We start from the raw sequence: 144,179 nt of genomic DNA on the forward strand, positions 1-144,179 counted from the left end.
TATACGATATACTCCTGCAGAGGTGAGGGGGTCTCTTTTGTCTTTTGCTGATCGTAGCATTTGTTGTATTTTCTTGGTGGGTTTAAACACTGTTTGTAGGTTATGTTTTTTCAAAAGTTTCTCCATCCTATCAGTGACTCCTTTAATAAATGGCAAACGTCAGGAAAGAAAATTCCAAGACCACGGTTACACAGCCCGGATAACCTACAAGAACCAATGAACTCTGACCGTGAAAGCCTTCGACAACATCTTCAAACTGTTCACCAGATCTGGAGAAAGATCTGGTGTCACAAAATTGTTCTTTAAGTTTTAAGATCCTAAAAAACTTAAAGAGATCAACTCTACTTTGAAAACGGGAGTAGCGAGGAGTGGGGACAAAACCAATGCCCTATTCTAATACCTGTTGCTCCTGTGGTGTTAATTTCCTGGATGACAAGTTGAAGATTAAGTTTTTGGTTTCTGTCGACCCCGCGGCTTGGGGTCCCTGCGAAAATCTGTACGTCCCGATCTGAGAGAGTAAGAGAGTAAGACTAGCCATATGAGCCGAGGCTTGAGGCGCTGGAGTTGCCCCGTTCCGCGGAAGAATTGGAACGGTAATCCTGGGTGGTTCTGCCTTGGAATCACCCATTACATCTACGTTCTAATTTACCGTTTAGCCAATTTCTTCGCATTAAAAGGAACTCGTCCAGAGAACAAGACTTTCTTTCCTCAGCATCTACTTTGGCTTCTAATTTTCAAAGAAGAGGATATCCGCCTCAAATCATTCAACGTTTCTTTGACAGGACTTGCTCCAGATCACGCTCTCAACTTCTTCATAGTAATTCCTTACCCTCTCATCACTCCACAGACCAGAGAGTGGTAGCCTCCTTTCAATATTCTCATTTGTCATATGACATCAAAAAGATCCTGGCGCGTCACTGGCATCTTGTCCACGACATTCCCGGCTGCAATCAACTACCAATATTGGGAATGAGGAAAACACTTTCTATTAGGTACATGCTTATTAAAACAGATCTTGCACCAACAAAAGAAAAATCACAAGTCAAAGGCCACTTTAAATGTGGCCACTGCTCTATGTGTCCCTACAGCCTGCCTATCAAGGATGTCCACTCTGCCTCTTCTAATTTTTCATATTCTTTACAACAATTTAGCAACTGTAGCACAGCCATGTCTGTGTACGCGGTCCTCTGCCCGTGCCGTCTGATGTACATTGGATGCTCATCCCGCCCCATCTGTCTCAGGATCGGTGAGCATAGGGCGCGCATATGCACACGGAACCTTGAGGCCCCCCTGGTCCAGCACTATATTAATTCACACCATTCTGACACTGATATACTGTTCTTTGTTCTCTGGCAGTTCAAGTCTAAACCTTATCATATTCAAGATGCAAAAAAGATATTACTTCAACAAGAATCCTTCCTGATCCACGCATTCCAAACTCTTATACCAAACGGCTTGAATAATGAGTTCGACCTTTCCTGCTTCATCTGACTTATAGCAGCCTGCTTCAATCTGACCTGCACCATTGATACTGTCTCTTTAATTAGGGAAGTTGTTCTTCCGCCCCTTTTAGCCAGCCATCTTGCACTGACTGGCCTCCCATATAAAAAGCTTTCCCCTTCCCCCCCCCCATTTCACTGCTGTATACATTAGAAACCACATGTGCAGTTGAATTCAGATAGACACATATTTCCTTTAGGTAAGCATAATCAAGAGATAGCAATTTCTATTGTTACTTTGTTTAATGTTGTTTAGTGACACAGCATAACTGTTTATTAATTTCACAGCTGACGGTACATGGACAACGTGCCCATTTCACAAATGGATTATAAAGATTTTCAGTTGTCTTGAATTTTGTTGGAGCTGAAGAAAGCCTTTGAAACGTGCACCAACGACTAGCCACACGTCCTCCTTATTTGTACTCTGGACTTCTGTCCACTTCATATCATTTCAGGACTTTATATTATCTTTGGGGACGGGAGGATCCCGCCCCATTTAGGTTTCCTTGGTTCAGGTTTTTTTGGGGTGTTGAAGATTATTATTATTGGATGTTGTTTGAATTGTATAGTATGGCATGATGTACTACCTGGAGGTTGGCAACCTTACTAGCATGCACAACTCCAATTTTGTGAAACAAGTTGTCAGAGGAAATAAGCACACCTCTCCCTTCTTATTGCTATTCTGCAGAGCCTATTCTATTTTGCAGGACTTCTAAAAATTAATTTGCTGTGTTTCATTGTTATTTCTGGGAACTGGTGTTTTCAGATTGATCATTAGGTGTTTTTTTTTAAGCTATGGATTGGTTGTGAGATCCCTTGAACAGTGGGTAAAGCAGGGGATACATGAAATAAAGTCAAAAAACACCAAAAAGGGTCAGCGAGGAATATTTCACCCACCTGTGAAATCCAGATTCTATCTTTGATTGAGGATGGGGGAAGGCAGTTTTAAATTTGCCAGAAAGAGGAGGAGGTTGCGTTTGGGGTCTGGCTGTGAAAGACTGCAAAGAAGCTTCTGCCTGACCTTTTAAAGTCTTTTGTGTACTGGAATGACACTGGGAAGGGTGTTGATCTTTATGACTGTCTGGCAACTTTGAAACAGGTCTTTTTTGAGTGTGTGTGTGTGTGGGGGCTCAATATCTATTTTTGCCCAGGAAAACAAATAGGGAAGGAGAGAGATTAAAGACGCCTGCAAATTCACTCTGTAGGAAGAACAGTGAAGAATAAATGAAATAAGAAGTCTTCAACAGTAAGTCACAGACGGAGCTCTTCTCATAACATCGACAACCCTGGGAGTGTATTGACAAGCAACTTAATGTAATTCAGACATGAATTACCCGCAGACACCATGTTGATACAGTAGTGGAGCATGCCATGTTTAAAGAACCGCTCCCTTCAGTTTTTTTTACTGTGTTCCCCCTTCCCTTATCCCACAAGGGGTGTTTTTGTATGGGATATTCATAGGTCATGGGATTAAAAAAATTAATGCTGCAATCCTAAACATATTTACAGGGAAACAAGCTCCACTGAAATCAGTAGGGCTAATTTTTGACTATACATGTTTAGAACATCTGAGTTGGGACAAAGTCTTAATTAAAAAAAAAACTCTTAATGGGAAATTATACATTCCTTAAAAATGCAGTTGCTCAAAACCATGCAGCTGATTTGTACAGCTGGACAAGGAACAGATATTTAAAACACCATCTGTAAACTAGATGGAAAACAGATTCTTTGTTCATTGCATTTTTATCCCACCCTTCTCCCACGGTATAGATGGCAGAGTTCAAGCTTCTCTTGTCCTCCAGTATAGCTTTACAACACCCCTGGGAAGTAGCTTAGGCTAAGAGAAAATGGTTGGATAAAGGCTGTTCTGAGTGAGCACCACGGCAAGCTGAGAGCTGAAACCGAGTCTCCCCGAGTCTCCGTATTACCATGTAACATCACAATATTAACATACAGATCACTGCACAATCACTTCTTTTGCCACGGAGCAGTGGGAGGAAGGCTGTACTCTATGCCTATCTCCCCTAAACAATTTAAGAAGGATGTAGACAAGCGGGAACGTGTCCAGAGGAGGGCAACAAAGATGGTGAGGGGTCTGGAGACCAAGTCCTATGGGGAAAGGTTGAAGGAGCTGGGTATGTTTAGCCTGAAGAGGAGGAGAAGAAGAGTTGGTTTCTATATGCCGACTTTCTCTACCACTTAAGGCAGAATCAAACCGGCTAACCATCGCCTTCCCTTCCCCTCCCCACAACAGACACCCTGTGAGGTAGGTGGGGCTGAGGAGTGTGACTAGCCCAAGGTCACCCAGTTGGCTCCATGTGTAAGAGTGGGGAAACAAATCCAGTTCACCAGATTAGCCTCCGCCACTCATGTGGAGGAGTGGGGGATCAAACCTGGTTCTCCAGATCAGACTCCACCGCTCCAAACCACCGCTCTTAACCACTACACCACGCTGGCTGAGAGGTGACATGATAACTATCTTCAAGTACTTGAAGGGCTGTCATTGTAGAGGAGGGTGCCGAGTTGTTTTCTGTTGGCCCAGAAGGTCGGACCAGAACCAACGGGTTGAAATTAAATCAAAAGAGTTTCTGTGTAGACATTAGGAAGAATTTTCTAATGGTTAGAGCAGTTCCTCAGTGGAACAGGCTTCCTCGGGAGGTGATAAGCTCTCTTTCCCAAGAGGTTTTTAAGCAGAGGCTAGATGGCCATCTGTCAGCAATGCTGATTCTATGACCTTAGGCAGATCATGAGCGGGAGGGCATCTTGGCCATCTTCTGGGCATGGAGTAGGGGTCATATGTGTATGTGTGTGTGTGTGTGTGTGTGTGTGTGTGTGGCGGGGGGGGGAGGTAGTTTTGCATTTCCTACATTGTGTAGGGGGTTGGACTAGATGACCCTGGTGGCCCCTTCCAACTCTATGATTCTATGATCCTTGCGAGGATCTCTCCCCATCCACACTGGGAACAGTGTTGCAAACATGGCTGCCCTTCCCCCTATGTTTGCATGCCCCCAAAGGCCCTTTGACATAACTACCAAAGGTCTGATAATCTTGTTCGATATCAAGATGGGGCCCCCTGAACACTAGCAGGTATTTTCCCTGGATGCTGCCACACAGGAGTAGCCCTCCTGAAGGAATGCTCCAAAAAAGCGCACTGATGAAAGGCCTTTTATCCCCAGCATCCAGTAGTTCCCTCACACCTGAGTCTGATTGACTCAAGTTTGCTGGTTAATAACCGAAGCTAGAGGAGGAGAAGAGTTGGTTTTTATATGCCACATTTCCCTACCACTTAAGGAAGAATCGAACCGGCTTACAATCACCTTCCCTTCCCCTCCCTATATCAGACACCCTGTAAGGTAGGTGGGGCTGAGAGAGTGTGACTAGTCCAAGGTCACCCAGCTGGCTTCATGTGTAGGAGTGGGGAAACAAATCCAGTTCACCAGATTAGTCTTCACTGCTCATGTGGAGGAGTGGGAAATCAAACCCGGTTCTCCTCTTCATTCAGCCTGCCCCGTAAGTCAGTCCTAAGCCTATAGAGCCATTTGTTGGACCAGCCCGAGCTGCCCCTCCCATAACAAAATCCCTCCACCTCAAATCACTCTGCTGTCCCCCTTTCACCTTCTGTATCTCCTCCTGAGCTGAGGACCCTGCGCTCTCGATCGAGCTCTGCTGCAGATCCTAAACTCTGTTGCTCCACATCCTACACAAGGAGCATTTCGAACCACTTCGGCTTTTTAGTGGGTTTTGTATCCAAGCCTCCCCCCCACCCCACAATTTAGTGGATAGCTTGCTTCCTGGACCTTTGCCTTCTGGCTAAGTCACTGAATCCCACACCTAGATCCTCAACTTCACTTCTTAGTTAGTTTCAGTTTGGATTTGTCCTTTGCTTGCCTCCATTCTTTCTACCTTCTTACCTGGGTCTGAGCTCAACATTCTGTTCAATGCATGTTTTTCCTTTCACTCTTTATTTCCCCTTAGATTCCCCATTCCTTGTTCACCTCCAGTTAGGCAATAACCTCCCAACTGGGCAACAATACATTTCTGGGATTGCATTACTGTATCACAGCATTGTTTTCTGTATTTGCTGTCCATTGCATTTCATTTTTTCTAGCCTTGTATCTTGCTAGGGGAATAAAGATTATTTCTTTTTGAGATTCTCTCTTGCTAGGGGAATTCTTGTATCTTGCTGGGGGAAGACAGATTATTTCTCTGTGTTTCACGTGTCCTTCTCACTTGGGAGTTCTACAACACATTGGTGTACACACCAGACTGAAGGGTCCAGGAACAATTACCCTGGAAACGTTGTCTGACCCTACACATGTAGAGGATACTTTACACACCTTTGGCCGAACACAGGTATTGATTTGGGTAATTACTGCCCCCCCAGTGCTGTAAGAACACTTGAACCAATTAACCAACATCCTCAAAACAATGTTATCTCTTGGTAAGTGTGGATTTTTTTTAAAAATGAGAGCTGTTAAATGGGCTGTGAAATAAAAACCTGAGAAAGTTCTTATCACCAGAGTCAAATGCTGGACAGAACCATTCATATGCATTGTTAGAAAAGCTACTGAAATATATAATTCAGTGCAAGTCAGCAAACGTAGGGGAGGATTCCCAAGGCTGTGAAATCCCACACTGCATCCCAAATGGCATATGCTACCATCTTACTAGGCAAATAAATATGTTTCATTTAAGTGTTTTCCTTCTGCAAAAACTGTGTAGGAGGCGCAGTCTGCCTCTCTTGATATCCATGCGCTTTGAGCTCTTTATCGTTTTAGAGAATCCCCTTCTACACACTCTCTTTCTCCCCCCCTTCTCTCAAACACACGAAGATGCCAAATCAAATTTTCAGAAAGAAACACTCCAGAAATTTGGCGTCCATGATCCGTGCGGTTTCCATGCCCTAAGAAGGGGTTATTTGCACAGACATCACAGTTTGAGAGCATTTAATCTGACTAGGAAGCTCCATCGCTGTTCCTTTATACAAGAGCTGCTTCTCAATATAAAGATTTCCAGGACAGCCTCCTGTCCGTCACAGATGCCAAATCAAATTTTCAGAAAGAGACAGTCTAGAAATTTGGCGCCTATGATCCGTGCAGATTCCATGCCCTAAAAGGGGGTTATTTGCACGAAGACAGACATCACATTTTGAGAGAATTTAATCTGACTTGGAAGCTCCATCACTGTTCCTTTACATAAGAGCTGCTTCTCAATATGAACGATCTCCAGCAATTAGGGTTGCCAACCTCCAGGCAGGGTCTGGAGAGCTCCTGGAATTACAACTAATCTCTGGGCTACAGAAGTAAGTTCCCCGCAGAAAATGTCTGCTTGGATGCTATTTAGATAGCATTATAGCCTGCTGAGGTTCCTCCCATCCCTTAACCCTCCTGTCCCCAGGCTTCACCCCCAAATCTCCAGGAATTTTGCAACCTGGAGATGACAACCCGACCTTTCTGACAATGCTGTAGAAACAAAATCATATTCATCAGCATACCTGTTCTCTCTATGCCACCCTTCCACCAGGGAACCCAGGGTAGCTTACCCTGCTCTCAACCTCCATTTTGTCCTCACCACATCTCTGTGGTATAGGTTAGTCTGAAAGAAGGTGCCTGGCCCAAGTTCCCTTTACAAGGTTCATAGGTGAGAGGGGATTTGATTCTGGATTGCCAAAGTCGTGATCCAACGCACTAACTAGTGTACCATTCCGACAGCTACACCAGTTGCCATTCTGCCAACTACACCAGCGTAATGTAGTGGTTAAGAGCGGTGGACTCAATCTGGTGAACCAGGTTGGTTTCCCCACTCCTCCACATGAAGCCAGCTGGGTGAACTTGGGCTAGTCCCAGTTCTCTCCTAACTCTCTCAGCCCCACCTACCTCACAAGGTGTCTGTTGTGGGGAGAGGAAGGGAGGGAGTTAAATTGTGGAACTCCCTGCCCCAGGATGTGGTGATGGCTGCCAACTTGGAAGACTTTAAGAGGGGAGTGGACATATTCATGGAGGAAAGGGGTATTCATGGCTATTAGTTAAAATGGATACTAGTCATGCTGCATGCCTGTTCTCTCTAGTATCAGAGGAGCATGCCTATTATATTAGGTGCTGTGGAACCCAGGCAGGATAATAGTACTGCAGTCGTCTTGTTAGTGGCTTCCTAGAGGCACCTGGTTGGCCACTGTGTGAACAGACTGCTGGACTTGATGGGTCTTGGTCTGATCCAGCAGGGCCTTTCTTATGTTCTTCTGAGATTGCAAGCCGGTTTGATTCTCCTTAAAAGGTGGAGGAAGTTGGTATATAAAAACCAACTCTCCTTCTCCTTCTTCTTTCCTACAACATGCAGAAAAGGGCAAGGCCCAGGCATGATTCTTTGGGGCCGGATTCAAACCTGTGGTGTACCGAACATGATCCCATCCCATGCATAGAATCTCCTTATTTGTGAAAGAGAAAATGTGCTTATTTCTGAAACGACCCAAACAGACCATAGGATGCTGGTCAGGCCAGATTGCCTCCTGCCATGCTCGAGCTCAGGAAGGGAGCCTGTGAGAAAGCAGGGTGGAGCATGCCTGGCAGAGGGCCCACAAGCACAGTCTGGGGCAAACTAACTGGAAGCAGATTCTTTTCCATCTTTCCTAATTGTAGCCAGAGAGCTCCCTCACAGATTTGCCCTGACCCCTCCCCTGTCAGTGTTCTGTGGTATTTACATGGCCAATAAATAATGGGGTGATGGAAGTACAGCTGCACTCCTAGAAATGAAAAAATCAAGGTGGGACAAAAATAATAAAATTTAGTTTTCAACAACACTTATGTCTACTTTATGAACAGACTTTTTTTTGCCATCAAGTCACAGCCGACTTACGGTGACTCCATAGAGTTTTCAAGGCAAGAGGTGGTTTGCCATTGCCTGCCTCCCTGTCACGACCCTGGTATTCCTTGGAGGTCTCCCATCCAAATACTAGCCAGGGTCAGGGCCGAGTTTGTGTGACCGGCCCAAGGTCACCCAGCAAGTTTCCATGGCAGAGCGGGGATTCGAACCTGGGTTTCCCAAACCCCAGTCTGCCTTAACCACTGCACCATGCTGGCACTCTATGAACAGATTTAGGATTGTGCTATTAAAAACAGACATAGGACTGTGGTCTTAAGACGACTATACTTGGCTAAATACAGTCAGGAAATGAAAAGCTGGGGGGAGAGTCTGTGTGGACAAATAACACTACGTAACCCAATATGCCACACGAACTAATGCTTTTCGTCAAGTCTGTGCACGTGGAACTAGATTCGAACCCAGTAGCACCTCAGGGACGAGCAAGAGCTGCTTTTGAGAGCTCCCTTCATCAGAGATCTTTGAGTCTCTGAAGCTCATACCCTGAAAATCTTGCTGGTCTCTAAGGTGCTTCTGGACTCGAATCTAGCTCTTCTTACTGCAGGACAACATGGCTACCCTCCAAAAACTATGCGCATGTGGAGACATCGCTTGTACCTTTCACCATCCGCATTTTGAAAAAATGTATTTTTCCACAACCCTTGTTTCCCCCAGGTACGCGAGATCCTATAGCCTAGCACTGGGTGACCCAATTGTGCTGTTTTGTTTTAATTTTTAAATCTGTGGGTGGTGAAGGAACACTCGCTATTAGATAAATAGATACACGTCAGAGGTGTGCAGTGCCTGGCATCAGTGATGAATGGCAGCATACCAGATAATTTTTCCTAGCATGGCTCCTTCCTAGCTCCATCTCAAAAGTTGTGGTACAGTTGAGCCAGGCAAGAGACCTGGAGCAGTGATAAGTTCTGCTCGTCATGTGGCTGTCGGGGACAGGAATCCTGCCAGAAAAAGTCATCTCCAGATTTGCTGGTTAGGTGTGCATTGGCATTTCTTGTTTCCTGTTGGGGAAACCCACCTGCAACCCCAGGACCATCCTGGGTCAGGAAAACTTGTGGAAAAGCTAAAGCCCCTTCTCCTTGTGTGCCAAAATTGCAACATGAATCAGGCAGGCCATGCATGGGAACTGAGGAGAACCTACTAGCCACATGCGACTGTCACACAAGGCGCAGTGTGGGGATCCACAGACCCAACCTTTGCTCTCTGTATTATGTGAAATGGCTGTGCATTCCACACCACATGCAGTACCTTTTGGAGCAGAGTTGTTAAGAAGAAGATTTGGTTTTTATATGCTGATTTTCTCTACCTTTTTAAGGAGAATCAAACTGGTTTCCAATCTCCTTCCCTTCCTCTTCCCACAACAAACACTTTGTGAGGTGGGTGGGGCTGAGAGAGTTCTGAGAGAACTGTGATTAGCCCAAGGTCACCCAGCTGGCTTCATGAGTAGGAGTGGGGAAACCAACCTGGTTCATCAGATTAGTCTGCCGCTCATGTTGTGGAGTAGGGGAATCAAACCCGGTTCTCCAGATTAGAGTCCTCCGCTCTTAACTTCTACTCCACGGTGGCTCTCATTCATTAGGTGAATGAATATATATGTGTGAACTAGAGAACCCTCACCAGTCACCTAGAGAAGACATGGTTGGTCCTCCTGGCTGGCTGCTGTGGGAAACGGGATCCTGGACTCCATGGGGTGGGCTGGAGTGCTGAGCCAGCAGGCGCTGCTCACTGGGGCCATCGCCCGGGCCCCCACAAGCATAGGGGACCCATGCTAATCTATGTATGTTGTGACTTGCTATCAATGAATAAATACTCTACTAAACAGTAATTATTTGTTACTGGGAAATGCACATTTAGCATGTGTTTTACTAAAGATAATGAGCAATATTAATGTTAGTTTGGGTTTGGATTAAGAATAAATACTGAATATAAGAAAGGACTTGTCCATAATGGAAGCACCAATAAATATATCTTTAATTTTATCGACCAATGTACATTTTAATTCCTGTGACTGGTTGTGTAGGTAGGGGTCCCAGTGCACTGCTTTGGCCGGGGGCCCTATAATGCTGTTAAGATGGCCCTGCCCCTCATACTTGGGTTGCCAGGTCTCTGCCACCGGAAGGAGGTTTTTGGGGCAGAGTCTGAGGAGGGTGGGGAGGGACTTCAATGCCATAGAGTCCAATGGCCAAAGCAGCCATTTTCTCCAGGTGAACTGACCTCTGTCGGCTGGAGATCTGTTGTAATAGCGGGAGATCTCCAGCCACCACCTGGAGGTTGGCAACCCTAGCTCACACCTTTTGCTTTGTATCAACCCTCTTGTGGTTATGTTGGCTGGTCCAAACCAAACACCCCACCTTGCTGTGGGGTTTTTCAACATTTCTTTCGCTGGTAGGGTTACCAGGTCCCTCTTCGCCACCGATGGGACGTTTTGGGGGCGGAGCCTGAGGAGGGCGGGGTTCGGACAGGGGAGGGACCACATTAGCCAGTCTGCCCATATGATTGCTTCTCTGCAAACATTAACCAAAGTGGCAGGGGGAGCAGCCACACTGTATTTAGGGTCCCTCTTCGCCACCGGAGGGAGGTTTTTGGGGCGGAGCCTGAGGAGGGCGGGGTTTGGGGAGGGGAGGGACTTCAGTGCCATAGAGACCAATAACCAAAGCGACCATTTTCCTCCAGGTGAACTGATCCCTATTGTAATGCCCAGATATAAGGGCTGGTTTAGAACCCTATGTATTCATACGCACACACATGGAAGCTTTGGGAAGTTGGCATCCGGGAGCCGTGAACCAACAAATCATGCTCTCCGTGCTTGGTACGGCTTCTCACCAGTTGAGAGCTCTGAATTACCTTCATTTTTAGGTATGTCGTTTCTAGTTACGAAGATCACAAGACCTAGAACTTGCTTAGAGACCGCCTTTGGCCAATATCTATAGGTTATGCAAGTTAGAGTGAAGTAGACACTTAATGTGCATTGGTGCTTTTGTGTATCAATCTGCTTGTCAGCAGCCATGGGCCTGCCCCATGCGAATGCATAAATGATACTGACTTTCCTTTGTTTCTCTGGTGAGTAACTCTGCATCTTATTTGTGGGTTATTTCACCCCAGGGTCCCTGTTTAGCTAAATAAAGAACTATTGTCGAAGGCTTTCACGGTCTGAGTTCATTGGTTCTTGTGGGTTATCCGGGCTGTGTGACCGTGGTCTTGGTATTTTCCTTCCTGACGTTTCACCAGCAGCTGTGGCAGGCATCTTCCGAGGAGTAACACTGAAGGACAGTGTCTCTCAGTGTCAAGTGTGTAGGAAGAGTTATATATAGTCAGAAAGGGGCTGGGTTTGAGTTGAATCATTGTCCTGCAAAAAGTATCAAAGGTAATGTGCTAATCAGTGTCCTGTAAGTATCAAGAACTATATCAACTATTTTGTCAGATTGCACAGAGAAGCCATTGAAATTCATAAACATCAGCATAACTTTAACAGAAAAGAAGAGAGTTTAAGAATGAAGAAGGCTTGGCTTCCTGTCCTGAGAGCCTCCAGACTAACAAACACTACAGTCCACAATAGCCATGCGGATTAGCTTTGGATTTCACCCATTAACAGATCACTTCAGGATACAATGGTTCCATATTAACATACCACACCCTCATTAGCACATTATCTTGATACTTACAGGACAACGATTAGCCCATTACCTTTGATACTTTTTGCAGGACAATGACTCAGCTCAAACCCAACCCCTTTCTGACTATATATTACTCTTCCTACACACTTGACACTGAGAGACAGTCCTTCAGTGTGACTCCTCTGGACATGCCTGCCACAGCTGCGGGCGAAACGTCAGGAAAGAAAACACCAAGACCACGGTCACGCAGCCCGGATAACCTATAACCGTGTTGGCAAACCTATGGCACGCGTGCCAAGTCTGGCACGTCGAGCCCTCTCTGCGTGCACGCGCGGGGGCGGCGGGGGCTTTGAAGGGAGCATGGAGCTGTTCAAAGCCCCCCCCCTTCCCTGGACTCCCCGCTGCCCGGCTTTGAAGGGCTCCGCGCTGCCTAGCCCTTCAAAGCCCCCCCTCCCTGGACTCCCTGCAGCCCCTTGCCGAGCTGGGAGGAAACCTCAGTATTCAGGTTAAATTGCCATGTTGGCCCTTTGCGATAAATAAGTGGGGTCTTGGGTTGCAGTTTGGGCACTCGGTCTCTAAAAGGTTCGCCATCACTGACCTACAAGAACCAAGAAGGGCAAGAGTCCAGTAGCACCTTAAAGACTAACAAAAATATTTTCTGGTAGGGTATGAGCTTTCGTGAGCCACAGCTCACTTCTTCAGATATCTTCTTCAGGGTATCTGAAGAAGTGAGCTGTGGCTCACGAGAGCTCATACCCTACCAGAAAATATTCTTGTTAGTCTTTAAGGTGCTACTGGACTCTTGCTCTTTTTGACTACTGCAAACAGACTAACACGGCGACCCACTGTGAATTATCTACAACACTGGTTCCCAACCAGGGGTCCATGGACCCCCAGGGGTCCGCGAGAACTAAATTAAGGTCCGCGAAACTAAGTTATAAACCCATAATAAATTAATACTTTCAATTAAAAGTTCTCTATTATAAAAATATATATATTCGAATATTATTCTAAGTTTAATGTTTAACTAACAGTTATGATTAAAGTTTATTTTCAAATTCTCGGAATTTTTATTTTGAACCTTGGGGTCCCTGCGCCGAACAAAAAAGTCCTAGCGGTCCCTGGTCAAAAAAAGGTTGGGAACCACTGATCTACAAGAACCAATAAATAGAGGAACTGTTGCTTAGTTGAACCTCCCCCTAGTTGTCTTCGTTGGACTCTATAAGGCCACCAGGGCCCTTCCCGATCGGCTGGAGAGCAGTTGTAAATGGCGGGAGGTCTCCCGAGGCGACCTGGAGGTTGGCAACCCTGCCCGCCGGGGTGCCAGCCCGGGGCTTCCCTCCAGCTGGGCGCGCGCGTGCCGGGCAGGGGCCGGGAGGCGGCGCCGACGGCGCGGCGCTCGGCCGGGCGGGCGGGGGGCCGGGGCGAGCCCCCCGAGGGGCGGCGGCGCGGACCTCCCTGCAGAGCCCGCCGCCGGCGAGAGGGGGCAGCGCCGAGCGGGCTGCGGCCGCCCCCTCCCTCGGCCCCCGGGAGCCCGGCCGCTCGGCTGGGAGAGGGCTGCCTGCCCGCGAGGAGGAGGAGGAGGAGGAGGAGGAGGAGGAGGCGAGGCGGGCATGCGGGTCCCTGGGCGGCCCTCGCCGAGATGGTGCTGGGCTTCAACGGCAGCAGCCCGCTCCTGGGCGGCCCCCTGCGCGCCTTCGCGCCCGACGACCCCCGGCAGCTGGGCGGCAGCGGAGGCGGGATGCTGGCCGGCTCCTTGCCGCCCACCCGCCTGGGGAAGCTCCTGCAGGGGGTGGGCGGGAGCGGCGGCGGGACCCCCGGCCCCTCCAGCCCCGGCGGCGGCAACGAGACGCAGTGCCTGCTGATCCTGAGCTACGGCAACGTGGAGAGGGTGGTGATCGGGGCCGCCCTGTCGCTGCTCACCCTGCTGACCGTCGCCGGCAACTGCCTGGTGGTGATCTCCGTCTGCGCCGTCAAGAAGCTCCGGCAGCCCTCCAACTATCTCATCGTGTCGCTGGCCCTGGCCGACCTGTCGGTGGCCCTGGCCGTCATGCCCTTCGTCAGCGTCACCGACCTCACCGGCGGCGAGTGGCTCTTCGGCACGGCCTTCTGCAACGTCTTCATCGCCATGGACGTGATGTGCTGCACCGCCTCCATCATGACCCTCTGCGTGATCAGCATCGACAGGTGAGCCGCCGCCGGCCGGCCGGCACGTCGGGCTCTTTTCTGCCCCCCACCACCACTTTTGGAACCGACGCGAGAGTCGTGCACGTGTGAATCGTCTCTCCCTGAGGTTTGGGTTCCGAGTTTGGTGGGGGGGATAGTGTTTGTGGAAGTTGGATGTTGGCAAGTAGGTACTGGAGAATTTCGGTGAAGTTCTGAGAATCTCCGAGCTCGTATGGGAGATTGCCTAAGGTCATTTAGTGATCTTGTTTCATGACCCTGAGTCACTCTCACGTACTCACCCAGTGTGAAAAGAGCAGTTCGCACAATAGTCGTGCACGTGCGAGGTTTGGATTCTGGGTGGGGAGATAATGTTTGTGAAAGTTGGATGTTGGCATGTAGGTACTGGAGAATTTCGATGAAGTTCTGAGAATCTCTTGAGTTCGTATGGAAGATTGCCTAAGGTCATTTAGTGATCTTGTTTCATGACCCTGAGTCACTCTCACGTACTCACCCAGTGTGAAAAGAGCAGTTCCCACGAGAGTCGTGCATGTGTGAATCGTCTCTCCCTGAGGTTTGGGTTCCGAGTTTGGGGTGGGGGTGGGGATAGTGTTTGTGGAAGTTGGATATGGCAAGTAGGTACTTGGAGAATTTCGGTGAAGTTTTGAGAATCTCCGAGTTCGTAGGTAAGATTACATATTACAATCTTACATACGTTCGTGACTTGGGACATTCTCATGTACTCACCCAGTGTGAAAAGAGCAGTTCGCACAATAGTCGTGCACGTGCGAGGTTTGGATTCTGGGTGGGAAGATAATGTTTGTGAAAGTTGGATGTTGGCATGTAGGTACCAGAGAATTTCAGTTAAGTTCTGAGAATCTCTTGAGTTCGTATGTAAGATTGCTTAAGGTCATTTAGTGATCTTGTTTCATGACCCTGAGTCACTCTCATGTACTCACCCGGTGTGAAAAGAGCAAGAGTCCAGTAGCACCTTAAAGACTCACAGAATTTCTGCCAGGGTATGAGCTTTCGTGAGCCACAGCTCACTTCTTTAGATACATCGTGATCGATCATCCATTGTGGTTTAGGATGATAAGAGAGTAGATATGGTTTCCCATGCTTACCACGGCAAGGCATGAGTGCATTCTAGCCTCTTTTAATGACTGCGAATTGTTCTTGATGAGTTAACGGGGGATTGTGTGCTGGTGTATATGTTGTGACAAAAACATGCATTGCATCGTTTGGCATAAATTAGCCCTTAAGACACCCACAGTGCCGCCCGAAACAGAAATATATGCCTTTCTCAGACCATTGAAATCAGTGGGGTCAGAAAGATGCAACTCTGCTTAGGACTGCCCTGTTAACCACCCTTTTTGAACACCTGATCAGTATCTGCAGTCCGTCAGCGTGCGTTGATATGAGTCAAAAAGTGGTCCTGTGCTTTTTTTAGGGAGTAGAAGTGGGAATAATGATGTGGACAAAAATAGAATAAAAGAGCGTGTGGTCTAGCTTATGTGGCTCGACTTCAAAGGAGTCTGCAGAGGTTCTCCGGTCCCTTCTCTCACACGGGAAACTTTTCCTTCGGTATCCTCGCTCACCACAAGGCCACCTGATTTCACGGATGGAGGTTTCGCGTGCAAATGAGGTCGATTTTGTTTTTCAGTGTTCCGTTTTTTAGTGGAGGCAAGAGGGCTCAAATGCTCAGAGTGGATATGAAACCAGTAACCGGGCAGAACGAAACTAGCGCCGGGTTTAAAGTTTGGATGGAACAGTTTGACTGGAGCTGAGGAGTCTTCCCAGCCATTCCAGCAGGGGTCTCTTTTGCTTTGTTTTTCTAGCAAGACTGGCTTGCGGTGTGAAAGTCAAGAAACAAAAAAATAAAATAAAATTGGTTAATGGGAACAATAGAGAAAACACCAGTGATGTAGTACCTAACACATTCTTATCTGCTTAATGCTATACTTAGTAAACCAGGTCCCTGTATAATTGTATGCTAAACAGGATACTTATGCGCTGTGTGACAGGCAGCCTGATTTGGGAAACAAAAGCCATTTTAATTTTAACGCCTTTTAGTAGGACCAACCAAAAATGGCACAAAACAACTGCGCAAGCTTTCAGCCTCTCCAGAATGCTTTGTCTGGCTGGAAGTTACATCTTGTTGTTTTTCCTATTTGCTTTGCACCTGTGCGGTTATCTGCAACCTTTTTGTTCCCTGATTCTCAGTCAGGTGTCCCAAGCCTGTTGAAACTGGTGGATTTAAGGACACCTTACTCTGCATAGGAGCCCCGTGGCACAGGGTAGTAAGCTGCAGTACTGCAGTCAAAAACTGCTCATGACCTGAGTTCGATCCCGATGGAAGTCGGTTTCAGGTAGCAGGCTCAAGGTTGACCGAAGGTTGCTAAAATGAGTACCCAGCTTACTGGGGGTAAAGTGTAGACAACTGGGGAAGGCAATGGCAAACCACCCCTTAAGCATAGTCTGCCTAGTAAACATTGGGATGTGACGTCACCCCATGGGTCAGAAATGACCCGGTGCTTGCACAGGGGACTACCTTTACCTTTAAGTCTGCATAGGGCTCCTGACTGTGTTTCTCCTTAGAATCTGTACTATAAAGGCACAATGGACAATCTCTTCTAGTATTAAGCTATTGAGCCAGTGTCAAAAATGTGTGATGGCTTTGGCACTACATTGACTTCTTGCCTCTGACAAAGCGGGCCGTCGTTCACAGGAACACAAGCCACAATGTGTTCCTTAGTATTTAAGGTGCAGCAAGAATCTTTGCTACTCTGTTCACAAATAAATAACCTTGGAGATGTTGGTGACTCGTAGATATGAGACTATACATTCATTGTGTGAAACATCTGAAAGTAAATATTTGAAAGTCCTTTAGCCATTTACCTGCTTCATTATTAAGGATCCTGTAGCTGTAACCTTTTGCAGAATGCCTTATTAGAATGCAGAATTGGCTGGCTTTTACCAGTACAAAGTCTTTTCCCTAGTGATAATGATCCCTCAGATTATTTTCTTCTGTGTTACACCACATGATTTATACAGCAATACTTCCTATAAAACTGTGTCTTGTAAATCTGCTTAGAAGAAGAGTTGATTTTAATATGCTGACTTTCTCTACCACTTAAGGAAGAATCAAACCTGCTTACAATTGCCTTCCTTTCCCCTCCCCACAACAGACACCCTGTGAGGTAGGTGGGGCTGAGAGAGCTCGAAGAGAGCTGTGATTAGCCTGAGGTCACCCAGCTGGCTTCATGTGTAGGAGTGGGGAAACATATCCAGTTCACCAGGTTAGCTTCTGCCACTCATGTGGAGGAGTGGGGAATCAAACCCAGTTCTCCAGATTAGAGTTCACTGCTCCAAACCACCGCTCTTAACCACTACACCATGCTGGCTCTCTTTAACTTAACATTCTTTGTCCTGCACATAAATTTTAAAGAAATGTGGGAGAGGCGGTTTGGATGGTGGCTCCACAGCATGATTGGTCTGCCAATCAATACAGGTTGCCTGGAAGTAACAATGCACCTTACAGCCATGTAGGATATCTATGCAAGAGCAGCATGACTGAGGAATGGGGCATCGGTATGAGCTGTAGGGCTGGCTTGGAAGGCCTCTACAGCTGTCCTGGGAAGAAGCCTGGATTTGGAAGCAACCCAGAGAGACTTCTGGCAATGCTCTAGCCCAGAAGCTTCACAGAGGCAATCAGCTGGTGGTTTCCGCCTTCTCCAGTTGCTGCCTCAATGTTACTCATCTGTAGGAAATGGTGATACTGTGAACACATCTCCATTAGAAACTGAGTTATCAAGGCCTTAGCACTCTCTTTTCAGGAACGTAACCACAGTGTTTAAAGAAAGTATTACTGGGCATACGTGGAACATGAGATCAAACACGCATATAATGAATTGGGAGAGGTCCATGCTGTGGGAAGAACTGAGGCCCAGATAGAATGAATGCCTCAGATCAGGAAAAGGCACCACTAAGGGTGAAAGGGTGTCTGTATGCTTAACAACTCAAGTCAAGGAAGCCTTAAAAAGCAAAAGGGGAGCTAGCTAGGTGTAGTGGTTAAGAGTGGTGGACTCTGATCTGGAGAACCAGGTTTGATTCCCCACTCCTCTTCCACATGAGCGGCAGATGCTAATCTGGTGAACTGGGTTGGTTTCCCCGCTCCTACACATGAAGCCATCTGGGTGACCTTGGGCTAGTCACACTGTTTCAACTCCACCTACCTCACAGGGTGTCTGTTGTGGGGAGGGGAAGGGAAGGTTTGAGTCTCCTTAAGTGGTAGAGAAAGTCAGCATATAAAAACCATCTCCTCCCCCTCCTCCTCCTCCTCCTTAAAAGTGGAAGATTTCCCCAGTCAAGGTTAGCAAAAAAGAAATTTGAGGAAGCAGATGGCCAAAAAAAAGAAAAGAAAAATCAGACCAAGAATACTTCATGTGCAGAATACTGGCCAGAGAGGCTGATGAGCCTTTGGTTGAAAAACAGTAAAAGGATTGCTTAAGGAAGATGAGATGGCAGAGAAAATGAGTGAATTCTTTGCATCTGTTTTCACTGGCAAGTGTGCAGCATATACCTGCACCAGCGTGGCTGTTTTTGGGAAGGGTGTCTGAAGAACTGAGTGAAATTGAGGTGACAAGAGATGAAATTATAGGATTAATAGGGAAACTGAAAACTAGTAAATCTGCAGGAGGGTCCTTAAAGGACTCAGGTGTCAAATTGTTGATCGACTCACAAGTATATGTAATTGGTCTCTAAAATTGGCCTGCATGCCAGAGGGCTATAAAATAGCAAATGTCACCCCAGTTATTTTAAAAGGGGCTCTGGAGGGGCTGGTTAGACCACTCATGTTCTTACGTTAACTGTGAAGGTCTCTCCCCCCTGAGAGTTTTCATTTTAAATTTTGGTATAGGGACAGATGTAGGAAAGGAGAGACAAGGACAGAAACCCAGGCTGCAGATGGAAGTTGCAGCATGTTGCTCTTTTTGCATTAAGTTGCAGCATGTCGCTCTTCCATGATCCCACACCTTGAGCCTTCTCAACCCATTTCTTAGATGTATTAATCAGCGAACTGAGCGCTGATTCGGCAATCTGCCTTGTTCCTTCCCTGTACGTCAGGTGGACTGTTTGCTTTAAAAAAAAAAAAAATTGTAAAATTCAGAAAGATTGTTCATTTGAACAGTCATTTGGCACCTTATTGTATAAAACAACAAAAACCAGAACCAGCTTTGTACAATTGAAAAACAAACACTGTAGTCTGAGACGTGGGGTGGGGGTGGGAATGGGGTGTCTTAGTGACTTCACACAGGTGAGCCAATGAATGCTCTGCGTGGCTGGCTTATGCTGCAGACAGGAAGAAAAGGGCTTTCTCTGTTCAGGTTTCAACCTGAAGAAGTAGTGGTTCAAAACAGAGTAGGCACGGTTTCCCATTGGGCTTAAGTTATGTATGGTTTGCATAGAGCCTTTCAAGAACTACATTATGCAAAAACAAAAAAACCCAAAAAACTACATTATGTGAATTCAGTAACATTCACATCCTTACTAGTGGGAGAACTTTCAGCATCTTTTCTTCTTAGCTTGGCTTTGAAGTTGTTGCCACACATAATGTCTCCGTGCAGAAACAAGTTCCAGAACCCCCAGCTTCAAACCCCCACCTTGCAATGAAGCTAGCTGTGTGGCCTTTGGCCAGATACACTGAGCATTGCTGATATCCTAGGCTGGATTGGCTGTTATGGCCACTGGGACGTTTCCCAGGGGGCCAATGGCCTGTCCCCCTAACCTGGGCCTGGCCAGCCAAGCAGCAAGAAGGGTAGCCCCTGTGCCCAGTGCGGGGATGGCAGCACCTAGCCAAGCAACATGCAGCTTGGCAAAGGAGGGTCCCAGATGGGTCATGGCGAAATGGGCCTGTCTGGGCAGGCGAGGAGGCTCTTTCTCCCTTCCTCTTTTGGGAGCGGGGTGGGGTCATTCCCCCACTTTCTAGGGTCATTCCCCCACCCCCAGTCCCTTCCTGCCTTAACAGAGTTGCTGAGAGGATAAAATGGGGATGGAGAAAGATGTCTGCCACCCTGAATACCTTGCCGAGAAGGGCAGGGACAAAAATGTACTTGATAGTTACTGTTGCTTTCTTCCATTTTGTCCTAATCTAACCTTCACCCCTATTTTATACTCTCAGCAACTCTGAGGAGTAGCAGGAGGGGACTAGGGGGAAACTAGGGGGCAGGAGGGGACTAGGGGGGAAATGACCCTAGATAGGGGGCCTGCCCCCCCTGCCCCCCCCAAAGTAGGAAGGGAGAAAGAGCCTCCTCATTTCAGGCCCAGCCAGTGTGGTGTAGTGGTTAAGAGCGGTGGTTTGGAGCGGTGGAGTCTGATCTGGAGAACCGGGTTTGATTCCCCACTCCTCCGCATGAGCGGCGTAATCTGGTGAACTGGGTTGGTTTCCCCACTCCTGCACAGGAAGCCAGCTGGGTGACCTTGGGCTAGTCTCAACTCTCTTCGAGCTCTCTCAGCCCCACCTACCTCACAGGGTGTCTGTTGTGGGGAGAGGAAGGGAAGGTGATTGTAAACCGATTTGATTCTTCCTTAAGTGGTAGAGGGGGTTACCGCACTTGTATTCCCAGCGATGTATTAAGAGTTTGAAAATGTTATAAAAAATACTGTTCGCAGTTTGTTTGGCCCCTTTAGCTGTGAAGACGTCTTCCAACCATTTATAAGCTGTGGTATCCAAAAACCCTTTTAAAGCGGTGTTTTTTATAACATTTTCAAACTCTTAATACATCGCTGGGAATGCAAAGTGCGTTAACCCCGAAGTCAGCATATTAAAAACCAACTCTTCCCCTTCTTCTTCATCCTTGGAGAACTCTGTGCACAGCTTATACTTCTTAATTATACTTCTTCTTATACTTAATTGATATGGATTCACCTCAAGAACCTCGACCAGGCACTTTCTACCTCCTGCCTAAGATACATAAACCTGGCAACCCTGGACGCCCCATTGTTTCGAGCATTGGAACCATCACCGTAGGAGTATCAGGATATATGGACTCCCTTCTGAGACCATATGTCATTAATACCCCCAGCTATGTCCGAGACACCGCAGACTTCCTAAGGAAACTACAGTCCATTAACCGTCTCCCAGAAAACAGCATTCTAGTCACCATGGATGTGGAGTCTCTATACACCAACATCCCCCATGACGACGGGCTACAAGCCATTAGAAATACCATCCCTGACAACAACACTGCAGATCTGGCTACACAACTCTGCAGGTTTGTTCTCACTCACAACGACTTCCGGTTTGGTAAGGATTTATACCTTCAAATCAATGACACTGCCATGGGCACTCGGATGGCTCCACAATATGCCAACATTTTCATGGCAGATATAGAACAACGTTTTCTGAACTCATACCCACTGGCACCTCTCCTTTACTTGAGATTCATTGATGACATTTTCTTTGTCTGGACTCATGGCAAAGAAGCCCTTGAAAGATTTCACCAGGCTTTCAACGACTTCCACCCCACCATCAATCTAACTATGAATTACTCCGAACAAGAAATCAACTTCCTAGACACCACAGTACGGATCCACGGGGGACACACAAGCACCACATTGTACCGGAAACCGACGGATCGGCAAACGTATCTACATGCGTCCAGCCACCACCCCAACCATATCAGACAATCCATTGACTATAGCCAAGCCCTACGCTATAGTCGCATCTGCTCCAATCCTTCAGACAGAGATACACACTTGAGAGACGTACAGCAAACATTTTTGCAACTACAATATCCTGCTGATATGGTGAGAAAGATCATTGAGAAGGCCAGAATGATACCCAGGCACAACTTACTACAAGATAAGCCCAGAAAGAATGACAACAGAACACCTCTGGTTGTCACTTATAGCTCCCAACTAAAACCAGTCCAACGTATTATTAAGGACCTACAACCAATGCTGGATTGTGACACTTCCCTCGCTGAAGCACTGGGGGGGGGGCATCCCTTTCTTGCTTACAGAAAGCCGGCTAACCTAAAACAACTTCTCACCCATGATGATAAACTACTTAACAGGAACATGGACTCTGGCACCAAGGCCTGCAACAAACCAAAATGCCAACTTTGCCCTCATATAGATTCTAGGAACATCATCTCTGGACCCACCAATGTCAACCATACTATCTCAGGTTCATACTCCTGCTCATCTTCTAATGTGATTTATGCCATCACATGCCAGCAATGCCCTTCCACAATCTTCATTGGACAAACAGGTCAGTCTCTTAGACAAAGATTAAATGGACGTAAGTCTGACAACAGAAACCACAATATTCAAAGACCAGTGGGAGAACATTTCAACCTTCTAGGACATGCTGTTGCAGATTTAAGAGTAGCAGTTCTCTTACAAAGGAATTTCAAAGAGAGATTGGAAAGAGAAACTGCTGAATTACAGTTGATATTCAAACTAAAGTCAATGCATTTACCTGGGCTGAATAAAGACCTTGCATTCATGGCTCATTACCAATGCTGATTTCTCCACACCCATCTCTCCCCTGGACATCACAGACTCTTCTGCATACCACACCTAATACCATCACGCCTGCTATTCACATTTACATACTAATGCTTGTCTGAATTCACTCTCCTCTACTTAAAGACAGAGGGATTCACATTCTAGCTGTATCTGAAGAAGTGAGCTGTGGCTCACGAAAGCTCATACCCTACCAGAACATATTTTTGTTAGTCTTTAAGGTGCTACTGGACTCTTGCCCTTTTCTACTACTGCAGACAGACTAACATGGCAACCCACTGTGAATTAGCTTATACTTCTGTCACTTCCCTCAGCTCCTGGTCTTCTTCGGTCCAACTGGATGACTAAACAGGGAAGAAGAGGCCTTTTCTTTCACTCCCTCTGCATGTACACACCGTCCCCTTGTTTGTTTAATTCTGCTTACTTTCTTGAATGGCCTCAGGAGTCACATTTCAGCTGCCCTGGAACTACAAATAGCTCATGAACCTCAAGTTGGCTACTCCTGTCATAACAAAGTCCAGTGCCATAGCTACTGGTTTTTTCCCTCATTCTTTTTATCTGGATTAGTGCTGCTTGGAGGCACATCAAGTATGCCTCTGGTTTGCATTTTTTTCTGCACTGAAAACCTTGGAAATGTATGCCATAATTATGATGTTGTGTTTAAGAACTGTCGTATGTTGGAGAATGTCAGGCTTCCCCACTTTTACTGTTTGCTGCATAGTAAAAATGATGCACGCAGACATAAATCCTACAAGGTGCACATTGCTGTTGTCCCTGTGAGCAGAGACTGCCTTATCCTCGGGAGCTCACCTGTCATTTCCTTATGGTTTCAGAATGTGAGACCAGTACTCAGGGAAGCCTCATTTCTATCTGTCTCAGCCCCTTCCCTCATTTCACTCCCCTCCGGTTTTAGCTTTTGAACATACTTTATCTTGTTTACCTTAAGGAGAGCATCAACATATCCAGTGCAATCCATATCAGTATATGCAAGATGCAGAGAGCAAGTCAAGGCTAGGGTGAAGGTTCATACAGATGAATGTGCCTCTTTATATAGTAAGCTTGGCTTCTTTCCACCTTTGCTTTTCAGGTGACACTTATACCTACAAATGCTGATTTCCTCCTGGTTTGGTCCCTAACCATGCTTGGTGGACTGTCTGATTTTTGTTTGATGGCCTGTGGCCTGTATAGTTGTGCACGAACCGTTTGTGCAGTTTGTCTGTTTGAATAATTAAATGGTGCCTGGTTGTTTTTTTAAATTAAAAAATCCCAATCATTTGTTTTTTAGCTGAAAAACTACGCTGAGGAGGGCACGGGAGGGGTTCTTTTGGATGCCACAGTTATCCAGCCAGTTGGTGCTCTGCACAGTCCCCTTCTTGTTTTTCTAAGCGGCAGAAGTTATTATTCCCCAAGAGAAGATGATATATGTGACTACAGTGTGATCGATGCTCTTTCCATTGGGGAGTGGCTCTTATTTTCCTTTATCTCTCAGTCTCCTTGAGCGTGACTAGGCAAAGGAAAATACTATTTTGGGTGGTGGCGCCCAGTCTTTGGGAATGGTATTCCAGAGCACCTTTCTCTTTGGAAGAGAGAACACTGGGAAATTACCATATTTTTGTAGTATTCACTTTATTTACAAATGTACAGGTAGGGTCAATGAGTCTTTCTGTACCCTGTGTAAGATTCCAGAGGGAGAGGGAGAATGAGAATGCATCACAAGGTGTTTCAGCTAATTCTCAGCTGGGTCTGTCTGCTTCTTTCTTAGAAGTTTGGATTCTAGAGGGGACTGTTCCTTCAAATGTATGTTTTAAGTGCTGTCAAGTCGCTTCCGACTCATGGTGACCCTATGAATCAATGTCCGCCAAAACGTCCTATCTTTAACAGCCTTGCTCAGGTCTTGTAAACTGAGGGCTGTGGCTTGCTTTACTGAGTCAATCCATCTCTTGTTGGGTCTTCCTCTTTTCCTGCTGCCTTCAACTTTTCCTAGCATGATTGTCTTTTCCAGTGATTCTTGTCTTCTCATGATGTGACCAAAGTATGACAGCCTCAGTTTAGTCATTTTAGTTTCTAGGGTCAGTTCAGGCTTGATTTGCTCCATAACCCACTGGTTTGGTTTTTTTGTGGCAGTCCACGGTATCCGTAAAACTCTCCTCCAACACATTTCAAAAGAATCTACTTTCTTCCTATCAGCTTTCTTCGATGTCCAGCTTACCCACCATACATAGTAATAGGTTAATACGATGGCATGAATTAACCTGAACTTGGTGGCCAGTGACACATCCTTACATTTAAGAATTTTTTCTAGCTCCTTCATGGCTGCCCTTCCCAGTCTCCGTCTACTGATTTCCTGGTTGCAGTTTCCCTTTTGGTTGATGATGGAGCCAAGGAATAGAAAGTCTTGAACAATTTCAATTTCTTCATGGCTGCCCTTCCCAGTTCCTTCAAATACAGACAGGCATTCAGCTGGAAGGGGTGTGTGTGTGTGTGTTTCCTCTTCCAAGCCCAGATGGATGCTTTGACAGAGCCATTTCCTAACACTTAAGGCTCATTGAGGAGATATTGACAGTCATTAAGAGACATTTCCATTCTTCCTTCGTAGGCTGTGGCTTCCCCTTGAGGCATGCCACTTAAGGCCAAGCTCATAGAATAAAACCATTAGCTGTAAATTCACAGCAATACGATACACATAACAGGAAACAAAAGAAGACAGAAAAGGAAGAGGAAAAATTTAGTAGGCAACTCTTGGATTACTTATATAGTTGTTCCATAATGACCAGAGGGGATGTCTGCCACATAGCTGGCCAAATGTCAGAGCCAGGCAGGCTGGGGGGGGGAGGGGGAGGTATTCTCTGTCTGTCTTCTCCCTCTGATGAAGCCAAGGAGAGTGGCTATGTGTGGAAGCAGTGCGGGCAGGGCTGTATGTTTTTTGCTGCATGGAGAGGTTGCCATCAGGTGACTGCAGAGTCATATAAAAAGGTAAAGGTAGTCCTCTGTGCAATCACTGGGTCATTACTGACCCACGGGGTGACATGACATCCCGACGTTTCCTAGGCAGACTTCGTTTAAGGGTGTAGTTTGCCATTGCCTTCCCCAGTCGTCTACACTTTACTTCCAGCAAGCTGGGTGCTCATTTTGCCGACCTTGGAAGGATGGAAGGCTGAGTCAACCTTGAGCCGGCTACCTGAAACCAACAGTATCCAAAGTATCCAAAGGCTTTGATTTTTCAAGCTGTGTTCCAGAGAATCTGAGATTTCTTACCAGCTTGTTGGAGGTTCCTCACCAGAAAAAAAAATATCAGCAAAAGTGGGTAAGCTTCCCTGAACGATAGCCTCTCCCCCTTTACCAGTGTTCCCCTGTCATGTTCATCAACTGGAGAGTGTTTCTGGGCTACACTCTCAGCTTGTGTGGGACTGGCTCAGCCGCTGGATGACTGCACACATTGAACAACATCCATAATGTGCGCACCAAATTGGAGTTCCACAACAGATGTGTGAAGGTTTCCCAAAGGTTGAGGTGTGTAGGGCCAGAGTAGGGTTGCCAGCTCTGGGTTGGGAAATACCTGGAGATTTTGGGGGTGGGGTTTGGGGAGGGGAGGGACTTTAATGGGGTATAATGCCATAGAGCCCGCCCTCCAAAGCGGCCATTTTCTCCTGGTGAACCTGGAGATCAGTTTTAATTGTGGGAGATCTTCAGCCACTACCTGGAGGTTGGCAACCCTAGGGCCAAACCGATGAGGAGGATGTTGGGGGCATAGGATTGCAACCCTGGGTGCAGGTCCAGGCAGTAATTCTAAGGAAAAGATGATCCCCCATACAAATGCACTGCTGTGTTTAATGGAACCTTTATATCTGAGATCCTCCAAACCTGGTTTTCCTGAACTGGCTAAAGCTAAGAAAACAAGTATTTGAGTCTTCCCAAGCATAACAAAGATGTACTGGTTACTTTATATGCTTTCCCGTGCTGGAAAAATAGCTGCTAAGGGGAGAGGGGGGAAAGAGCATTGATGAAAAGGGGTACATTCCCTCTCCCCACAACGGTGGCCTGGTTGGATTCCACAGACTCCTTCCGCAGCTGCTTTGAACTTAACTAAACAAAATCCTGGAGATCCTGGTCGCGATTCTCTCGTGCCATTTCTAGTTTGGCCTAAAGGAAGTCTGTGTCACTGCAGGAGGAGGAAATGACTTCTCTGATGTGCGGCTGAGACCTCAAAAAGGATGCAAGCAAGACCTATATAATAATTTAAGAAGCGGCAGGAAAATTCAAACAGTCTGGGCCCAAGAGGTGGGAAAAGAGCTGCAGATAAAGGCAACACATTGGTGGTCCATCTCTCCCCACCCCCCCCGGTATCTGTTATTATCTGTGGTGTGAAGCTGAAGTCCAGCTTCTTTCTATCTGGGACGTTATTTGTAAAGAGGGAAATTATGGAGTATGAGGCTGCTGTGGTTTGCTCCCAAACACACGAGAAACACAGTCTCTCAGTTCAGATGCTGCCTGTGTCCCACCAAATGACTAATCCTATGTTACGGTCTCTTGGGGGGGGGGACCCTCATGTAACTAAAAAAGCCCATGAATAAGGTCCATTGCTTGTTAGTTCAGGCCACTGACACGAGGCATGAATAAAACGTGCAGCGCGGAACTGCACAGAGCGATACACCCTGCAAGAAACTTGCGTTTCCCCCTGGTTCTGTCACTGCTTCCCCTTGCGGGGTGGTGGGGTGGTGGGGGCTATGCTTTGCCTGCAGCTGAATGCCACCCACGGAAAGCAAACTTTGAGCAGGCAAATGGCTGGGATGCTGAAGCCTTCCTACCATCTATCCATCCCTGATCGTCTCCTTTTGAGGCTTGTTTTCAATAACAGGAAACAGATTCATCAGTTCTTGTGGGTTATCCGGGCTGTGTGACCGTGGTCTTGGTATTTTCTTTCCTGACGCTTCGCCAGCATCTGTGGCAGGCATCTTCAGAGGAGTAACACTGAAGGACAGTGTCTCTCAGTGTCAAAGTGTGTTGGAAGAGTAATATATATAGTCAGAAGGGGGGTTGGGTTTGAGCTGAGTCAAATACCAAGACCACGGTCACACAGCCCGGATAACCTACAAGAACTGATGAACTCTGACCGTGAAAGCCTTCGACAGTATTAGGAAACAGATTGTTAGGAGAAAGGAACACACACAAATACGTATAATATCCAGTTTGGGGAATTGTTACTTTCAGAAAGAAGCAGGTAGAAGAGAAGTTCTTTAAATAGTAAGCTTTATAGTTCTCCTGCTAAACGAGAAATCATGAAACAAAACAGGATCTTCGCGTGGTGGATGAAAAAAGTTCTAAATGAGTAAATACTACGGTAGAGAGTGTAGGCTGAAATCTTAATCAGTGCACAGAATTTTTTTTAGCTACAGACAATCATTAATTGCTCATAAAACATGATTAGAAGTTAATTGGAATTAGACTTTAACAGGTATTTCCCCCCTTTATTAGAGCTTAAAAACAGGTTTCTGACATCCTGGCAATGATGTATTCGATATATTTGTTAACAATCATTGTAGAAGCCATACGTGTGGGCTCATTTTAAATTCAGTCTATTACAAACATGATGAATGTGGTGAAAACCCACAGGGTTTTTTGGGGGCGTGGGTGGATAAAGAAAGGGTGGTTAGCTTCTTAGGATGTTTTCCAGTTTTCACAGTGTTTGTATATTTCTGTCATTGAGTTTTAGAGATATGAAGGGACTACTAGAAATATTTGATAAAATGCTGCACGTCTTTGCTAATACCTTGGGGAGACCGGATCCAGTAGCTCAAATGGTGGGGACATGTGCCCTGATTATGACTTTTTGTCCTTCAACTTGCTGATGAATATGCATGTTGGAGAGCAAGTGTGCTGTAGTGGTTAAAAGCAGTGGTTTGGAGCGGTGGAGTCTGATCTGGAGAACCGGGTTTGATCCCTCACTCCTCCACATGAGCGGCAGACGCTAATCTGGTGAACTGGATTTGTTTCCCCACTCCTACACATGAATCCAGCTGGGTGACCTTGGGCTAGTCACACTCTCTCAGCCTCACCTACCTCACAGGGTGTCTGTTGCGGGGAGGGGAAGGGAAGGTGATTGTAAGCCAGTTTGAGTCTTCCTTAAGTGGTAGAGAAAGTCAGCATATAAAAACCAACTCTTCTTCGTTGTCTTCTTCGTCTTCTTCTTCAGACCATAGGGATCCATAAGACTGCCTATTCAAACATTATGAATCCCTCAGCATTTCTCCAGGAAGTTTGAATAGGTGAAGCTGCGTGCCTTGCCAATCAGAGGCAGGTTGTCTCTTTCCAGAGCCCTATGGGCTTTCTACCCTGAGCACATGGGTATGCTTATTGGCAGCATGATGGCTGGGGAGGGCGGGGTATAAATAAATAAATAATAACTAAATCATGGTAAGTATGTGCATGCCCTGACCTGGATGGCCCAGGGTAGCCTGATCTCGTCAGATCTCCGAAGCTAAGCAGGGTCAGCCCTGGTTAGTATTTGGATGGATGACCACCAAGGAATACCAGGGTTGCTGTGCAGAGGAAGGCACTGGCAAACCACCTCTGTTAGTCTCTTGCCATGAAACCCCCCAAAAGGGGTTACCATAAGTCGGCTGCGACTTGACAGCACTTTACACACATACACACACACACACACATGTATGTGTATTTCTCTTATATCTTTATCCAGTCTTCCTGCGCTGTGTGATGAAAATGATGCATGCTACAGAGCACAAGGAGTTTGCATCAAGTCTAGGAGGAGATAAGAGAGTAGGTTGGGGTCCTTGCATTTCCCACTATGGCCCACTGCACTGCCTATGTGAGCCAGTGTGGTATAGTAGTTAAGAGCAGAGGGCTCCAATCTGGAGAACCGGGTTTGATTCCCTGCTCCTCCACATGAGCGGCGGACTATAATCTGGTGAACCGGGTTAGTTTCCCCACTCGAACACATGAAGCCTGCTGGGTGACCTTGGGCTAATCACAGTTCTCTCCAAACTCTCAGCCTCACCTACCTCACAAGGTGTCTATTGCGGGGAGGGGCAGGGAAGGATATTGTAAACCAGTAAAGGTAGAGATATTGTAAACTCCATAAAGGTAGAGAAAATCGGGGTATAAAAACCAACACTTATTCTTTTATGTGTGCTGGGAAAGAGAATGGGACTGCGTGAATGCTGTACCGGCATTTGTGTGTGTGTGTGTGTAAAGTGCTTTCAAGTTGTATTTGACTCATGGCCACCCAGTAGGGTTTTCAAGATAAGAGACTAACAGAGGTTGTTTGCCATTGCCTTCCTCTGCATAGCAACCCAGGAATTCCTTGGTTGTCTCCCATCCAAGTACTAACCAGGGCCGACCCTGCTTAGCTTCTGAGATCTGATAAGATCTTTGCCCTACAAGTTAATGCATTTTTAGGCCATATGATTTGCATGATCCTAAATCCCTCTGAGCTCTGTGAAACATTTCCAAGTATACCTCTGTAAGGATCAGCTTGTTTGGAAGCAAAATATCACCTGATCATTGTACTTTAGTTTTAAATTGAAGTTTCGGGTCTTCCTCTTAAGAGTGATGTACTGATGGAAATTGTGGAATGTGTGATGCTTATGTTGTTTGTTGCAGATTCAATTACCATTAGTTGGAGAAATAGCTCTTTTATGGCATCCAGATTCTAGCTTTGTTTGGCTTCATGAAACCGTCAGCATGAGCTTGGATGGGAAATCAATGACTTCCTGCGGTTAACACAGACGCAGGAGGGCAAGAAGCAAGCTGCTTTCAGGGCAGAAAGAAAGAATTTTTTTAAAAACGTAGAACAGCGTAATAGAAAGATGTTCTCCCACTGAAAAACCGGTGCCTTTTCAAATTTGAGAGCAGCTTTAGATGTACCTGAGCCCCGTGGCGCAGAGTGGTAAGCTGCCATGTGTGTGTGTGTTAAGTGCCGTCAAGTCGCTTCTGACTCATGGCGACCCTGTGCAGTACTGCAGTCAAAAGCTCTGCTCACGACCTGAGTTCGATCCCGACAGAAGTCAGTTTCAGGTAGCCGGCTCAAGGTTGACTCAGCCTTCCATCCTTCCGAGGTCGGTGAAATGAGTACCCAGCTTGCTGGGGGTAAAGGGAAGATGACTGGGGAAGGCACTGGCAAACCACCCCGTAAACAAAGTCTGCCTTGGAAACGTCGGGATGTGACGTCACCCCATGGGTCAGGAATGACCTGGTGCCTGCACAGGGGATTTTTACCTTTACCTTTTAGATGTATCATTCACAATATTACTCATAAGTGAGTTATTCCATTTGTTACTGTGGTGGGCTGCAACTTGGTACTTTGCATTTCTGCCAGACCCTTCCCCCCCCCCCCAAGGTGAGAGTACATGTTTATTTGAAATAATTAATTGTATGATTAATTGTGCCTGGGTCATTGCAAAAACAGAAGTTTTGAAATTGGAATTCTCAGCTGGACAGAAGAAGGAAAGAAACAAGAGTATTTCCTCCTTTGTGTAAGAGGTTCAAGTAAAAAACATGGTGTACTGGTTAAGAGCGGAGTCTAATCTGGAGAACTGGGCTTGATTCCCTACTCCTCCACATGAGCGGCGGACACTAATCTGGTGAACTGGGTTGGTTTCCCCACTCTTCCACACGAAGCCAGCTGGGTGACCTTGGGCTAGTCACAGCCCTCTTAGAGCTCTCTCAGTCTTACTTACCTTGCAGGGCGTCTGTTGTGGGGAGAGGAAGGGACGGTGGTTGTAAGCCAGTTTGATTCTTCCTTAAGTAGTAGAGAAAGTCAGCATATAAAAACCAACTCTTCTTCTTCTTCTTCATTGTAATTTGTCTAGTATAATGAAGCTTCATAATAAGTGTGTACTGTCCAGTTGCAGCTGACTCATGGTGACCCCATGATCATACGGTTTTCAAGACAAGACATGAGCAGAGGTGGGGGGTTACCACACTTTGTATTCCCAGCGATGTATTAAGAGTTTGAAAATGTTATAAAAAACATCGCTTTAAAGGGTTTTTTGGATACCACGGCTTATAAATGGTTGGAAGACGTCTTCACAGCTAAAGAGGCCAAACAAAGTACGAACAGTATTTTTTATAACGTTTTCAAACTCTTAATACATCGGTGGGAATACACAGAAAGTGCGAACAGTATTTTTTATAACATTTTCAAACTCTTAATACATCGCTGGGAATACAAGTGCGGTAACCCCCGTGGTTTGCCATTGCCTTCCTCTGCACAGCAACCCCAGCCTTCCTTGATGATCTCCCATCTAAGTACTGACCACTGCCAATTCTGCTTAGCTGCCAAGCTTTGGCAGGCTCAGACTAGGCTGGGCTTGGTTGCGATTAGGTATGTTGCTTTTCTTATAGACCCTTACCCCCGCCAAGGTGAGAGAGAATGCAGGACCATTTGAATTGATTAATTGATTGACTCTATTTATATCCTGCCTTTCACCCCTAATGGGGACCCAACGGAGCTTACGTCATTCTCCTCTCCTCCATTTTATCCTCACAGTAGCCCCATGAAGTAGGTGAGGCTGAGTGCGTGTAAATTGTATGATTAGTTGTCCAGTGAAACTTATGTTGAATTTTGGACTGGCCTCTCTAAATCCAGTGACTCTAGGTGTGCTTATCAGCGAGTATGCCCCGTTCAGGAGATCAGGAGTAAACATGTGGGGGAGAGAAGAAGGGCTTGGGGACATGTTTGCATAATATTTACTTGTAGCGGGTTGAAGGAGAGCTACAGAGCATAGCAAGTAAAATACGGCTGAAAGGAGGGTAAAAATGAAAGAGGAGGTGAAGAAAAGGGCATAATGTGGCCATATATTTTATTAAGGCAATGATAGGTAATTTGGCTGCCTTGCTAGAGGCACGCATGGCATATAAGAAATACCAGACAGCCAACGATTTGTTGTTTTTCTCACTCCCAGGGACCAATTTTTACAATACGGATTCCTGAATATATACACTATTGGCTACTAGCATCCATGGGTGTACATTTCAGAGTCTGTTTTATCACTCGGGGGAGAAGTTAAGACCAACATAGTAAAACTGTGCTCCTCTGGGCCTGCCAGGATTCTGAAATGAAGATGATACTTTGCATGCAGCTGAACCATTCCAGTATTTAGTGAATACTTTTAAAAGGCCTCTAGAGTGAATGTCTTTTAGATTATGGACGTGGATGCCTTAATCCTACTAAGGCTGCTCAGACTACTTATTTATAGGTGAGCAAGCATATTCTTAATGTTTTTAGGTTCCTTCTGAGGTAGAACCTCAGAGATGCAAATCTTGTGGATAATTCACACATACTCCAAGTGTCTAGGTATGGTCTGTAGGCAGTGTGGTATGGGAAAGAATAGGCCCTTGAACTCACTGCTTTTTGGATCATAAAGGTGGGGTTTACATAGAAATGTACATGCAGAAAGTCTATAATAGGCAATTCTGGAAACTGAAAAAGTCTGGTACCTGAGCAGGTCTGGGGGCAGATCTATGTGGTAGAACCCAGAGGAAAAAAGCCAATTCAACTAAGATGTGTATAGCTTTTAAATTAAAAAAAAGCCAGTGGTATATAAAGGTTAGACTAGGGTTTGGAGACCCAGTTTCAAATCCCAACTTTGCCACAGAAGACTGCTGGAGGACCTTGAGCCAGTTACAAATTCTCAGCCTAACCGATCTCACAGGGTTGTAGTGAGGAGAAAAATGGAGAAGGGAAGAATGTTTTAAGCCACTTTGGGTCCTTGAATGAAGTAAATAAATCAAGAATGGAGTAAATAAATCAAGCAGAAAAAAGTCACCTCTCTCTCCCTTGTGCAAGTAGCCAAAATCCCTTGTGCAAGTAGCCAAAATGCAAAAGTTCTGACAAGTCTAGTTATTTATTGATTTTTTTATCAGCTTGAGTGGGTTTGGTTAGGGTTGGCTATTTGAGCCAGCATGGTGTAGTGGTTAAGAGCGGTGGTTTGGAGCAGTGGACTTTAATCTGGAGAACCGGTTGGTTTCCCCACTCCTCCACATGAAGCCAGCTGGGTGACCTTGGGCTAGTCACAATTCTCTCCAAACTCTCAGCTGCACCTACCTCACAGGGTGTCTGTTGTGGGGAGAGGAAGAGAAGGTGATTTTAAGCCTGTTTGATTCTCCCTTAAGTGGTAGAGAAAGTTGGCATTTAAAAATCAACTCTTCTTCTACCATTTGCTGATTTGTCATTATAACTTTACTACTGTGGAGGTGGGACAACATTTAGATTTACCACTGGCAACAGAGCATCTTGGTCCTCCCTATGCCTAGGAAAACTTCCCTCAGGCTTACTCCTTCTCACTTTAGAGAATGTAGAGATTGGGATAAAGTATGAGCCTCAGAGAAGCACCACTGAAATATGAGGGGGCTAGACCAACTAAAGACTACAAATCAGCAGCATAAATCTTGGAGCCAAAGTATGACTCATATGCACCCTCTCCCATCATAGCTTTATTATAGCAACCACTAAAGCGCTGCACCTGAATAATACTTCCCTTTTTTTGAAGTCCTTTCTGTTTTGGAAGGAATATTTTCCCCAAACAGTCTGGATTTTCTTGCTGGAAAAAGCAAGCAAGTGTTGAGCTGATAAATCAATAAGGAGCTGAGAAGTCAGCCCTAACAATTATGGGCTACTTCAAGAGAACGCTTCAGAATGAGACAAGATACACGATTGTGAAAGCTAAATTATGTTCTCAAAAGGTAGCATGAATACTGTGTGCCATAATAAACTACATTTTCAGGGCAATAACACAAGTGAAATTAGAATGTATTTATATTTAAAGTCTTATTTCTGAGGACTGACTTTTTCTCTGTAATCCTGCATAATCCCAAATAGGAGGGTTTAAGGCTGCAGTCCCAAAAACTCTTTTCTGGGATTGAGCCCCATTGAATAAAATAGGACTTACCTCTGAGAAGACCTGCTTAGACTTTCCCGCTAAGATTGCTGCTGACAAACATCAAATGTCAACATGAGAAGAGTGATTATTAAAAGGAAGAATTCTTTAATGAGTAGAAAAATATGTCAATATTGGTTATTAAAGCTCCATCCTGGATAGGATGCTTGGGGGAAAATCCATTCCATTTAATAGAGGCTTCATAAGTCTTGACTGCTTTCAAGACTGTAATTTGTACGCTTCAATCTGTGTTTTAATTATGTCAATTTGGTCCGTTGCCGTTTGTATCCCCACAACCTGGTGGCTGCATTGTTAACTGCCTTAAGTCAGAGGAGATAATGACAAGGCAGAAGTATTCTAAATAAATAAGTAATGGGATACTATTAACCCGGTAAGGGAGGGCAGCATGGTATAGCCCAGTCTCATCAGATCTCGGAAGCTAAGCAGGGTCAGTACATGGATGGGAGACCACCAAGGCAGGCTCTGCAGAGGCAGGCAGAGGCATACCGCGTCTGCTTCTCACTTGCCTTGAAAGTCCCTTGCTGAAGGTTGCCATAAGTCTGTCGTGATGTCATGGGACTTTAGTATGTATTTAGCAGGTGATGCCATGAAAAGCTTTCAGTTGCCGATTTCAGTTGTCCATTAAGCTTCTTCTAGGGAGTCAAATCTGTTTAGGGAGGGGCCGTGGCTCAGTGGTAGAGCATCTGCTTGGCATGCAGAAGGTCCCAGGTTCAATCCCTGGCATCTCCAGTTAACGGGACTAGGCAAGTAGGTGATGTGAAAGACCTCTCTGCCTGAGACCCTGGAGAGCCGCTGCCGGTCTGAGAATACTGACTTTGATGGACCGAATCAGTATAAGGCAGCTTCATGTGTTCTAAAGAGACAGGACATTTTTCTCCAGGCCTGTTGGCAACTGTAATTCTGGAAGAGGCCTGCTTAGAACCAACATCATAAATGTTTAAGAAGACAGCAAAGTCATTGCATTGGAAACAGTTACATTTTTTGCAATTCTCAGATTCTTTTGTTGGCTAGATCTTGTATGTGTGTGTTTATGTGAATCATCTTTGTATATCAGGTTCACGTAAATAAGCATTGGTACAGGTTTATCCCCTTTCAAAAAAAAGCTGCCAGTTTCCCACCACTGGTTTAGGATGGGCAACTGGGAAATAAAACACCCCTCCAGAAAAAGCCCACCACCAGAGATTGCATCTGTGCTTAAAGATCTTAAAGATGGCGAAAGGCAGATGGGGGAGACGACGCAGAAGCTGTTCTGCAGGGAGTCAAAACTGTTTTGAAGTTGAATCCTGGCTGCTTGCTGCTTCTTTGAGATAAGCAACAGGAGTGGGAATCCTAACAACTGTGGGGAATATTTCTGTGTCAAGATACCCAAATGGCTAAGCAGCTGTACTGGTTTGAAGCTACAGATGTTTCAGGCACGCAGCCTGACAGTCAGACTACTGGATTATAAATTGGTCACCGACTGCAGCATCCTTTGGATTCTGGATTTAAAGAAAATGAAAATGTGTAGGGCATTGGAATGCCTTTGCATTGGCCTGTTTTCATACTAGAACTTTTTATTTTGGAGTAAACAAAGGGTGGAAAGCTATGCTAAAGTGCCTTTTGAATTATATTGATATATAGAAATATTTATACAGGGCTAGATTGCAAAGTAGGTACATGCAGTTATTATACGTGCAAAAGCCTGTGGGTAGGGAGGGAAGGCGACGTGATTTAGCCAATCTCAACAGGAGCAAAGCAAAATTGGTACTTGGAAGGAAGACTCTGCAGAGGAAGGCAATGGCAAACTACCTCCGCTTCTCACTTGCCTTGAAAGCTCCTTGCTGGGGTTCCCATACGTCGGCTGTAACTTGATGACACTTTATTTACAGACAACCCTATGTGTTTTTATATCATATGCAGAAGAAGTAGTGGAGCTGTATTTATAATGCGTGCAAATGAAGTGTATTTACTCTGTGTTGTTATCCTGAATGGAAGAAAAGAGAGATGCAGCTTTACAATTTTGTGTTGGACAGAGGGGGTTACCGCACTTTGTATTCCCAGCCATGTATTAAGAGTTTGAAAATGTTATTAAAAACATCACTTTAAAGGGTTTTTTTGATACCACAGCTTATAAATGGTTGGAAGACGTCTTCACAGCTAAAGGGGCCAAACAAAGTGCGAACAGTATTTTTTATAACGTTTTCAAACTCTTAATACATCGGGGGGAATACATAGAAAGTGCAAACAGTATTTTTTATAACATTTTCAAACTCTTAATACATTGCTGGGAATACAAGTACGGTAACCCCCAGCCTTTTCTTAGCTGCAGGCTTTAAAATAGAGATTAACAGTGCCATCTTAAGTATTGTAACATTCTCGAATCCAATGGACATAGAAGGGCGTCACCCTGCTCAGGATGGCAGTGCACTGTAAGGCACATTACAGAAATGCCTCTTCTACAAATAAGCACAAGCCTAAACTCATTAGAAGCCAGCTTTCTCGCTCTGAGGGAAGGGCATCTTGAAACTGTGGGTGATTCCCATTGTGTGCTCAGGGAGGCAGGACTAATTCTTCACTTGCTGTCTTCCTGGGCGGGAATTGTCCTAGTAGTTCAGTAGCCATCCTGTCTCAGCCAGGGAGAGCAGTGTCGCAGTGCAGCTCCGTGCTTGCCTGATCAGCTCTTAGGAAATTGTGTCAGATTTTACCTCTTTTACTTTCAGCTGTTCTTTCAATCCACTTCATTCTACCTCCACTTTTCTTTACCTGCCTTCGCCTGTCTCTTCCCTCCCCCCTCCTCCTTCCCTGACTTGGCAGGTGGAGCAGTGCCTACTTATGACTGGCCATCCAATGAAGGAGCCTGCTAACAGATGCCAACCTATGGAGTTGGAGACCGTAGTCCCTGCATGCTGGCCAGGGGAGGGGGTTGTTGGAGAAGTTAGATTTGCACAGGTTGCACAGATACCTTGGGTTGCCGATCCAGAGAGTGGACTTTCTAGTTCAGAAGGACAGTGTTATCACAATGGCCCCATGGGCAAAACAGGAGACATTGGCTCTCAAAAGGCTACAGAAGGAGCCATCTTTTTGGTTTACCTGGGTAGAGTTGAGCACCTGTCTATTGGATCAAAGTACTAGAGAATCAAGAATCCAATCAGGTCAAGTCTTTATTTTGTGAACCAAAATCAGTGGTGTTCGTACTCACTGATCCGACCCTTGGAAGTCAGCCATTTTGCCTCCAGGCACAAGAAGAACATGAAGCAATTCTTTAACAGACATAGAAATCTGCTAGCCACGGAGATGGATATGTAGCTCCAGGTGTGGCTCAGGTTCTGCTATTGCATTTTCACATCTTTCGTTCCTTGTAGCAGGGCAGGTTCCAGATTTTTTGAGGCTCTGGGCAGAGAGGTCTCAGGGGCCCTCATTTGCTCACCATGTATCTTCACTCACACCTCCCTAGCCACCCACCCACATTCCCTCTACCCACCTGTGTCTGCTTTCTGTGCCTGCGTGTCCTTTCCTTCCCTACCTGTGAGCCCTCCCATTACAAGCACTCACAGCCACTTACACGGCCCACCTGTCCCTTCCTCCACAAGTGAGGGTCATGTGTGCTGCTAGGAGTGCCTCCACCATGGCTGCCAGGAGCAATGTTACTGTGTACCACCTGTACATCTTTCCCCAGAGCTGCTGGGCAGCACATACAGGTGGTGGTGGAGCACTCACAAGCAAGTGGGTGGAGGAAGGGACTACCATTTGGGGGAGGGGTCAGGTACTGTGCCCCCCCCCCCAGAAGCCATGGGCTCTGGCAACTGCCCCACCTTGCCTGCTAGGGTGCTTTCTGATGATTGCAGCAGAGAAGGCACAAATATTTATAGTGGCCTCATGTTGTGTTAATGCATGCTGTGGTGCTCCAGGATTTTGGAAATGGGGCTTGTCCTTGATCTCTGTTAAAATGGAGTCTAGCTCATCATAAAATCAGTTCATCTTGAAACTAACCATATCATCATTGAATAGAAAGCATGCTGGGCCTTAGGCTGTACTCATCCGATGGTTTCTACACTCTCAGCAGTGCATAAAACAGTCCACCAAAAGAATTTATGAAGTTACGAAGCATACGTTTTTTGGGTGTGTGTGTGAAGAACTGATAAGAGCCTTAAGCCTAATACATTAAAAAGAAACTCTTTGTTCTTGATGGCATTGAATTAGAAAGGATTTGTGTGCATCAGTATGTTTGCTGTTTCAGCAGAGCTGGTACCATCCTGTCTTTTCTTGTAGTTCACAGATTCTCCACCTGGAATTCAATTTAGTTGTAACGGATGTAGAAAAACCTCAGCACTGGGTTGCATTGACTGATCACCATGACCAATTTCTGTGGGTTTTCCTAGGTGTTTTTTTGTTTTTGGGAGGGGAGTGGGGGAGAAGCCTCTCCATACATTAGCTGGTAAACAGACAGGAAAATGTTATTTTTTTCTGTCATCTTCAGTGTACTTATGTGAGTCTCTCTCATACACAGACAGACAGAACGTTGTCCAGACATGCCTTTGCGAGGGGAGCATGAATACACAAAAAAAGTTTTTAAACTATTGCGAATGGGTAAACAGTTACTGAGATAGTGGAGGTGTATATATTTCATTTGTATCTGCTTTCTTTGAGCAAAGATTTTCTTTTACCGGAATCAGTACTTAGTGTGGTAGGAAATAGACCTACCTTTGTTAGGAGAGTGTTAGTACACAGAGCCATGAATACACAGAGCCATGAATACACAAAGTTTTAAAACTATTGAGAATGGTAAACAGTTGCTGAGATAGTCAAGGTGTATATATTTCATTTGCATCTGCTTTCTTTTAGAAGAGTTTTTTCTTTTACCAGAATAAGTGCTTAGTGTGGTAGGAAATAAATTATCCTGTAGTTGTCTTCTGTGTCAGTTACATTATGAATGCTTTTAGTGATGCTCATGATGAGGATTAAAGAAAACGACTCTTTTGAATGGCTTTCCCAACTTGAATCCATTAGAGGAATATAAACTTATATTTCCTTTCTATGACAATGTCACTGTCAGCTGCGATGCTTCTTTCTGGCAGCTGTTATTGTATCCAGGCAATAATGGGCTATGAATAACACAATAGCACAATCTGTTTATGGGTATATTTCTATTCTTCAGGTTATTTCCTGAAATTCCTGTGACCATAGTGAAAGATAGTTCATTCTAAGCAGATGTAGGCCCTTGACAGAAGAGGTCAACCCTTTGTTTATGTTCACTTTAGGGAGAGGGAAACTGACCTTATCCCGTGTATCTAAAAACCTGGGCTGCATCCACACGGCAACCGGCAACCGTTTTCCATGTTCCTTCAGTTGTTGCTGTGAAAGCAGAGGCATTTGCAGACACAATGGAGGGGCCGTGTGGTATCTCCCCCCATACAGCCCCCATGACTTCCATCCCTCTCCCCCGCCCACACCAGTGAAGGGCTTTTTTTTTTTTAAGTAATTGGTAATTGATGGATTGCTATAGTGTTAACCCACAGAGCTATATCAATTACATTTAGATATAGACAGATCTCTGTATCTTTACGATTGGTAATTGACATATCGCTATAGTTTTACATATATATTGTAATGCTATAGCAATTTGTCAATTGCCAGTTGTTGTTGTTTTTTTAAAAATGGAATAGTCCGCTGGTGGGAGGCCGTAAGGAATGGATTATTCCAAATGTATCCTATTTAGTGAGTAGGGTTGCCAGGTCCCTCTTTGCCACCAGCTGGAGGTTTTGGGGGCGGAGCCTGAGGAGAGCAGGGTTTGGGGAGGAGAGCAGGGTTTGGGGAGGGGAGGAACTTCAATGCCATAGAATTCAATTGCCAAAGCGGCCATTTTCGCCAGGGGAACTGATCTCTGTCAGCTGGAGATCAGTTGTAATAGCAGGAGATCTCCAGCTATTACCTGGAGGTTGGCAACACTACTAGTGAGGAAATTAAAGATGGCATTTGGATGCGCTGCAGTCAGCTTAACCGAAACCCTTTTGTTGCAAGAGGTGAGAATAAGGGCAAGTCCGTACAGAAATAGAAAAAAACGCAATAACGGTGTGGTTTTGTTTTCAAGCTGTACCAAACATGGCTCAGTTATTCAAATGCCACTGCAGCTTTATATAAATCTTATATCTTATATAAAGCCTGCAGCTTTATATAAACCTTATATCTTTGTTCTGCTGTCCCTGATTTGGGGCACAATGCAGCTATTTTTCACTCATGGTCTCAGCATGTAGAACGCTAGATAAACATATCCAGGCCAAGATAACCTTGTAAAGTGTTGACATTATATATTTATGGATAGAAAAGATTCTAGAAAGAAAGATCATGTAGGACTGGGCACCCTAGGGGCAACAACAAATAATGAAATAATGTTGCAGGCTATTATTTTATCTTGGAGACTTGAGAACAAGGAAGTAGAATGGCTGCTTCTGATTAGATGTGCAGAATCTCCCCCCCCCCCCAAGCATTTTGGTATTATAAATGTACCTACTTCCTCTCCTCTTTTCATAAATAAAATAGGCGAGAGATATTTCTTTAGATTTATCGTGTATTCCACTGTTCCAATGAAATTATGAACTTCTATGGAAACATGTTAAGAATCAAGGTTCCAAAAACTTTTTTTGGAGGGGGGCACAAGAGATAGCATTTTCTAAAAGTAGCGTACATGGTACTGATCATACTACAGAATGGTTCATATTCGTCATTGTCAGATCCTCAGTTTGCAGAACATTGTGAAATGTGCTTGCAAATGTGTATCCCGAACATTGGCCCCAATTAATGCCTCCTTGCCTGCACACTCTCTCATAATTTTTTTTTACCCACACAGCAAGAACACTTGCTATACCAAATTGCTAAATTTCTCAAGAACTTAAAAATAGTCACAAAGACTTCAAAAACTAAAGACAACGCATTACGCTCGGCAGGAAAAGCTGCAACCCGTAATTTCACTTGCCAATCTAAAAGGTCATGATATTTTCCAGCAGCGATTGCTTTATATCAGGGCTTTCCCTTTATATACGTACTGATATGAAGACACCCCAACTTGTTTGAAAGTTATGTGACAGACACTTTTGCCAACTCCCCCCTCATAAGATTGAGGTCATCTTCTTTCAAAACGCTCTCAAAGAAGGAGAAATGGAATCACATCACACAGGCCTTGGTGCTTGAAGAAGGCACAGTATAGAAAAGTCACACTGCATTGTCAAGTGTCAGTGACGCTGACTACTCGGGTTGAGCTACTTGTCAAGAATGTTCTAGAACTGAGGAGTCACAGAGCAGACAAAGTCCACAACAAAGTTGGGAATGCTTAAGTCCTTGGAATCAGTGAATTTAAGCATGTTTAATTTGGGGTTGGATTGTGGCTATGGTCTTCTTCAAGCTGATTGCATGCTTGATAAGATACAGTATATTACGAATGGTGTATCTGAAGAGGTTTATTAGGATTCAGACATGTGGAACTGTGATGTTAACATTTGGCCTATGTCCTTCATGAGTAGTGTTGCCAATAGGGTTGCCAACCTCCAGGTACTTAGCAAACGAAAACCAGCCACAAAACTGCAAAATTACTTGGCTTTATAAAATATAAAGCATATGACAGAGCAAAGATACACCCAGTATCTGCTACAAACGTGGACAATGTCCAAAATTACAAAGTTACATGTAATACAACATGATATACAATCCTAGAACACTGACTAGGATAATGTCCTTCTCTCAAAGAGGTAAGGTATGAAGACCATACAAGAGGTAAGGTGATGTAAAGATTCAATTCTCGACAGAATTCCGGTTTCTTTTCTGTTTCTGCTTAATTGCAGCCTTCCTCAGGGGCCAACGCTATTACAACTGATCTCCAACTGACAGAGATCAGTTCACCTGGAGAAAATGGCCGGTTTGGCCATTGGACTCTATGGCATTGAAGTCCCTCCCCTCTCCAAACCCTGCCTTCCTCAGGCTCCACCCCCAAAATCTCCAAGTATTTCTCAACCTAGAACTGACAACCCTATTCATGAGGACTGTATAACCTGAATTAAGTATATTGGAACTGGATGTAATTAATCCATATATTTCTTCATGGCGAGAAATTCTTGTTCATTGGTTCTTGTTCATTGGAGTGTCCTTCAGTGTTACTCCTCTGAAGATGCCTGCCACAGCTGCTGGCGAAACGTCAGGAAAGAAAATACCAAGACCACGGTTACACAGCCCGGATAACCCACAAGAACCAATGAACTCTGACAGTGAAAGCCTTCGACAATAATTCTTGTTCAGGTCATATTGGCCAGTGACCATGGTAATCAAGGCTTATCCATCTATTTAGCATTATTAGGCCAAACTGAATAATCGACTTGAATAACGGAATCCCTGCTTGATTAATCTTTTGATCTCTGGTTCTTCTTTCGAAGCACCCCTGTAAAACAAAGTGAACAGATAAATCTGGAATTTTACCAAGGAGAGTCTCATCTGAGGGCCCTACCCTGGCATTAAATCCCCTTCTAGGAAAAACATTGCACTAGGGAATTTGGTAAAAAAGTCCTTCAAGTAGATGGTGTAAATCTGACCAATTAGAAAAGAGAGCTTGTTCTGATATGGCAAAAGGGATATAAGTAGAAATAAATATAAAGGGCAGAGCATTGATAATTAGGAGAACTGGTAAAGCCAAGGGTGACTGGCAATCAAACCTTAGCATCAAGAGAAGTGGCCACCAAACATGCCAGCCCAGCCTGAGGACATCCCCTCGGTCCCTAGCTGGACATGTAATCCAGGGAAAGAAAAAGGATTCTGCTCCCAAGTTTCCTGCAGAAGGATCACCTGGAATTCTCTTAACCTATCTACAATCTCTGAATCCAAAGAACGACCCTTCCAACCCACAAGGTTCCAAGAGAGTACCCTCAAAACCCCATTCTGAATTATCTAATGATGGTAGTGCATCAACTAACTTAGGAGAACACTTAGGAAGGGCATTTGGAATAGTCGGGGGTGGGTCAGCTGGAAACTTTGAGCAGAAAAGTGTGAGTACTTCCCCCAAACCTTGCCACTTGTAGAAGAAAACAGTAGGCTGAAAAATGTGTACACACATTTACATTTAGAAGAAGAAGAGTTGGTTTTATATGCCGACTTCCTCTACCACTTAAGGGAGACTCAAACCGGATTACAATCACCTTCCCTTCCCCTCCCCACAACAGACATCCTGTGAGGTAGGTGGGGCTAAGAGAGCTCTAACAGAGCTGTGACTAGTCCAAGGTCACCCAGTGGCTTCGTGTGTAGGAGTGGGGAAACAAATCTAGTTCACCAGATTAGCCTCCGCAGCTCATGTGGAGGAGTGGGGAATCAATCCCGGTTCTCCAGATCAGACTCCACCGCTCCAAAATATGTGCACGATGCATTCAGATGGATTAATGACAGGATGTGAAAAGTGCTACCATCTGCTTCTAACACCTGCCATCACTAGTGTAACCTCACCTTTTAATTCCTTTTCAACATTGCCTGGTCCCATCTACGAGGCTTGAAGTTCCAGCTCAATATTTTTTTTATCTCACCATGTCCTGAGTTTTCACAGAATGCTGGGCCATAAAGAAAAAGATGCTGGTTGTGACGCCTGGGTTCAGTCTTTAATTATGTTCAGCTGTAAGTTGTACTATAACTTTTCTGTTATGGTGGTTCTTTATCTTTGGTTAGGGCAGTGATGGGGGAGAGGAGAAAGAGATTCTGAGCATCATTCAATGCTTAGACCTTTGTCTTAGATCCCAGTTTAAGGTATGTAAAGACAGGATTAGGGCAGCTGTTTTGACTACTACCTGGTTGAGGGAATTTTCCCAAAGCCCATTTTGGTTTAAACCTCTACTAAAAAAGCCCTTGGCAGATGAAGTTGGCCAATGACAGGCCTGTATCCAATCTGCCCTTCCTAAGCAAAGTAATTTAATAGGTAGTGGCAGAGCAACTGGAGGGGCTTCCACATGCCTGTGACCCATTTGAGTATGGCTTCAGGCCTGTCCATTGGACAGGGATGGCTTTAATCACTTTGATGAACAACATCATCTAGCGAATGGACAGGCGGAATGCATCCCTCTTGTTCCTGCCTGGAATTTCTGTGGCTTTTGTTGCAGTAGACCATTTCATCTTGTTGAAATAGTTAGAAATTGGAATGTGTATTCAGGGAATAGTATTCAAATGGTTCTGATATTTTCTAAGGTAAAAAGTAAAAGCACCAGGTCCATGGGGTGATGTCACATCCCGATGTTTCCTAGGCAGACTTTGTTCATGGGGTGGTTTGCCAGTGCCTTCCCTAGTCATCTCCCCTTTACCCCCAGCAAGCTAGGGACTCATTTGACCGACCTCGGAAGGATGGAAGGCTGAGTCAACCTCGAGCCGGCTACCTGAAACCGACTTCTGTCGGGATCGAACTCAGGTCGTGAGCAGAGCTTTTGACTACAGTACTGCAGCGTACCACTCTGCGCCATGGGGCTCTTCTGGTATTTTCTAGCTGATTATATTCAGAAGGTACTTAATCAAGATGCCGAATCTATTGGTTGCTTGGGATCTATCTTGTAGAGTTTCCCAAGGTTTGATGTTATCTCTGATCCTTGTTATCGCACTTGGACTCAAGGTGGATTACACAGAGTGACAATACAATCGACAGATGGGGCATTCAGTAAACAATGTAATAGGATTAGGGTTGTAGAACCAATCAGAAGGCTAAAAACAGAACTGAAGCAAAGTATAAGTATTAACATGACACATTAAATTATGCAAAATTCCATAGTAGGATCCTGTTTTCAGGATATACACAGTGGTACAGGCCACAGCCCCAATTAATTTTTCTAAGTGAATCATTCAGTGCAGTGCAAGTCTATTGTCTGCATAGAAAAGCCCTTTTGAATAATTCAGTTTTGCATAGTTGGTATGGGTATTCAGTCACTAAATGAGATTGTCTTAAGTTGTGATGTTGTATGTTATTAGTATTTTGAAGTCACAGCTGCATATTTCTTTAAGTATGCCTCCAGAAGCAGCTGTTTCTGCACTAGTCTCATGCCTGGATGCCATGCTCAGTTGGCTGAGGAAGAACAAGCTGAAACTATATCTAGGTTCGATGGAGGTGATGCTTGTTGGTAAGACTGATGTTCTGCAGGGAATCACACTGACTCCCTCTTATTTAACAGTGTTCTGGGAAGAATCCAAAGGTTTTCCCTCCCAATTGTTCAAAGCTCATAGAGGAGACACAGTATAGTCTTCAAGTTAGGGCTTGTGAGACCTGGCCTCAAGTGTCTGCAATTCCATGAAGCTCAGTAGGTGGTTACGGGCTGTCACTGTTTCTCAGCCTAATCTTAACTCCCAGTGTTGTTGTGAGGGTAAAATGATGAAAGTAGTCAATTACCCTGAGCTTCTTGGAGAAAGTGTGCAATAAAAAACCTCAGATTCCCCCAGGTTGGCCTGATCGTGTCAGATCTCAGAAATTAACCAGGATCAGCCGGTGCTAGTATTTGGATGGGTGACCTCCAAGGAATACCAGGGGCATGACGCGGAGACCTCTGAACGCCTCTTGCTTTGAAAACCCTATGGGGTCATCATAAGTCAGCTGTGACTTGATGGCAAAAACAAAGTTCCTGTAAGCCTTATTTTATTTATATATTGTTTTTTCCCCCATTATGGAAACTCAGGGTGGCTTTCATAGAGTTCCCAGAGTGTCTCCTTTCCAGACAATGACTAGCCCCATACCTGCTTAGCATGAGTAAGTTTACTGGATTGAGTGTCCTTCAACCTGTCACTGAAGCTCCATGGAAGCTGAGTGTATTCATTTACTTTCATAATTGCTGTGAGGTTTTGGAATATTTGTGCCAGTCAAAAGGTTCAGCATGAGACAGCTACTATAGCTAATTGATATTTTGAAGATCTAATCATACTCAGAATCTACTGCTGAGACTGAGCATAAATTCTCAGTGTCCTGGAATGAACCACACCTGCTTCAAGATCCTTATTCCCGCTCTGGGCACCTGTGGCCACATTGTGGCTATTTTCAGAACAGGAAATGGTGGCTGACCAGTCCAGCAGCAACCTCTGCAGAACCTTTGACAGATTTTTCCATTTGTCCAAAGTCTGTGTCTGCTGCCCTTTAGAGAGCCAGCGTGGTGTAGTGGATAAAGAGCGGTGGACTCTAATCTGGAGAACTGGGTTCGATTCCCCACTCCTCCACATGAGCAGCGGACTCTAATCTGGTGAACAGGGTTGGTTTCCCCACTCCTGCTCATGAAGCTACCTGGGTGACCATGGGCTAGTCACAGTTCTGTTTGAACTCTCTCAGTCCCACTGACGTCACAAGGTGTCTGTTGTGGGGAGAGGAAGGGAAGGAGATTGTAAGCTGGTTGGAAGTTCCTTAAAGGTAGAGAAAAGCGGGGTATAAAAAAACCCAACTCCTCCTCCTCCTAAAAACTCTTGGTTGAAAATATAGACAACTTTGGTGAATAGCATCTCTTGTTTTTATAAAATAAACGTTATCTTCCTCAGTGTTGTATTAAAAATAATACCTCCAGAAGTAAAAAACAAACAAACACAGCCAGTTCCATGTTGAAAGCATCTGTGAACTGTTAACCACTTATAAACCCTGAAATTGTTCAGATATAACAAACCACAGGCTCCTGCTGCTACATTAATGAGCCTGAGAGGTCCTTGGGCTACTGCTAGGGTTGCCAACTGCCAGGTAGTAGCAGGAGATCTGCTAATACAACTGATCTCCAGCCAATAGAGATCAGATCACCTGGAGAAAAATGGCCGCTTTGGCAATTGAACTCTATGGCATTGAAGTCCCTCCCCTCCTCAAACCCAGCCCTCCTCAGGCTCCACCTCAAAAATCTCCCGCCAGTGGCGAAGAGGGACTTGGCAGCCCTAGCTACTGCACAACCCCTCCACCCAGGGATGGACTGGGAAATTCAAATGGAGTAAGCCAAGCAGAGTGGCTCCTGCAGCATTACAAGCTATGTGGGAGTGCCAACAGTGGGCATTGGCCTCCTTCCTTTTCCTGCAAGCTGGCAGCAGTGCCGAAGGAGGTAATTGGCGAGCTGACACTGATCGTCGTTGCCATCGAAGGGCCCAAGCCAAGCAGCCCCTGAGGCACTGGCAGAGTTGCTAGGGCTTGGCTCTGCTTGCTTCTGGCTGTTAGCGGCTCACCAGGAAATTTTGTTGTCAGTTCAATGGCCAGCTCGGCCCTGCCTCCCCCTCTCCCTACACATGACCAGCTGATTAAATATTTCTGCTTTCATAGCAAACCATAGTTTTCAGTTCCATTCAAACTATGGTTTAATCTCTAGTATTCGCCCAGGAGAATGTCAAAGTGTTAAACTGCTGACAGATATGGGTAGTTTTTAGCTGGTATTTATTAGGACTATCCTGTGTTTATCAAGATCATTTGTATATACATTTTATTTTTTCTGTAACTAATATTTCCTTTATATACCTACTGGTCATGGACTGTAATAATAAAGAACTAACTAACTATGGTTTGTTTCATCCGCAAAAGGATCCCAGTGATGTCATCCTGGTTTGGAATCCTGCTTTTCAGGCAAACCACAAACTATAATTGACAATCTGGAAGGAAACTGCAAGTTATGGGTTGCCACAAACCCTGAAACAGCTAATGATCTTGCTGTGTACAAGAAAAGGATACATGAGCTTGGAGATCCCCCTTATGCATGTAGTGGCAAGCCATGGTTTGATGTTAGGTCTGAACCATGCCCATAACTGTGAAGGTGAACTCTGGCCAACCCCTAATCAGGTGACATATGGTAATAAAGAATGCTCATTTCCCTTCCAGTGTTCTAAATTTTAGAAAATCCAGGCTAACCTAGACAGATTCACACTGTGTTATTTGGCTTGAGAACAAGTTGTAATACAAACAATTGATTTTAGCGGAGTCTCTGTTTCCAGACAGCAGTAACTATTTTAAAATTAAACATGCCAGGGGTTGTTTTAACAGTAATCAACTTTTTTTTTGGGGGGGGGGAATGCCTGTAATATTTATCATACATTGTGGAGGACAAAAATTGTTAAGTTGTTCCATGGAAAAAGAGTTACCGGTATCAACAAACAGAAGGAGTCAGAAGGTACATTTTTCACCAAAAAAGAATATATTTTAAGAAAGAAGATTCCCCAGCTAGATAGGATTGCTAATTTATTTAGTACATTTGTATATACGATATCCTTCATCCAAGGAGTTTGAGGTGGCATACATGTGGTGCTCCTAATCCCAACTCTACCTTCCATTTTAGAAATTTGGATGTAGCAAGAGTGTATGTTTTGCTGATGCTTCCGATGAAGGATTGCTGCCTTTTATTGGATGGATCTATCACACTGTACATTTATATCCTGCCTTTCCCCGGCTCAAGGTGGTTTTTAATACATAATTAAAACATCAAATAACAGTAAAACCTGGAAGAAGGCACTCTTCGCCATCCCATCAATTTGCTTTTCAAACAGCAAGGGTGTTAGCACCCCAGACTCTTAATCTGCTCTGCAAATACCAACTCCACTCCATCCACCATCAGTGGATCCAACCTATCCAAGCACTACCTCTCCTGACGCAGGTTACTTCTGCCTCATCTGGATTTAGCTTCAGCTTTTTCTGTCTTTTGTCTTTAGCCACTTAACCAGAGCCTCAAAACACTGTTTTAAAGCCAGGGCGGATGTCTCCAGGTGAATAAAGAGCTGGGTGTCATTTGCATATTGGATGACATCCAACCTCAAAGCTATGAACAATTGCATTCAGTGGCATCATATTAATATTAAAGGGCGTAAGTGACAGAATGAAACCCTGAGGCACCCCATTGGTTCATCCTGTTGCTTGTGCTTCCCCAGTGGAAATTCTCTGAATCCAATCAGACAAAAAGACCAGTACCACCAAAGAGCTACTCCTAACGGCAACGCCATAATTCCAGCCATTGAACAAGGACAGAGTAATCAAATGTATAAAAGGCGATTGAAATATCTAACAGTATCAGCAGATATAACTGACCCCTAGGGTTGCCAGGTCCAGGTTGAAAAATACCTAGATATTTTGAGGGTGGAGGGTGAGGAGGGGAGGGATTTCAATGGGATATAATGCCATAGAGTCCACCTTCCAAAGAGGCCATTTTCTCCAGGTGAACTGATCTCTGTTACCTGGAGATCAGTTGTAATAGCGGGAGATCTCCAGCCACCATCTGGAGGTTGGCAACCCTACTGACCCCTGACCAGTTATCAATAGACATTTCTACCAGTGCAACCAGCATATCATGGTTCCAAAACTTATAGGTCAAGGGCAGATATGGGTTGCTACTGGTTTCATAATAAATATAATTCCCTCAGGCAAGGCCCATTGGGGGTTAATTTAAAAGATGAAGGGAATGCAGACTGAGAATGCTGTCACACTGCCTCTGACATTTAAGTAGTAAACCTCTGAAACCAATGCTATGAGGCAACACTCGGGAAGGGCCTTGGCCTCTAATCCCTGTTTGCTCGCCCTTCCGAGCAACTGGTTGGCCATTGTGTGAAACAGGATGCTGGACTATATGGACCACTGATCTGATCCAACAGGGAGCTTCTTAGGTTGTTATGTTCTTATTCAGACCCTTAGGTGACAAACTGGGTCTGTGTACTGAGAACTGGCAATCCTTGTTGGCTGAATTTTAGCTTGAGAATGTGAGATCATAAGGGTCATCAAGACAGTTTGATTTGGAGGGCTGGTTCACAGTTGGATGTACATATCTTGATTACTTTCCACTTTAAGTCACAGCTGAATGTATGAATTGACTCTGCTGGAAAGCATTTTTTCTCATTGTATTCATGGTATTTATTATGCACACTTCATGGCGTTCAGAGCAGCATGCATAGGTTATCTCAGTTTATTTTCACAACATGGGATCGCAGTTTGCCCATGGCTACCCAGGCAGCTTCATGCAGTCTCTCAATATTACACTCTTCAAGTGATGAACATCTGACCTCTCTCTAATCCACTGATAAATAGTCTGGATTTCAGAGTAGTTTACCACCAGTTCACTCTTTCCATCCCAGTTCCATTTGACTTTATTGATGCAAATATGAGAAAATTAGCTTTATTTGAATCCTTTTGAAATTCTTTTGGGCTACACCAGAACTGGGGAGTGGGGGAGGTACCAGGTACAAGCTGGTACCTCTCCCACCCCCACAGCTTGAAGGCCCTTGATGTTGTTTTTTCTAACCAAGAGGCAGTTTTCACTCCTTGCTTTTCACTCCTTGCTTCTGACTCCTCAGAAGCTTGAAGGCCAGGAGAACTCCCCCGAGCAGCGGTCAATTGGTTACAAGGAAAGAGCAGCTGCCGGAAGGGGAAATTGGCAGTCTCTCTGTCTGCACATGGGTCTCCTTAGTACCTGTGCTCAATAGGATTGCCAGCTCCTTATTGGGAAATACCTGGAGATTTGGGGGGTGGAGCCTGAAGAGGGCAGGGTTTGGGAAGGGGAGCGACAACAATTGAGTATAATGCTATAGAGTCCACCTTTCAAAGCAGCCATTTTCTCTAAGCCATTTTCTCTGTCACCTGGAGATCAGTTGTAATAGCAAGAAATCTCCAGCCACCATCCAGAGGTTGGCAACCCTAGTGCTCAAGCCTCTTTGAATCCCCCACCCCAAGTTCTTTTGCTTTAAGTCTAGTTTATCCCAGTCCCATTTCATTCAGTTATTTTGCATCATATTTTTATAATTACATTTTTATTGGATATTAGATTCAAGATGCAGGGTTTTCCCCCCCTCCCCCTTTCATGGTGACTGCATCTTGGAAAGAATGGTTGCAACCCTGTATCATTTACTTGGTATGGGTTTTTAAAAAAAATTCCTTGTAATAAGAATATACTGCAGTAATTGGCACTTAGAAAATATCATGCTTTTAAGCAGCGTACACATTGTAATGGAAAAACATCCCATCCAAAAGTATAATTATCTTTAATTATTTTTTTTACTAATAAGTTTAAAAGCTTTTTGAAATTCCACATAGTAACTATGGTTGTAAATCTAATTTGTACAGATGAGTTAATTTGAGTTAGAGTTAATTTCCCTTTTATTTTATTTTTTGCAGTTTTGCTCAGAATGTTCTTTTTGTTACATTTTACTTGAAATACAGTTTACAGCGGAATGACAGTATCATATAGATACAGTGAACATAAGAAAAGCCCTGCTGGATCAGACCAAGGCCCATCAAGTCCATCAGTCTGTTCTCACAGTGGTCAATCAAATGCCTCTAGGAAGCCCACAAACAGCACAACTGCAGCAGCACCATCCTGCCTGTATATTCGGCGTGCTCCTCTGATCCTGGAGAGAATAGGTATGCATCATGACTAGTATAGTCTTCAACAACTCAACAATCTTTTTTATTGGCATAAAATCGAAACATGGGGTGTCTACATAGTAACATAGAATTATTGCAGCTGAGCATTTCTGACAAGGATAAAGCATAACAAATAAAAGGATGGCGGAATTAATAAAAGCCCTGTACTTAACTTGCTGACGAACGTCAATAGCAAGTCTCAGAAATTGTGCTGCTTTCTCCAGTATAGCAGGAGAGTGATTATTCAGCAAGAAAAGAGCATTAAGACAATCAGGAAAGTGACTTTTTTTGTCAAAATAGGGACTAATAATTTGCTGCAAATTTCTGCATAAAATCTGCAGCGGCACTAGTATAGGCATAGAATAGGTATGCATCCCAACTAGTATAGTCATAGAATAGGTATGCATCATGACTAGTATAGGTATGTACCAGTGCCATCATAAACAAGAGTGACACCCTTCTAAAGCCATTGAAGTCAGTGGGCTTTAAAAGATGTAGCTCTGCTTAGGATGGCACCGATAAAGCCATGATTTTCAGCCCTGTAGGGGATGAGGATCAGCCCACCCCCAACCTCAGTCTTTCCAGGGTGATGATGATTGCTACCCACCCCACATTCGGATGTGGTTTTCTGTAGTTTCTGTTACATGGATATTTGGGACTTAACATAATACTGGCGTAGCAATTTCTGTATGTTCTTTTAAAGGCTTTATTTGCAAAGCAGGCATTTAATGAATGCTGACTGCATTGCACAGAAGTGTGAATTCAGAGATAATGCAGAATATACCTGTGATCTTGGCTTGGACCCAATGACTAGGGTTGCCAGGTGGGTGGTTTCAGCGGGCAATTGCCTGCCAATCCACCTGGCTGCTCCGGTGCGTCGATTGCCTGCACGTGTGGCTACGATGATGTCAATTCCAGGTTCACCCCCAGAAGCGCTGCATCGCCACGGGCACTTTAGCAATCAACCTTCCCCCCAAAAAACACCAGCATTTTGGGGGTTTGAGTGCTAAAGTAGATGCGGCAATGCAGCGCTTCCGGGGGTGAACCCGGAAGTGACATGATTGCGTAGCACGCAAGTGCGATCACCCCGCCCCACCCCCCAAAAAACCTCTTGCCGATGGAGAGGGGGGACTTGGCAACCCTACCAATGACCCATCAGTAGAAGGTGTACGGATATTTCTGGCATTACTCTCCCCCCTAGAAGTCCCTGTTGATCCCAAGGTCATGGGACCCAATTGGACTATTAGCCACAAAGATCCGTGCACTGCAATGAGAAGGGGAAATGTGAAATAGTTCTCCTCCCTACCTCTTGCATCAGTGGAGCTGGTGCTCGTGGAAGAAGGAGGCCCCCTTTCCCCTCCTGATTGCATCCAAACCATAGATGTTCACTCCTGACATGCGCACATTAAAAAAGTTGGGAAGATCTGATCACAGATCTCACCTTCTCTGACCTCCTACTGGGATTTATTGCAGGTGCAAAGATGCACAGCGGCCCAGTTCATACTTTACTAGGAAACTGATACAGCTAGGTTTGCCAACCTCCAGGTAGTAGCTGGAGATCTCCTGCTATTACAACTGATCTCCAGCCGATAGAGATCAGTTCCCCTGGAGAAAATGGCCGCTTTGGCCATTGGGCTCTATGGCATTGAAGTCCCTCCCCTCTCCAAACCCCGCCCTCCTCAGGCTCTGACCCAAAAACCTCCTGTCGGTGACGAAGAGGGACCCTAGATACAGTGTGGCTGCTCCCCATACCACTTTGGTAATGTTTGAAGAGAAGCAATCATGTGGGCAGACTGATTAATATGGTTCTTGCCCACTGAGACTTCCCAGGGTAATCCTCAACATTCTAGAAATGCAGAGGTTGCGCTGTTTATTGTGAGGCTGATGTGCAGAATAACCCACACAGCCTTTATGCAGCTATTTTGTACGGCCTTCTGCTGTGCAGATTTCTGTGAAGCTGTGCTTCAATGGATAGTTCTCAGATTACAGGCTGAGTTCATGACTACATGGTTTAACCTGCTCTAAGGGAAGAGCAAAGGCAAGTAATGAATGAAGCAGCGCATGTTTAAAATGTCCAGGCCCCATGCCCAGCCTTACCCTGCTCTCAGCAGCGCGTCCCCAAATCCCCTCCTCTCCGGCACCTTTGGAAGCCTCTTGGGCGACAAGCAGATCAGCGGAGACCCAGCGAGAAATGACAGCTCCCACTGTTCCCGGTTACCACCATCCCTGAGATGGTTTTGTATGTTTGTGCATGATTTATTGTATTTGTGTGTGGTTCATTTTGTGTATTTATGAGTGCTTATTATATTAGACACAGTAGCATATAAACATTCTTTGCACTTATATGTGTTTTTCGCTCCTGTACTGATTTCCTAATCCCCCGATACCAGTACAGAGGTGTCTTTTTTCTCCCCCAGTACCTGGAGGTTGGCAACTCTTAATGTTGCTTAAGAAAGGACAGGGAGCTAGAACAGCTTCCAATGATGGTAATTTCTTTTCCCAAAGAGGTGAAAGTGACAGGTATCAATTTATAGTTCATGTGCTACTTGTGGTGTAAGGAATGTTCACTAAACAAAAAAAATTACCAGCCGCAATAATGCTGGTAAGAACATGCCCTAGAATCAGCTGTGGTGGCCTTATTATTTTTCAGGAGAAATGTGTATTGGGGGGTTACCGCATTATGTATTCCCAGCAATGTATTAAGAGTTTGAAAATGTTATAAAAACCATTGCTTTAAAAGGGTTTTTGGATGCCACAACTAAAAAATGGTTGGAAGACGTCTTCACAGCTAAAGGGGCCAAACAAAGTGCGAACGGTATTTTTTATAACAGTTTCAAACTCTTAATACATCGGTGGGAATACACAGAAAGTGCGAACAGTATTTTTTATAACATTTTCAAACTCTTAATACATCGCTGGGAATACAAGTGCGGTAACCCCCATAGAAAGTGCGAACAGTATTTTTTATAACATTTTCAAACTCTTAATGCATCGCTGGGAATACATGATGCGGTAACCCCCTTGGTCTTGTAATCAATACGACTATAATTCAGCAAGGGAAAAAAAAAGAACTGCGTATATATTTCACAATAAATCTTAATGTGCTGAAGCAGTCTGCTAAATAAAGGCAGCTGTTTAAACAGCCCAACACTGTAGGCATGTGTAATTTGTAATGTGGGATGTTTCTCTTGGCAACCATCTCTGTATCTGACATGGGGTACAATCCATCCAGTTCTCCCGCTGAATGTCACAAAGCAATTTTATGTTGTCTCTTTTTTTACCTCGGGGGAAACCATTCTGTATAATTTGTAGTGAAGGGTAAAGGAAAGATGACTGCAATGTATGTGGAGCTATAAGAATTGGTGCAATAAGGAGTGACAGAAAGAAGCAGACGAGAGAAAGGAGAACTCTGAGGCAGAGATGAAGATGTGTGGGGACAGAACATCTGTGGTGCTTTGGGAGTTGAAATTAAAAATGGTATCAGAACACCATGTGCGAGGAAATAAAGGGCAATGGGAAAACCTGCTGTGAACCTGCCTTCATGGCCAGCTGGAGATTATAAATTGCTTTGGAATGAAAACGGAATAAAACAGGTTCTCTGAAATGGCAGGTCTAAAAGACAGAAATATAAAGCAAGGTAAAAGAAGGAAGATCAAAAGAAACCCATGAGCATTGAGAGAGTGATGCACTTTCCTGTGAGTAAGTCTTGTTGAATAACACAGGACTCACTTCTGAGTTGGCCTGTTTATCATTGTTCCCTGAAATGAGGAGAATGAATGAGAAATAAAAGAATGAAAAAAAGCGATAATGAATACACCCAAGGCATTTATATAGCCTTTTTAGAGGTGGTTACATAAACATAATTGGGGCTCATTATCTATAGTTACAAGCATCCCCTTTTAACCTGACATAGAAATGTTGTGAGTAGCATTGCCAACCTCCAGGTGGTGGCTGGAGATCTTCTATTACGTCTGATCTCCAGCTGATAGAGATCAGTTCACCTGGAGAAAACGGCCACTTTGGCCATTGGACTCTATGGCATTGAAGTCCCTCCCTTCTCCAAACCCTGCCCTCCTCAGGCTCCGCCCTCAAACTCTCCAGGTATTTCCCAACCCTAAGCTGGCAACCCTAGTTGTGAGCCTAAAATGGAGAAAGTCCAAATGATGTACACCACCCTGAGCGCCTTGTAGAAAGATAATAACATCGAAACTTTTGCTAGAGAAAGAAAATAGTTGCAATGTAAACAAGAAACCTCTAGGCCAGGGGGTGAGGGCCACAACTAACAACATGCAAATCTGAACTCACCCCCTAGAGGTTTCTTGTATACTTTACAACATTCTCCCCCCATTAAGTTTTACCTAAACTCCCCAACCTGACATCTGGATGGCCCAAGCTAGCCTGATCTCGTCAGATCTCAGAAGCTAAGCAGGGTCAGCCCTGGTTAGTATTTAGATGGGAGACCACCAAGGAAAACCAGGGTTGCTGTGCAGAGGAAGGCACTGGCAAACCACCTCTGTTAGTCTCTTGCCATGAAAACCCCATAAAGGGTCGCCATAAGTCGGCTGTGACTTGACGGCACTTTACACACACAAACTCCCCGAACCAGAATATAATAACAATAATAGTAATGGGCAAAACATGAAGAGCTTTATACAACATAATCTTTCAAATGAGTTGGTGTAAATCTCTGCCGTGTAAAACTCCACAGGTGGTGGTGTTTTCAGTATATCTGTAATAGTGGGAGGCATGGGATGATCAGAGTCCCCCTCGTTGGGAACAACAGGAGACACTGTTTCTTCCAACCTCTCACTGTTAGTGACCTTGCTCCCAGGTAGATGTTATAGTTGGTCTGTCTAAGTCTGCAAGAGACCCCAGACAGTGAGGGCCGATGGCTTGCTCCTGGGATGCTATGCTAGGTGCAGTTGGAGACAAGGCAACACGCCTTCTCATTTGGTCCACATGTCTCCGCACAATCCCTCCATCTTGTAAGGTGACAGAATAAGACACAGGGCCTGTGACGGTTCTCACAGTAGCAGGTATCCACAAAGGACCTGAGCCAAAGTTTTTAACATAGACTGCATCTCCAAGCATTAAAAAAACGTCGTTTTGCTTGTCTGTCGTTTCAAATTAGGACCCTTCATTTTTCTCCTGGAACCCACCAGCACCTTTCCAGGCACCTGCCGAGTGTTTTTAGAAAGAGGGTGGGGTTAGGTAGCTCTTTTGCCCAGCAAGGCTTCTGCTTGGCCATTGGATATTTGCTTGGCTGTGCAGATTTTTTTTTTTAAACGTTGCTTAGGGAGAAGATGCCGCCACAGCTCGAGGATCTTTATTGTGTGACTGAAAGTAAGCTGCGACAGCCATAAAATGGCCCCACCTCCTGCAGCACCCATTATGTGGCTGTGGTCACCACACTGTCCCAGAGTTCCAGAGGTGTTCCACAGGTACATGAAGGTTGAAGACATAGAGCTGTTGTGAGTAGTGTTGGCAACCTCCAGATAGTAGCAGGAGATCTCCTGCTATTACAACTGATCTCCAGCCGAAAGAGATTGTTCGACTGGAGAAAATGGTAGCTTTGGCAATTGGACTCTATGGCATTGAAGTCCCTCCCCTCCCCAAACCCTGTCCTCCTCAGGCTCCGCCCCAAAAAATCTCCAGGTATTTCTCAATCCGGATCTGGCAACCCTACTCATAAAGTCTCCCTTCAGGTGGTCGTAAGGCAGAGGGGTGAGACCTAGTACTTGATATGTCTTGTCATAATTTTTGAGGGCAATTTATTCGTAAGGTAATATATTAAAGAGCCCATTTTCCACTGTATGTGGCTGATAAATATATGTACTTGCTTGCAGAGTAGACAGTTCAATGGAAATCACTGTGTTAAAGAAGTATCGTAATTTTCAAGGTTAATAGTACATGTATATTGAGGTGAATCATGTCGAGGTCACTTGATTGGTGTCTGTTTGATCTTTGCAAAACATCATCTATAACCAAAATAGATACATTGCAGGAGACAACTGGATACATTTTATGTAGATCAATGTATTTTAATCTCAAATGACATATTTGTGGGACCAGTACAGTTTTGCACTTATGACTTTCTTAAAGGCTAATGCATTTTAATTAGGTCAGTGTGTTTGCTCCTGTGATTTTTAATTTTACTTTATGTTTGAATGCATTAAGTGCCTCTGCTAGGCACTTCAGAAACATATACTGGGGACAAGGTTGACCTTAACTGGGACTAAATGTAACTCTCAAGCACAATTCACTGCTCATGTGAAAGTATTTATAGCTAAAGGATCTTGGTGCCAAGAAAGAGCTAGATATAATGACCGTTAACAATAAATCCCATTTTCCTTTATTACTTTTTGTGGGAAGGGGAATTTGGGATGATGAGTCTTAAGGTAGATGTCACGGCACAAGTGTGATGACACTAGAACTGTATCTTCAAACATGATCACTGCCAAAAATTGACAGGGGCTGATTGGGAAGGGGAAAATGGCCCTGGAGTAAGGCAAGTTGAGTGACCCAAAGAGAGCCATCATGGTGTAGTGGTTAAGAGTGGTGGTTTGGAGCAGTGGACTCTAATCTGGAGAACCGGGTTTCATTCCCCACTCTTCCACATGAGTGGCAGACTCTAATCTGGAGAACCGGGTTGTTTTCCCCACTCCTCCAACATGAAGCCAGCTGGATGACCTTGGGCTAGTCACAGCTCTCTTAGAGCTCTCTCAGCCTCACCTACCTCACAAGGTGTCTGTTGTGGGGAGAGGAAGGGAAGAAGATTGTGAGCCGGTTTGATTCTCCTTAAAAGTTAGCGAAAATCATTATATAAAAACCAACTTTTCTTCTTCTTTAAATTGTGGAACTCCCTGCCCCAGGATGTGGTGATGGCTGCCAACTTGGACGGCTTTAAGAGGAGAGTGGACATGTTCATGGAGGAGAGGGGTATTCATGGCTGCTAGTAAAAATGGATACTAGTCGTGATGCATACCTATTCTCTCCAGGATCAGAGGAGCATGCCTATTGTATTAGGTGCTGTGGAACACAGGCAGGATTATGTTGCTGCAGTTGTCTTGTTTGTGGGCTTCCTAGAGGCACCTGGTTGGCCACTGTGTGAACAGACTGCTGGACTTGATGGACCTTGATCTGATCCAGCATGACTTTTCTTATGTTCTTATGTCCTTCTTCTTTTTCATGTTGTATCTGCTACACTGACCACTGATTTTCTGGGAACAAAGACAATGGGAGTGTGTGTCGTTAGGATGGGCAAATTGTCCCTTGGCCCCTTGGTGAGAGCTTAGCATCCATCACCATAAAGTAATAAAGCTGCCATTTTCCAGTTTACTGTGGTGCAAAATTTGCAATGTGAGGGGAAAGAAAACCCACAGTTATTTCACACCAAACCCACAGTTATTTCACACCAGGGACGGGCCTTGGCATCTACCCCATCCCACCTACTGCTAACGCCAGTACTGGGTGTCAGCCGTAGGCAATGCCTCGCCCATTGCTTTCCCCCTGCAAACCGTCATCTGTGCTGGAGGAGGCAATCGATGAGCTGGCAATCACTACCACTGAAGAGTCTGAATGAAATGCCCCCTTAAGAACTGGCAGAGCTGCTGGGGTTTGACGCTGCTTCCACCTGGCCACCAATGGCCTAGCCCACCAGAAAAAAATTCCCCATAAGTTAAATGCCCAGTCCGCCCCTGACCACGTGTAAAATGGAGGGAGGCCTGCAAGCAGTGGCGGACCTACATTTTGGGGGCCCTGAAGCTTGAACTGTGATGCAACCAGCAACAATAGGGCAACATCAACCAAGGTCCAAAGGGCCTTGTTGCCCTTGCAAGGACCTTGAGGCCCAAACGGTGGAGAACAGGGTGGTGGGGTGGAGTCCTTGAAAATGGGCCATGCAGTGACAAAACTATAGAACTATTAAGCCCTGCACCAATGAAGGATTCGAGGATCCAGCTGCCAAAATGTAGGCTACAAATAGATTCTGGTGAGCCCAGAGAGCCCTTACAGCTGGGGGTTCGGGCGCTGCAAGCCCCCGAGAAAATTTTGAAATTTGACCAATTACAGGGACTATATGAGGCCATATAAAATGGGTATTAGAGCATATTCTAAAGTCAATATTAAGTACTTCAACCCATTGGCTTATGATTCTATCACTAAAAATCTCCATCGATTTTGTTGAGAAATCCACTCATTTAAAAAAAAAAGTTGCTTCAGGGGGCCCCTCTGCGATTAGGGGCCCTGAAGCTTAAACTTCATTAGTCTCACAGTAGATCCGCCTCTGCCTGCAAGTGGGAAGGAGCACTGAACCCTTCTTCTGTCTGAGGACTTCCCCCTCAGCCACCTCTCCCTGGTCGCTTTTTCCTTCTTCTGCCAGTCTTATTTCCAGTCTCTAAGAGGAGAGCATTGCAGTGGGAAAGCAGCAAGGGGAGGAATAGCTCAGCACCCTCTCCTGCTCACTGCCTTTTGATTGACCCCCCGCCTCCCCCCTTGATTGCTTGAGGAACTGAGCCTGATACCGTCCTGTATAGTTCTACCCTTCCGTTGCTGACACATGTTCTTCAAGGGAATGTCAGCATGACGAAGGTCATTTGCTGTCAGCCTGTTGAGCTGCCTTGGCCTTTCATCGCTTCCATGTGGCTCTCTCTGATGTGGTTGGTTGTTCAACCTTTTTCTTCTCTCCCTCCCGCCCCCGGATGGCCGATACTTCTCTAAAATTGCAACCTTCTCACGTGTTGGACTTTCTTCTCTTGGATTCAAGGAGGTCTCTGCCATCTTAAAGGCAGAGAAGAGAGGAAGCACTCTGCCCACATTGGTAAAAATTGCATGGTACCTACCACTCCTCTCCCTGAAGTTCTCTTCCACATAATGTGCCCCAGAGACGGTATCCTGTGGGAGATGCAGAGAATTGTAGATGTTTCAACCATGGTTCTTTAAAAAAAAAAAAGAAAGAAAGAAACTTGTGGGAAAGAATTTATATAAGCACACTTACCAAATTTAAATAAGCTGGTCTACAAATTAGGCTGAATGTGTACAGAGTCTCCAAGAAACCTTTGGAACTGTGATTCTGTTATAGTTTGTAGATCTTGAACAAATAAATGGTATCATTAATTTTATTCTGCTATTGCCACAAAGACTACGTATTGCATAAAGGGCTTATGTGCTGTTTTGGATCGTGAAAATTTCCACTATGTTAGGCTTCTTTTATTCCTTAAGGGGGGGGGGGAAGCTGTAAACATTTCAACACATTTAATTTATAGATGAGTTTTTTTTTTAAAGCTCTCAATCTTGCAGTGAAATAACAGCAACATATTTTCAAAAGTGATTGTGAACTAATGAAACCATGGAACGGATTTGGAACGGTTCTAAATAGTTCTTGTCCGAAGCATGACTTGATAATAGCAGAAAATACCTTTATTCATTTTAAAAGGATGAAAACATTTAATTTCCTTCCGGATTGATTTTACCACATTAAACACAATGGAGACATTATAAATATCAAAGAGGAATATTTTCAGTTAAGGCGCACTGCAGAACAACTACTGTACTTCGAATAATTTTCTCCAATGGAGATTTCAAAAGTGAAGTGTGATTGTTTTCAAGGAAAGTACAAAGATGTTGAGCAGGATGAACACAAACAGAACCTGAGATAAAAATTGGGCCATTCTTTTCCTGAACCAGAACACCACCTGAATCATTCTGTGTGAGTCTTTAGCTTAAGATTGCCAACCTCCAGGTACTAGCTGGAGATCTCCTGCTATTACAGCTGATCTCCAGCCGATAGAGATCAGTTCACCTAGAGAAGATGGCTGCTTTGGCCATTGGACTCTATGGCATTGACATTCTTCCCTTCCCCAAACCCCGCCCTCCTCAGGCTCTTACCCAAAAACCTCCTGTCGGTGGTGAAGAGGGACCCTAGATATAGTGTGGCTGCTCCCCATGCCACTCTGGTAATGTTCGAAGAGAAGCAATCATGTGGGCAGAGGGACCTGGCAACCCTACTTTAGCTGCTTCTGCACAGAGGTTATGCTGCAGTTTGGCATCCAAACTGTACTTTAAAAATATGGATTATCCACAGGATTTTGTTACCTAATCATCCACTTTCAGGGTTTTCTTCTCTGCCCCAAACCTAGTTTGATATCTTTTTGGAAAGATCATAGTCAAAGGACCTTGCGTATTGTGTGGACAGGATGGTGTGTATTTTTCGAAGTTCCTGCCCATACTGGCACCATTTTCCTTCCTGCTAGGGTTGCCAGGTCCCTCTTTGCCACCGGTGGGAGATTTTGGGGGTGGAGCCTGAGGAGGGCAGGGTTTGGAGATGGGAGGGACTTCAACGCCATAGAGTCCAATTGCCAAAGCGGCACAATTTTCTCCAGGTGAACTGGTCTCTGTCAGTTGGAGATCCGTTGTAATGGCATGAGATCTCCAGCTAGTACCTGGAGGTTGGCAACCCTACTTCCTGCAGCCTCTTCTCCCCCCTCCCCCGTCATTTCTCCCATTCCGCTATAGGGAGTGGGGAGCTCTTTTTGGGAAACAGCAGTTGCTATGTCACTATAGTGCAATAACGATATATTGCCATGATTTGCTAGCTCCGGTAGATTCCTAGGTTTCATTTTTAAAATAGTACCTAGAAACGGACCCCTGACCTGCATGGCCCAGGTTAGCCTGATCTCGCCAAGATCCGTAAAGGTATATTTCCACCACCAGGACACCCAATTGTATTGGGCATTAACAGAGTCCTGGACCCTATCTCTAAATATTTGAAAAGCCATCTGCATACCTGGAGAAAATGGCCACTTTGGCAATTGGACTCTATGGCATTGAAGTCCCTCCCATCTTCAAACCCTGCCCTCCTCAGGCTCTGCCCCCAAAAACCTCCCACCAGTGGTGAAGAGGGACCTGGCAACCCTACGCCATAAGTCAGCTGTGAGTTGACAGCACTTCACACACATACATCTAGAAACGGAAAGGGATTTCTGCCTGCTCCAGTTTCAAATTCGAAGCTTTTAAGGAAGCATAAACTCATCAATAGATCTGGTCATGTCTAATCTGGTTTGGTCCCAAGTTTGTTTGCCTGTCTTTCCCTCACTCATGGTTTTTTTCTGTGCTACTTATTTTGTGGTGCAACTCCCCACATTATCAAAAGGCTGCCGCATGCCTCATGTCTGGGCAAGCAGAACATTTACCTCTATATCCCTCCCCCCCAGTCTGCAGTGCTACCTGGGAATTAAGGTATGCAAGCAAAATATTTGCCCCTGTGCTTAGCTGCTGTGGCTCCAGAGATCAGAATAGCAGTCAAAGTTCTCCCAAGACAGTGACCCAACACCACAATTTGGAGTATATAACAATGATATCTGTTTTGTTGTTGTTGAATTTGTTAATATCCAAATACAAATCTGTAGAACATAGCTTTATATAAGAAAGTCATCAACAGGCTGCATATTGATAGAAAGCTTACTCAATTTATGCATATTCAGGTGGGAATTAGATCTTTAGTAGACTAACACTGGTCTAATACATTGGTTGGAGCATTAGAAGACCTTGAACCAGATTCCTGCTTAAGCATGAGCATCATGGCATCTGAGAAGGGGGCAGGGAAAAAGGCAGAAGAAGAAGGGGGAGATGATCTGGAAACAGCAAGGAGTGGCAAGAGGAGGATATCCTAACCTAGTTGCTCTGAAAAGCATGTGAATCTGACCTGGAAGTCTTTGGTCTTTTGTGCATGGGCTGGATCTTCCTGCTTGGACCTGGGTTCATTGCACATTAAAGTAAACCCGGGTTGGGGGAAAGTGTATGCATTGGCTTGAATGATCAGGGACGAAACTGTGTGCTAATCGAACCATGGATACAGAAAAGTCGTCTCCCAAGCTCAAATCAAGTCTCACCCCTTTAAATGCTGCTCTGTAATTGGCTTACCTTGCAGTGCTCCCCGTAAGAGAAGATTTCCTTTCTCCTCCGAGGCAAGGGCATCTTACTGTTGGGTGTTTTCCCGCTGCTCCCAGGAGGCAGGACCAAAAAACGAACTTCCTGTCTCCTTGGCGGGAAGACCGCCCACCATCCTCAGTTTTTTGTCCTGCCTTGTCCGGAGAGCAGCGACCTGTTTTAGCTCCAGCTCGTTTTAAAATTCAAAACCTCTTTTCCATTCCTGCCGATTCCTGTGTTACTGTGAGTCTTCCTTGTTTGTCTCCCCGTTGGTCTTCTTTGTCCCCCCCCCTTTTTTCGTTCCCCTCTCCCCGCTAGAGCGGGTTAGAGCGGGGTGCAAGGCATCGGCCGGGCAGCCAAGATGGCCGACGCAGCAACGGGGAGGGAGGATGACCTCCTCTCCGTGGAAGATTATCAAGCTAGCGGGCTGGTCCATTCCGCCCAAAACCCCTCCAATGACCGCCCTGGCGGTTCATCGGAGTGGGAGGGAGCCGCGGAGACGCCTTCTGGGGAAGAGGGAGAGCCAGCGCCGCAAAGAAAAAAGGCGCGAAAATCAGCGCCGAAGGTCGCGCCGCTCTCGGGCGCACAACGGAGGAAGAGACGCTCCAACAAACCGAAGACCGGTTCCTCCAGACCCTCAGGCGCTCCAACAGTTAAAAAGACGGCTCCAGTTCAGCCTGCGACCTCGGTGCAGCCTTTGAACTTCACTGGATTACCGGTAGGAGGGCTCCAGGCGGGAGGTGGCATCCCCCCCCTTCGAGCGCTGTGGGTGAGGGGAGAATGTATTCCAATGAAGAGGCTAGCGACTTGGTTAACCTGGCCCTGCAGAGGCAATGGCAGGCCTTCCAAGCCTTCCAAATGAGGCTTTCCCCCCCCTTCCCCTGGGTGGTTCAGCAGACCTCCCCACATTCTTCCTCTTCCTACCCTGTTAGCACAGATAGGGACGAATTGGAACCTGGCCCATCTACTTCTAGGTGGCCCACCAAGGCGGCCAAGAAGGCTTCTGTACAGGCCACAGTTGTTCAGGATGAGGCCCTTTCCTCTGAAGAGGATCAGTCCTCAAACCCAGACGAACGCGAAGACGGGGAATATGACTCAGACGAAGACATCCCGCCTTCAGATGAGCAACAGCCGAGACTGTTTTCTGGGGACGATTTCCAGAATCTTTTAGCTAAGGCCCTACTGGCACTGGACCTCAATGAGGATCAGGAAGCCTTAGAGGAACCTACCCCAAAACGCAAAAGAGGGGTGCAGGAGTGCTTCCCTAGAAAGAAGCCCCAGACTAACACCGTGCCTTTTCCAGAATTTTTTCTGCAGGCAGTCAAAGACGAATGGGACAACCCCACTTCAGGCAAACAAATCCCTGCAGGAGTCAAAAAGAATTACACCCTGGCACCTCATGCCATGTCCCTTCTCAAGGTCCCTCTTGTGGAGGCACCTGTTATTGATTTACAAACCTCTGGTCTAGTTCCCGAGGATGGCGCCGGCTCCATCAGGGATCAATTAGACAGGAAGGCAGAGTCTTTAACCAGGAAGGCTCACGAGGCTGCTGCCATGGCCATCCAAGCGAATGCAATCACTTCTATCTTTGCCAGAGCATCCTATCTCTGGTTAAAGAAACTTATACAGCTGGTTCCTGAGGCGAACCACCGGGTCTCAGCTGGGTTGGAAAGAGTCCTTAAAGCAACCTCCCTGATGGCAGATGCATCCTTAGATGCAATTTCTTTCTCAGCTAGATCTGTCACCTCCGTCAGAAGAGCCCTATGGCTCAGGGCTTGGCCAAGTCTTCATTGATGGCCTACCCCATCCAAGAGGGGAGACTATTCGGAGAAAAATTGGATAAAATCCTAGTGGAAACTAGAGATAAAAGACACGTGATGCCGAAACAACTGAGAAAGGACAATCGCCCATCTGGATATCAGTCCTTTCGTAACCCCAGAGTCCCCTTCAGGTACAGGTCTGAGTCCAGGAAAGGCTCATGGAGCAATCACAACAACCTCCGGCCATTTCGTAAGGGCGGCAGATTCCTTAGACAAGGTCAACAAACCCGTTCGGACAAACCCGACAAGTTCTCCAAGTCAAATTCCCAATGACTCCAGTTCTCTTCCCATTGGGGGAAGGTTGCAGGCGTTCTCAAACAGGTGGGAACTATCAAACCCCGACAATTGGGTAATGCCTATTATCTCCAGGGGCTACCTCTTGGAGTTTACCACCCCTCCTCCGGATCGCTTCATCCTTTCTCCATGGCCAACAAAGAAAAAGAAACAGCTAAGAACGCTTCGGGCCATTCTCCACCTGCAGCAATTGGCAGCCATAGAGCCAGTTCCAGCCCAAGAAAGGTTTCAGGGAGTGTACTCCATCTTTTTCACGGTCCCCAAATCAAATGGGGACTGGAGGGCAATTTTGGACCTGAAATTTGTAAACCGCAGGATCCAAAAGAAGCGTTTCCGAATGGAAACAATGCGTTCCATTGTGGAATCCCTCCTCCCTGGAACCTTCATGACGGCGCTGGACCTCAAAGAAGCCTACCTTCACGTTCCCATCCACCTTATCCACAGACGGTACCTCCGCTTTGCCTATGCCCAGGATCACTACCAGTTCAGGGCACTCCCCTTTGGACTTTCCTCAGGGCCCTGGTCTTCTCCAAGATCCTCGTCACCATCATGGCTTCCCTCCGGCAGGAATCCATTCAAGTCCACCCTTACTTGGACGACATCCTGATATGCGCCCAATCTCGTCACCAGTCCCTACTGGACACCAGGAGAGTAGCCCAGGTTCTACAAGAACACGGATATGTTCTAAACCTAGCAAAGAGCTCATTGGAACCCTCCCAAAAGGTCATCCATCTCGGAGTTCACATAAATTCAATCACAAACGTCCTTTCCCTACCTCAGCCAAGGATCCACAAAATAGTCACCTTAGCCAAGGCCACGATTCTGAACAAAAGATCCAGCTTAAAGACTCTAGCGAAGCTCATGGGTCACATGGTCTCATCCATAAACATCGTACCATGGGCAAGATTCCATCTTCGTCCCCTTCAGTGGATGCTCCGTCCCTTCCAAAGGGATATCACCCGCAAGACACACAAACTCATCCAGGTATCATTCTTCGTAAAGAACAGCCTTCGTTGGTGGACCAACCCATACAATCTATGCAAGGGTCAGCAGTATCTTCACGACGATCCACTGCAGCTCTTCACGGACGCAAGTCTGGAGGGATGGGGAGCTACCCTCAACTCCAAGGTAGCACAGGGGCGCTGGTCTCCGCAGGAGAGGAAGCTCCACATCAACCTCCTGGAGCTTCGGGCGGTGAGGCTGGCATTACTAACGTTTTCAGTCGACCTTCAACACCACCACGTCCTCATACGATCAGACAACATGACCACGAAGGCTTATATCAACAAACAGGGAGGCACCAGGTCATCGAAGCTTCACCAGGAAACTTCACTGATTTTCGAATGGGCACAGTCCAACGTCCTCTCGTTAAGAGCAGAACACATCAGAGGAGTCCTGAATACCAAAGCGGACTGGCTAAGCCGCCAGACAGTAGAGGAGGGCGAGTGGTCACTAAACAGGATGACATTCCAAGCCATCACAGACAGATTCGGTCAACCCACAATAGATCTCTTCGCGTCTGCCACCAACCACCAGACCCCTCGGTTCTTCTCCAGGTACTACCACCCGAGAGCAGAGGGAACAGACGCACTTCTTCTCCCGTGGCCTCAGGGGCTATTATTCGCCTTCCCGCCCATTCCACTTCTTCCCAGAGTTCTACACAAGATCCAGCAGGAGGGAGCCACGGTTCTCTTGGTAGCTCCCTTTTGGCCGCGGAGACCCTGGTTTGCAACCCTCCGCAGACTCTCCATACAAGAACCATGGAAGATACCAGTCACTCCAACTATGCTTCAGCAAGGTCCTTTGAACCACCCAAAGCCCCAGTGGTTCTGCTTGACCGCATGGCTCTTGAGCGCGCAAGACTCCTAGCATGCGGATACTCACATGACGTGGTGACTACCATTCTAGAAGCACGTAAGCCTTCTACACGGCGAATCTACACAGCATCCTGGAAGGCCTTCGTCAGGTGGGGACAGAGAAAGAAAGTCGACCCCCTAAACCCAGGGGTCAATTCAATTTTGGAGTTCCTCCAGGAAGGCATAAGACTGAAATTATCGGCCTCCACCCTCAAACGACAGATTGCAGCCATTTCAACTGTCATTCCTTCAGTAGGGGGCGTCCCTACCTCTCAACATAGGGACATCGCTGCATTCCTAAAAGGCGTCACACACATTCGTCCTCCGACCATCCACCGCTTTCCCACTTGGAAGCTGAACCTTGTCCTGAAAGCACTCACCTCAGCTCCCTTCGAGCCGCTACGTACGATACCTTTACAATTCCTCCGGATGAAGGTCTTGTTTTTAACTGCTATTACTTCGGCTCGCAGAGTTTCGGAGCTCAGAGCCCTTTCAATCCATAAAGGGCTCTGTACCTTCCACAAAGATAAGGTCGTCTTGAGATTGGATCCAGCCTTCCTCCCTAAAGTAAACTCCTCCTTTCATAGATCCCAGGACATTTGTCTACCTTCATTTTGTCCAAAACCGTCCTGCCAGGCGGAAAAGTCGTGGCATACCCTAGATTTGCGCAGAGCTCTTCGAATTTACATCGATAGAACTGAGGAATTCAGGAAATCCGATGCTATGTTCATCAACATTTCCAAGCCCAACAAGGGACTCAGAATGTCTTCCGCCTCCATAAGCTACACTCTGCGCCGATGCATTCTAGAGGCCTACAAGGCCGCTAAGGTCACTCCTCCAGAGGGCATCACCGCTCACTCACTTCGCAGCTCAGCGACCTCAGCAGCCTTCAACAGACAGGCCCCAGTTGAAGAAATCTGTCGTGCAGCTACTTGGTCTACTATCAGCACCTTCATCAAGCACTACAGGATTAACACCTGGTCATCCGCTCAGGCGGCCTTCGGACGCAGGGTCCTGCAGCACGTGCTGGAAGAAAACTGACCCACCCAATCTGGGAGCTCTAGAAGGTCCCAACAGTAAGATGCCCTTGCCTCGGAGGAGAAGGAAGCCTTGGTACCTACCGTGAAGGCTCTTTCTCTTCCGAGGCGAAGGGCATCTGGCCCACCCGGTTAAGGATCTTCATACCTACAGACCAAGACGCATCTTGACCTAATAGGCGAAATATCTGGAAGTTGATGGCGTCCTCTCCTTCAATTACAAGTTTGCCAATACCCTGCGGGTGTCAATCAGTTTCAAGTTACCGCTCGTTATGCGGTCCAGTTCCCAGTTAACCCTCCGGGTTCACCTAGGTTCACTGTTTACTGTTTTTAACTACCCTGTTTCCTACCTTACATGTATACCGTTCACAGTCTTTGTTTAGCACTTCTCTAGGAGCTAGGCAAGCCAGTAACTGAGGATGGTGGGCGGTCTTCCCGCCAAGGAGACAGGAAGTTCGTTTTTTGGTCCTGCCTCCTGGGAGCAGCGGGAAAACACCCAACAGTAAGATGCCCTTCGCCTCGGAAGAGAAAGAGCCTTCACGGTAGGTACCAAGGCTTCCTTCCCCCAAACCCAACTGCCACATAAAAAAGCATTTTAAGAACAAAAAACGGAGCAATCTGAAAGCGGGGCGGGGAATCCAAGCCTCGTTTTAAAAAGGCTTTTCTTTTGCTCAGAAAGAGCTCCGAGGTAGCAGGAAGCACTTGGATCCCTGCCTCTTTACACAGTTTTGTGATTGGCTGTGAGAGAAGCCAATCTTCTGTTTTTCCCTGCATGCTGCTTTGAAGAGGGGGTTGGAAAAGGGTGGGTGTGATGGTGTGGGGAAGCTCAACCCAAGAACGGAGTATGCACGCTCTGTGACTCTGGAATGAGCCAGGATGAACGGTTTAATTCGGGCCAGAAGAGGAATGGGAAAAGCCGGGTTCGTTTTGCGACGAAACAGTGTTGAGCTTCCAAGGAATGAGATATCGTGCATACTGAAAAATTTGATCTTGGCTGAAATGGGGAATAAAGGAGGCTAGAGCGACAATGCAAAAAATACCTCTGTGTGTGAGGAGGTACCACCAGACTTTCTCCAGCCTGCTGGTTCAGCTTAGGGTTGCCACTTATCAGGTTCCAGAGAACGATGTCCTGGTGACGCACCTTGACTCTCACCATTGCTCAGTGGAGTGGCTGGGGGGAAATGGTGATGGGACAGCACCTCCTGTTTCTGAACAAGAGGTGACATTGTGACACTCTAGGAATTTTCAAATTTCTGAGGTGAAAACCCATAGAGATTTGTTGATTCCTAGAGCATCATGACATCATTTCCTGTTCCAACACAAAACATGACATCAGGGCTCTCTAGGAATTTCCAAATCTCCAAGTTTTGCACTAGATATCTGAAAATTGCTAGAGTTTCCTGAAACAGGAAGTGATGTCCAACAGTCTCTGCCCCTTCCGTGCTCCCAGGGATTGTCAGCCAGAGGGCTGGCAACCCTAGCTGCAGCTTGATCCTTTAGCCAGAGTGGGGTGATCTGAAATAATGTTAACCGTTGGCCCTAATTCAATTTACATTTTAATCTGTTGCAATATGCTTCGGTGGGAAGGCACATGAAATGAATGGCATTATATAGTGGGTGAAGACAAGCCAACGAATGTGTAATATGCTACTGATCTCAGTACCCACATAGAGCAGTGTTTGGGGCAGAAGCCAGCACACTGTAAAGAAACCTGAGAAAGCCAAGAATTCTACTCATGCTAGACACAAAATACACACCAACAGATATTTGTACTGACTTGAATCCATTTTCCCTCCAGCTCGTCTTTTGTGCAGCTTTGCATTGGTTATGTTGCTTGTCTGACACACATCCCATTTTAATTTTGTAGTTGGGGAATGTTCTTGGCCTGTTGGAGGATATTTTGTTAGAATGGAGTTACTGTAAAGCACTTTAACATCAATTGTTATGTATAAACAGTTAAAATCAATACATATTAAAAAAAGAAATTTTTTTATCAGTTTATACATTACTTTTTATTCTATTAGCTAGAAACAAGTTGTTGCAGACACACAAACTATTTGTTTTATTGTTTTAAACAGATCGAAATAATTTGTAGTCGTTTTTCTCTTTCAGTCCTTGTGATTTTCCTTACTGCATCTTAAAATTGAAGTGGGTTTGTCCCCAAACAAACAAACCTCAAGCATGTATTAACTCAGCCTTCTTTTCTCTCTCTTTTTTTAGGTATCTTGGTATAACCAGGCCTCTCACCTATCCCGTAAGGCAAAATGGGAAGTGCATGGCAAAAATGATCCTTTGTGTATGGCTGCTGTCGGCTTCAATCACTTTGCCGCCTCTCTTCGGCTGGGCTCAAAACATTAATGATGGCAAAGTGTGTTTAATAAGTCAAGACTTTGGTTATACGATTTATTCCACCGCGGTTGCTTTTTACATCCCCATGTCCGTTATGCTTTTCATGTACTACCAAATCTTCAAGGCCGCCAAGAAGAGTGCCGCCAAACACAAGTTCGCTGGCTTCCCGCGGCCCGAAGAAAACGAAGGGATTGTTTCCGCAAACGGCATTGTCAAACTGCACAAGGATTCAGAAGAATGCACAAATTTTTCGCGGCTGCTTAAGCAGGAACGGAGGAACATTTCCATTTTCAAGAGGGAGCAGAAAGCTGCAACCACCCTTGGAATTATCGTCGGGGCCTTCACTGTGTGCTGGCTGCCCTTTTTCATCCTATCCACGGCTAGACCCTTTATCTGTGGAAGGTCTTGTAGTTGCATCCCGTTGTGGGTCGAGAGGACTTTCCTGTGGCTGGGTTATGCAAACTCTCTTATCAACCCCTTTATATATGCTTTCTTCAACCGGGACCTGAGGACCACCTATCGCAATCTGCTGCAGTGCAGATATAGGAATATCAACCGTAAGCTATCTGCTGCAGGAATGCATGAGGCCCTGAAGCTTGCTGAAAAGCCAGAGTTTATTCTGTAAGGTCATTTGCCATCTACTACATTTATTCCATAGTTTCAGAGGTATATGTTTCTTTTTTCAAGTAAAATCAAACATGTACATGATCATCTTTTAACCAAGGGCAGATCTTAAAGAATTTGTTTTCTGCTAGTTTGTCACTGCTTCCTCTGAAGAAGCCTGGCCATTATATTTGGTTGATAATACTAGAATTCTGTAGGAGAGACCTACACTCACCACCACACACACCCAGCAGCAATTTCCCAGGGTTCGCTAGCAAGGCTGGGATGGGAGGTGCTATTCAACCACTGTAAATGTTATTTTAAGCATGTCCTGAGGCAGTATCTTCAAGGTCTTCACGGTTTGATCAATAGGGTTGCCAACCTCCAGGTACTAACAAGACAGCACTGATGGTTATATAAAGTAACCACTGTATGTACTTAATAATTCTATAATGAATACGTTCATAACAAAATCCAATTGTGTCTCATTCTATATTTTTTTCAACAACATGAACATGAAAGAAACATGCAGAATATATCACAAACACGCAGAATGCGAAGGAAAAGTCCAAGCTTTACACTAACAAGCACAAACTGTAAATCGAATCCAGTTATCACAAACGCTGAGTTGTACCAGCTGGAGATCTCCTGCTATTACAACTGAGCTCCCAACTGAGCTCCCAAACCCCGCCTCAGGCTCTGCTCCAAAAACCTCCAGCCGGTGGCAAAGAGGGACCTTGCAACCCTATTGATCAACCATTGGAGTACTGGGATATCCAGAGTCCTTGTATTTAAACAGCTCTTTTTTTAATGAATGCTAATCTTAAGATGTTTGTAGTGATTACTGTCTTGCTATATATTTTGTTGGCCACTTGTAATGTTATCCGGTGAGCATAAGCAACCGCGCACTGGAGCATTAAACTATGTGAACAGCTGATTTTTATTATATTCTTGCTACTCCAAATTTCTGGTCGCAGTGAATCTTTGGTAAACAAGACCATCGCCTTTACTGTATAGCTGGACATTACACATGATTGGATCTGTGTGGTTTCTTGCACTTTTCTGTAAGTGGCCATAATATGGTAAATGGTTACTTGGTGTGGAGAATTGTCTGAGAATGATTAGATGCATGCCTATTCTATGTGGGCTTCCACGAACAATCTTCTAGGCTTAAAAAAACACCTTTCTGAAGCGTCACTGTTTGAAAAGGCCAAAGCGCTTTAGAGTCAGCTCATAGACAGATTGAAATGAGCTGTATGAAACGCCCGTCTCTGTATTGCTTTACTCGGAAACGGGCTAACAAACGGATGACATCCGGTTTAGAATGGTAATCTAAAAAGGGCCTAAGTGTCTTTGGGGATACAAAGGTCTACAGCAGTGATTCCCAAAGTGAGCAGTACCACCCCCTGGGGGGCGGTGGGATTACCTAGGGGGGCACTAAGAGGCAAGAGGGCAGCAGGGGGGCGCTAGAGGTGGGCCCCTTCAACTGTGCTGTTCACTAATTTACAATAGATCAAGCTATGGCACCATGCTGGCAAATTTGTTGGAAACTATCAGAATTTTCCCACCAGACTTTGAAGAGCTGGTACCACTGGATCAAGTTCATCAGTTTTTGGCAATTCCTTGAGCCTAGGCTACTTCACTTCTGAGTTTTCCCTGGAAGTGACACAGCAGATGTTGCCCCACCATGTTCCCACCCCCAAACCTGTTAATCATGGAGACCTAGCAGCCCTAGTCCTATGGTTACACAAATCTTAGAACATTGGTTGCTAGATTGGTGGGCCACAGGTGGTACAGGCTTGTTTTAGGAAATATATTCCCCAGAGTTAATGCCAGGGATGATTATTTTACCCTTATTTTATCCACTACTCTTCATTCACAGTGTTTTAATATAACCCAAAAGGTTTGTTTTAAAAATGATTGGATATCTGCTGGGGTAAAAATATAACCACCCTGACCTGGATAGCTCAAGCTAGCCTGATCTTGTCAGATCTTGGAGAGCCAAGCAGGGTCAGCCTGATTAATACTTGGATGGGAGACCACCAAAGAAGTTCAGGGGTGTTTTGCAGAAGCAGGCAATGACCAGCCACCTCCTTTTATCATGGAGACCCAGCAGCCCTCGTCCTAAAGTTTACACAAATCCTAGAGCATCCCATGACTAAATCAGAAGTTTCCATTTTCCATTACCTTACACACTAGTTTAATGGCTTAATACATTAAGGCTTCAGTGTAAGGTGGGATAGAAATATGTGAATAAATATAATGGAAATTTAAGGAAGCTCTGCTTTAATTTATGAGCTGCAACACTGTTAAACCTAACACTAAAATAGATTTGCATATATCCATCCTTGAATTACATTGGCATGTATCTTGAATGTTTCCACGATTGCCTTGTGCCAGCATAAAGATGGCAGGGGGAACTTCAGCATTCACTTTTTAGAAGTCAAGTTTCTAGGCCTTAAGCCTGCAGAGAGAAGCTTGATTATAAGTAGTGCCTGGAGGAATCTCAGAAGTGTGTCTTTAGCCTAAACAACAAACACTCTTAGCTTGTCAATCCGTGCAAGACAGACTGTTCCAAAGTGAATTAACGTGCATACAACAGGTAGAAAAGAACCTTTAGCAATGTGCAACAGTAGAAGGAAGCTCAGATGGAGATCTTGGTGGTAGACTAACGGGCTGAAAAGGGTGTAATTCTATTTAGGATTGCACTCTGAGGCTACAACCTTATGCGTGCTTACCTGAAAGAAAATATAGTGGAACGTATTTCTCAGTGCATATGATTGTGATAAAAGTGTTATAACTAGTATACATGAGTATTTTTTCCTGTGAAAAGTTGGAGGATATGAGGTTATAAAGTGCCAGACAATTGTTTTGCAGTTATTGAAGTCAAAGCTCTGTTTAGGATTGCACTGTCTGTATTCATGTGCATGCCTTTACATGCAGATGCCTTTTCTAGACACTCCGGAGAAGGAGCTAAACCCTGAAGAAGGACAGCTCACACTAAGTTTTTAACAAGCTATCTCCAAAAAATGCAAAAAATAGGGATAGTGACAAGCAGCAGAAAAGAGACTCAGTCAAGAACAGTTGCATATATGTGATAGTTTTGTTCCTTATTTGTTCACTATGTAGCCTAAGACAAAACTCTAAGGAAACTTGAACATGCCCCCTGGCAATATTTTAAATGGCTTACCTAAGCAAGATTTTTATTCAAGGAGACAGAAGAGATCATCTGCTTTTAACTACACCATTCCCTCCAGCCTGAAGCACAAGCAGGATCTAAGCACAAGCAATCTTGCACAGCTGGGGGGAGATTGTACTGGGGCGACACTGCCACAGTCAGGCTGGCTTCCCTGACCTTAAAAAGGTAAAGGTAAAGGTCCCCTGTGCAAGCACCGAGTCATTCCTGACCCATGGGGGGACGTCACATCCCGACGTTTACTAGGCAGACTTTGTTTGCGGGGTGGTTTGCCAGTACCTTCCCCAGTCATCTTCCCTTTACCCCCAGCAAGCTGGGTACTCATTTCACCGACTTCGGAAGGATGGAAGGCTGAGTCAACCTTGAGCCGGCTACCTGAAACCGACTTCCGTTGGGATCGAACTCAGGTTGTGAGCAGAGCTTGGACTGCAGTACTGCAGCTTACTACTCTGCGCCACGGGGCTCCCTGGCCTTACTTCCCCCCAAACGGCACCTCCACCAGCAGAGCCACTGTCCCTCCCAGTTTTGGCTGGGGCTGCAGGTGCACCATTGGGCTGCTCCACTGCCTTTTCCTGTGTTCGGTAATGGCTGGGTAGGCTACGGGTAAGATTGTTTTTGCTGCAGCACAGGAAAAGGCTCCCTGGAGATGGAGATGAGATAGGAGACTGGGCTCACTCTGTTGGAGCCTTCCTGGACACTGGAAATTTATAACCCATGACAGGCCCTGCCCAGGTGCAAATACAGGTATGCACGGACGAGACAGTGGCGCAACTGCTAGAGGCGCCATTATGGTTTGGGCTTCGACCCAGTATGCCCTTCTGTAGCTATGGACTTGTGGCTAAGGGTCAATATTTAGTCGCCCATTAGGCTTGCCAGGTCCAGGTGGAGAAATACCTGGAGATTTTGGGGGTGGGGCCTGAGGAGGGGAGGGTTTGGGGAGCGGAGGGACTTCATTGGGGTATTACGCCATAGAGTTCACCTTCCAAAGCAGCCATTTTCTCCCGATGAACTGATCTCTCTTGCCTGGAGTTCAGTTGTAAAACTTGGAGGTTGGCAACCCTATCACCCATGTACGTGAGTGCCCAGGAAATTGACCAGCCCTGTATGTGAGACAAGCTGAGGATTAGAAATGAACTGAAAGAGATTTTTAGGTATGTGTAAGATAAGTGAACGGTTGGCCAAAGAAAAGGTGCAAAATAGTTGACCTCATGAAATTCTTGGACTGGGCTACTCCCATTATAGGGCACAAGAGGTAGAAAGGTGGGGACGGCGGCACCAGGCTTGGCTTCACTGAATTTTCTTTGCTGTAGCCACAGTGATGCATATCACACAGCCAATTGTATTCATTCTGAACTGGCATCTTTATATTTCCTTGAAGATTTGGAGCACAGGTTGGGATGTAGGAAGAAGAATTTCAAAATTAAGGATAAGCTACATCCACAATAGCTATTCTGTCACAAGCAAGCAGTATTTTATATTTAATACTGAACCTGGCCCTAACTTGCGGATCAAAATATCTGCACAATAGGGCCAGAGTCAGTCCAGGGAGAGGGTGTTTCTGCAACCTAGAAAAGCTCCAGGTTTGCAGGGGGAAAAACTCAAACATTAGAAGACCATTGGGGGTTTAAACACCCCCCAAACTGAGTATGAGATCTCATTTGGGATTATGGGATTTGGGATTTGTTGCTTAGCAACAAAATCATGACCTGGAGGCTTGATCTAGGCAACTTTGGCAGATTAGGAGGGGTTTTTTTGGGGGGAAGAATGGTGAGGCGAGTGTGGCAGCAAGGAAAAGTAAAGAAAATGAGGTGGGGAGAAGGGAGAGAAAGTGGCAGTTGGGCACCAGGGCAGAGAAAGAAGAGGCAGTCAGGGAATAGGGCAGAAAAGGGAGAAAGAGCAGTAATTAGAATGGATAACGCAGACAAAGTGGTGACTGGGAGGGGAAGGGAGAGGGGAGAAAGTGAGAGCCTGCAGTGGTTGAGAAGAGTTTCTGGATTATGAAGGGAGGAAAAGTAGTAATTGGGGAGTGGGGGAAGGAAAGGGGAGAGAAATCAATGATGGGGGAGGAAGGAGAAACTGGCCAGTGGGATTGCCGAAGGAATTTCCCTCTCCTGTAAGTGTTGTGGATTTCCCATTTGTCACCAACTAATATTAAACATGTATTTAAAATTGACAAGTTGGGTTGCTAGGTGGGTGTCCCCTGCCTCCCCCACCGCTCCGTGTGCGTCCCTCCCAAAGCTGCACACTCGGTGGAAGAGGACGACTCCCAGATAGAAGGAGTGTACTGTTCTTCGGTCAAGGGTATCACGAAAGGATGATTGCAAGTACAGAGAAATGGTAGCGTTGACGAAGTTTTTCTGCGCTTATTTTTCATACATTTAAGGCTCAGCATCCTCAATCCACCTATCTGTTACTCTGCTGTTTAGACCACATAAAAGCCTAGCATTTGATTTTCTCCTCCTCTACAGATGGTATTTTCCTGTCCCATATTTTTCAGGATGAGAGACAAGCCAAATAATTTGAAATAAATGTACCACCAGCAGCCCTTGAATGGATGAGGCAATTGCTTATCAGTGGCACCCTTCAAATCTAGCTTTTTGGCAGGAAAGTAGGAACACATAGTGTGGAAAGAATTACTGTAGTTGCATTTAACCCTTCTTGTCCATGGTTACTGTGGGGCTTGTCATGTATTGATAAATTGTGGAGCTCCCTGCCCCAGGATGTGGTGATGGGTGCCAGCTTGGAAGGCTTTAAGAGGGGAGTGGACATATTCATGGAGGAGAGGGGTATTCATGGCTATTAGTTAGAATGGATACTAGTTATGCTGCTCATCTGTTCTCTCTAGTATGCGAGGAGCATGCCTATTATTTTGGGTGTGGTGGCACACAGGCAGGATGGTGCTGCTGCACTCGTCTTGTTTGTGGCTTCCTAGAGGCACCTGGTTGGCCACTGTGTGAGCAGACTGCTGGACTTGATGGGCCTTGGTGTGATCCAGCAGGGCCTTTCTTATGTTCTTATGATACTGGTGGAGGTCATGGTTTTGACCTTTACGTCTCAGTATGAGCAGAAATATTAAATTCAAAGAGAGCTGGAGAAATTGGGGATTGCCAAAGTACTTTGCAGCATTTATACCTATGGCAGCTATCCTGACTGAGCCCATGTTAGGGCTCCTTCCCATTTTAGCATTATCCCTCATGGAATGGATATTTGGGCTCCTTTTATTGCCTTATGTTTCTAAGTATAAATGTTGACATTTATCTTTTTTTCATCTATTGTTTATATGGTGTTAATTCTGTTATTTATTTTGTAATATTAGATCATGCACCCATCACTGGGACATTTAAGTTGTTACCCAATTTTGTTATGTTGTTACACTATCTATCTATCGAGAGAGAATATTATCTAATATGGATACACACACACACAAATATATATGTGTGTGTGTGTGTATAGGTAAAGTAAGGTAAAGGTAAAGGTCCCCTGTGCAAGCACCAGGTCATTCCTGACCCATGGGGTGACGTCACATCCTGACGTTTACTAGGCAGACTTTATTTATGGGGTGGTTTGCCAGTGCCTTCCCCAGTCATCTTCCCTTTACCCCCAGCAAGCCGGGTACTCATTTCACCGACCTCGGAAGGATGGAAGGCTGAGTCAACCTTAAGCCGGCTACCTGAAACCGACTTCCGTCAGGATCGAACTCAGGTCGTGAGCAGAGCTTGGACTGCAGTACTGCAGCTTACCACTCTGCGCCATGGGGCTCATATGTATGTATGTATGTATGTATGTATGTATGTATTTCATCTGTACAATTATTTGTATAGGGCAGAAAAGGAAGAGTGGGAATTCAAACCAGGGCCTCCTATATCCTAGTCCAGCAGTAACCACTATACCACACTGGTGTGGGAAGGAGCCTTGCTGCAGTGGTTTCCACCAGAATAATCTAAAAATGGCCCTGAGATTATGATTAGTGAATTCTGCTCACTGATTGGCCAGATCACTTGTAAATACTGAATGTTTGTTTAAGGTATGCTGCCGCTTCCTTTCTGAGGCCACTTCCCTAACTTCTCATCCTGCCCAATTTTTCGTTCTCTGGAAGGTGCAACCCAACCCTGGGCATGCTGGAAGTATCCTTGGGCGGGGCTATGGCTTAATGGTAGAACATCTGCTTTGTATGCAGAAGGTTCCCGTTTCAATCTCCAGCATCTTCAGTTAAAAAGATCAAGTAGTGGGCAGTATGAAAGACCTGAGAACTTGGAGAGCCACTGCCAGTTAGAGTAGACAATACTTACCTTGATAGACCTTTGGTCTGATTTAGTATAAGGCACAAAGGAGTGAAGAGCTGTTTAAAAAAATAGTTAGGCAAAGAGTAGAAGACACTGAGAGGCAGCATGACCTTGCCAGATCGCCTGGTTTTATAGCCTTACAGGAATCCAAGTATTTGATGAGGGCAGCCCCATATCTGACGACATCGGAGGTGAATAAATTTAGAAGAGCTTTCACGTTAGCCAGGTGTGGAGCTTTGCCATTGGCTGTCGTAGAAGGCAGATATAGGAAAATCCCCTTCTCCAAAAGAACTTGCCCGTGTAACGGTGAAGAAATTGAGACCCGTGAGCGTGTCTTACTGTATTGTCCTCTCCATCATGAGAGACTATCCAGGAAATTTTAAAAAAACAATATGGGTCTATCTGATGAAATTCGTACTAAGCGACTTTTGGAAGAAGGTAACCCATTAATCTCGAGATGTGTGTCTGAACTTTGTGCCGCTATATATAAGGCATGGAAATATGTAAGTTATAAATAGCAAATGCTATTAGATAAACCTTTTAGAAGTTTCAGAAATGGGATTTTATTGGGATTGTGTCGATAGTTTTTATCTATGGATTTGTTGAGTAATTAATATTGTTTTATGGTGATCGTATGCTATTTTGATTTGGTCAAATAACTGTAAATTAAAGATTGATTGATAGTATAAGCACCTTCATGTGTTCTTATTTACATAGAAGTAAATTTAATTGTCTTTTTCTGTTTGCCATCTCTTAGTCTTCACTTTGCCAATATATTCCTGTTTGGTGGAACTTGGGCTACTCTGTCTATTTCACGGTCTCCATCCTTTCTTTTTTGCTAACCCCCACCCCCCCGTGCCTTGGGATTTGCTGTCTCCCTGCATCTGCACTCCTCTTTCTTTGGTAGTCTAAAAATGGGTCATGTCCCCTGAGCCCTTGTCTTCTAATCTCTGCTCTCTGTTGTCTTTTGCAACTGTCTCTTATTCTAAAGGACTTGTCTTAGATTATTAACCTGCAGGGTTTGGTTTTTAATTTAATTCTGCACAGCACCCCTTAAAAGTGATGCATAAATAATGAATGTTATTTCATTGATTATTTAAAGTATTTATATCGCTCATATAGTAAAACAGTTACTGAGGCAGCTTCCAGTTTTCTATAATTATAACATAGAAGTTAGTAGGCACATTCTGCTAACAGCAGGACCTTCTGGTTCAAGGAACCCTTTTGCTGGCAGAAGAGACTTCCATGTGCCAGATGAAGGTTTCTTGTGTTGGACGAAAGCTCCGTTACTAGCGGAATGGATCTGTGGGATCCAATCTATTTTTTTCGTCATCAGAAGAGGACGGGTTGGTTTTTATACTCCACTTTTCTCTACCTTTAAGGAGTCTCAAGGTGGCTTACAATTGCCTTCCCTTCCCCTCCCTGCAACAGACACCTTGTGAGATACGTGGGGCTGAGAGAGTTCTGAGGGAACTGTGACTTGTGGTTCACCAGATTAGTGTACACCAGATCCTTAATATGCTTGGTGCCAGGTGCACGGCTGTGAAGAAGGAGATCCAAAGACAAGGTACCATTACCAAGGAAGCCCTGTCTCTGGTGGCTGCCAGCGTGGTGTAGTGGTTAAGAGAAATGGTTTGGAGTGGTGGACTCTGACCTGGAGAACTGGATTTGATTCCCCACTCCTCCACATGAGTGATGGAGGCTAATCTGGTGAACTGGATTTGTTTCCCCACTCCTCCACATGAAGCCAACTGGGTGACCTTGGGCTAGTCACATTCTCTCAGCCCCACCTACCTCACAGTTGTGGGGAGGGGAAGATGATGGGTGGTGGAGTTCCTGAGGGTGGTGGAGTCCCTGTCTTTGGAGGTCTTTAAGCAGAGGCTGGATGGCCATCTGTCGGGAGTGCTTTGATTGTGGGATCCTGCATGGCAGGGGGTTGGACTGGATGGCCCTTGGGGTATCTTCCAACCTTGTGAACTTGTGATTTTAAGCCAGTTTGATTCTTCCTTAAGTGGTAGAGAAAGTCGGCATATAAAAACCTACTTTTCTTCTTATGTAGCTCAGAAGGTGAAGGCACACCAACCAGAGTCTCCATAGATGATCTGAACTGACAGGCATGCTTATATAGAAGCAGGTGATCTTTTACATATCCTGGTCTGCAATTATGTAGGGATTTAAAGGTAACAAACAACACTTCAAATTTTTCCTATGAGTGAATCATCTGCCAGTGTTGCTCTTCAAACTGACAAGATGTTTCCTATATTACACCAGCCAGCAATCTTGCTGCTGCACTTTCTACTAATTAAAGTTTCTAACCCATTTCAGAGTTCAATACAGTAATCTAACAGGATGTGATCAGAACATACATAGCCATTTATTATCACCATAGATGTGGCACTGAACATTTTCCAAGGATAGTTGTTTATTTCTTTAAAAAATGGACATTAATTTTATGAAAAAGTGGAATATAAAGAGTGGTACCAATAAAATAGCAAGTAAATTCAAAATTGTAACTAACTTTTTTCAAGTGATTATTCCTAAGTACAGTTTCCAACTTTAGCATGGGAAATTCCTGGAGATTTGGGAATGGGGGGATTGGGGGGGGGTAATTTCACCTAAAATCTATAGTATACCATGGAATCTGCCCTCCAAAGCTGCCATTTTCTCCAGGGGAACTGGTCTCTGCAGTTTGGAGATCATTGGTAATTCTGGGAAGGCTCCAGGCTCCACCTGGAGGTTGGCAGCCTTATTCTTTGGGTGTATGTGTTACACATGTAGATCCCTATTGCAAAAAAGATGTAACATGTATTTAACATTATTTAATCCAAGCCAAAAATCGTTATGAATTTACCCACTATGCTATGTGAGTCGTAAGACTAAAAGTGAAAACAAAACTAAAACCGGGTACTTTTTGGTTTTGCTTCCATCAGCCTGCACAGAACAGTATTTCATTTCTTTCTCTGAGATGGAAAGGCTGGTTTTTCCTTTTTTGTGCTTTTGGTTATTTCAATGCAGTCATAGTGCCTAAACAAGAAAGGAAAAAACCTAGCTGTCTGGCATCTCAATAACTCTTGGTGCTGGAGAATCGGTCCCAATCACAACTAGCGAACAGAATGAAGTGATTAGTTGGCCCTGTGTGTTGCCAGCTCTGGATTGGGAAATTCCTGGAGATATGGGGATGGAGTCTGGGGAAGGGCGGGGTTTGGGCAGATCAAGGACTTCAGTAGGGTATGATGCCATAGAATCCACCCTGCAAGGCTGCCATTTTCTCCAAGAAAATTGATTTCTGTAGTCTGGATAGGGTTTGGGTTGGGGAGGGACTTCAATGCCACAGAGACCAGTTGCCAAAGCGGCCATTTTCTCCAGGTGAACTGATCTCTATCAGCTGGAGGTCAGTTGTAACAGCAGGAGATCTCCAGCTACTACCTTGGCAACCCTAATCCAAGCCAGTGTACAATAGTATGCACTTCTCTTCCTGATTAAGAGCAGGGCCGTAGCTCCGGGGGGGGGGGGGCTGGAGGGCAGCCGCCACCCCTGTGGCATGGAGAGAGGGCAGCAGAACTGCCTCTCCTACTGGAGGAGCAGGCCAGGTAGGACAGGCAGTTCTGCTGCCCTTTCTGCATGCCACAGGGCTGCGGCGGCCCCCCTCGCCCCCTGCCCCCCAGTTACAGCCCTGATAAAGAGAAAAAGGAAGGCACTGAAAGCTGTTGATATACTAATTTGAGACTACCCAAAGAGCTGTGCATGATATGCTATAATTGTCCATGCACTGACTTCAACCTGAGTTTTTAATGTTCACTGACAGCATTGGGGTGGCTTCTGCAGATCTGTTCTGCTAGTCATGGTGTTTCCCTCCAGCGAAAGGTGCCTTTCCCTGAGTGTCAGAAGATTTCTTGCGCTGAGGAAAGCACCTTCACCAGTTGAAGGGATCTGTGGGATACACCAAACCTGCAAAAGCTCTTACACTTATTTCCATTCGGATGGAGGCAAATCTGAGCCAGAACTCCTCAAACCATGTTTTCTTTTGCAAAATGATGGCATTACCAAAAAATGTACGCTAGATTTGCCAGTCTCCAAGTGGTGCCTGGAGAGTAGGGTTGCCAAGTGCCAGGTGGTGGCAGGCAACCCCCCGCCAATCCACCTGGGTGCCGGCTGAACAGCTGAGGGTCGGCGGGCAATCTGTGCAGGCAGGGACAGGTCACTTCCGGTTCACATCCGGAAGTGCTGCATTGCAAAGGGCCGGTTTCCACTCAAACTCCCAGTTTGAGTGGTAAAGGCCAGTTGCGATGCGGCACTTCCGGGTGTAAAACGCATCACAAGGGGCCATTTGAGTGGAAAACAGCCCTTTGTAATGCAGCACTTCCGGATGTGAACCGAAAGTGCTGAAGCACTTCTGGGAGCGCGCGACCCCCCCCACCTCCACTCCAAAAACCTCCCTCTGAAGAAGAAGAGGGACCTGGTAAGCCTACTGGAGAGTCCCCAGATTTACAACGGATCTCCAGACTTAGGGTTGCCAACCTCCAGGTACTAGCTGGAGATCTCCTACTATTACAACTGATCACCAGCCGATAGAGATCAGTTCCCCTGGAGAAAATGGCCACTTTGGCCATTGGACTCTATGGCATTGAAGTCCTTCCCCTCCCCAAACCCTGCCTTCCTCAGGCTCCGCCACAAAAACCTCCCGCTGGTGGCAAAGAGGGACCTGGCAACCCTGGCTGGGATCCTGTACAGCACAAATAAACTTGTGCTGCTTAAAGGGCAATTTCCCGCTCTCCTCTCTTCTTCTCAAGTCTTTTATGCCTCCCAGAGTTGTATCCCCATGTGTAACTGATACCCCTGGAACATTTTGATGGTCAGATTGCAGTGAGAGCGGCGAACTGGTGAAAATTGCCCTCTTTCCCTTCCATGAGCGGAAAGGGAAATTAGGCCCAATCCATTATCTTTAAGATTTTACAAGTATTCCAATAAAAAAATAATTGCCGCGTAAAGTTTTGAATTTGAACGTCACATTTAAACCACCTTCAAAGTGCCCTTTTGAGATTTCCCCCCAGCTAATCAAATCATTCATTTCAATTACTTGTAGCTATGAAAAAAGCCCTTGAGATTATTTACACAGCACAGAACATTAACAGGGTTTTGTTTTTTTAGTTTTGTCCATTAAAGATATAATTTGAATACTATCAATTTAGAGTAATGGCACACACACACACACACACACACCGCGAAAAATGTGAACCTTGGAATCTTCTTGCATGAACCATGATGAATGAAAATATTAATTTCTAATTCTAATTTTCATAAAACCCTCAATCTAAGGGGTCATGGACTATAACTCCTAAGTAAATGTGGAGGGAGGGAAGGTGGCATGGTATAGTCCAGTGGTTCCCAAACGTTTCAGGCCACCGCCTCTTTGGTTCCACAAACTCAACCCCAGCACCCCCTACCCTACCCTACCCTACCCTATAAAAAGCATTATTCAAAATAGGGGTTTGCATGACTCCCTAAAGAAGATAATAATAAAATTTCAAAAGAGTAACAATTAATTGCACATCTATTCAAAATCAAATTAAAACTTTTTAGTTGAAATTTATTCAACAAAACTGACGAACTTGATCCAGTGGTACCAGCTCTTCAAAGTCTGGAAAAAAGTGCTGATAGTTTCCACCAACTTTGCCAGCATGGTGCCATAGCTTGATCTATTGTAAATTAGTGAACAACCAATTGAAGGGGCCCACCTCAATGCCCCCCTGCTGCCCTCTTGCCTCTTAGTGCTCCCCTAGGTAATCCCACCGCCCCCTAGGGGGTGGTACCACATACTTTGTGAACCACTGGTATAGTCCAATCTCATTAGATCTCAGAAGCTAAGAAGGGTTGGTACTTGGATGGGAGTCCATCAAAGAAGACTTCAGGGGAAGGCAATGGCAAACCACCTCTGCTTCTCACTTACCTTGAAAGCCCCCTGCTGGGGTCGTCATAAGTCAGTTGTGACTTGGCAGCGCATAAGTATATTCATAAGAGTGCATGGGATTTCAGAGCACTCACATGCTTGGGTTGTATGAATCAGGACAATTTCTGATTGCTGGTGCACTTTTTCCTTTCATGGAAGCACTATGATAGGATAATCTGTACCTGTGAGATTCTGTCTTAAAAGCTGTACACGAATCAAGATCTCTGCTACACTGCTTGTAGATTGCTTCCTTGGTTAAGGACTTCCAACCCATCTGTTCACTCTCCGGAACTGTCAGCAACTAAATAGCTTTCTTGGATTTGTCTGACTCACATCTGTGTGGGTCTCTGTCTGCTATTCAGGATCTTGACAAGCATCAGGTTACCACGCTTAGTCTTCTGAAATGAAGCAATTTCTTCATTTCTCATAAGCCTTGACTTTCTATTTGACCTTTCCTTTTTTTTTCCAGGAAAGACCACTCAGGAGAAACATTTCTCATACAGAAAGCACAGGGACAATCAATCAGCCAATCCTTTCTGTAGCCTAAAATAGACGTGAGGTTCTTTTTGCAACTTTCAAAAGAGAATGCCTTTGTCTCTTAAATAATTCTTACATCAACAAATAGGTTTTCAAAACAGTTATACTATACCATGATTATCCTCAGTACACATAGCTGCTCATTTAATCATTTAATACAAAAAACAATTTAAACTCCCAACAAGTGCATATGGTTCCTGCTGATTACCAGTGGCGATTCTTGTAATATAAATTTATTTCTGCTCTATTTTGTTTTACTGTTTACTAACCTTGTTATTTATTACTATTATTATTCCCTTCCTTGTGAAACTAGTTTTGACCTTGGATAAAACTTCATGGTTAGTTAACTTCATTTCTAATGTTTTTTTTTAATTAAAAAGGAAGTTGTATGCATCATACCCTGATGTCTTCTGCAAATTTTCATCCTCAGTGTTTTGTTCTCTGGCATTTTGCCTCTGTGGTTCTGTGTCTTCATAAGGCTGTATTTTCATATACCCTAAAAGGACTGGGGGGTTGGGAATTAAAATGATGGAGATCCTAACCATTCTGGGGATGTGCTTGCTTGCTTGTTTATTGAGTGGGGATTGGTAGCTGCTGCTGAAAACACAAGCCCTGTGTCTAGCTTCCTCCTTTTCTGTAACATCTTCTTCAATTTGCCCTGTATCTTGACATCTTTCCAAAGTGCCTTTCCCCATTCCCAGTCAACATAATTAACTGGCAGGAAAAGCACAATGTAACGATATCAGGATCCAGTTTATATGGAGCTAGGTTTTCCAGAGGAGGAGAGAAGAAATCAGTTTATGGCTGCCATTTTCAGCTGCGTCCTGTGTTTGTTGTAATGTGTGCATTAGGGCCAAATCCTGGATCTTCAGTACTTCTGCGTAACTAGAGATGAAGGGAGTCTCCCTATGTCCAGTAAATATGTGTTTCCACTTCTGAGTCTTCAAAAGTTAACAGTTTTGAATGACTGGCAAATGATAATGATGAGATCTAACCCTATTGCCCCATCCCCAATGAATGAAAGAGGAATCTGATGTGTTGAAACTTGCAATGGAGGAAATTGCAAGTTCTTCTAGATTGATTCAATTCAGTTCTGTTTTTCCTACAACTGGAGAAGATGGCAGGATTTGGCCTTAATTTTCATCACTGTGATAATGTTGGAGATATTGCTTTGTCTTATCAGCAAGCAGAACATATTTAGAATTCCCAAGTGTCTGCATCAGATTTTTAGGAATCTTCCTATTTTTTCAAGTCCCACAAGCAAATGCTGTTTAAAGTATTTGTGTGTTATAATTACAGAGAGAAGATTGATTTTATTGAATGTAAGATTTTACTAAAAGTACATTTTTATTCAACGTGGCCTTTCAAAACCCAGGAGGGAAAACTTGGTACTTCGTTTATGCTAACTGAAAACTTCTTTCTCACATTTCGATTTTTAAAAAAAATCTTATACAAACAGTATAAGATACTCACTGTATAAATGCATGCTCCCAAATCCACATTTGCTGAAGTAACATGAATGTTGAGGTTTAAGGGGAAATCAGCATTGACATGTCTTTGTCATCTCACTGGAAAAAAATGCCCCCCTTGAGACTGCTTTCCTTCAAGGTTATTTCCTTTCTCGAAGCTCACTTGGGAGGGTTAGTTTAAAAATGCCTAAAGGATGTTTTTAGGGGAGAACTGGTAAGCATCACTAGGGTTGCCAGGTTGCTCGGATTGGCTGGCTCAGGAGCGGGGATCACAAGTGACGCTATCACGTCACTTCCGGTTTCACCCGGAAGCCCCACATCGCAATGGGCCGCTTTAACACACAACCCCCCTATTTTGGCAGGTAGGGTGGCCAGCTCCTCCCCCCCACAGCCACCAGCAAGGGATGGGGTAGGGTTGGGAGATCCAGGTTAGGAAACTCCTGGAAATTGGGGGCTGGATCCTGGGGAGGACAGGGACCTTGGTGGGGTACAATGCCGTATCCCCCCTCCAAAGCATCCATTTTTTCCAGGAGAACTGATCTCTGTTGTCTGGAGATGAGCTGTAATTCTGGGGTGGGGAATCCCCAGTTTCCACCTGGAGGCTGGCATCCCTAGGTGGGACGTGACAGTGATTCTGGGGTGCCATCTTGAACTTTTGCCTGGGGCCCCAGAATCACTGTCACCCTCTCCCAGATTCCCACCTTTTATTCCTCATAATTGTCTCCTGGGTTCTATTTCTCAGTTACACTGGGGGAATAGGTTTTTGTACATGTCACCAACTAATTCACTACCTGCAAAATTTCTTGGGCCTTCACTACCTTGCTTGAGCCATTAAGAACTCCACTGTGTTGAATTTCACCTATAAAACTAATTTCTTGTTGTGTTGCGCTTGTATGGGCCTCATCATGTTTAGCTTGGCTGTTTCTGCCATATCGTTCACTGATAGGTTCCCCTCTTCCCTGATTGCTTATACCTGTGGCCCACACAGCTAATCTTCAGTTATCCCTGTACATTGTTTAGGATTTTCCTCCTTGATCCTGCCCCGTCCTGTTCCCACCTAACTTCCTACTCAAACAGAGCTCTGTCTGTACCCTGCTTGAGTTCCGTCCTGCAATTACTGCTGGAGGACCAATTTCTAAAAGTCCCCACAATCCATGATGTGGCGTGCCTAGCCCTGACATGTCACAGCCCTGCCTGAAGTCAAGGGGGGGGGGGGGGAAAGAAGTCTTCTGTTATGTTCTGTGATAGCAAGAGCGACTCCATATCTGCTTCCAAACTGAATGTTTTGTACATTCTGTCTTGCTTGAACAGGAGGAGCTCTGATTACTCAAGAAAAAAGACCCACGATTTATGACTGAATCAAGACCAAAGCAGTCATATGCAGACAAGGAACTGTTGGACAAAGAATAATGCTGAAAAGCCAACCGGCATGGAGAAACGGATGGGTTAATGAAAGGCACTTGGTCCATTGTGGAAGAGAATGTTGTAAAGAAGGTCAAGGAGCTTGGTATATTGTATTAAATGTACTTCTGCTGAACACAGTGACATCTTTCTCTCTCTTCTCTTCCCCCTCTTTTCTTTTAAAGCAGAACAAATGCCCATTATATACAAGTGCACCTTTCTTGGTTTTTTGAAAATGACACTAGCAATAAGCTAGCTAGAAAAGCCCTTTTCAGACGATATGATTGCCTGCCAACTCTTCATATCAGGAACATGGACTAACTGCTACCTGCAGTCCTCCTGATATTTATGGTTGTTACGTTGTCTGAAAGAGGCAATTCACCGGTTCCGCATGTGCGTTAAGTCTCTGTACACGCTACATGAAACACTGATGTTTCAGTGTTCTTGTTAATATGTACCGAAGTTGAAAATCCATGTGTTGCCTTGCCCCTTTCAGACAACATTGTGATGGTCATGTATCAGGAGAGGTACAGTTGCTGGCCTCCTAGTATGTATGATAGTAACATTTGGATAGGGCCAAACGGGGAGAGGTCTCTCTTAAGTGTGCCTTACTGTTAGGGTTGCCAGCTCTGGGTTGGGAAATACCTGGAGATTTTGGGGGCAGAGCCTGAGGAGGGCAGGGTTTGGAGAGGGGGAGGGACTTCAATGCCATAGAGTATAATTGCCAAAGCGGCCATTTTCTCCAGGTGAACTGATCTCTATTGGCTGGAGATCAGTTGTAATAGCAAGAGATCCCCAGCTATCACCGGGAGGTTGGCAACCCTACTTACTGTGAGGGGCATCCTGTGTTTGTCTCACCAACCTTTGTAAACTGCCCCCACTAATTGTTCTTAGCCCTTCCAAACAGGCAGAATGTGGCCATGTTTGTTAAGATTCCCCTTGAAATGAGAAACAGTTGAAAAGTGTGACAGCGAAGGGAGAAGTGTAAATCCCAGGAAAGGGTTGGGGATGGGGCAGCTTTTCACATTTAAAAATCAATACAAATTACAGAACCCTTCTTTTGCTGAGCATCCTGGGAAGTGTAGTCACCTGCAGATTTTTATTACATAAAAATTTCAAGGGGCAAACATGCAAACACAAACGGGGGAGATGCCATCTGTTCTGATTTTCCATTGTTTTGAGGCAAGATGTTGCCATGAATTAATTTTCAGGAAGCATCTATAATACAGAATGTATTTTGCTGGACTGCTAATGGGTCCCCCTATCCAACCAAACACCAGCAATGGTAAAGATGCTTTCCGCTATCAAGTGTGAAATATGCTGGCTATAATCCTGAGAAAGTAAGCCATGCTTATTCATTGTTGAAATGAATGGAATTAAGGTATTCGTTAACCTACTTGTCGCATTGATTCCAGTGGTGCTTAAGTGCAACTAACTTTCTGTGGATTGGGGCCAATGTCTGGTTGAAGTAGAAAGGGCACAGGAATGATAAAAGGGCTAAGTTTTTTGGTCTGCATGGTCCTAAATGATAAAAATTATGTGTAATTATTTGTCTTTGACACTGAAAAGGGAATTGGGGAATCCTTGCTTGTTATTGAACTTAGAAAAAGATGGGGCTACAGATAATTTGTTGCTAATGACACCATAAGCAAAACCAAGATATATTTGATACATCCATTAATTTGTGAAGCTGTTACCCCTTATTAATGTCATGTTTGGATGTACTAAAGTGTATAGAGTAATTATTCTCTGTTAATTTAACAAATTACATGAACAGTGGTTGGGTTTCAGCAATTTTCACATACTGTTTGTTTCCTATTTTACCATGTGAAAGACCCCTTCAAATTATTTATTTATTACATCGAACTTCACAGAGTCCAAGGTAACATTTGCTCTTCTGGTGATTACGATAAATAATACCAGACAAACCTGCTGATGCTATCAGAAAATTTTACCAGGAACCCATCCTGTACTTCATTGTCAGCATTAATTACTGTGATCCCTGAATATTTAAATGAATGCCCTTTGTTAATTCCGACTGATTAGAACAAACAGATCTGAACAAAATCCACTGTACAAGAGAGACAAAATAAGTATCCTTTAGCCTTAACATTTTTCTATTAAAAAAAGAGGAAACATTCTGATCAGATTCAGAATGGGACTAGTTTTATTACACTGGTCTTCCATATTCAAGGTGAAAAGTGAAGGTATTGTATTACAAAAAGGAGAAGACTGAAATGAAAAATGACTGGGCTGTTTGTTGTTGCTTAATCTGTGTTTAAAATAGGTGGAAATGTATATAACCATGCATGTGAAAATTAGAACAAGTTTCAGTTGCAGTGGAAATCTGGAGACACCTGCAGATTCCTGTCTGTTTGGCAAGGATATCTGAACATAACAAATCAAGAGCTCCTCTGACGCTACAGGTCTAAGCCAGGCCTACACAATTCAACACCAGTTACTGTGACCTTCTAGGGGATCGACACACTTCTTGTTTTGCTGCCTGCATGGTATGGAAAATTGAGGGGAGAGGGGTCAAACACATGGTGGGCGATAATACATGGGCTGCTGCATTGTGTTCTACTTTGTAGGCACGTCATGCAGATCATCAGAACATTTAGGATCTGGGACAGAAGCTGTTCCTTTCTCTGATCTCTAATTCACATTGCGCTTATCTACACTACAGTTTTAAACTGGTTTGGCAATCATACTTTAGGCCTAAGGAACCATAGTTCTGTGACGGAGCTAGGGAATCTCTGATAGAATTGTCAATATTGACACCAAGCTGGAATCTCCAGGATTCTTTGGGGGAAGCCCTGTCAGTGAAAGCGGGATAACTGAATGGCAACTTTTAAAACCTAACAGCAAAAGACTGGTCCCTGCATTTCACTCTAGATCCGTCATGTCCTTTCTCTGTGTGTGCGTGTGTGTTGATGTTACAATTTTAAATAAAGTTCAATGTTCAAACATTAAAAACCATTCAATTTCTAAATGTTCTAAGAAAGGATAATTTCTTCTCCTTAAAGGAAAAGCTTGAACAAATGTTGCTGAAATGACCCAGAATTCATTTGCAAATGGGAAGTAAATGCCAACTAGTTTTACAGCCCTAATGGGGGAGGGGAAGGGGATAGGAGCCAGCGTGCCCCCTGTGCTGGTGTTAGCACCACTTGCGCAGGCTAAACTGTTACTAACGCTGGTGCTGGGCCACTTTACGCTGGCTCTGGGGAGCTGCGAAGCATGTGAGTGACAGACACTGGTGCAGCATCGCCGGCAGCGTTTTCCCGGCACAAGGGCTTACACCGGCATAAAAGGGGGTGCTCCCCTAAGCCCTTTCAGTCCAGGGATGCCCTTTTTTGCAGGCGCCAAGTTATGACTGCAAACAGGCAGGCATAGCCCTATGGAAATCAATGGAGAGTTTCTCGGGTTTTTTTCTAAAATCACATTTTTGGCTTCCTGCTCCCGGCAGCAAGCCATCCCCAGCCATAGCAGAATCATCACCACCCTTAGGATTGCACAGTTCGACTTCAATTTGTGGGATTATTTTTTTAAATCAATTACTTGTGTTTAATGGGTTTTTATAAGACAATCTGCAATAACTCCCAGATACTTCAGTTTTATGCAAGGCTGTTTCCCTCTTGGTCACCCCCATGACTGCTTTGGGGCTTTGCTTTGATTATGCCTGCCTTTTCCGACCGTCAGAGGTCGCCTCGCTCTCCCCACGCGTTCTAGCATGTTTTGCCCATGTTTAAACCAGCATCCAGAAAACACGAGCAAAACACGTGGAAACACGTGGGAAGAGCGAGGCGACCTCTGACGGTCGGAAAACGCAGGCATAATCAAAGCAAAGACCTGAAGCAGTGGGGAGGAGGTGACCATGAGGAAACAGACATGCATAAAAGGCCTTTGATGCAAAATGATGAGAAACAAATGCAGTAAATGTATAGTTCTTTAATGCACAATTCGTTGCTTCAGTTATAATCTTTGTAAAAATGACAGTTTAGGTTTTTTTTCGCCCTATTGCACATTCTGGATTACACATACACATAAAGCTGCCTTATACTAAATCAGACCCTTGGTCCATCAAAGTCAGTATTGTCTACTCTGACCAGCAGCGGCTCTCCAGGATCTCAGGCAGAGGTCTTTCATAACACCTACTTGCCTGGTTCCTTTAACTGGAAATGCCAGGGATGGAACCTGGGACCTTCTGCATGCCAAGCAGATGCTCTACCACAGAGAGCATGGTAGTATTGCTTCCCAGAATGTTTCTAAATAAGAAATTTAAATTGCCACCACTAGGTATAAAATGCCATAACATGTTGTTCTTCACACTCTCTGTGTGGTCCTGTATATGGCTTCTGCATATAAGCAGAAGCAATCTTGAAAATGCTCTGGACTAGGGTGCTAGCTAGAGAAATAGCTGGTTGTTCAGCTATCTCCTCCCATGATGAAAAGGTTTTGAGTATCAGCACAAGCCTGGAGAGACAAGGTGCCATGTATGTTTTATGTCCATTGTTTTTCTAAGGGGTGAGCTTTAGCATTGTACTTTTCTTTGTTACTTGGTTAGATGGAGAGCTGTATCTTTGTTAGCTTGGTTAGGCTTTTCCCTTGTTTCTAGCTTTGTGGCATTTTAACTGTATGGTAAAATGTGACCATGTCCCTATGCACTTCTCTTTTAAAAGCTGGTGTGGTTGTGGAGGGAAATTCCCTCTCTATTGGCTATGTCTGTTATTTGACGTGACGTAGAGAGGAACGTAAGTCTGCCCACATTGCTGGTTACATCTACTCCTCTAGACTTAGAATATCTTCATGGAAGAAAGCTCTGGTAGCCATCATCTCAGACCAGCTAGTAGAGTTCCAGTCTGTGAGTGAGGAGAAATTTATTTGCTTAGTATGTCTCTATGTATCAACAAAAGCTCGAGGTTGGTTAGAGTTCCACCATTGGCTCCTGCTGCAACTTTTGACTTAGGTGCAAGACATGCTTCCAAAGGTTCAGCTTCTAAGCTCTCTTCCAAGATGTTTTCTGACCACATGAAAGATCGGGACAATAAATGCCCCTCAGTTCCATCCACTACTATTGATGGTGGTCTCAAACCAAAGGGAAAAAAGTCACTCTTTTTGTTAAACGTTGTAGTGCTAGACCTGGTATCTTTGGTACAAGGCTCATCTGCGATGATTTCATATACAGATCAGTCCTTGGTATCCATTCTCTCCACACCTAACTTCAACAATAATTATATCTGCCTGAAGATCAGCATATCCCTTTCATGTTCTAAAGTGACAGAGCATAGGCTACAAAGAAAGATTATCATGATCAGCACCAGGGTGCTTACCTGTAACAGGTGTTCTTTGAGGTTATCTGTGCAGTCACACCACATACCAGCATGCAGGTGTCATTCAAAGATTTCTAAAGATACCATTTGTAGTAGATGCAAATGATGTGAGCAGGAGAGCTCTCATCCCATCCCTTGAGGTTGGCATAGAATATCTGTTGAGGAGAGGGGATATTAATGCCACCACCATGATCAAATCTCTGGAATGTCCCCATAGTTGACCCTCCATAGGTGTAGAGCTCAAATGTATGACTACAGAGACAATCACTTGGGGAACACCATTTGCAACTAAGCAACATATTCTTAAGGTGGTGAAATTTACAAACGTATCACAAGCACAGGCATCTGGAGAATCTGTCATAGTGAAATACTGCAAATAGAAGACCACACTCCATCAGCTGAAGAAACATAAAATGCTTCAGGAGAGTTCATTAAAGGTGATCAGAAGATATATTCAATTTTATTTTATTAGGTCTATGACCGCAGTCTTGGACCAAGAAAGGAAAGGAGGGATAGGGAAACAGGGAAGGGATAAAAACATAGAGGAACATAAAAGGCATAAAAACAATACTAGATTAACAATGCTAAAAACCAGGCGTCAGCCCGGAGAATAAAATTTCCTAACTAAGCTAGACTAGGGGCGGAGCAAACTGACTAGAGGTTACCAAAGGTAGGCGTTGAGAATTCTTCTTAAAAGCAGCAACCTTGGCCAGAAAGCGTGCCACATTCGATGTTCCCAAACCCAGGAATGTGAAGGAAGGTTCAAGTTGGTAAGAATTGGAGCAATAAAGGCCTCTCTGTCCTGAGAAAAGCGAGGACAACAAAGCATCAAATGGTCCAAGGTTTAAATTTCACCCATATTGCATGGGCAGAGACAATCTGAATAGGGTATCCCATTAAACCTACCCAACGTAACCATAGAAGGAAAGGCATTCAGGCGGGCCAAGAGAAAAGCCCGAGATCAGAAGATATAAATATATACATGTGCTGTGATTTCCCCTTCATTAGGCATTGGTGAAAACGTTCAGCTCGTTTTCTGGCTCTTGTATCTTGCCTACCAGGAGGACAGGCGGTGAACAATCGTCTCAGTATGTGATGTTGTCCTTTTGTCTGAAAAGGGCAGTACATATATTTTGTAGCATCGGTATGTGTGAATGCATATCCCCCAAAATCCAGCTTTCAGGTAGCACACACTGAAGCTGCAAAATAGGCATATTGCCCTTTTCAAACAAAATGGCAATTGCACATACTGAAACAATAGTACTTTGCCTTCTGGTCTCCCAGTATGCAAGATGCCAAAAATGTAATGCCTACCTTATACCTTCAAACATGCTCTGATATTAAAGATAAATTTATATGACATTGATAATATATGACATTATCAAACTTGTTTGTGGGCTTCCTAGAGGCACCTGGTTGGCCACTGTGTAAACAGACTGCTGGACTCGATGGACCTTGGTCTGATCCAGCAGGGCTTTTCTTATGTTCTTAAACTAACTGATCTTCAGTTAGGCTATTCTGATGGAAAGGAAGAACAATACATGGAGTTGGATCTGTGATCACATCTCCCAACACATAACCTAATTTTAAAAAGCAGCCACCAGGAGGCTGATTTGGATCTGCACCAAGGTACTGGAAATGAAAATGTAAACTGCTCGTGGCTATAGTATTTGACTTTTTCACTGTAATAGGTAGACAAATCTGGGCAAAATGTCCAAGGAACTAACTCATTGGACAGATGTTGCTTCTGCCACCCTTCTAAGCTGTAGTTAGGAAATTAGCACAGGAGCGACACAACAATGTAGTTACAAAGTGCAAAAAAATCTATTTGAAAAAGCTACAAATCGTGGTAACATTGCTGTTATGTTCTTAATCTTTATTGCCGCAATGCCGCAATAAATGTACTACTACTGCTACAAATAGTGAACAACATCAATACAAAAACAAATATATACAATGTGAACCAATGTCTACAAAGTCCAATAGTCACTGATGTAAGTATCTTGAAGGTAATAAAGCAGCTCCTGGAAGGGGAACCCTCCAGCCCCTGTATTGTCTTTGGAACCAAAGAGGGCTATGTGAATTCCTTCCCTTTACCCCTGAAGGAGCTAGTCTTGGAGCTGCTTTATAAGTTCACCCTATCTATGGACCTGCTCCTGTTCTTATTTATGCACTTGCACAAATATTTTCTCATGGCATGCTTTTCCTCCAAGGAGTCTAGGGCAGCTAGGTCATGTTCTTGTTTCCCCATCATATCTCCACAACATCTCTGAGTTAGGATGGGCAAAGAGAGAGAGTGGATGGCTTGAAATCACTCAGGAAGCTTCATAGCAGAGTTGCTTTCGACCTCAGGTCTAGTCCAACATATGCTAACCACAATACCACACTGGCTCTCGCAAGGAGGATCTGTTTAATATGGGAAACTGATGATATTTGTACTAGAGTGATTAAAGGAGGTGGTTTAGGCCAGTTCACGTAAGATGTTTTCTTGTCCATGCAAGCAGATCCATGGTTCAAACAGATCCACTGTCCTTTGGATCTCTGTGCAAACTTGGATCCAGTTGCTACTAATTCCAGTGACTGCAGCAGTGGGGAAAATGTTGATAGGGTTGTGGGTATCGTTGGGGACTGTATTCATGCCTACCCAGTTGTCATGTTCATGTTATTCTCATGGGAGCCTGCCTGAAGATCCCTTGAGCAGAGAAATGTGTTTTGAACTTGGATTTTTTTCCTTTGCATAACATATCCTTCCCACTTCCTGTTAGCACAACTCTGACTTAGTTTACTCATACTGCAATCCTACGCAGAGTTCCTACACCCACTGAACCAATGGGTTTACTCTGGCAGACATCTGCATACATTTGTGTTGCTAGACACCTGCTTCATTTGTAACAAAAATGAAGACAAAAGTTGTATAGCAACCTAACCCGCTTTCACTGGAATCTAATATCATTGCAATATTTAGAGGTATCCAGTTATCCAGGTAATATTTACCCATACATTTAATGAATGAGAACTTGGAATGCATATGAACTTTATTGCACATCACTTTGTATTTCATGCACATCTACAATCTCCCTAAACATCAGGCCAATTTTTCTCTTGTTCAAAATTGATGAAGAATAAAGTAATATTTTAAAAAGAGATACTTTCTTTTTTGTTGTCTTCATATGTTAATTTCCACTGCACCAAAAAGACACAACTAGCTATAATTCAACAAGAATAGGACTCTGGGCAGTCATCAAAGTGATGGAATTCATGATCCATCATCTCTGGGAACTACATCATTCAGTAGGCAGAGCCAATGCAGAATTGAATTGGGATTTTGCATATCTTCAAAATTCATATAACCCAGCTGAAATGGCTGAAACCTTGGCTATGATTAAGAGGAAACTGACACCATTCTAGCTTCCAGAACGGTGTCGACTAAAAGAATATATGACTCGTCTTGGAAGGTGTTTGTTTGGTGGTATCAACACAAATACTGTTACGACCAAGCATCGGACAACTGTTAGCCTTCTTGCAGGATGGAGTTTGCCAACAACTGAAGACATCTACCCTGCGTAGGCAAGTTTCAGCAATTGCTGCTGTAGTACCTAGCTTGGCTGGTTTTCTCTTAACCAAACATCCACACACGCCAAGTCATTACTGAAAGTGGTGACACAAATAAATCCACCTCCAGTTCATAGGTTTCCAACCTGGAGATTACACATGGTATTGCCAGCACTTAGAAAGGCCCCCTTTGAACCGTTAAAGGAGGTACCCCTCAAATGGTTGTGTATGAAGACGCTTTTCCTGACGGCGGTAACATCAGCCCATAGGGTATCTGTGCTGGGAGCACTGTCGGCCAGAAAGAAACTATGTATTTTCCATAAGGACAAGGTGGTCCTGCATCCAGATCTTACCTTCATACCAAAGGTCAGCTCATCCTTCCATAGGGAACAGGAAATTAATCTTCCATCCTTCTGCCCCCAGCCAAAACATGTCAGGAAGAAAGAGTGGCTCACCCTGGATCTACGCCGTGCCCTACATATTTACATCCAATGCACAGGACACATTAGGAGATCTGACTTCTTCTTCATATCTCTGCAGCTCCGAAAAACACTTATACACTTATTCTATTTATGTTTCAATTCCTTCCTGTCCTCCTTAGCTCAGAAATTCAAACGGAAGAGTGGGAGATTCCCACCCAAGATCAGGAGCAAGTAGGAATCCCCCAAGTTCCAAGATGCCCTCCTTACCTCAGAGTAGAAGGAACCCTCATGGTGAGTATCCAAAGTTCTGTTTTCTTTGTATTATTGGGCACTGTTTGCTATATGCCATTATTCTGAGTGTCCTTCCTGAAGGACACCGAAGATCCTGTCTCCTTCGATTGTGCTATGTTCATAGCCATTATGATTTGGTTTTACTTCTAGTTGTAAAGTTGTTGTTTGTAATAAATATTTTTTACCTTGAATGTTCTTTTCCTGTTTGAAGCAATTTCACATTTGTTTACATAGCCCCAAGGGTGTTGTCATTTATTGATTTGACTCCCTCCCCCAAACTCTCCAAAAGGGATATATGGAGTCAAGGCTCTGATGGGTTACATGAGCACCCTTACTTTTCCATTGAAGGAGTTTGTCATGGAGACACTTTCTATATTTAGCCTGATCTGTAGATTTCCATGTGGTAAGTATGTTTGTATAAATGTTTTCCTGTATGTGCTTTTTCTAAATTTTTGTTGCAATAGCCACAGATTTCTTACAGGACAACCTCCCTGGGACAAGAGGTGTGGGAAGGATTATCTATGAGAATTATGTCGGTGTATGGGAAAACTACTCCCTTTGATTCAGGCCTCCTTAAGGTGATACAGATCTCCTTAAATCAGTGAGAAAGGAAAACAGAAAGTATGACAATACAGAAAAGGGTTAAAATTAAGAGAATCAGTGAAACAGAATGTGGGAACAAATTGTGACTGATAGGAGAAGAGAAGGGAACAATACAACCCTTCCAATTCTATGATTCTAACCCATGGGAAAGAAGAGTAAGCAAGAACATCTAAACCAGAGGTCCCCATATGGCACTCATGGGCACCATGTCACCCACTGACACCTTTCCTAATTCTCACCAAGTGTTTTTAGAAAGTGGGTTGGGCTAGATGAGGGTTTTGCCGAACAGGGCTTCTGATTGGCCACTGGAATCTGATTGACTGTACAGATTTTTTTTAAAAATGTTGCTTTGGCAGCAGCTGCCACCACAGCACAAGGATCTTTACTGCGTGCCTGAAGGTAAGCTGTGTGTGTGCAAACTTTAGAAAAAACAGCAACAATCTTTTAATTTAAAAAGGCATCCTATTAAACAAAGCTTCTGCCTAAAATGTTGTAATGTTAGATATAACCTCACTTCCTGACATTTTGCAAAATGTGCAGTCATTTTGTGGCTAGCTCCACCTCTCAGGAAGTCATTTTTTGGTTGCATTTTCCACTCAGGGTTGCCAACTCCAGGCAGGGAAGTTCCTGGAGACTTTGGAGGTGGAGCCCAGGGAGGGCAGGGTTTGGGGAGGGGAGGAGTACCATAGGTGGAGTATAATACCATAGGGTCTACTCTAGAGCAGCCATTTTCTCCAGGGGAACTGATCTCTGTAGTTTGGAGATCAGTTGTAATTTGAGATCTCCAGGACCCACCTGGAGGATGGCAACACTACCTACTGCCCTGCATCAGAATTGCAAAGGTGGCCACAAAGATTAGAGACCCCCTAATCAAAACTGACAACCACATCAGAGAGATCTAAAGAGAACTGATCCACGTGTGGCCACTAACCACGACTGATCTCAGAACTGGGTGAAGTGCAGTGTTAGACACATGTCCCACAAAGACAACTGTACATCTTTTAAGCTGCAAGGGGCCTGCCCCTTCACTCCTTAAATGCTCCTTTGTGTGTGTAAGTGGGAGGGGGACTGTGATTGAAAAGCCACATTCTCTAGTTCAAACACACTTGCCTTTTTTTTTTTTGAAGGCTGGGTAGTAGCAGCCCCCTCCACAGCTTAAGGAATGCTTTGAGAGAGAGGAAACTGGAATCAGAGAAAGTGGCCCCTCTCTAATTCCAGTTCAATACGTCCCCTTTTTGTTGTTGTTTGAGCTACTAATGGGGCTGCCCCTAACTTTAAAGGACCCTTGAGCTGAAGTGTAGCAAGTGGCAGGCGACTTGTTCCTCTTAAGACCGAACTGCCATCGGTTGCCTGAAGGCCTGCACCTGTGCATTACCTTCTGCAGCCAACTTTTTGCTGCCAACAAGAGGAACGTGTACATGCTCAGTCCTCGTACTCTGCTTTTTGGTGGTGTTAGAGGAAGTGGGGTGTCCCCAAATTAAGGGTTTTATCATTTCTGCCAGATGAACTCTGGCCCTCTCTGTCCTTCCTTGCCTGTTCACACATTGGGAATTCACATTACTAAGGAACTGATTTAATCATTGCAAAGAATGCAGCCATGGTGGCAGAGTGCAGATTTTTCATGTCCAAAGGCCCAGGTGAAATCTGTGGCATCCTCAGTTAAACGGAGCTCAGGCAGCAAAGATAAGGAAACATTTCTCCCCGTGACCTCAAGTAGTCATTGTCAAACAGTAGCTTCTATTAAGTTATTGGCAAAGCATAATGCAGCTTCGTCTTGTAGACCAGAGTTGCACCTGTTATGGTGAGCACTGAGTATATTTGTTTTGAGGTTTTGAGCCCAGAGAAAGGCCAAAACATTAATTGGAATACTCTGAAAGGTAATCACTTTTAGGATTAAAATACAAAGTTATCATTTGATCACTCTCCCTTTTTGGCTGGCTTTGAAGTGTAAAGTGTTGGCTTAGATTATTTTTAATTTAGATGAAAGGGAAGGAGTCTAATTTACAAATCCTTTTGGTTTGGTCAAACTTTGCACAATTCATACTCAAGCTCAAACACATTATTTGGTAAGTGTATTTCATTCAGTCTTTGAAAATATCTGAAAATGGTACTCACAGTGATTAGTACACTAATATAGACACCAGAGTACAAAGTGTGTGTATGTGTATACACACACACACAAATATATATACACCTCAGTTGTGAAGGGTGTATATGTATTCACATTTGAAACGTGCCCCATAAAAATGCACTAACACTCTGATTAGGGAAGGATAGGTACCCACCCTGGTATACTTGAAATATACAGCATTGCAGATAATACTATAGACATGTATTTTGTACTCTGGTAACTGTACCAATGAACATATGGGAAGGTCTCCGACTGGGGATACGAATTGCCAGTTGTATACTTTCCCCTCCCTACGCTTTACTCTTTCCCTTACCTGAAATGCCCCATATCCTCTTCCCTTTTCCTGCGTTTTTCTGGCCTTCCCACCCACCAGAAAACCCACATTCATCTGTCTCCTTTTCTTCCGTTTTCCCTCCATCCCTCCCCCGGCAGCCTCTACCTGGGAAATATATGGCCCAGTTGTGCTGTGGCGGCCACTAGGCTTGGCCCAGTTGTGTAGTTCTTGCTCTGGGCTAGGCCAGTGGTGTGGTTAGGAACTCACAAGGACTTGCAGGGCAACTTGTTTCCCCCTGTATCCCCTCCCCACACTATTTCCTCTTTCTCTCCTCCTGGCACCCCTATATCCTCACCTTCCTCTGCTTCCTTTCCACCCACTGACCCATCTACCTTTTATGTGTCCCCTCTTCAGTTAAATTTATTATTTATTTACTGCATTTATACCACACCTTTCTTCACAATGGGGGGATCCAGAGCAGCTTACATCGTTCTCTTCTCCATTTTATTCTGAAAGGTAAGTTCAGCTGAAAATATGTAACTAGCCCAAGGTCACCCAGTGAGCTTCCATGGCAGAATTGTGATTCAAACCTGGGTCTTCCAGACCCCAGTCTGAAACTCTGATCACTACACCACACTGGCTTTAGGTGGGGGCTGCTGTAGAACAATAGCAAGCATCTAGTCCTAGGTGAGTTATGTAAGTTGTGCGGTATCAGGTCACCTGGTGGTTACTGCCAGGCCTCATTCTAATGAATCAGGCCTTCCCCTTCCCTATGCCTTTTACTAACAGAAACCAAAGCTTGAAGGCTAGCAATATTGTGTGGTTGCCTAGCAATGGCCACTGAGGGGCATTTGTTTCTTAAAGGTACAAGCACTGCTTCTATTATTTTGGGGGTCTTTTAACCCCCTTTTTTGTTTCAGTTTTTTTCTGCAAACTTGGAGCTTTTTCATGTTTGTAGAAAGATCTGTCTTCTCTGTTCACATGTCCATTCTCTGGATTTAAGTAACCACAGATATGCCCATGTTAAGAATTCAATATAATGATATCCTTAAGGAGAGAGTTTTGTATAGCCTTAATGAATTATGTTGAGAGGCAAGGAGTACACTGTGTGGCCCAGTATACTACCTGTGTAGGATTTTTGAAGAAGCTTGGAGGATTCCTTTTCACTCTCTTAGCAAGCCAGAAGAGTAGTAAAAAGTCAGAATGCTGGAGCTGGCAAATCAACTATTAGGTGTGGAGCTGCAGAATGTTATTGATTTTTATTGTATTCTTCCGCCAAGCATCTCACAGCGCATTCCTCAGCCTCGATGGCGCTCGGGCTACTTACATTGGCGTTAGTGGCCCCAGCTCTGGCATAGAGGCCTGGTTGCTTGTCACCGCTGTGGCAGCGCCGCCCCGGAATGCCAGCAGGGCCTTCTGCCAGCGTTCCGGGGGGTGTTCTGGCATCCCGGGAGGCATTCCCAGGGCGTTCCAGGGGGAGGAGCTCCCATTAGGCAGCCTCCTGTCCCCGTTTTCCCTGGGTACACTGGCAGCGAGAAGAGTGAGGCTGCACCTGCTTTTTAGCAGGTGCAGCTTCGCTTTTCTCTATGAGGCGAAACGCCCCATTTAAAATTTAATAAGCCGCGAAAAGGCTTTTTAAAAAGTTTCTGGTGCTGGGGAAATGGGTTAGGAATGGCGTCTCCTCCCTGCCATTCCACGGCGCCAAAAGCTCAGGAATGCGCTGTCAGTGTAGTAAGCATCTCAGGCCTGGAGGTATAACTAAGGGCCAGATAGCTGCTGGTATCAAAATAAAGACACTTAAACTATTGTTCCAGATACTAACTTGACACAAACCCAATACCACCGTCTGACCTTTCTTGTCCTCTGTATGTGCATCTCCTGAACTGGCTTTTGAACAAGATAAATTCCAGATATACTTGAATGTACCAGCCACAGTTTTGATTGCAGGCCTGTAGCTGCTTTTGTAGTAGTAGTAACAACAACAATAATAACTATTATTATATTTAATAGCACCTCCGATGTACAAGGTGTTTTAAATACACTAGAACAACAAAAAGGGGGGAGGACTTAACTAGATTTGTAGAGGGAGCTTCAACCAGATTGGTAGAGAGAGCTTATAGAAACTATAAACTATAACAAAATAATTATATGTATTACAAGGTGTACATTATAAAATTGTTAAAAACACAGGGCCTGCATTACAGGCTACATATAAAATGATCAGTTATAATAGTCTTATACACAGTTGATAAACATTCAATATAAGTGACCAATACTAGACCGTAGGCATTTTGGCTTGAAATAGGCCTTCCTCAGTGGTCATAAATAGAGGAACTAATTTAAAAATACATCCAAAAAGGAACCTTATGAGGTATTTTTATCTAATATCTTATGTGTACACGCATCTGGAAGCACTGTTAATTCTGTACCACATTGTGTGAACAACTGTCCAAATGGCAAGACCCACGATTTGGGTTAAGAGTTTAGATCAAGCCACACAAGATATTAGAGAAAAATGCCTCATAAGACGCATTTCCAGATGTATTTTTAAATTAGTTTCTGTATTTATGACCACTGAGGAAGGCCTATTCAGGCCGAAATGCGTATGGTCTAGTATATGTATATCAACGGTGTATAAGAATTTTGTAACAGATAATTTTATATGTAGCCTGACATGCAGGCCCTGTGTTTTTAACAATTTTATAGTGTACACCTTGTAACACATATAATTATTTTGTTACAGTTTTTAGTTTCTAGCTCAACCTTTGAAGCTCGCTTTAAAGACACACAAGGATAAAGAATGGGTCCCTGTATCAATAAAATAATCTGCGATCTAAATGTCATTAGTTGCAGAAAGAACAACCGAAATTATCTTCTATCATAATTGTACCTGATAAATTATAATTGAACGTGGTTATCCTCTGATTAGTTAAGGCCAATGAAATTATCTAATTTGTTGGCAATTACAAATTATCTAATTTGTTGGCAATTACACTTTAGGATCTGGGTAGGTTTTTTTTTCCCCATCATGTTTACTTTTTGTGCCTTTTTTTTGCTTGCCCCAAATTTGCAAGAAGGAAACATTCCCACAGAGTTGGCAATGGGGATTAATAAACAGTAAACAAGCTTACACCATTGTTCTTCTGTATCAATTGGATGCGCTCTTGTGACGATTCCACTTATTAAATGACTGAAGTAAGTACTATGTTGCTTCAGAGCCATTATATCATTGTGAATTAACGCTGTGGCCTTTTAAATAGCAGAGGCACATTCACAGGTCTCCATCAACAGCTCTCCATTGATACAGGTATGTGGCTTAATTTTCAAAGTGATGATTGTATAAGAGGCACTAATGTAACAGGACCGAATGATGCCTTGATTCCATGACTACCTCTTCACCCGATTAATATTTACACAGCAGTGTGCAGAATGCCTTCCTAGGGGTGGAAAGGCTTTCCTCCCATTATGTAAAGCCCATGATCCTTCTTCACACTGTGTTTAAATAATAAATTGACAAACTGGAGGAAAATCAATGTACAGGGGAATAGGTTATTCCCTTTGAGCTATCTAAGTACACTCCAGAAGAGGACTTAAATGAAGTAGTCAAGCAATACTTGCCAGTAGGTATGATGACCTATACTAATATTGACTCCAGATTTTAAAAGGCAGACATGTCCACATGTGAACTTTGCATACATTTAATGTAATGCCTTCAAGCCACAGGATAGCCTCTTTCACAATTATTCTTGCCAACAGTTTAAAAATAAAGTAAAAAGCGAGTGCAGAAAGTTGAGCTCAGGGGTGGAGGGCTTGCAGGAGAAGTAACTGCTTAGCAAGCAAGATCTTGTCAGATCTTGGAGCCTAAGCAGGGTCTGCCCCAGTTAGTACTTGGGTGAGAGCCCACCAAGGAAGTCCATGGTTGCTATGCAGGGGCATGCAATGGCAAACCACCTCTGAATGTCTCTTGCCTGGAAAATCCGACAGGCTTGCCATAAATTGGCTGTGACTTGTTGGTTAAAAAAACAAAAGACTTTAAATTAGCCATTGGAAATTCATTAGCAGCTAGTGGAATTCTATGAAGACTAGCAAAAAAATTTCCAATTGTATGAGGCTTCTAATTAGGAAACAGTCATAATTTATAGCAATGCTGTCCAGTTTTGACAAAAGTGTCTAACTACCATAAAAAATGAAACTATGTTCTCAAAATATATTTTTCCCACCAGTGATAGTTTTCATGAAGCCCTTTATTTTATTTTATTTTATTTTGCTTCTTGGGTTAATACAAATCTCTTAAGTCGCATTCATGCCAACTTGTTGGTTATGCTGTATTACTATTAACATATTTGCCTTTTTGCACATAATGTACTGATCTTGTGTGTGTGTAAAGTGCCGTCAAGTCACAGCCGACTTATGGCGACCCCTTTTGGGGGTTTTCATGGCAAGAGACTAACAGAGGTGGTTTGCCAGTGCCTTCCTCTGCACAGCAACCCTGGTATTCCTTGGTGGTCTCCCATCCAAATACTAACCAGGGCTGACCCTGCTTAGCTTCTGAGATCAGACATGATCAGGCTAGCCTGGGCCATCCAGGTCAGGGCCAAAAGATGTACAGACAGATCTTCTCATAACCACAGTGTGTGTGTGTAAAGTGCCTTTAAGTCGCAGCCGACTTATGGCGACCCCTTTTTGGGGTTTTCATGGCAAGAGACTGACAGAGGTGATTTGCCAGTTCCTTCCTCTACACAGCAACCCTGGACTCCTTTTTTATTACCGTGCTTAGCATGGTGTAGTGGTTAAGGCAGGGGTGTCAAACACGCGGCCCGGGGGAAGGATCCGACTCCCAGAGGGCTTTCATCTGGCCTGTGGAGCCAAGGCACCACCTTTCTCCCCTCCCCCGGCCTTTTCTGGGCTTCCCGGGGCCCGTGCGTGGCTGGGGAGGGAGTGGGGAAGGCTAGCGTGGCCCGGGGTAAGGTGGGAGGCTTTGGCCAGTTGTGCGGGGCCACAGTGCCGCTGGCGTAACCGGGGTGGGGAGGGAGGTTTTGCCCCGGTCATGCTGAGCCGTGAGGCCGCTGGCGCGGCCGGGGGTAAGGAGGAAGGCTTTTCTCTTTTCTTCCTCTTTTTCTGTCACCCTCTCTCCTTTTCTTTCTCTCCCCCTTTCTTCCTCTTTTTCTGTCCCTCTTTCTTTCTCTCTTTCTCTCTTTCTCTCTCTCTCTCTCTCTCTCCCCCCCTCCCTCTCTTTCTTTCTTTCTCTCTTTCTCTCTTTCTCTCTCTCTCTCATATATATATATATGTATTTATTTATGTAGGTGCACATGGCCCGGCCAGACCAAGTGACATTTATATCATATCCGGCCCTCCTAACAAATGAGTTCGATACCCCTGGGTTAAGGTGTCAGATGAGGACCTGGTAAACCCAGGCTTCAATCCCCACTTGTGCCATGGAAGCTTGCTGGGTGACCTTGGGCCAGTCACACACACTCAGCCCTGATCCTGGCTGTTATTTGGATGGGAATACCAGGGTCATGACAAAGAATACAAGGGTCATGACATTGAGGCAGTAATGGCAAACCACCTCTGAACATCTCTTGCCTTGAAAAAACTAGAGTCACCGTAAGTCAGCTGTGACTTGATGGCAAAAAGGGGGGGGTCATATTTACTACTATTTACTATTACAACTGATCTCCAGCCAATAGAGATCAGTTTACCTGGAGAAAATGGCCCCTTTGGCAATTGGACTCTATGGCATTGAAGTCCCTTCCCTCCCCAAACCCCACCCTCCCCAGACTCTGTACCAAAAACCTCCAGGTATTTCCCAACCCAGAGCTGGCAACCCTAGTGGTGGGCACAATGACCAAATGGCTGCCATGGGAGCACACACACACACACACACACACACACACACACACACACACACACACACAGGAAGTCCAAGTGCAGAGAAGAAGAGGGTTTAAAAAAAAACACTAAGAGAATAAAACCAACATTGTGGTGACAATCAAACATTGTTTTTAAAAATCTACACAGCCAATCAGATCTTCAATGGCCAATAAGTTGCCCTGTTGGGAAAGAACCCCACTTGATCCCACCAACTTTCTGGGAACACTTGGCAGGCACCAGGAAAGGTGTCAGGGGCATCATGGTGTTCACAGACACCCCTTTGGAGACTCCTGCGATACGTGGACTGTCTCACAGTTAAATGCTCTTTAATTATCTGTTCAGCTACAGGCTATAAGCCTAAGAACACTTTCCTGGGAATAAGCCCCATTGAATAAAATAAGACTTACTTCGGAGTAGACCTGAACACACCCTCAATACACAGAGTGCTCTGGTTGCTAGGCTTGCCAACTGGCCTGGAGAAACATGCCTTGCCTCTTTAATAGAGGCTTACTGTGTGGAAATGGACAGTTGAAGCTTTTCATGGCATGTGGGTAAATAACATCACTGGATAAATAACATTCAACTACACTTGTATTAAAGGGACAAGACATGTTTCTCCAGGGCAGTTGGCTAACCTACCAGGAGCTTGAATTTGAAATAATTTTTCACAACCTCATTTTGCTTGACCAGCCATCCAGTTTCCCCTGACTTTCATGTTGCCCTAACTCATTATTCAGCCCCCCTTTTGGATTTGACTGACAATGGAACAACTACCTCACTGATTTATTGCACCTAGATTTAAAATCTGTATCTCACTAGTTCCTACAGGTGGCAAACCGGTACTTAGATTCTGCAGGGGGCCTCTTATCTAAAAAATAATCCCCTGCATATACAAAACTAGCTTGTCATGGGGAAGCCCATGTGCTGGGAATTTTGCCCCCTGTTTGGAACTGTGTTTAACCATGTCAGGCCCACCACAGACAGAAGTACGCCAATATTAATTCTCCTTTTTATTTTTGGTCTAGGACTACAATTTGATCCAAAATGGAAACTCCTATTAGTTTTTTTGTAATTTTCATGAATTGTTTTCCTTCGTAATGCCCGCTCCTAAAATTCAGCTTTAGAGTCCTCTCCTTTTATACTTTAAAAAATTTAGCATAGCATTGGCTGTAATAAAACTGGAAGGCGAGGGGGGCTTAAAGACTTAAGAACCTAATCAAGGGGTATTAATTTTTAAAATCCTATAATTTTAGAGTGCCTGGCTCACAATTTTGAATGCTTGAAGACAGCGGAATTATTAATCTCCTCCTCCTCTCAGCTTTTCCCCTAGCAAGAACTCATGAAATAATGTCTGTTTTATTCCTTTCTATTCTGCTGTACAAAAAAAAGGATCCTAATGAACACATGGTTCTTTGCAACAACTGGAAAGTGTACTATGTTAATCTGACTCACATTAGACAGATACTTTCAGAAAAAGAAACCACAAAGATGTTATACTCGTGCACATAGGTTTATGATCTGAGGTGAAATCAAATGAAAATTCTGGGAATCAGCTCCCAAGCAGCAGTTTTAAGCCTCCCCCACAACCCCCAAATTTCTCTGACGACTCCTCTCTTCCTTCTGGTACTGCAAGAGGTAAGACATCACTGTGAGATCTCTCTTATAAGAGAAAATGTTGGCAGGTTTAAACACACCTGAGTAAATCAGACTGGCATTTGCCCAATGCTAGACAAGCTAGCAAGTTGTGTTAGGGAGGAAAATGCTTTAGATTACACTTTTACAGCACATTCCTGACCTTAAAGGGTGAAAGCCCTTAGGAGGCCAGGAAGTGGCTGTGCCGGCATTAGGGCGTTAGTGGCCCCAATGCTGGTGGGGAGGCCCGGACGTTGATCTCCAGGTGCTGCCGTGGCAGTGCCACACCAGGATGCCGGCAGGGCCTTCCGCCGGTGTCCCGCCGGTGTAAAGGCTCATGCTGGTGTTCTGGAGGGTGTCTCGGCTTCCCAGGAGGCATTCCCAGGGCGGGCCAGGGGGAGGAGCTGCCGTTAGGCAGCCTTCTGTCCCCTTTTGCCTCGGGTACACTGGTGGCGAGAAGAGCAAGGTTGTGTCTGCTTTTTAGCAGGAGTAGCCTCGCTTTTCCCAATGGGGCGAAAAGCCCCATTTTAAGAGAAAGCCGTTCAAAGGATTTTTTTGAGCTGCTGGCGGCTGTGGAACGGCTTAGGAGGCGCCGCAGTGGCACCTCCTCCCTGCTGTCCCCAGCCGCCAGCAGCTCAGGAATGCGATGTGAATCTATTTCAACTACAATGGATGTAAACCTACATCAATAAAAATCAATATCTGTTTCTAGTATGCTTTCCTCATGTGTGTTTGCTGTACATGAATTCATGTCTTCCCTAACTCTGCAATTTTTCTATAGTAACTAATAAATATACCCACTGCATCGTTTTCATTTCACTTCCAGAGGTTTTAGGGGTGTGTGTATGCGTTAAGTCTGTACACTGCCTTCAAGAAGTACACACTTATTTAGTACATTTTTATTCCACCATTTGCAGACCTAGCTCTAATTTGTTGATTGTCAGGAGCCTTACACCTATCCCAAGCCCCCATATCCCTATCTCTGTGAAAACACAGAAGGCAATAGATGAATGGAAACGGCCACAACTTTATTGGATTCAGGAACAAGGCATTGGCATGGCATAGGGGCGTGATCCACAGCCAACCCACCTGCTGGCTGATGTGTTAAACCCCCAGCCTGCCTGCTGGGGGATCAAGATGGCAGTATCTGGGACCCCCTTGGATGGAAGCCAGCTGTGTGGTCCCCTGCCACTTGGCGGGAGGCCATTCTGACAGCCCCCGAGATGGGCTTTTCCCCATCCAGGTCTCCCCCAAAATCCCTTATTGGGAGCCTCAGAGTGGGGAAAAGGAGGCACACAGGCCGGTTTCCCCCCAAATTGGATCTGGCCCCATGCTATACCACCACAAGAGACGGGACCCCCGACTCACGCCACCGCCTAGTGCTGTAACCATACCTTCAGGCCGTGCCAGATGTTGTGAAGCCAAAATTCCATCCCCCCAGTGACAAGTGTACTTTGTCTGGGCGAAACAAGGCCTCCAAGCGGCAGGAAATGTCCGGGTGACGAATCACTGTGCCCCCAAGGACACACCACCTTGCCAAGAGCAACCATGACCTTCTGCCTTGCCCGGTCAACTTTCTCCAGATGCACCACTCCTCACTAAGCCTGCCTTTCCAGTAGGTCGGACCACAGGAAGCTGGTGTCAGGAAACTCTGCTGCCAAGGCCCTCACATCAGCCATTACCACTCCTCTCAGGTCAATCCCTTTTCTTGAGCCCAGATCATTCTCACCCAACTAGGGCATCAGGGGGTCCATGAAACCTCGCACTCAGTGAATCCGCCTTCTTGAGTAGAAGACGCCACCTACTCACCCATTTTAGGAAGCCAAAAAAAAAAAGTCCGAAGTGTTGCCTCCCTGCTGAGTGAATATGGTAATTATGAGTGCATCTTTAAATCAAAGTAATCAGAAGTAATTTATTTGTGCATCTCACAGTCTAATCCTAAATAAAACCACACTGTTCTAAATCTACTGAAGACAGTAGTCTTAAAAGGGTGAAACTGCTTAGGACTGCAGCGCCAGTATTGGAATGGTTTATATACCCAAGAAAGGAAGGTAGAAAACTTTAATACCAAAAGTGGTCACACAGCAGAAAGTTGTCACCCAGACACCTTGCCCAAGTGCTTAAATCAGCAGCTCCTTCCCCATAATCTCAAGAGATGAATCGGAGGTTTTGTCAGCTGGATCCTCTGTGACAAAATAACTGGCAGAATGTATCCTTTACTATCTTAACAGCAATGTTTGCTGATTATAGCTGCCTGCTTCCAACAAGCCTAACAGTGCAGTACTAAAGGAACACTTTCCTGGAATTAAGCCCCAATGAATAGACCTGAGTAGGATTATGTATAGACCTGTTTAGGATTGCTCTCTCTAGAAGTCTGTTAGAGCTGTGTTTCTGTATTTGGCTATACCAGGACAGTGTCCCCACATTACTCATTCTCCATGCTGGAAAATTCTGCCTATCTGGCCAGGATATGCCTCAACATATCAAAGGGGCCGCCATTTCCCAAAGTGCCATCATGGTCTATAACAACAAATGGAAGTACTGAGTTGAAAAGGTGACTGAGAACTGATATGATAACCATCTTCAAATACTTGAAGGGCTTTCACATAGAGGATGGTGCAGAGTTGTTTTCTGTTGCCCCAGAAGGTCGGACCAGAGCCAGTAGGTTGAAATTAAATCAAAAGAGTTTTCAGGAAGAAACATGAGGAAGAACTTCCTGAAAGTTACAGCAGTTCCTCAGTGGAACTGGCTTCCTCTGGAGGTGGTTGGCTCCTCTTTGGAGGTTTTTAAGCAGATGCTAAGTGGCCATATGACAGCAATGCTGATTCTGTGAATTTAGGCAGATCATGAGAGGGAGGGCAGGAAGGGTTACGTCAGTGCTTGGCAGTCATGGCCTTTTCTTACATGCCCGGGGAAATGCCAATCGCCACTTTGGGGTCAGGAAGCAATTTTCTTCCAGGCCAGTTTGGCCAGGGATCCTGGGCACGGAGTAGGGGTCACTGGGGTCATGGGGGGGAGGTAGTTATATTTTCCTGCATTGTGCAGTGGGTTGGACTAGATGACCCTGGAGATCCCTTCCAACTTTATGAATCTATGATTATGTGTCACTAAATCTGAAGACCAAAGGCACTAAGGAGAGATATTCTCAGTGGCTGTTCCAGAATGCTCCTACTCCCTTCCTCTGCAGTATCTATTGCAAACATATCTAAGTTCACTTTCAAGAGTCTGGAAAGTGCAGTCGGAGAGGGGTGTCTTGTGGCAAGGTAGGTTCAGATTTCTCGCTGAAGAGGGGGGAAAGCTATTTCTAAACGTTATTGAAGTAGTTTCTCTCAGGACCATAAATGGTATTTGATTAAAGTAGCCTTTCAAAACCGCCAGTTAATTTGCTACTACAGTGTTCTTTTCATAAATGTCTATTAAATCCTGTGCATTCTGCATTACAATAAGAATTTGTCTTTTTCATTATAAAAGGAATTATTTAGGATTTATTTGTAAATGTGCAGCAAATAACACTGGGGCTGCTGAGTTGTTGCCTGCTGTTAAACAGGCTATATAAAAACGTGAACACATATCACTGGGGACATGGGCTCTTTTGCTTGGACTACATCATTTTATCCCTCATAGATCTTCTGCTTTATAGCTACCTGGATTATATGGGTACATACAGCCCGGTGGAGATAAGACATCAACTATATAATGCTGCTGTTCCTAGATAGTCTTCTAAGCGTGGAAAGCTTAGAACAGGTCCTTACGGCATACAGGAGAAGTTATACAGGAGTTTGGTTCTTGTAGGTTATCCGGGCTGTGTAACCGTGGTCTTGGAATTTTCTTTCCTGACGTTTCGCCAGCAACTGTGGCAGGCATCTTCAGAGTAGTAACACTGAAGGACAGTGTCTCTCAGTGTCAAGGGTGTAGGAAGAGTAATATATAGTCAGAAAGGGGTTGGGTTTGAGCTGAGTATTGTCCTGCAAAAGTATTGTCCTGTAAGTATCAAGATAATGTGCTAATGAGGGTATGGTATGTTAATATGGAACCATTGTATCCTGAAGTGATCTGTTAATGTGTGTAATCCAAAACTAATCTGTATGGCTATTGTTGAATGTTGTCTTTGTCTGGAGGTTTTTCAGGGCAGGAAGCCAAGTCTTATTCATTCTTAAACTCTCCTCTTTTCTGTTAAAGTTGTGCTGATGTTTATGAATTTCAATGGCTTCTCTGTGCAATCTGACAAAATAGTTGGTAGAATTGTCCAGTCTTTCAGTGTCTTGGAATAAGACCCTGTGTCCTGTTTGTGTCAGTCCATGTTCAGCCACTGCTGATTTCTCAGGTTGGCCAAGTCTGCAGTATCTTTCATGTTCTTTTATCCTTGTTTGTATGCTGCGTTTTGTGGTCCCGATGTAAACTTCTCCACAGCTGCAAGGTATACGATATACTCCTGCAGAGGTGAGGGGGTCTCTTTTGTCTTTTGCTGATCGTAGCATTTGTTGTATTTTCTTGGTGGGTTTAAACACTGTTTGTAGGTTATGTTTTTTCAAAAGTTTCTCCATCCTATCAGTGACTCCTTTAATAAATGGCAAGAATACCTTTCCTATGGGGGACTGTTTTTCTTGAGTTTTCTGATTTTTGTTTGGTTCAATGGCTCTTCTGATTTCATTCTTGGAGTAGCCGTTTGCTAGCAGTGCGTGATTTAGATGGTTAGTTTCTTCCTTGAGAAACTGTGGTTCACAGATCCGTCTTGCACGGTCCATTAATGTTTTGATTATTCCTCTTTTCTGTCGGGGGTGGTGGTTGGAGTTTTTGTGTAAGTAGCGATCTGTGTGAGTTGGTTTCCGGTAGACCTTGTGACCTAACTGAAGGTTTGATTTACGGATGACAAGGGTATCAAGAAATGGGAGTTTACCCTCAATTTCCTTTTCCATGGTAAACTGAATGTTTGGATGGATATTATTAAGATGGTTTAGAAAGTCCATTAATTTTTCTTCACCATGGCTCCAAATGGTAAATGTATCATCTACGAACCTGAACCAGACTGTAGGTTTGTAAGGTGCTGATTCTAATGCTGTCTTTTCAAAATATTCCATGTAAAAGTTTGCTATTACTGGACTGAGTGGACTTCCCATAGCTACTCCATCAATCTGTTCATAAAATTCTTGATCCCATAGGAAATAACTTGTTGTCAAACAATGGTGAAATAAGGCTGTTATATCTTCTGAAAAAATCTGGTTAATCAATGAGATTGTGTCTTTAATTGGAACCAAGGTTCAGTCCAGTAATAGCAAACTTTTACATGGAATATTTTGAAAAGACAGCATTAGAATCAGCACCTTACAAACCTACATTCTGGTTCAGGTTCGTAGATGATACATTTACCATTTGGAGCCATGGTGAAGAAAAATTAATGGACTTTCTAAACCATCTTAATAATATCCATCCAAACATTCAGTTTACCATGGAAAAGGAAATTGAGGGTAAACTCCCATTTCTTGATACCCTTGTCATCCGTAAATCAAACCTTCAGTTAGGTCACAAGGTCTACCGGAAACCAACTCACACAGATCGCTACTTACACAAAAACTCCAACCACCACCCCCGACAGAAAAGAGGAATAATCAAAACATTAATGGACCGTGCAAGACGGATCTGTGAACCACAGTTTCTCAAGGAAGAAACTAACCATCTAAATCACGCACTGCTAGCAAACGGCTACTCCAAGAATGAAATCAGAAGAGCCATTGAACCAAACAAAAATCAGAAAACTCAAGAAAAACAGTCCCCCATAGGAAAGGTATTCTTGCCATTTATTAAAGGAGTCACTGATAGGATGGAGAAACTTTTGAAAAAACATAACCTACAAACAGTGTTTAAACCCACCAAGAAAATACAACAAATGCTACGATCAGCAAAAGACAAAAGAGACCCCCTCACCTCTGCAGGAGTATATCGTATACCTTGCAGCTGTGGAGAAGTTTACATCGGGACCACAAAACGCAGCATACAAACAAGGATAAAAGAACATGAAAGATACTGCAGACTTGGCCAACCTGAGAAATCAGCAGTGGCTGAACATGGACTGACACAAACAGGACACAGGGTCTTATTCCAAGACACTGAAAGACTGGACAATTCTACCAACTATTTTGTCAGATTGCACAGAGAAGCCATTGAAATTCATAAACATCAGCACAACTTTAACAGAAAAGAGGAGAGTTTAAGAATGAATAAGGCTTGGCTTCCTGCCCTGAAAAACCTCCAGACAAAGACAACATTCAACAATAGCCATACAGATTAGTTTTGGATTACACACATTAACAGATCACTTCAGGATACAATGGTTCCATATTAACATACCATACCCTCATTAGCACATTATCTTGATACTTACAGGACAATACTTTTGCAGGACAATACTCAGCTCAAACCCAACCCCTTTCTGACTATATATTACTCTTCCTACACCCTTGACACTGAGAGACACTGTCCTTCAGTGTTACTACTCTGAAGATGCCTGCCACAGTTGCTGGCGAAACGTCAGGAAAGAAAATTCCAAGACCACGGTTACACAGCCCGGATAACCTACAAGAACCAATGAACTCTGACCGTGAAAGCCTTCGACAATATTTTTATACAGGAGTCTTGGAAGCTAATGCCTGACGATGTATGATACAATGAGTTGTTATTGCTGAAGGATTCTTCTGTTTTATTAATGTTGCTCGACCAGAGCGTGATCCTAACTTGGCTGGAGTGCCATTTGTACAGAAGCCGGCGAGCTTTTCCCACATAATGCTATGTTTCTCAAAATACTCCGCTATTATATTCATGAAGTCGATACCTTTTGACGTCGTTTCCAGTTTCCGCGAAATCAATAATTCCTCTTTAATAGTGTTGTCATTGTCTAAAAAGCGGACAAATACGAGCAACTGACTGCAATTAGAAACATCTGTCGATTCATCACACTGCAAAGCGAAACATGGCGAATTTTTTATTTTCGAAACAAGCTGTTCCTCGATGTCATTTGACATAATTACAATTCGAGCTTTTACCGTGTTGTTCGATAGAGGTATTTCTTGTATTTTCTTTTTGGCTTCCATCCCTAAAACCTCTTCGACAGCTATCATCAAACAAGGTTTGACGAGTGTTTCTCCTATTGTGTGTGGTTGTGTGAGGCTCGCTTGCACCCTCCCCCGGCCTCACCGCCCCCCATGTTCCTTACTTGTCACGTGCCGCTCCAGCGAGTCACCACCGCACGCCGCCGCACTCTGCGCCCGTGAGCTGCCGCCATGCCACCCGCGTAAATATTAATTTATTATGGGTTTATAACTTTGTTTCGTGGACCCCTGGTTTAGTTCTCGTGGACCCCTGGTGGTCCATGGACCCCTGGTTGGGAACCAGTGCTTTATAGAGTCAATCCATCTCCTGTTGGGTCTTCCTCTTTTCTTACTGCCTTCAACTTTTCCTTGCATTATTGTCTTTTCCAGTGACTCCTGTCTTCTCATAATGTGACCAAAGTATAGTAGCCTCAGTTTGGTCATTTTAGCTTCTAGGAACAGTTCAGGCTTGATTTTATCTAGAACCCACTTATTTGTTTTTTGGGCGGTCAACGGTATCCATAACACTCTCTCCCAACACCACATTTCAAGGAATTTACTTTCTGCTTGTCAGCTTTCTTTATTGTCCAGCTTTCACACCCATACAGAGTAATAGGGAATACTATGGCATGAATTAACTTGATCTTGATTACTAGTGACGCATCTTTACACTTAAGAATCTTTTCGAGCTCCTTCATGGCTTTCCTTCTCAGCTTCAGATACATAAAAGCCTGCAGTTACCAAAACATGACATGTGATACAGTATGCAGTACCAGAACTGAGATTATTATGAATGCAGTTCCTGAAATATCTTAAAGCCCTCAGGCAAGCACATATTCACCTACTGGAACCCGTTGCTTAAATGATAATGTATTAGTTCGTCCTTCAACCAATGTATTAGATTTACAAAAAGGGGGAATTTAAAGAATATTTCAGGAATCAAAATCGCAGGCCTGCATGCTTGCACCAAGGCAGCAAATCTTAGAAGAGACACTTAATATTTTGAAAACACAAAAGAATAATGTATTTCTGAGAGATCTTAGTCACTCTTCTAGTCTTGTAACCCTGGAAAAATGGGAGGCTTTGATGTTGCATAAGGTTCTGTTGGGGGGGGGGTGATCTTTGTGGATGCCAGCGACCCTCGCTGAAAAGTGCTCCATGGTGAATGAAATTCTGTGGACAACTGCTCCCCTGGCAGAATCATGGTTCCAAATGCTTCTCTTGGCCTCATCTGGGTTATGACCCTGTGGAAGCCAGGGGGAAAGTAGCAGTACCCAGGTATCCTTCCATCATAGGTTTGCCAACCTCCAGGTGGTGGGTAGAGATCGCCTGCTATTACAACTGATCTCCAGCCCATAGTGATCAGTTCATCTGGAGAAAATGGCTGCTTTGGCAATTAGAGTCTATGGCATTGAAGTCCCTCCCTTCTCCAAATCCCACCCTCCCCAGGCTCTGCCCCCAAAATCTCCAGGTATTTCCCAACCCAGAGCTGGCAACCCTATTCCATCATGACTAGATCCAGATTTAGCTGAGAACTGCTCTATCCTGGTTACCATCTGTCATTCCCGAGGCTCAGGTCATAGGCAGCCATCGTCACTAGCCACATTTCCAGTTGGATCAAACCAGTACTCCAGGTGGAGTACTTGGCTGTGGTCCTGTTTGAAGGAAGGAAAGACTAGGGAAAACAAATGGAGCTGTACTAGGTGTCCTATAAGGCTCTTTTCAATTTAGGATTCTATGAGAAAAGGAAGTTTCTGGCATGTTGTTAAGGAGTGGTTGAAAGAAGGAAAAGGAGGAGACAAACAGTATAAGTCTCATTCCCAAGTGAATTCTTGATGAAAATTGTAGTTGAGGATTCTGCAGATATTTCATCCAACTTGTTAAGATTACCTTGTTGGACTTTGACCATTTGACATGAGCTGATCAATGAGTCTTTTTAGTTCATTACCAAATGACACAACACTTACTGAACAGATTTGCATTGTTGTTGTCCCCCCCTCCAACCCCCCCCCCCCGCATATACACCAAAATACTGATTGGTAGCCATTCCTTAGGGCTACTTAGACAAACACTGACTGGTACGTTGTCATTATTTTTAAAAAAATACAAAATGTATTGATGACTGATTGACACAATTTGTGATTGATTTAACTGTCTATGCATCCCCCGTCCATGCAACTGGAGAGCTTTTTTCAGGCGAAGAAGAAGAAGAGGAGTAGGAGTAGGAGTTGTTTTTTATATGCAATTTATATGCAATTTCTGATGTTTAAAAAAGCCCAGGAAAAAAATCCCTCAGGGGTGTGTCAGGGAACAACCTATTGAAACCCTTGCTCATTTTTCTCAGGACTTAAAGTAGGAAATAATATTTACACAATTTGATAAAGCAAACAATAAAGCAACAGATTTTTTTGAATGTTAAAATGGAGGCTCGGATGTCTCTGTTTTAGAGTCTTGCCAGAAAGCCAGGAGGCCCCCTGATGTCTTCTGGAAGGCTGTTTCAGAGGCCTCCACGGAATGTCTGGTAAGGTTGTCAGCTCCAGATTGGGAAATTCCTGGAGATTTGTGGGTGGAGTCAGGGAAAGGTGAGGTTTGGGGAAGAAGGGACGTCAGCAGGATATAATACTATAGAATCGACCCTCCAAAGAAGTCATCTTCTTCAGGGGAACTGTTCTCTGTAGCCTGGAGATTAGTGCTAATTCTGGGAGATCTCCAGGCCCCAACTGGAGGTTGGCAACTAGGATTGTGCATATCAATAAACCACCAACCAAAAATAAACCCAAAATTGGCCATTTCAGCAATATTCAGGTTTCAGTTTTACCGAATGCCAAAACCTGGGGATCTCTCTGAAGCCAAATAGGTGATTCCCGAAAAAGCCAAATAAGTATTCAGCTCTTTCAGGTTCGGCTATTCACCTTTGCTCAGATGCACAGCTCTGTGCATCCATTTTTCTAATTGGTTTTGATAGGGGCCCATAGTTGGGGCCTTTTTGAGGTCAGGGTCGTGTAATTGGAGCCAACTTGGTCTGACCAACTGACAGCAAGCTGATCTGCATTTTAAAAGACCGGGCTCGCCCAGTAACATCTGGAGGGATATACCCTCCAATTTTAAAAAGCTAGCTTCTTGAGCTGCTCGTTGGGCTTTTGAAGAAGACTGCTAACCTGCGTGGATAAGCAATTCCCTTCAAAAGAACTGCCTTAGTCATGACTTCAGCTGACTCCAATATCACCCCCCCCTGCAAATTTGCTCTCAAACTGAAGGTCGCCCCGAGTAGAGGCTTTGTTTCTCCACACCGTGACCATCTCTTGAAATCAGATTTTTGATGACAATAATAAAGTACTGTTCACAGGATGTCATTTGCCACTCAAAGAAATATTTTCCATGCCTTATTTTTCTTGCATTTAAGCCTTTTCCCTCAGTTTGGAAGCCAATTTGCATGGACATCATGCTATGTGCCCCAGATATGATGGGATCCCTCAGACTTTGATGCACTAGCCTGCCAATCAGCTCTTTCCGACAGTCCTTGGCAATGCTGAACTTCTGAACCTGAAAACCGATAGACAGCTCAGCTTGCAAATGCCTGGAGGATGGGGGCGACCCCTTTGCGGGCCCATAAATTGGACCCCCTCTCCCAAACTTCGGTGTCTGTCTAAGGAGAGTCCCTTGCAGCCAGGCTGCAAATATGGGGACTCTACCTCCAAAAATGTTCCCATGGGAGCTTTGGAAACAATCCCCATAGACTATAATGGGCCCAAATTTTTCAGAAAACCTGGAAATAAAGCCAAAATACACATTTACCAGTATGGGTATTCAGCTTATTCAGGGTTTATCAAAAAAGAATTGGGTCCAATAAACTCAAACCCAAAATTTACCTCTTTTTTTTTTGCACAGCCCTATTGGCAACTCTAGCTTTTGGAGATGTTGTCTTGCCACAGAGGAGTACACATATCAATAAGAGAGCCAGTGTGACTTGTATGTGAAACTAGGATGGGACATACCTAGGTTCAAATCCTCTACCATGAGTCTCACTGGGTGAACATGGACAATCACTCTCTCACAGCATGCCATAAGAATGAAATTGAGGAAGGAGAGTTGTGTATATCTCCCTGAGTGCTTCAGAGGAGCTGCAGATTGAAAAAAAGAAATACCTTAACAAAGCTGATTTATATATTCTGATAATATTCTATACCTCATAAAACAGGTTTTGCTTCTGGAAAATCCTTGTAGAAAGGAACCATGAACAGAAATTGATGATACTCTTCATCCCTGCTAGATAAGGAAATACAAGTAGAAAGAGTCACACCTTTCATCCTTACTGCTGTGTTGGGTTTTCATTCACTTTTATATGCTGGGTTTTTATTGGCTCGTTAATTTTTATGGTTTTATGATTTTGCGATGTTTCATTTTGTCAGCTACCTCAAGCAGGTCACTGAAGAGGTGGCAAATAAATTTTATAAATAAACTTTCTCTCTCTTGCTCTCTCATGTAAGACTTCGCATTCACTACAGAGATGCCCTAAACTCTAATTCTGCAAAGGAATCTATATTTGACTTGTAAACAATAAAATGAAGAAGAAGAAGAAGAGTTGGTTTTTTTTAATAAATTGATTTGATTGATACAGAAGAGATGCAAAAAAAATTATTTGCAAAACAAAAGTTTTTTGAACACGCGAATAAACCTGGAAAATACTTAGCATATTCTCTTAGGAGACAAATGGATAAAAAGACAAAAACAGGAGTCAAAATAATGCATAAAGTCAGCTATAAGGAAAGAGATATAACAGATCAATTTGTAAAATACTTTGAAAACCCATACAAAACTCATAAAAATCGACACAATCAAGAAGAGGAGATAGATAGATTTATCAAGGATTCCAAGCTAAATGTATTTGAAAAAGATGACCAATGGTGGGATCAGAATATCACTATGCAAGAGATAATTACTGCTATTGCTAAGCAGAAAACAGACAAAGCGCCTGGACCAGATGGCCTAACAACGAGATACTATAGATGCTTCGAGGAAGAATTAGCTTTGCACCTGCAAAAATTGATGAATGACATTCCAAAAAGCGGCAGATGCCCAGAAACGTGGCAAGAAGAGCATATCACTTTAATTCATAAAGAAGGAAACGACCCTCAAATTCCAGCTTCGTACAGACCGATTTCTCTGTTAAATGTGGATTACAAAATTTTTGTTTCTATTTTGGCTGATAGATTAAAAAAGAAAATTGGACGAAAGGGCTTATGCGGGACAATATACGTTTTGTAATCAATGCCGTAGAACATGTAAAACAAGAAAAGTAAAGCAGCTTTTATCTTTTTGGATGCGGAAAAAGCTTTTGATAATATTCAATGGGACTTCTAATTAAAGACGATCCAAAACCTGAACTGTGGCAACAAGTATGTTAAATGGATTCAGAGCATATATCAGAGACAATCTGCAGGACTAGTTATCAATGGGAAACTATCTGAAAAATTTGAAATCAATAAAGGAACCAGACAAGGTTGCCCACTATCACTGCTTTTATTCAACTTGGCACTGGAAGTTTTAGCTATTAGAATAAGGCAAGATAAAAAAAAATGGTGGGCTGAAAGTTTCAGAAGAAGAATATAAATTGAAATGTTATGCAGATGATGTGGTGATGTTGGAGAATCCAGCAGAATCGATGGAGCATCTTAGGGAGGAAATAGAAAACTATGTAGACTGTTGGGATATAAAATAAATAAAAACAAAATGAAGATTATACTAGAAAATGTCGATAACTATGAAAAACAAAATATTCGGCTGTTGACGGGATGTAAGATGTCAGAAGAGCCCGTTAGATACCTGGGAATTTATCTTACTGGGAAAAACCAAACACTGTTTAAAGACAACTACCAAAAGACATGGTCGGTGATACAGAAAGATTTGGAGAGATGGACAAAACTAAACTTGTCTTGGATGGGAAGAATAGCAGTAATTAAGATGAACTTGTTAACAAGATTAACTTTCCTTTTTCAAATGCTTCCAATTCAAATAGAAGCTAAGACGTTGATGGACTGTGTCGTGAGTCAGCCTGAACTCTCCTCGGAAGAAGAGGAGGAAGGAGCGACAGAGCAGGGTGATGCACCGGTGGAAGTCTTACCAGGGTGACTGGACCATAGGTCTGAACCAGCAAGGACAACAGATGCAGAAGAAGGTGGTGCATATTGCGAAGGAGCAGAGGAACAGAGAAGGTTATCACCTCTGGACCTGCCCAGCCCAGTTAGCCGGCAAAAATCAAAGGTTCGGCTCAGTTTGCAGGAGAGGCGTCGCAGCGCGAGATTGCAGGCAATTGGTCGTAGGTGTTTGCAGGAGCCGACACCAGCGAGTGATGCAGAACAGCTGGCTCGGGAAGGGAGTGAGGAGGAACAGCCATAAATCTTGGGCTGGCCAATCAGTCAGTGTGGGAACAACTTTGCTAATTACTACAAGCGCTGTTGCTCGTGCTGCGCACAGTATTGGCTTGCTTAGGTGCAAGCTATCAGCTCCTGCCCTTCCAGCATCCCTGCAGAACCTGGGAGGACCGAGCCTAGACCTTGACGCAAAGGAACTCGTACTGGTGAGTGAACCTGTTCCTTGTTTAGAGGGCTGCCTTGGTTAAGCACTCAGTCCACCCACACTACCAGGAAGAGTAAACTGCGACAGGCTCTGCTCCCCCCCCCCCCAGTACCCTCCATTGCTGGGAGTGGAGTCAGAGGCCAAGCAGCTCAGCCTGGTCCCTGCCTGTACGCAACAGACTGGCAAAGACAAATTAACAAATTTCTGTGGGCCGGGAAAAAACCAAGAATTAACTTCAAAATCATGCAAGATGAGAAGAAGAGAGGTGGATTAGCATTGCCAAACATCGATTCAAATTATATTATCAAGCGGCAGGATTATCATGGATAGCGGACTGGATAAAGAACCCCGAACAAAAAAGCCTAAAGATCGAAAAAGGACTGTGGAGCAGTGGATTTCATTATTACCTCTGGAAGGCAAAGAATTCAGAGATCTTTCGAGAGAAACATATTATCAAGGATGGACTGATGAAGATTTGGGTCAGAAATAAAAGTAGATTGAGCCCGTCACCTCCGTGGATAATGTCTCCAACTGATACTTATTTAAGCAAGGGAGAGAAAAAAGACATAGACTATATAACATATCAAGACATGCTGAATGATCAAGGAGAAATAAAATCTTGGAATGAGATAAAGAAGACAAGGAAAATTGGATGGCTGATATATAACCAGATGATTATGAAAATACGACAAGACTGCTACCAACAGGGGACTATAAAGAAGAATACTGAGTTTGAAAATTTAATTAGCAAAGAATCTGACCACATTTTGGGAAAGATATATAAACTACTACTTAAATATGAAACAGAGCAAGAGCAAGTCAAATCATGCATGATAAAATGGATGGAAAACTTTAAAAAGGAGATTACTATGCAGCAATGGGAAAGACTGTGGACTAAGTCAATTAAATTTACATCCAGCAACAATCTACGCGAGAACTGGTATAAGCAATTCTTTAGATGGTATATTACTCCAATGGACATTAAAAAGATGGATGAATCTTATGATGGTCGTTGCTGGAAATGTAAAGATAAAGATGGAACTTATTCCAAGATAAAGATGGAACTTATTCCAAAATTCCAAGACCACGGTTACACAGCCCGGATAACCTACAAGAACCAAAGATGGAACTTATTTTCATAGTTGGTGGTCATGCAAAAAGGTCAAGAAGTTTTGAATACAAATACATCAAGAAATGCAGAAAATACTCAAAATCAAATTTCCTTTGAGTCCAGAAACTATGTTGTTAGGGATGGAACCAGAGAATCTGCAAAGTAACCATAAAGGACTATTTGGATACTTGACAACGGCGGCCAGATTAGTATTGGCAGGTCTTTGGAAACAAGAGGACATTCCTGATTTGGAAAAGTGGCAACAGAAAATGGAAGAATTTGCGGTGATGGCCAGATTAACCAACATGATGAAAGAAAAGCAGATGGAAGACACACGGAAGAAATGGCAATGTTATTTTGAATATGTTAAATGGAAAGAATAGATTAAAATTTCATAAATAGCGATAATATAGATAATGATTAGGTTATATAGATACATGATTTATTAAGTATATTGTATAACACTGAAATAATCTTATGAGAGGTATTAGATGTAAGAAGAAATCTATTCCCTGAAGGAATAGAATCTGTGTGATTGTAAATGTATGTATGTGTTGTTTTTTTCTTGTTAAAAAATTAATAAAATATCTTGGGGGGGGGGAAGAGTTGGTTTTTATATGCTGACTTTCTCTGCCACTTAAGGAAGAATCAAACCGGCTTACAATCACCTTCCCTTCCCCTCCCCACAACAGACACCCTGTGAGGTAGGTGAGGCTGAGAGAGAATGACTTGCCCAGGGTCACCCAGCTGGCTTCATGTGTAGGAGTGGGGAAACAAATCCAGTTCACCAGATTAGCCTCCGCCGCTCGTGTGGAGGAGTGGGGAATCAAACCCGGTTCTCCAGATCAGAGTCCACCACTCCAAACCACCGCTCTTAACCACTACACCACACTGGCTCCATGTCACCCACTCTGGTGTCCTCTGCTCAACAAAACAGCAACCTGGCCTTTCTGCCCAGAGAACAACCACAGGCCAAATAAAGATGATGGGTTTGTTTGCTACTGCTCTGATCACGGAGAAGCTTGGCTGCAGTTTCATCAGTGTGAGGATGCTCGAGCGGGTGGCTTGAAAACATCCTGCCATTATGGCATGTCGCAGATTGTTATCAGCAATAGCTCAGCACAGAATACTGACACTGAAAGCAGTCCTAGTGAATAATCCATTACCGGCTGTTTTCCAAAGCCAATTCTGTTCCGCTGCAGCACAGCTTTCTCACAGCCAGCAAAAAATGGTACAGTAGACCTCTGCAATTTCAGGTTTCTGTTTGCATAACTACCAAATATTTGTGATTCGAAAAGTTTCTTGTGTGCTTTCTCCTTCTCGGGCCCTTTGTTCGGCTCAAATCAGATGCTGCCTTCATAATTATTAGGTCTTTTGCATAGAAAAAGAAAGCACTGTTTTTATTTATTTCCTTTATTAGCAGGCACCTGGCAACCCTATCTATGGACAGCTTGCTCGTGCCTACTCTGCACCCCTCCATGGTGAGTGAACATGCAGACGAGTCATATGCATACGGCTAGCATAAGGCCGTGTCATGGGCTCCCACTACCCATCATGCTTAGTCACAGATGAAAAAGGAGTATCCTAGGTGGTCGTTCTGGATATAGCTAGGGAAGAAGTCTGACACTGCCTTGTCTCAGTGGTCACTCTAAAGAGACGGCCTTTTTAACTTCTATACTTCAGTAGAGGGAGGAAAGCACAGTAGGGACACCTCTCCTCTCTATGCTTCAATAAGACAACTGTGACTTCTTTCACACCACGCACAGCATGTCAAACCACAATCTTAAAGGCAACAGCCTTCCTCCCCTGTATTGTTTTGCCCTCAAGAAAGCCATCAGACCTCAGATTTGCAGGATTAGCGCTTTGCCTGCCCCTCCCAGTGAGATTTGTGGAGAATGGAGAAGGCTTACGTCTTGGTGGTACTTCTGGTAGGGTTGCCAGGTCCCTCTTTGCCACCAACAGGAGGTTTTTGGAGCAGAGTCTGATGAGGGCAGGGTTTGGGGAGGGGAAGGACTTCAATGCCATAGAGTCCAATTGCCAAAGCGACCATTTTCTCCAGATGAACTGATCTCTGTCGGCTGGAGGTCAGTTGTAATAGCAGGAGATCTCCAGCTAGTACCTGGAGGTTGGCAACCCTAATGGATGGGTAAGCAACGGCTGGTTTGTCTAGCTACCCCTTCTTTCAAATTAACAGTGTCATCCTAAGCAGAGTTAAACCCTTCTAAATGCATTGAGGTCAGTGGGGTTAGAAAGGTGTAAATCTGTCTAGGATGGCACCATCAAAACACCTTTGAACTCCCCACTTTTTAAACCTGGAGGAGGTAAAAAAGTAGCCAGGAGAACAGGAACACTGTTAATACATCATTGTTGATGAGTGGAAACACTGGGAGGGTTTTATCTTTCTGGAGAAAGAGAGCTGTTAGGAAAGCAGAGGGGGAAATTAATTTCGAGAAATTAACTTTTTGGAAGGGAGCATTTGGTGGGGATCTGGAACTGGGAAATGAATTTTGAGGATAAATTATTGGGAAATTACTGTTTTGTTGTTGTTTTACATTTGAGGCTCTAACCTCCTTCCTGCCATGCGCTCATTTTTGTGGCCCTTGGTATAAGCTAAAGCACAATATAAGTAAAGGCTTATTGTTTCCTGTTCTGTTATATTGCTTTGAATTCGTCTTCTTCTCGATGTGCTCATCCTTACCCCATTAGAAAACATGTGCTATAAATGCATCAGACAATGTATTTTCTCCACAAAAGCAGGACAATGATTTTTAGTCTTCTCTTTGTTTCTTAACATTCAGCTTGGGGCACAAGCCTGTCTTGGAAAGTGGGTTTTAAGCTTGTAGAGTTTAATTAGAATTTAGTCATGAGGTGTTATAAATCATGGCTGGGAAGCAACTTAGCCAGAATCAGTTGAAACCACACTGGAGGGCATTGGCAGAGTTTAACTTGTTAATTATGTTTGGTGCACACTAGTTTGGAGAGAGCTGCAGGATAATCAACTAGGGCTGTGCATATTTTGGGGTATGATAAATCCAAAGCTGAAAAATACCCACCCCCCAAACAAACCAAAAATAAAACCCAAAACCCTACCCAGCCCTATAATCAACAACTGCATCTCTCTGACCAGTGTAACAGAAGAAGAGGAGTTGGTTTTTATATGCTTTCTCTACAACTTAAGGAAGAATCAAACTGGCTTACAATCACCTTCCCTTCCCCTCCTCACAACAGACACCCGGTGAGGTCGGTGGGACTGAGAGAGCTCTAAGAGAGCTGTGACTAGCCTAAGGTCACCCAGCTGGCTTCATGTGTAGGAGTGGGGGAAACCAACCCAGTTCACCAGATTAGCCTCTGCCACTCATGTGGAGAAGTGGGGAATCAGAGTCCACTACTGCAAACCACCACTCTTAACCACTACACCTGTGAGGTGAAAACCTTAGTACCTAAAAAAAATGATATAACCACAGAGTCTTTTGTTATGCACCAAAATGCACATGGCTTAATTGCCAGCACATCCTGATTATAACACTCTTGGTGCCAGCTGAGTCTGTACTAGTTCTCTGGGCTGTTATTGTGCATCCAGAGAGTTATGACAGAATCAGACTAGGTGTACCCTGCTTCTCCCTCCCTCTGTCATCCTGGGTCCCATAGGAGAGTGAGTGGCAGGGATGACTTGCTCACAGAACTAGGATGGAGGGACAAGATAAAGGGCTACATATCTGGTGGGGGATATTGGCTGATTGCATTTTTGAACTTCAATTGGAAGCTAAACAGGTCCAAGAGATGCCATTTCAGCACTGGCTGGGCATGTTCCTTTTCTAATCCACTCTATTAGAGAGCCAGCATGGTATAGTGGTTAAGAGTGGTGGTTTGGAGCAGTGGACTCTAATCTAGAGAACCGGGTTTGATTCCCCACTCCTCCACATGAGCAGCGAATGCTAATCTGGTGAACCGGGTTGGTTTCCTCACACCTCCACATGAAGCCAGTTGGGTGACCTTGGGCTAGTCACAAATCTCTCAGAACTCTCTCAGTCCCACCTACAGGGTTGCCAACCTCCAGGTACTAACTGGAGATCTCCTGCTATTACAACTGATCTCCAGATCCTTGGTTTTTAAAATCAGTATTGTCTACTCAGACTGGCAGCGGCTCTCCAGGGTCTCAGGCAGAGGTTTTACACATCACCTCCTTGCCTGGTCCCTTTAACTGGGGATGCCGGCGACTGAACCTGGGACCTTCTGCATGCCAAGCAGATGCTCTACCACTGAGCTACCACCTTTCCCTAGTGAAAACAGATACTTCATGGCAGTGCAAATAATGGCAGGGTGCCACTTTCATTCAGTATTTTTAATTAGGAGAACAGGAGCTGTAGAGAGGCAGCCTCCCCTGATCTGAGATTTCTGAATGTGGAATGAGGCTGTAGACTGCTTTTCATTCCATTTGGAAAGCTATCGGTCATTGTCTTGGTTTTATTCTAGCCTAACTGTTACAGCTTCTGGGGAATCATAGTTGGTGGCGGTGCTGAAAATTCTTTATGAGAACCATAAACACCCTTAAAGAACTAGTGCTGGTGGAAATGACTGCTAAACCACTGTAGGTCTGTGACATACCCAAGACAGAAAGTAAAAATAGAGGGGGGAAACAGCCTATTATGCCTAATAGGAGACTCGCATATCCACATCGTGCACAGAGCACTGGTAGTTTGTGATCTTCATTATGCTGTAAATTGGATATTCCCATGATTTCATTACTTGCTTGCAAATCCAGGGAAGTGGAGAGCATGGTAATATTTGGCTCATGACATACCTTGTGGTCATGTGAATTTTAAAGTAGCCAGCAGCTGGCAATACTTGGTATTTTATTCCTCGGTATTGCATCCTCGGTATTTTATTCCAGCTGGCACAGTAAACAGCTTTGGTCATGTGAAGTCAAATTCACTTTAGGAAATCCAGTCAAATTTGAGCTCCATTTAGTATTCCCTAAAAAATTGTGTTGAAACTTTAAAAAAAAAGTATCTCTAGAATAAAAAGTGAGACATAAGCAAAGGTTTTGATAAATTACTAAAATTTGTTCTTCAGAGATACATATGTTATGGCTGGCTATGAGCCTTATCAATAAATAACTGACTAACTGACTGAGATATATATGTTAGAGCATTAGTCCAGTTTTAGAAAAGATTCCTACTTAACTATAACTGGGCAGAGGAAGGTGGATAGGACTTTATTTTTTCAGTGCTGTTGCCCTCCCCCCACCTGAGCATTTTCATTTAGAAGAACCCCAATAATGTAAAAATATATGAAGCTCAGGTTCTTTGTTCATTTATAAATGGCTCTGGCTGGCAGTGACTTCCAGGCAGGAGCCAAACCTGAATTGAACAAATCCTTTCAAAGGGATGTTGGCAGTACAACAGACGATATAACAAGTCCTGCATTGTGGCTTTGTGTGCCAGCCAGCAAAGTTATTATGTTGATACCTGACACATTAATTTCAAAAGAGGAAAAACCAAGCACTGTAGTAATAAGATGTATGGGAACTTCTTTCATTAGTCATGTTATAAGCTGCAAATGCCCAGAAATATAACAACCAATTTTTAAAAAGGAACACATTGGTAATGGCTACAATTTTTATTATGCGGCGGACTTTTGGTAATCTCCTTTTTCATAGCATCCTCGTGTAGGGTTGCCAGCTCTGGATTGGGAAATACTTGGAGATTTTGGGGGTGGAGCCTGAGGAGGTGGGGTTTGGAGAGGGGGAGGGACTTCAATGCCATAACAGTCCAATTACCAAAGTGGCCATTTTCTCCAGGTGATCTGATCTCTATCGGCTGGAGATCAGTTATAATAGCAGGAGATCTCCAGCCAGCACCTGGAGGTTGGTAACCCTATCCTCATGGAATTTGTTCGTTGGGTTGCCAGCTGAACCGAAAAATATGGACTGGCCTGTGACGGGGAAATTACAAATTTTAGCTGGATTCAAAGAATTGGTCCAAATCATGGCTGAAGTAGAACCTGTAATTGATTGATCATGATCAAGGTAAGCATCTATTCCTCAGAAAGTTCAAGATGCTGACAACCTTACAGGCAAAAGCATAAGCATCCACAGGCAAATTGACATTGGGAACTAGCAGAACTTTGACACCAATTACAAAATGACAATTCAATACTGCACCAAATTGTAACCAATAGAAAAGCAATCTATACTTCCTTCTCAACCTACTTTTAAGAATACTACTACCTTATCTATCTCACTCTACTAGCTTAAGAAGAATCACTGACTGCTATGTTTAAGAAAACAGAATACGTATTAAAGGTTAGTTTGCCCTATGTGGTGAGGAAAACAGACTTTTGGAGACTTCAACTGAAAACACAGAGAACAGTGTTGAATCAGCACTAGGTCGAACGTTCCCTTCACTTAAGAACATAAGAAAGACCATGCTGGATCAGACCAAGGTCTATCAAGTCCAGCGGTCTGTTCACACAGTGGCCAATCGGGTGCCTCTAGGAAGCCCACAAACTTGACAATGACAGCAGCATTATTAGGGTTGCCAGCCTCCAGATAATAGCTGGAGATCTCCTGCTATTACAACTGATCTCCAGCCAATAGAGATCAGTTCACCTGGAGAAAATGGCCGCTTTGGCAATTGGACTCTATGGCATTGAAGTCCCACCCCTCCCCAAACCCCGCCCTCCTCAGGCTCAGCCCTAAAAATCTCCCGCCAGTGGCGAAGAGGAACCTGGCAATCCTAAGCATTATCCTGCCTATGTTTTAAAGCACCTAATATAATAGGTTCCACATTTTACGTTCTTTACTTGGCCTTCACTGACATGGCTATACAATGGCTCATTCACATTTCACCTTTTCCCTTCACCTGCTCCTGTGTTTTCTTAACAGAAGCCTGGGCTGCAGCTGTGACCAGACAAAGCTTTTCACAGCATGTCAGTAAACATTCTCATCATCTGCTGCTACATGCAGATCAGACTGTTGTATGGGAGAATAGGGATGATGAAGTTGGCTGCCCTATTGTTTTCTACCATTTGTTTGGCTGGAGACCCTTTGGTTGCAGGGATGCTGCGATTTTATATTTGTGCGTTCCTATGTAACTGGCTAAATGGAAGGCAGCTCATCAGTCATGTATTATGGCCTGCCAGGTGCTCGACAATATTTGCAGGCCGAAGCAGCCAACAGAAACATGAGCTTTATCGAACTCCTAGGAGTCTGCCCCGTGACGCAGAGTGGTAAGCTGCAGTACTGCAGTCCAAACTCTGCTCACGACCTGCTCATTGGACTCAATGGCATTGGAGCCCCTCCCCTCCCCAAACCCTGCCCTCCTCAGGCTCCACCCCAAAAAGTTCCAGGTATTTCCCAACCTGGAGCTGGCAACCCTACTTGGAACTGACCTACGGGAAATGGAAGGAGGATGAATCAAACCCGAATGATCCAGATAGCTCAGGCAAACATTTATTACAAGTTTTCGTTAGATGCCTTTCAAGGGGATTTCCAACAATTCAGTTAAAATCATATTTATTTATTTAGGATATTTCTATGACATCTCTTTAGAGTCATAGAGTCCAACTGCCAAAGTGGCCATTTTCTGCAGGCAAACTGGTCTATCGGCTAGAGAGCAGTTGTAATAGCAGGAGATCTCCAGCTAGTACCCAGAGGTTGGGAACGCTAGGAATGGCTGTAGCTTAGGGTTGCCAGTTCTGAGTTGGGAAATACCTGGAGATTTTGGGGGTGGAGCCTGAGGAGGGCAGGGTTTGGAGAGGGGTGGGGTTTCAATGCCATAGACTCCAATTGCCAAAGCGGCTATTTTCTCCAGGGGAACTGATCTCTATCGCCTGGAGATAGCAGGAGATCTCCAGCCACCACCTCAAGGTTGGCAACCCAACTGTCACTGGTGAACCAGCCAGAGCTGATAAAAGGTGCTGAATGCCACAGAGGAGACCTGAGCTTCCAACCATAGGCGGGGATCCATTAGCACTTCCATCTACTAACCTGCTCCTTCAGGGGAAATGCTACCCCCTCCAGGACAGGCTTACCCCACAGTCCCTGAGCAAGTTATTAATCCCAACCAGCAGGTTGCTACAGCCAACCAATTAAAAAGTTAACTAACCAACTAAACAAGTTAATTAAAATGATCTTAAAATCAACAGCGTCGGAATATCAGTAAAAACGGTGCCACAAAAATAAAAGCAGTAAACATGAAGAAGAACAGCAAAGAGGGGAAAGTGAAAATAGCCAGTGTGGAGTAGCAGTTGAATAAATCAGACTAGGGCTATAAAGATTTGGCACTCAATTCCTAATCTGGCATGAACCTCTCTGAATGACCTTGGATCAGTCATGGGAGTACTTTTGGTTGCTAGTATAATATAGTTGTCATGTTGCACTCCGCCTAGCAAGGAACCAGCTGGATTTACCACTGTCACTATGATAAGAAGGGTCTCCATGTGTCTGGAGAGGTGTATGCCCTAGGCTCACCTAATCTCGTAAGATCTCAGAAGCTAAGCAGGGTTAGCCATGGTTGTATTTGAATGGGAGAATTCTGAGGAATACCAGCGTTGTGACACAGAGGCAGGCAATGGCAAATCACCTCTGAACGTCCCAACGTCCCTTGCCTTGAAAATCCTACTGGGTTGCCATAGTCAGCTGTGACTTGATGGCCCCAAAAAATGCCCTTAATGTCTCAGTGCTTTCCATCTCATGTTGCATCCCAGGTCAATTCAACTTAGGCTACAGAGGGGGTCTACAGAGAAGAACCAATGGATGCAAGCAAACCTTTTATTTTGTGCTATAGAACTGAGCTGACTCAAAAAAAAACTAACTGACTGTGGCTTTTCTTTCCCAGTGAAGTCGGCCATCCTGAAACGAGAGGACTAACTTTACAAGATGAAAAACTAGACACAAGAATAATGAAGTCAGCGGTCGGTGCTGAACTCCATTCCATTATTCTGCTTCTGGGAATTTCAAATAATTGTTTATCTCTTAAGCCTCTGCAGTTCCAATTACATTTGTAGATGCAAAGTGTATCAGGCTTTCCCCCTCCTCATTTAGTTATCAACATTGGGCTACAAGTCATTGCGCTCCTAATCGGATAGTGACAGATTATAGAATTTTCCATTATCTACCTTGTCTTCCACGTGTGTAAATGTGCACAGCCATGTAAACATCTAGATTTATTCTGAGCGCATAGCCCGTAGTGATCTTTATCTTTGAACTGATTTAATCGGAAGGTTTACCCCAGCACACATGTGCTGTTTTCTACCTGTGGTCAAGGTATTGCATGGCTCAAATCACATTTGATGTGGAATTCTGTTATTCTTTCCTCTGCATTAAAAACAAATCCACAGCAGTTCAGGCAAGCTGTTAGTTAGAATGAAGGAAGTGGGGGGGGGGGGGAAGAGATCCATAATACCTTCCACAAACCATTTTTTCCACCCTCAGAAGGTCAACATAGCATCCTGTATCTTTCTTCCTGTGAGAGCCAGCATAATGTAGTGGTTAAGAGCAGTGGTTAGGAGTGGTGCACTGTAATCTGGAGAACCGGGTTTGATTCCCCATTCCTCCACATGAGCGGCGGATGCTAATCTGGTTAACTGGATTTGTTTCCCCACTCCTACACATGAAGCCAGCTGAGTGACCTTGGGCTAGTCACAGCTCTCTCAGCCCCACCTACTCACACGGTGTCTGTTGTGGGGAGGGGAAGGGAAGGTGATTGTAAGCCTGTTTGATTTTTCCTTAAATGGTACAGAAAGTCAGCATATAAAAAACAACTCTTCTTCTTCTTATTATTATTATTATTATTATTATTATTATTATTATTATTATTATTTAGCCTGTGAAGGAAATTCTGAGGTGAAGAATGAATGGAGGGGAAAGAATTAAGCAGCCTCTTCTCAGCCTTCCACCTTCCGTTGAGATGCTGCCTGTCCAAGGCAAATAAAATAAATAAAAAACGGAGGAGAGATTTATAGAACTCTGCATAATGTGTATTTATAACTTCAGGATTGGAGGAAGGGAGGAGGAAAGGCTGGGGAAAGGCTGCTGATACAGACCCGTGGCACGTTTTGGCATAGGGAGGAGCTGTCTGGGGCTCCCAGCATCTTCCCACATGCCATTTACAACCCGAGAAAGCAGGTCATGTGGCAGAGTGGAGTCAAATAGGAATTATAATCAAAGTCCACCAGGAGCCGGTGTAGTCTAGTGGTGAGCCTGTTGGATTAGACTGTGGGAGATGTGGCTCAGTTGCCCCACTCAGCTGTCTGCAGTTCATGGGTGACATGGGGACATTCACCCTGTGTTGGCCTAATGTCTCACGAGGCTGTTGTGAGGTCAAAATGGGGGCGGAGAGTGCCATGTATACAGCCCAGAGCTCCTTGGAGGAGGCTGAGGTCTTTTACGCAGGGATGTTTCCCTGCGGTCACCCCCGCCGACGGCTTTGAGGCTTTCTTTTGATTATGCAAGCCTTTCCCGCCCCTCAGAGGTCACCTCAATCTCCCCAAGTGTTCCTTTCTTTTAACCAACATTCTTCTTTTTAATCTGAATGCTGCCATTCCGGTTGCAATTTCAAGGAAGAGATGGGTACAAAGGTCATTGTGACATTTTCCTACCGAAACTGAGCTGCTTTTATCCCCGTTCAGAAATTTTTTTCTCACGGACCATCTATAAAATTTCTCTGCGTTACCAGGTGAAATGCGCTCAGCATGAAAAGATGCTGCCTGGGAAGGCAAGGAACTGTAGTACCCACCTCTCTCTGCCCAGTCTGCAGCAGTGTCTATGGCGTAGCAGGCAAAATGTTTCTCTCTGGGCGAAAACGCATGGTCGCTTTATCCTCCTTTAATCCCTGTTTTAGCCAGGATCGAACGCACATTAGGCGAAACGCATGCGTTTGATCCAGGCTGAATCCTGGCTGAAACAAGGATTAAAGGAGGATAAAGCGACCGTGCGTTTTCGCCCTCTGTTTCTCCCTGCTTCCGGTGCTTCCTTTTGTCAGGGACAAAATCCCCTTCTGAGTTTGTAGCTCTCTTTGTATAAGAGATGCAAAGCCTGGCAAGCAGCAAGAGAGATCGAATTGGCTTGAACAAACCGAAGCCACTGCTTATGTTGAATCCAAGCCCTCCCCAAGCCAGCGAGTCACAAATGTGAGCCACTTTGGAAAGACAAATCTATAAGCACCATCTACTTCAGCTGTGTAACTCTGCTGATTGGAAAATGTACCTGTTGGTTACATCATCTGACAAATCACACTCTCCTCGCTATCTCCTTTCCCTTTGACCTCTGTAAGCTAGACAGCCAGGTGCCAGAACAACAGCTAGATCTGAATATTACCGAATGTAATGATATCTAAGACAAGCCCTTTCTTGGAACCAAGGGGACCCACACAGCCTCTTATGATTTTGGGGGACCAGGTTTGTTTAAAAAATGCTGTTAGGGTAGCAAGCGTAAAGGTTTTGGACTCACTGCCATGAGGTAAATTTGGTGGTGATCGAGACAAATACGGAGATCACTGAAGCAGGAGTCGTATGCAAATAACAAATAATATGTATTTATTTTTTAAATAACGGATCAGCAGCACAGATCTCCAGACAGTCAAAGGAGAAACCTGGCTACTGCACATAAATTTAAGATAGTTGTGGCTTCAGAGAGTGGTTTGAATTTCTTTAATGCTTGCAGGTGTAATTAGGCCGTCACTGACTATCCACAAGGTTGGGTACTTTCACACCAAGGATTCCACCCGTTACCAGCCTGTGTAATGCCCAGATATAAGGGCTGGTTTAGAACACTATGTATTCATATGCGCACACATGGAAGCTTTGGGAAATTGGCATCCGGGAGCCATGAACCTACAAATCATGGTCTCTATGTCTGGTACCGCCTCGCACCAGCAGAGAGCTCTGGGTTACGTTCATCTTCAGGTATGTGGTTTCTGCTTACGAAGCTCGCAAGATCAGGCACTCACTAAGTTACGCCCTCAGCCAATGTCTATAGGTTGTGCTGGTTGGAGTGGGGTGGACACTTTTGTGTATCAGCTTGTCAGCAGCCATGGGCCTGCCCCATGCAAATGCATAAATGATACTGACTTTCCTTTGTTTCTCTGGTGAGTAACTCTGCATCTTATTTGTGGGTTATTTCACCCCAGGGTCTCTGTTTAGCTAAATAAAGAACTGTTCCTTTAACCTCCTCCTAGTTGTCTTCATTGGACTCTATAAGACTACTAGGCATTTCACCTGCCCTTTCTCAAGAGTCAGACTGGTACGAGGTCTGCTCAACACCAGAGAGAGGCCTAATAACCAGGTACTCTGTCCTCTCCCAGTGGTAGAGCTAAACCTCTCCGCCACACAACCAGGCAGCTCTTCGGCTGACCCAAAACAATCACGGCACTGTCCCTAAGGCAGACCTGAACTAACTTCTGTGGTTCTTCCCTCCAACATTTCATCCCCCTTCTGAAAGGTGAGTGGATGCTGGAGCAGCACTCCCATAGGTTCAGGGACGAAACAGCTGAGTGGCTGTTTTCCCTTTCAGGGGCAGGACAGCCTCCCACCCATCACAATTTCGTAAAATAGTTTTCAGATCAGAATATTAACAAAAATAGTTTTGTTTTTGTTATTTAGGCCTTTTATGCAGGGAAGTTCCCCTCTGACTGCTTCGAGGCTTCCTTTTGATTGTGCATGCCTTTTCCACCCGTCAGAGGTACCTCGCTCTCCCCATGCGTATTGCCTGTGTTTTCCAGAAATGCTGCGTGCATTTCAGCTGATAACGTAGAGAAATTTTACAGATGGTCCATGAGAAAAAAATAATAATTCTGAATGGGGATAAAAGCAGCTCAGTTTGGGAAGGAAAATGTCGCAATGACCTCTGTGCCCGTCTCTTCCTTGAAATTGCAACCTGAATGGCAGCGTTCAGTTTAACAAGAAGAATGTTGGTTTAAAGAAAGAATCATGGTCCATAGAACTACGTGTGACATAAAGTTCTGCCCTTAATTCCATTCCACAAAAAGAAGGAAAAAACTCACATCCCAGTGTCACAGAGTAGGTGGAGCAGTGACGCTGCAAGATGCTTCCTCAATGGATCTATGCATGTCGGTTACAGAGAAGGCAATGAGTCATTCTCTTGCTAACCTATTAAGACATGCATATTGGTAGCCTTTTATGCAGGGATGTTTCCCCCGTGGTCACCCCTGCCGACTGCTTCGGGGCTTCCTTCTGATTATGCATGCCTTCCCTGCCCATCAGAGGTCACCTCGCTCTCCCCGCGCATTTGCTCGTGTTTTCCAGATACTGTTTTAGCCAGAATCTGGAAAATACGGGCAAAACGCACAGGGCGATCAAGGTGACCACTGACAGGCGGAAAAGTCATATATAATCTAAAGGAAGCCCTGAAGCAGTCAGCGGGGGTGACTGCAGGGAAACATCCTTGCAAAAGACCTTAGTTAATGTCTGAATGTACATCCTACCTGAGGAAGTTAAAATAAGCTGTATTCTTAGGGAAGCTCAAACATCTACCAGTTTGACTTGCATCCAGTACTCTAGTTGCAAACAGGGACCTAATTTTTCAATGATTGATTTGACAGTACATTGATCTGTTCATGTGTATTCATCATACAGTACAGAGCAACTGGCTTTTTGCACATGCGTATTCTTACACAGCCCAATTGAGCTGAACATATCCTTGATCCTTCCTGCGTAACTGCTCCATTCCTCGGGCAATTGTTTAAATAGACAATTAGTTCACCCACAAATCATATAAATTGATCATAAATAAACGTATTTCAATACAATCTTACCCTTTGGTGTTTGTGCAAGAAGTCCATAGTGATGCTAATGGCTGACAATCAGTTTGAACTGGCAGCAACTTTGCACAAATGCTGTTTTGCAAATACCCAATGCAGACAGGTTCAGCAGGTATTTGTGGCTGCTCAGCACCAACTGAATGCACCGAGTGATTGGCTGACATCTGATCTCCATCTCTGAACACAGTAAATTTGACTGTCAAATGCAATCATGGCAAAATTCACAGCATCCCTATATATACTTCAGGAAACGGCAACACCTATAGTCACTTTGGATAGCCAATTTGTGCAAAAGAATAATAATTTCCCCCATCTCAGACATTGTGATTCAAGAGTGAAAAGCGGCCCTGCTCAAAAATTCTCATTTTGCTCAATGTTTTAGTTCAAATCTATAAAATCTTGGTATGAACACCTTAGGTTATTCATGGATTGTTCATAGGGAAAATGACTGCATTTTATTTTAACTAATCATGTTAATGGGCTGTTATAGAAACCAAACTGATATCAAGGACAAACTATTTGGTAATATTTTACATACGCACACACGCATGCACTGTGCACTTTGTATATATACACGTTCTCTAACTATAAAGCATCTGAAATGACCAGAGCTAGCTAGAAGGCTTAGATTTGTACTGAAGAAAATTTTATTTGTGAGAATGTGTATGTAGTAGGGATGCTCAACCACCCTCTGGTCCAGCTCATAGGTAGCAATCAAGGGAGCTGAGTGTTTGATATTGTTCTTGCATTCAAATAACTCAAGTATTTCTGCTTGCAAAAGAAAAGATGATTGCATATGCATGATTGTGTGCTGCATTCTTCAACTGTGCTCTCTTCCCATCTGCCTCCACGGCCTCCAACTGCTTAAAGAAAAAAGCAACTTTGAATATTTTTCATTGAGACTTACTACTTTGGTATCTTTGTATGCCTTAATGGCAGTATCATTTGGAGTCCATCAATGGCTGGCAAGCTGTCCAGATTAATTCCCATGTATGGGTCTACTATGACCTCAGAGGAATTGTAGTCCCAGCACACATCTGTGAAACAAAGTGGTTTTTAAAAAAACTCTTAAGTGACTATAAGAGATGCATCACTGAGTTGGTTACACTTGCAGTTTCTATCCTGGCATATGATGCCTGCATTGCAACTGGAAGAGAAGGCAGTCGAACTGTTCTGAGCAGGGACACATTTATAACACTATGTACAATGTCATCCACTTTAAAGGATGCATCTGGCTGTGGACAGAGGGGGTGACTCTGAGTGATTCTGTGTTCTACAAGTAGATCACTTTAATGACCCAGCCAGGACCCCAGGGGATATGTGGTTTTTTTCCCCTCTGGTGATTGAGAAGATTTAGTTCACCAGTTGCACAGGTAGAAAAGTGGCTGCGAGCTGCAACCGTTAAATTACAAAAGCCGTTTATTTACCAAGATAGGGGTGTGCACTGAAAAAAAATTCATTAGAATTTCAGATCTGGGATTTGGGGGCGGGGGATTTTTATCATGGTTGCTGATTTTCAGGTAGGATTCAAATCCATGTGGTTTTTCGGGTTCTGGAACTTTGGGACCATTATTTTCAATGGGGAAGCTATTCAAGGGTCTGGGGCAGCTGTTTATGAAGATAATGGCACCAAATTTGCCCAGAACACAGTCCTCCCTCTAATCTAACGAGCCCCTAAGTTTCAAGCAGTTTCAACAAAAGGTTTTAATTTTATAGGCCCCCCAAACAGGTGTCCCTCGGTGCAGGTGTACTTCTCTGTACTAGGGTTGTGCATATCGATAAACCCAAATCAAAAATAAACCCAAAATTAGCCGTTCCAGCAATATTTGGTTTTCAGTTTTATCGAATACCAAAACCTGGGAATAAAGTCAAAGCTGGATAGCCAATCGCCAAATCAGCCGAATAGATATTTGGCTTTTTTCAGCTTTGGCTTTCCCCAGGCTTTCCCCTATAGGATTTTTTTAAAATGAGCTCTGGGGGAGGCATTTTTGGAGGTAGAGTTCCCAAATTTTCAGGGGACTCTCCTTGCATGAACCCAAAGTTTGGTGAAGATTGGATTCTTTGGGGAAATTTGCTCTCTGCAGCTTGTCTTCAAAGATGCTTGGCTGTAAGCACTCTGTTTTCATCCCTTGCAAGATTCTGATTGGAAGGGAGAAATACTGTTATCTGGGAAATCAGTAGCATCAAAGAAAAACAAGATGCCTGCTGCAGAACTGACAATAAGTACCCAAACATGAAAAGCAACACTTTTTTTTTTGCTGAGAGGGAGTTTGTAAGTCCCAAGAATTCTGGATTTCTGTGTAAACTTTCAGGCCAGGAATTTTGTAATAAACACCCCTATACCATTGCACAACCCAGCCATGACCCTGTGGCACAAGTGATTACTGTGCAGGCATGAAGCTGCTTAGCGTAGTATTTGATAGGAACATTACACACAACAACTTATAAGTAAACAAGGAGTTATATCAATTTAGAGGCCAGTAATATGTGTGTCAAAGTTCTCAGCATCCCTGATATATTTTTGAATTTCTCCAGTCTTTGATCCAATGTTCAGGCCCCAAAGGCTGTTATTTCTGGCACATACACTGTCCTTGAAAAATGCGTGTCATTGAATTGTCTTCTGTAAATTATAGGTGTATTAATGCTCTAAATACTCCACAGTGACCTACAACATGAAATTAGAGCTCTTGGAGCAATAAATCACTCCATTCATTCATTATTCTCAACAGAATGATCATTATTCTAATAAAATGTCCCATTCTACAGCATTCTATTATCTGAATTGTGTATTCAGAACAAGCACCGGTTAAGCTACATTAATTATAATTATCTATATTACAAATTGCTTGACTTTGTAAAGTTAAGATCCTTTAAGCATACTTGTAATGACAAATCTGATTAAACTTTAATTCCCCAGAAAATAGAAGCAAATAGAAGCAAACCAATCTGATTTTGATAGGGTATGCCATTATAATCACACTGTTTTTCTATAATCATTATTCTCACACAAATGTCACCCTCTGCTTCCATTCTTACAATCACCAATGCAAATTAAAACCACAGGTCTATCCACATTAAGGCACATTCTTGGGATTTTTTTTGTGTGTGAATCAGTTCTCCCACCTTAATAAGCTCTTACCACTTCTTAATTGGCACAACCAATGTTTTCAAAAGGATGTATCTTGTAGTGTGTTATCAGCTTCTGCATAGTTTACAGAAATGTCTTAGCCAACCCTGTGAGTAGGGCTCAATGATATGGGTCTTTTCAACAGAACTGGCACAGGCCAATGAACAGTTAGCTGACAGTATATTTAAATAACCTAATCATATGACTGAGACTTATATATAAATTTTATTGGGTTTTATGATAGAAATTTTCCATTGCATTAAACAACATCTATAACAATATCGAATTTCAATTCTAACCTAAAGTTGTTATAATTCCATATCATATAATAATAAAGAGAAAAGAAAAAAGAAAAAAAGAAATGGAAAATTTTTTGACTTCCCCATCACCTCTATCTGCCTCTTAATAAAAAGTTCCTCCCGTCATAGGTAATCTAATCTTGATAAAATATCAATACCATATATAAAAACCCATAATCTGTTAGTAAATATAATTATGCTTATTCAATATAAAAAAAAATCAAAAATAATCCTCTGGATCAGATTAGAAAATATTCTTCCATTCTTCCCAATTTTAACTCATATTCACAATAATGCATCCACGCCCCCCATTCCCCCAAAAACCGAACGTCATTTTCTTCATTTAGAATAGCTGTGAGTTTTGCCATTTCTGCCACTTCAAACATTTTAACAATCCAGTCTTTTTTCTCTGGAGTTTCTAGCCCTTTCCATTTCGCTGCAAAAAGCAGTCTCGCAGCTGTTGTGGCATATATCAGAAAAGTTCTTTGTGTTGCTAAGTCGTCTGGAATCATACTCAATAACATCATTTCTGGTGTTTTGGATATATTCTTTTGTAGTATTAATCTCAGTTCGTTATAAATCATGTCCCAGAAGTCTTTGGCTTTGTCACAGGTCCACCACATGTGATAAAAGGAACCAATTTCTTTGTTACATTTCCAACAAGTAGGGGACATCGTTTTATAAATCTTTGCAATTTTCTTGGGTGTTAGATCGTTGAGATACGTCCCATTAATGACAATTTTTTGTTTGACCATATAATCATATCAGTTTTAATCTTACCCCATAACTTGAGGTAATTGTTGGTTAACAGATCTTTATTCTTTGCAGTGATCCAAATTCCCAGGTATTTAACTTTGTTAGCTTTCTCCCAGCCAGTATATGATATAAATTCCTGTTGTTGTATTTCCGATAAATTTTTAAATATTATCTTTGTTTTTTCTTGATTCACTTTAAAGCCAGATACTTTTCCAAAATCATCCAAAGTCTCCTGAAGTATATTCATTGACTGTGTTGGGTTTTCCAAAATTAGCAGTAGGTCATCCGCGAATGCTCTCAACTTAAATTCATGTTTTTTAATTCTTAGCCCGCGGATGTCCTCCATACTTCTTAGTTTCACACATAGCGGTTCCAACACCAACAAAAATAAAAGTGGAGACAAGGGACATCCCTGTCTAGTCCCTTTCGTGATTTGGCAATTATCTGACATTGATTCATTAACCAAAATTTTAGCTTGTTGGGAGGTATAAATAGCCGATATACCTTTCTGAAAACGATCTCCAAAATTCAATTTATCCAAAATCCGTTTCAAAAAGTTCCAAGAGACCATATCAAAGGCTTTTTCTGCATCCAAAAATACAAAAGCCGCAGTTTGTTGAATATTATGGTCATAATATTCCAGTGAATCTAGTAAAATTCTTACATTGTCTTTTATTTGCCTTCCTGGTATAAAACCTGCTTGGTCCTCATGTATAAGATCCTTAATAAATTGCTTTATCCTACATGCCAAAACCGAAGCAAAAATTTTGTAATCCACATTTAAGAGCGATATAGGTCTGTAATTAGATGTTTTTTCTGGATCTCTTCCTTCTTTGGGTATCAGTGATATAAATGCGTGTGACCAAGTCTCCGGGGATGTTCCCTCGTCCAAAATTGCATTGTAAAGTGAACCAAAAAATCCAACTAAATTGTCACTAAAAGTTCTATAAAATAGTGCAGTAATTCCATCTGGTCCAGGTGTTTTATCCGTTTTTTGTCTCAATATTGCTTCTTGTATTTCTTCCCTTGTTACTGGAGCTTCAATACATTCTCTCTGGGTCATTGACAAAGCTTTCATCTGTATTGAGTTTAGAAATTTGTCTATTTTCTGTTTTGGAGTATTTTCTTTCTGATATAACTTAGAGTAAAATGAAACAAATTCTTTCTGAATTTCTGAAGTTGAATAAACTGGTCCTTTAGCAGTTTGGATTTTTGTTATAATCTTCTTTTGAAATGAGTCCTTCAGTTGTGTTGCTAAAAATTTTCCTGGTTTATTTGCATATTCAAAATACTTTTGTTTAGCAAGTTTCAGATTTTTATTCATTTCCTCCATTATTACCAAATTTAATTGGTGTTTAGATGCAGAAATCTGTATTTGAATTTCTCTTCTCTCCTCTTCCTGTGTTACCATTACCAATTTCTGCTCCAAATTTTGTAAATTCCAAAGTATGTTGTTTGTAAATTGCAATTGAGTCTTCTTCCAGGCCGAGTGTTTCTGTATCATAAAACCTCTCAGAACAGCTTTGAATGCGTCCCAAACTGTATTTAAAGAAGTTTCCCCATTAAGGTTGATTTCAAAAAAGTCTTTCATTAAAACCTGTAATTCCTTTTGTATCTTGTTGTCTTTTAAAAGTTTATCGTTCATTCGCCATCTAAATGCTTGTTTATTGTTCCAATCAAAGGTAACAGGATTGTGATCAGAAAAAGTTCTAGGTAAAATATGAATTTTACGTAGTTGCGTGAAAATTGATTTACTGGCCCATATCATATCGATTCTGGAGTGTGAATCGTGTCTTGCTGAATAAAAGGTGTATTCTTTAGCTGTTGTATTCATTGTTCTCCAAATGTCTTGTAATTCTAATTCTGAAGCCATGGCAAAGAAAGTTTTAGGCAAGCATCCATCATTGATATCTTTTGCTTTTGATTTTTTGTCCAGAGATGGGAGAACAATTCCATTGAAGTCGCCCATCAATAAAATTTGGTCTTGTGCGTACTGGGTTATCAGGTCATGTAATTTTTCATAGAAGGATTTTTTCCCTTCATTGGGTGCATAGATTCCAACCACTATTGTCCTTTGTCCCAATATTTTAGTTCTGATAATTACAATTCTTCCTTCATTGTCTTTATATACTAGTTCTGGACAGAGACTGGGGTGGGCATAGATTACCACTCCCTTTGTTTTAGTTTTAGCAGAAGCAATAAATGCTTGTCCAAGCATCTGTTTCTCCAAGTATTTTTTATGCTTTGAAGCTATATGGGTTTCTTGTAGGCAAATTAGGGAGTATTTATATTTCTGTAGATATTTGAAGATTCTGGCCCTTTTAGTTTTCTCATTCAGTCCATTTACATTCCAAGAAATTGCTTTTGCCATAATGTAGTATTTTTTAGCAAAATAAAAAGTCTATAATTTAGTACCACCTTCTGCACCCTGTACCTCTTCTTCTTCCTCTTCTTCTTCCTCCTTCTCTCCAGGTAGTTCTTTAAGGTCCATTTTATATTTTCTCAAAAATTTCCCCACATCTGCTTGGGATAGAATTGTCGTTTTCACTTCCTTATAGGTGAAAGCCAAACCTTGTGGCATAATCCAACGATATTTGATGCCATTAGCTTTCAGTATAGACACAAAGTCTTTGTAGTTATTCCTCTGTGAAAGTAGATGCCTTGGAATATCCTTCAGTAGTATGAGAGAGGAGTCTCCTGCTGACACTGGATTT

At 44.0% G+C, this 144,179-nt stretch overlaps 1 protein-coding gene across 3 annotated transcripts; it reads left to right on the forward strand.

The window, feature by feature from the left end:
- The first annotated feature begins 13,628 nt into the window (after window positions 1-13,628).
- HTR7 (5-hydroxytryptamine receptor 7) lies at window positions 13,629-88,591 on the forward strand. 3 transcript variants are annotated; one of them, XM_056850051.1, is made up of 4 exons: window positions 13,629-14,173; window positions 71,060-71,809; window positions 86,068-86,092; window positions 88,535-88,566. In XM_056850051.1, the coding sequence occupies exons 1-3, from the start codon at window positions 13,629-13,631 to the stop codon at window positions 86,081-86,083; spliced, it is 1,311 nt and encodes a 436-aa protein (XP_056706029.1). In that variant the 3' UTR covers window positions 86,084-86,092; window positions 88,535-88,566. The 3 variants fall into 3 exon arrangements, with proteins under 3 accessions (XP_056706029.1, XP_056706028.1, XP_056706030.1); XM_056850050.1 differs by lacking the exon at window positions 86,068-86,092 and having other exon boundaries at window positions 88,535-88,591; XM_056850052.1 differs by lacking the exons at window positions 86,068-86,092; window positions 88,535-88,566 and having other exon boundaries at window positions 71,060-71,845.
- Window positions 88,592-144,179: the final 55,588 nt, after the last annotated feature.

Source organism: Euleptes europaea, chromosome 5 (assembly GCF_029931775.1).
Source record: "Euleptes europaea isolate rEulEur1 chromosome 5, rEulEur1.hap1, whole genome shotgun sequence".
Lineage (NCBI taxonomy): Eukaryota > Metazoa > Chordata > Lepidosauria > Squamata > Sphaerodactylidae > Euleptes > Euleptes europaea.

Bases quoted from the DNA above. Each gene is read 5' to 3' on its own strand.
- HTR7 (XM_056850050.1), top strand. From the start codon at position 13,629: ATGGTGCTGGGCTTCAACGGCAGCAGCCCGCTCCTGGGCGGCCCCCTG. The intron at 14,174-71,059 runs GTGAGCCGCCGC...CTCTTTTTTTAG, and splicing joins TGCGTGATCAGCATCGACAG to GTATCTTGGTATAACCAGGC. The intron at 71,810-88,534 runs GTAAGGTCATTT...TTGCTTGAACAG, and splicing joins GAAAAGCCAGAGTTTATTCT to GAGGAGCTCTGATTACTCAA.